The 120483-nt window shown below is 41.8% G+C and overlaps 2 protein-coding genes and 1 long non-coding RNA gene across 13 annotated transcripts; 2 read left to right on the top strand and 1 right to left on the bottom strand.

Annotated features, from left to right (window-relative positions):
* Positions 1–1992: 1992 nt before the first annotated feature.
* On the top strand, positions 1993–21164 carry GALNT3 (polypeptide N-acetylgalactosaminyltransferase 3). Of its 5 annotated transcripts, none has more exons than XM_082236786.1 (13): positions 1993–2762; positions 5235–5339; positions 6375–6985; positions 8295–8467; positions 10088–10237; positions 11208–11442; positions 12465–12582; positions 13330–13530; positions 14682–14813; positions 14914–15015; positions 16053–16145; positions 17357–17509; positions 18647–21164. In XM_082236786.1, exons 3-13 carry the CDS (start codon positions 6468–6470, stop codon positions 18767–18769), a joined length of 1998 nt encoding a protein of 665 aa, XP_082092912.1. In that variant the 5' UTR covers positions 1993–2762; positions 5235–5339; positions 6375–6467; the 3' UTR covers positions 18770–21164. The 5 variants fall into 5 exon arrangements, with proteins under 5 accessions (XP_082092912.1, XP_082092911.1, XP_082092915.1 ...); XM_082236787.1 differs by lacking the exon at positions 1993–2762 and adding an exon at positions 3041–3058; XM_082236785.1 differs by lacking the exon at positions 5235–5339.
* A 3547-nt stretch (positions 21165–24711) lies between these two features.
* CSRNP3 (cysteine and serine rich nuclear protein 3) lies at positions 24712–113427 on the bottom strand. 3 transcript variants are annotated; one of them, XM_082236821.1, is made up of 7 exons: positions 113298–113427; positions 95041–95208; positions 53342–53512; positions 37822–38081; positions 33484–33780; positions 31304–32347; positions 24712–24741 (listed from the first exon to the last, which is right to left on the bottom strand). In XM_082236821.1, the coding sequence occupies exons 2-7, from the start codon at positions 95183–95185 to the stop codon at positions 24727–24729; spliced, it is 1932 nt and encodes a 643-aa protein (XP_082092947.1). In that variant the 5' UTR covers positions 95186–95208; positions 113298–113427; the 3' UTR covers positions 24712–24726. The 3 variants fall into 3 exon arrangements, with proteins under 3 accessions (XP_082092947.1, XP_082092949.1, XP_082092948.1); XM_082236823.1 differs by lacking the exons at positions 95041–95208; positions 113298–113427 and adding an exon at positions 59263–59341; XM_082236822.1 differs by lacking the exon at positions 24712–24741 and having other exon boundaries at positions 30110–32347; positions 113298–113426.
* Positions 59361–73270, top strand: LOC309540325. 5 transcript variants are annotated; one of them, XR_014223175.1, is made up of 5 exons: positions 59434–59731; positions 60457–60530; positions 61575–61704; positions 64431–64702; positions 65212–65518. It is a non-coding gene; the product is annotated as an uncharacterized lncRNA (long non-coding RNA). The 5 variants fall into 5 exon arrangements; XR_014223172.1 differs by lacking the exons at positions 59434–59731; positions 64431–64702; positions 65212–65518 and adding exons at positions 59361–59421; positions 65578–66759; XR_014223171.1 differs by lacking the exons at positions 64431–64702; positions 65212–65518 and adding an exon at positions 72857–73270.
* Positions 113428–120483: the final 7056 nt, after the last annotated feature.

The raw sequence follows: 120483 nt of genomic DNA, 5'->3' as shown, positions 1-120483 counted from the left end.
GTGGTAAAGCATTTGATTGACCTGCAAAGGATCCCAGGTTCAAGAAAGTCCCTGGTCTGAATCTCTGGAGAACCACTGCCAGTCATTGCACTGAGTTAGATGGACCAATGGTTTGACATTGCATAAGGTAACTTCCTGTGTTCCTACTCTCTTATGTTAGCATGATACAGTACAGTTCTGGGATTAAATATCAGGGGTTAAATATCAATAAAAAACAAAAACCATCAATTTACACACTTGCCTATGAAACAGCACTACATTGCTTTGGCAAATTGATAATTATTTAGGTTTTCCATTTGTCTTGAAGATGCTGGAAAGTATTGATTGTACAGAAGAAATGGAGGTGGAAGAAATAGGATGAAAGTAACAAGAAAAAGGGCTTTGCAGTTCCATGCATATTTACATGAATTCAGTGGTACTTCAGAGCAAACATACACAGTATCATGCAGCACAGATCAACAAGAGCAAAAAGCTGCTGTAGAGTATTGTTTAAGTAAAGGTGAAGGTAAAGTACCCCTGGACGGTTAAGTCCAGTCAAAGGCAACGATGGGGTTACGGCGCTCATCTTGCTTTCAGGCCACACAGCTTTCTGGGTCATGGGACCAGCATGACTAAACCGCTTCTGGTGCAATGGAACACTGTGATGGAAACCAGAGCAGCGCACGGAAATGCCGTTTACCTTCCCGCTGCAGCGGTACCTATTTATCTACTTGCATTGGCGTCCTTTCGAAATGCTAGGTTGGCAGGAGATGGGACAGAGCAACAGGAGCTTACCCCGTTGCAGGGATTTGAACTGCTGACCTTCTGATTGGCAAGCCCAAGAGGCTCTGTGGTTTAGACCACAGTGCCACCCACGTCCCTACAGAGTGTTGTATAACAGAACAACTCTGCGTGTTTACTCAGAAATAAGTCTACTATTGTCAATGGGGCTTGTTCCCCAAGTATGCATTTGATTGTTCATTTGAGCAAAAAACACAAGTGAGATTAAGACATTAACAACTTTCCTTTTTATGGTGCTAGATTAATTTACATTTTAACTCATACCATGCAGTGGTGTTGGCTAAAAAGTCACACAGTTCATGACATAAAGCCTAGTTGAAGGGAAAGCAGCTGTTAATGAGGTAGGGGTAAACAACCACTGCTCCCACATGTCCTCGGAATTGACCCTTCATGCATCAGCTTTTCCTGAAGGGAAAAAGGGCGTAGGCTTAAAATTTCTAGTCTTCAGCCTCTTTATGTAAAATCTTAGAAAAGCAAACGGATCTTATTCTTATCATTAATAATACGTCATAACTGAACTAGTCAACCTGGATAAAAATGAGGGGAAATGTGAGATTTCTTCCCAGCCACCTTACAAGAACACAGAACTGTGAAATCTACTTTATGCTGTTAAAAAGGAGACGATTCATATTTCCTATGGAAAGAACTGAAATACAGTAATGTAAATACTTCTTAAAATATTGCAGCATCTGGTCAACATTACTTTTTTCAGTGTAATTTGAAAATAAAATGCATGATGCCAAACTAAATATATATCTTTCTTTATAAATTACTCAAGCAAGCAACAATAACACTCTACAATTCATACTTGTTTCAATCTCAGAGCATCCTGTCAATTTTCACTGTTAAAACAGTTCCCTGTCATTCCCGAAACATTCAGTTTTCCATTTTCCTTTACACTATTTGTAGCTACTACATATGTATTTTTGAGCACTGAGTGTCTGACATCTCCAGCAATAAAATGTAGATTTTACAAAATCTTTGTGGCGACACCTGTGCAAAATTCTATTATTGTGTCTTCTAGATTCAAGGACCGAGTGATGCCTGCAGAGGCATTGTTAGGATGTCCCTGTTCTTTTCGTTAAAGCCCCCGACCTCTTGCCCCGTTCCCCATTTCTAAAAAATCTCTTTAGGTTGGCTGAAAATTGTGCAAAGAGTCCCAGGTGGAATCTAGACACATACTGAAAATGCTGAGAAAATGCTTCTATAATGATCATATTGAACACTCCATCTCTTTCTCCCATTCATATATCACAGCCACACCGATATATTACCCTAAATTTGCCAGCGAACTTTTGCTTTTCCATTTTCCCTCATTTTTCCAATCGGGCCTTAAAAACACATAGCAAGGGCCATGCAATTCCCCTTCCTTTTACTGCCTCCACGGTTGCAACGAACGCCGCAGGAGCTCATCCATCCCTGTATCAGTTTGCTGAATTAATTCTGCTCTGGAGTTTCCATTGCTCAAGCACACACACACACACCCCTCCTCTGCCCCTCGGAAATAAGCTTCGCAGGAACCCCAGTAAAGAGTCGCCAAGGAGCGCAGAAGAGGTGGAAACGACGGCAGCGTCCGGGCGGCAGAGCCTCCGGGCGTCCAAAAGCCATAGAGGGCAGCGGAGGAGGAGGAGGATCATTCCGGGGCCTCCGTGCTTCTCGCGCCCGCCAGGGGCACGTGGGCTTGGGGCCTTCCGTTGGAGGAGCGGAAGGAGGGGCTGCGCGCGCGCGCCTTACCTGGGCTGCCCAGGTGAGCCGCTCAGGTGGAACGCCCTCCTCGGCCCGACGCTCACCTGGGCGCTGCCGAACCTCACGAATCGGCCAATCGCAGGCCAGGGATTTCCGCTCGCCGCCCTGGCAACGGAGCGCCGCCGCCGCCGCCGCCTCCGTGAAGAAGGAGGGAAGGAGGGCAGAGGAAGGCACGCTCGCTCCTTGCTTCCTTCCACGCCGAAGCCGAAACCGCTTTCTCCGCGTTGCTGGCACAGGTAAGGGGCGGGGCTTATTCTGCTGGGTGGCTGCCGGTGGAGGTCAATGAGAGCAGCCGGGGGAGGGGGGGGTCTCCCGCTGCCGTTGCTTCAGGGGGCGAGCGTCGGTTGCTGCCTCGGAGAGCCGTTTGCAGAAATGGCCATGTAGGCTGGGAGGCTCCGGGTTGGAGCGGTTGCGCCCTTCGCCCCCCTCCCCACCTCCTGCTCCTCCTCTCCCGCCCTATCCCGAGGTAACGAGGATGGGGAGGGGGGTGTTGCTGGTCTTGTTCTACTAGTCCTCTGGGGAGATTTTATAGGTACAGTATAGATCAGATACAGCTATGTAGTGGAGAGAGAGAGAGAGAGAATACACACACACACACACACACACACATATTTTTACTGTGTGTGTGTGTGTGTGTGTGTGTGTCTATATATGTGTGTGTGTGTGTGTGTGAGAGAGAGAGTGTAAGGAAAAGGTAAATGACCCCTGAACTGTATGTGTATATGTATGGGTATATGTATGGGTATGTATGTGTATATGTAGGGACGCGGGTGGCACTGTGGGTTAAACCACAGAGCCTAGGACTTGCCAGTCAGAAGGTCGGCGGTTCGAATCCCCGCAACGGGGTGAGCTCCCGTTGCTTGGTCCCAGCTCCTGCCAACCTAGCAGTTCGAAAGCACATTAAAGTGCAAGCAGATAAATAGGTACCGCTCCGGCGGGAAGGTAAATGGCATTTCCGTGCGCTGCTCTGCTTCATCAGAAGCGACATAGTCATGCTGGCCACGTGACCCGGAAGCTGTACACCACAGCGAAGAAAGCAAGATGAGTGCCGCAACCCCAGAGTCGGTCACGAGGGGTCCGTTTACCTTTTACCATTATTCCAGCGTCGTTTCCCGCTGCTTCCAGCTGCTATCCCGGATTGTTAGATATCCTGTAGACTGTCCCCGGGAAAGGTGAGGCTGCTGATCCCTTATTTTCGAGGCTGCTGATCCCTTATTTTCAAATCTGAAAGTTGACAGCTATGGAGAGAGAGCCCCTGGGCAATGATGCCCTGTGGGCACATATAACTGCGTGAACGGGTATGTTTCGAACTCATGCCTGGTCCTAAGCTGCAGGGGCCAACACCTAGGGGCCAAGGTCCCTTTGCTCCCCCACCCCTCCCAAATGCAGTATTTGAGGAGGCTGCCCCCTGCCCAAGTGGATGGGCATTGCCATTCAACTGGTGTCTGGGTGTTGCGTCATGTGATCAGTTATGCATGGCGGTGCTTGCCTGCCCCACCCCCAATATTTTATTCAAGTTGGCAGCCCTGTCCTAGGAAGGATCCCCAATGTGGGATGATCCTGGGATACCCTTGCCAAGGGTGTTTTAAGGTGTGCCGAGATTAGGCATATGAAGTGCTTTGAAAAGTGCCTACATAAAATAGTAAGGCTCCAGTTTTAAACCGCAGGGGGTAAGTTTGGTTGAGCCCAGTGGGATTTGCTTCAGAGTAAGTATGCTTAGGGTTAGGTGGGCTCTGGTGTGTAAGGTTTATCATAGGACCCTAGGAAGTCAGGCCAATGGCCTGGCTGTGTTGCATTGTCTGAACTGTTGCTATGCAGCTGGCAGGCAGAACCTCTTGTTCTTGGATCTTTCTCTGCAAAGTTTTGGGATATGAGATTTCAGGAGACTGCCCTCACCCCAATGTCAGTTGTTAGGAAATAGCTGTGGGAGAGGGCAGCTGAACTCATGTCCTGCTTGTGGGCTTCCCTTGGGCACCAGGCTGGCTACTGTGAAAAAACAAGATTCTGGACTAGATCAGCTTTTGGTCTAATCCTGCAGGGTTCTTGGACCAGGCCTGACTGAATTCAGCTATAACATTTGGGAGCGCCACAGTACTTTGTGTTTCTTGCAACGGTGCCCCCATGGGGATTAGGGTGGCCAGAGGTGGAGGAAGATGTGAGCATCTTCCTGTACAATTTTAATTGTTGTGTAATATGTGTTGTTCAGTGTATTGAATGGGTGGGATTTTGGGTGTGTGTAACTTGCTGAAATTGTGCAGGAGAGACACAAGATATTAAAGGTTCAAAAGCTTTTTCTAAAGCTCTGCCCAACCTCAGAACAGAATGGTGTGCATTGTAAAAAAGAGTGTGAATAGGCGGCTCTGATCTTCCTTATCCTTCCAGGAACTGCTGCTGCTGGTGATGTGGAAGGTCAACAGAAGATGTTGACATAAAGAAGGGAGGTGTGTGTAGTTGTAGTTGGCTTTCCCATGACTCACAGGCTACACCACATTTTAGCTAGCTGATACATTTAGCTTTACAAGGAGGTGGTGATCTTTAGAATGTCAAATGAGTACTAACTGCCTAACCCATGGATTAGCAGTAGTATCACATATGTAAAGATGTATAATTAATTTGTCATTTTCTGTAGTTATAAGGGTGGGAATCCCAGGCTCAAGAAAATTTGATGTTGGTTCCCAACTACATGGATTATTTTTTTTGTCTGCCAGACTACAATGCAAGTGCCTAAAAATTATCCCTAAAACCAAAATTGAACGCACACCATTGATCCTAAGGAAGTAAATCCCATTGAATCCAATAGAACTTCCTGTATAGTAAGCATTTTAGGATTGGAGCTTTAGAGCTTTAATATTTCAGCTGAAGTGATTTTTAAAAAAATATATATATTCAAAATCTTACTGTTGAAATGCGGTGTTTTGGAGCTTAATTAGGAGTTTATGACTTGGAAGAGAGTGCTTCTTGAAGCTTAATTTTAAAGTTCTGTGCACAAACCCATTTTTTCCCTGATGACTTTTGCTTGAAAGGAAAATGGCACGTGGCATTTCTGCATTTAGGTTAGCATCAAGATGCATGTTTATGACTAATGAGACCTTCGCTCAGCCAGTGGTATACCATCAATGTCAATTCACTTCATCTGACTGAAGTTAGTTGCCTTAGTGTACCATCAGTATCTGTGATTAGAATATATACAGTGCGGAATAATACATTTTGTATTATTTGTCAAGTATATGGGTCTTAGTACGTTTCGGAGCACAATTCAAAGTGTTGGTGCTGACCTTTATAGCCCTAAACAGCCTCGACCCTGTATACCTGAAGGAGCATCTCCACCTCCCTCGTTCGGCCCAGACACTGAGATCCAGTACCGAGGGCCTTCTGGAGGTTCCCACACTATGAGAAGTGAAACTACAGGGAACCAGGCAGAGAGCCTTCTTGGTAGTGGTGCCTTCCCAGTAGATACCCTCCCATCAGATGTTAAGGAGATGAGTAATTATATAACATTTAGGAAACATCTGAAGGCAGCCTAGGGAAGCTTTTTAAGGTTTAATGCTTTACTATGTTTTTATATATGCTGGAAGCCGCCCTAAGTGGCTGGGACAGTACAGCCAGGTGGGCGGTGTATAAATTATCATTATTATTATTATTTGTAGCCCTTGGTCAAAATTCAAATACAAGTTGTGGCAAGTTTAGAAACGAGAAGACAGCTTGAGTACTGTACTGAAAAGAATGCTATCCTGCTCTGCACAGGTTTCACTCTGTACCTAATTAAGCAGGTGCATCTGTCCTTATGAAGCATTAAAGTGTCCATTTATACAATAGCATTTATTAACACTTAAAAAACTTTTCTGCAGATATGACCATTTTATGAAGCATCTAACTACCTCTATGAATAAAGAATAGCATCATTGGAAGCACTTGCATACGTGGACAAGTGGAGGGTGGGCATGATGGCTTTCGTAAGGCTGCTAAGACGATTCACAATGAAACATTTGTCCCCGTGGAAACTTTGGAAGTTTACCTTCATTATTTTTATCTTCTTGATATTTTTGTTTCTGCTACAAAGAGAAGTTGGCATTCAGGATTTTAATGAGGAGCCTGGGAGCCCATCAAAAGATGGAAAGATTAATAATGTACTGGGTCTAGTATTAAAAGCTGTGAACAATATTAAAGTTGCAAAGCCAAAAATGCAGATTAAAGCGCCTATTAGGCAAACTCAAAAGGCAGGACAGAAGCGCTGTTTACCTGGCTCCTATACAGCAGCAGAGCTGACACCTCACCTGGATCGACCCCCTCAGGACTCTCATGCTCCAGGGGCTTCTGGTAAACCATTCAAAACGGTCAATTTAAGTCCAGCTGAGAAGGAGGAAAAAGAACGCGGAGATGAAAAACATTGTTTCAACGCTTTTGCAAGCGACAGGATTTCTTTACACCGGGATCTTGGACCAGACACACGACCTCCTGAGTATGTTGAAGTATATTTGGATTTCTGGTCTTTAATTACATATGCAAAATATTGAAAAGGGGTTTTGATTCCCCATGTTCTGCATTGATATGTGCTTTGTCGCCACTATCATTAGCATAATTTCTAGCTACTTAATTTTGCATCTGCATGTATGAAGCTGTGTAAGTATGAGTACAGTAATCTTCTAATTATCTCTGACGGAAGCAAATAATGCATCTAAGAAATTCAATAGATGGTGATGTAAATTTGTTTGGGCTTGGTGCCCTTTCACACATATCCTTTACGAAAGGGGTTGGAAATTAAAACTCACCAGTGGACCAGATGCTTACTCTGTGCAAATTTGATGAGGTCAGGGACCCGCCCCCAACCTGTCATCACAGCGATTTCAGATGACATGGCACTTTGATATCTCGATAGCCAACGGTTTGTCAGGATTTCAAAGCACAGCACAGGGCTCTTTGCAAGTACCGTTAAAATGGCACTGTGTTTTGAAGCCCAGACAATCAGTTGATTGTGGCAACTTCAAAATACTGCACAAGGCTATTTGCTACAAGTTGCTGAAGTGCTGCCAGTCATCTGATCATTGTCACTTCGGAAGCCCGCTTTGTCCTAGCCCAGCTGCCTTTTTGCCTTCCCACAACAGATGTGATATATGTTGTGAGGTGATTGGCAGATGGGTGTGGCTTAGCCAGAATGGCCTGTTTGGCCAAATGGGCAGGTATAGCGAGCCTAGATAGGGTCTGAAGGTTCCCCACCCCTGTTTTAAGATGTATTGATGAAAGGATGCCCTTTTCTTTCATCACAAGTGTCTAATCCTTGATAAATTGTAAATCCTGGACATTTTATGGTGGCAATTGTTCTAAATTGCCACATGCCCCTTGTGATGTATTACAAAAACATGTTACGCTTTACAGATAGGTAGCCGTGTTGGTCTGCCATAGTCAAAATAAAAAAATTCCTTCCAGTAGCACCTTAAAGACCAACTAAGTTAGTTCTTGGTATGAGCTTTCGTGTGCATGCACACTTCTTCAGATACCTGAAGATCTGAAGTGTGCATGCACACGAAAGCTCATACCAAGAACTAACTTAGTTGGTCTTTAAGGTGCTACTGGAAGGAATTTTTTTATGTTACGCTTTGTTAGGATATTCTGGAAACAATTGCTCCGCACAGATCTTGTGCATGGCTTTTTTATATTAGTATTGGTGGGAGAAAGAAGTTCCACCATACTTGCCAAGCTTTATCTGTGCCACATCAAAGTATCAGACTTATAATCCATTTTTCGTTCTTAAAACTGTTTTTGTCATCTAGATGTATCGAGCAAAAGTTTAAACGCTGTCCTCCACTACCTACCACAAGTGTTATCATTGTTTTCCACAATGAAGCATGGTCTACTCTTTTAAGAACAGTTCACAGTGTGATGTATACTTCCCCTGCAATATTACTGAAGGAAATAATTTTGGTGGATGATGCCAGTGTAGATGGTAAGAACGTATAATGTTTGTGTGTGGTTTTTCACATTTGAGTTTTTCATATTATTTTGTGTTCCTAAAAATACACACTTTTTAAATAACAAAAAATATTTATATTTCTAAAGTATAAAGATCTCTCAAATTGAAATGATTTGTGCTTTCTCTTTGTCTCAGTTCATGATCCTTAATGCTTAATTACATTAGGCATGATGTCTGAATTGACTATGGTTTGTGAACAGCCACCAAACTAGAATTTGAAAACATGACTTGACATAGGTTTGCAAACCATAGTTTGTGCTAACCGGCTTGATGTGATATCTGATTTTATAAGAACAATAGCTGCAATTATGCTTTTGTCTCAAGAGGCTGCTGCACTATGGAGACCGGAGTGAATTTACCGACTTGTGAAGCTGGTGATGAGTGGGTGGAAAATAAAGCAAATGAGAAACTCTAAATCATACTTTGTTGTCTGTACATTTGGAAGCTTAAACCATGGTTTGGCAGAATATCAAACCTGAGCTTCTATCTTAATTAGTAGCTGTTGTTTTAGTGCACCAGCAGCCCCTTCTCTTGCCATTCCTCCCCTTCCGTTATCTGCCAAAGAAAGAGCGCCTGTAGTTCTGCTTCACAGCAAGTGAAGAAAGACTGGCTCAGGCACTACTTTCTACATTTGTTGGAAGTGAGAGAATGCCTTTCTCCCACGTCTGCCTGTTGCATTTGCCCCACTTCCCTTGCCACAGTTACTTTTGCAAGGCATAATATTTCAATGAAACGTATGCACACATGACGTAAACAAATTATTGTTGCCTGTAAGCATTGGATTGTACATGCATATAGGACCCACTGGAATGTTAGTCTCCTTTGTGAATGGCAGAAGGAGGGCTCCTGCTCTCTACAATCTGTGTCAATGAGAGAATGCATTCTCTGAACTAGCCAATTGACTTAAAGGGTGAGTCTCTAGGTCAGGACCAGGCAAATTTTCCCTCTCTCTCCTCCCCCCCCTTCAAAATTATGAAACACACCTTTAAAAAGGCTAATTTAGTTATGAAAAGAATTCAGTAATGCCCAACCTACTTCATAAATATGGTAAGGGTAACTAATGTTATTTGATTCCCCTGCCAAACGAGTAAAACTTGTTCTCTTTCTGTCAGTAGAATACTTTTCAGTAGAATGTCTTTTCAAAAAAAAATTATCATAGAAGTGGAGAGTTGGAAGGGACCCTGCAAATCATCTAGTCCACCCCCCTGCAATGCAGAATATGCAGCTGTCCTGTATGGGGATCAAACCTGCAACCTTGGCATTAATCAGCACCACACTCTAACCAACTGAGCTATCAATAAGATATGATGACTTGGCAAATTCATCTTTGTACAGAACTAATTTTTTTACTGCTTTGTACTAGAAATTGCATTTCCCCCAAATTCTGGTTCCTGGTGTATTTGGGGTCGTATCTCCCTTCCCCCATTCTTCAATAAAAGCAGATACTCTTATCCCTTCAAGCTGAAACTACAGTACAGGCATTTCAGAATAAATGTATTTTGACTTTCCTCTTATTGAGTGGCTAGTTATGAAAAGTGAACTTAACGTTTGCCTTTTATTAAATTGGCAAAGACTGTCTTGTTGTCTTTTTAGAATACTTGCAGGATAAATTGGATGATTATGTGAAACAATTCCAGATAGTTAAAGTTGTCCGACAAAAGGAAAGAAAGGGGCTCATCACTGCTCGATTATTAGGCGCTTCAATAGCAACTGGAGAAACCCTCACTTTTTTGGATGCACACTGTAAGTAATAGCGTTGGACTGTAATAGAGTTTAGTTAGCTAACAAATATTAAAGAATTTTCGTATTGATTTCTTCCTTGTCCTGTTTTAACTGTTTTTCTAACAAATAACACTATAGAAGCATTGCTGTTGAAAATGCACAGCTTTTAAAAATATGGAACTGATTGCAGAAAAACTATTTATTTAAGCTAAGGACAGCTTTTACACAAATGCACATGAATCTCGGGAGAAAGCCAAAGCTAGTCCATTTTTAAAATATCTAATTTGTGTTTCGGACTGAGGTTTAGGATGGGAAAAATCAAAGTTCATTTTCATTTCGTGCTAGCCATATTTTTCATTTGATCATGTATGTGATATTTCATAGCAGGTATCTGTAAGCTAACAATATTTCCAGCATACATGTGGATTTTTAAAAATAACAGCAATCCTATGTAGGTCTACTCGAGCGGGACATGGGTGGCACTGTGGTCTAAACCACCAAGCCTCTTGGGCTTGCTGATTGCAAGGTCGGCAGTTCGAATCTGCTCGATGTTGCTCTGTCCCAGCTCCTGCCAACCTAGCAGTTTGAAAGCATTCCAGTGAAAGTAGATAAATAGATACCGTTGCGGCAGGAAAGTAAACAGCGTTTCCATGCACTCTAGCTTTAGTCACGGTGTCCGTTGTGCCAGAAGTGGTTTAGTAATACTGGCCACATGACCCAAAAAGCTGTCTGCAGACGAACTCCTGCTCCCTTGGCCTGAAAGTGGAGATGAGTGCCGTACCCCATAGTCAAATTTGACTGGACTTAACCATCCAGGAGTCCTTTACCTTTACCTTACTCAGAAGTAAGTAAATTCAGTGGGACTTACTTCCAAATAAATGTGCATAGGATCACAGCCTAAGTGAAATTAAAATGTTCCTGTAACTGCTTTTATGAAAGTGGATAAATCCAGCATTATAATAATTATTTTACCTCCTGTTTCCTCTCTCAGGTGAATGTTTCTATGGCTGGCTAGAGCCATTGTTGGCCAGAATAGCTGAAAACAATACTCGTGTCGTAAGCCCTGATATTTCATCTATAGATCTAAATACTTTTGAATTCATGAAACCTTCCCCTTATGGTCAAAACCATAATAGAGGGAATTTTGACTGGAGTTTGTCGTTTGGATGGGAATCTCTTCCTGAACATGAAGGCAAAAGAAGGAAAGATGAAACGTACCCTATTAAGTAAGCAATGAAACTTAATTTTTTTCCATTTACAAAATCTTTACTTGGAAATAGTGTTCCAAAAAATAATTCACATGTAACTTTTTCATTTTGGTTAAAAGAGAAAAAGAATTGCAGAAGGATCAGTGAGGCTCTGTCTTCTACATCTTGTATTCTTTTCGCATGGTACTTCAGGTTTTAAACATTTTTTTCAAAGAACTCTTGAAATTTTAAGCTTTAGTAGGACTGAACCACCTCAAATAAGCTCTATCAGTAGAAGAGTTGTATGTATATAAAAAGCCATCAGTTGAATTTTAAATACTGAGAGTGCTATGGATGCTAATGTTGCTTTTTTGGCTGTAACAAAAGCCTGAGTGATGGCATCCTTGGCTTTGAAGGTAGGATTATGGGAATATCTGAACTGGTTGAGCAATGCAGCTGTTGGAGGCAGAAAGAGACTGTAAGAAAAGTTGGCATCCCTAATTAAACCTGCTTGTTGCTTCGGGTTTAGAATTTCTGCACCATTACAGAATGCAATTTACACATAGTTCATTGATTTCATTGAAATTTACCTTAGAAATGGAGGTGGGGCATATAATGACTGATTAAAACTAGGGCACATTTCCTTTCCCCTCCCTTCAGTTGAGTTGAGCAATCCCTCCCCCTGCCCCATATCACACTGTTTCATTGTAGTAATACAACTACTGCACAACTCATATTTCAGAAGCAATTACTTCCCAGGACAGTTGTTGACTATTTTATTGTTCTGGCTTTGAAATGGATGCTAATGTGCATATAGCTCATGGTAGTAGCTTCTCTACAAAGCCCAAATAGTAGCCAAACATTTTCACTAATGCGTTTCCCTCTGTTGTTGGCTGTTTGCCTTTGCTGATGGTTCATAAAGTGTTGATTGCCCATTTATCAGGCTTTCCTGAAGAGGGGTGGGCTTTGGGATCTTAAAAAGAAAAATAACAGGCTTTCCCCAGATTGGGAAATTGCTAGCTTCATGAAAGATTATCCCCCCCTTTTTTTCTTTTTTGCAGAACACCCACTTTTGCAGGAGGCCTCTTTTCAATATCAAAGGACTACTTTTACAAAGTTGGAAGCTATGATGAAGAAATGGAAATATGGGGAGGAGAAAATATAGAAATGTCTTTCCGAGTAAGTTTAGAGACACAAGATTCACATGAAGGTGCAATGACAAAACTTCAGTTGCATTTCAGCTGCTCCCTATAGAAGTAGGAGACCAGATGAGCTTGGTCTTCGGCTAATGATAACCTGGAGGGAGAAACTACTGTAGCGTTTAGGGATGGAAGGATCTGTTCATTTCAGTCCTCAGTTTTCCAGCCTTAAATTTGTTTTCTCAACATTTTGGAACAATTTGTGATTGATTTATTTTTTAATATCCTCATGAAAACGGACTGTAACAGGGCAGGGCATGCATATACACACTCCAGTGATGCCCACAGGGGCCAGGAACGGAACCCCCACATGAAATGGTGTCCACCTGTACTTATTTATTTCCTGGCGCCATGGATATGCACAGTCGTGCACGAGTTGATTGCGTGTAAGTGTGGGGGGGACGCCTGTAAATGTGAATTTTGAATAATGCCTCTGTTTCAGTTTGCATGTTGTTTTGGAAAATGGAAAATGAGTAGATTCATATTTAAATGTGGGCTGAATTGGATCTCTCCCCATTCCTAGTAGTGTGGTGTCGGGTGCTTGGTTGCTGCATCAGTATTGCAATAATATCTTACTTAAGGTAGAAATGTTTTATTTCCCTGTTGCATGTAGGTAGACAGGGTTTGATTTCAGAAAGCATTTTTATACAAATGCTTCTAGAGCAATATTACTTGCTATCTGGTGATTCTGTTAAAGGCTGATAAGTGAAACTGTTATTTTTTTCAGGTGTGGCAATGTGGGGGACAGCTGGAAATCATACCTTGCTCAGTTGTGGGCCATGTATTTCGCAGCAAGAGCCCCCATACCTTTCCAAAAGGGACTCAAGTGATCACCCGTAATCAAGTTCGTCTTGCAGAAGTCTGGATGGATGAATATAAGTATATATTTTACCGGAGAAACACAGAAGCAACAAAAATAGTTAAACAAGTAGGTGACGATGGTGGTGGTATTAGAAATCAGTTGCTGCACTGAAGTTCTTGGTGAGCAAAAATTATTTATTGTGAAAATATATAAACGTAGTAGGCACTCTTTATTCAATTTGCTCTGCTTGGCAATATATTGAATAGATTCAGTAGTGCCCATTACCTCTTCATTTAATCTTTTATACAATACCTCCCCGAAGCTCTTTGAACTAGAGTAGTGCCGTTAATTGCATCCACCAACTTGTAGTAGGAATGAGGGGGATCTTTCTCAATAATTCTCTTTAACATTCAGTTGATTAATATATGTGAAGTCTAAAAGAATGACTAAAAAGAATCTTGATTTTGCTAAAGCAATATTAGCCAACTAGGATAAATATTAGAAGGCTAGTACCAGGCAGTATTTGTAAGATGCAATGATTGCAAACAGCTTGGATGACTTTAAAAAAAAATATGCACAGAGTATAAGGCTGTGTTCTACCTCTACTTTCAATGGCAGTATACATCTGAATGCCAGAGTCACAAATGGAGAGAGTGCTATTGCACTCAGATTTTGCTTACGTGCTTCACATAGGCATCTAATTGGCTGCTGAACCTAGACAGGACTTTGACTTGGTTCAGTAGGCTTTTCTTATGTCATGTTAAATGTAAATAAGGAATTAACAACATTTGATAACCTCAAAAACCCCAAGTTGGCCAGTTGTTTAGGGGGGAAATTAAAGTTAGAGATTTTAAAAATGAATGGCAAAGGATAATGTAGATTTGCATCTCAAGTGTGCTTGTGTGTATTCCTGGCTCTATAAATTTATGTCAGTTATTTACTTATTTATATATAAGAGAGAAAGAGAAAAGGAATTATTGGGTTGTTGCCACCATTATTGGGTAAGTGGTGTTTCTTGCTCCACTTCTGATTCTTTGGGGATACATGGAAAAGGATAATTTGATCAGAACATATAATGATTATAGGAAATGTGTTGAGGGCTGCAAGAAGTTGAGTGGCTTCTAAATGGACCTCCAACCTCTATTTTCATTATTAAAAGATACTTTAAAGCTTCTTTAACTGAATTAATTTACAAATTCCCTGTGTGTTTACTTTCAGTTAAAAGTATTATTTGTGATTTGGTTTTGTTATAACACTGTTTAGTATTGTTTCAACAGAAAACGTTTGGTGACCTCTCAAAAAGATATGAGTTAAGGCAACAATTACAATGTAAAAACTTTACGTGGTACCTTAGCAATGTTTATCCTGAGGCATATGTACCAGACTTGAATCCTCCATTATATGGATTTGTGAGTATGCTTTTCTTTTTACAAGAAGAAATAAAGCAAATGAGCAGAGGATTTAGCTATGCTATTCTGCACTTACATTTCCATTTTTTACATTCCTTAGTTAAAAAATGTTGGAAGAAGAACATGCCTGGATGCTGGAGAAAATAATAATGGTGGCAAGCCATTGATTATGTATACATGTCATGGGCTTGGAGGAAACCAGGTAAAATGTTGCATTTGGTTTTTATGTAACTGTGCAGATAAGCACAACAATGAGTTTTCAGACCATGTTTTAAATATATCAGGGTCTCATGCCTAGAATATCTACACGAAACCACTGGGTAGGGTTATCTGGAGGTTTGGAGTAAGTTGTCAGCAGTATGCTGATGACATTTAGCTCTAGTTCTCCTTTACATCTGTAGGTGAGGCAGTGGAAGTAATGGACTGGATGAGAGCCAACAAACTGAAACTCAATCCAGATAAGAGTGAGGCTCTGTTAGTGAGTGGTTCCCTAGACCGGATGGGTAGGAAAATGCTCTTGATGGGGTTACACTTCCTCTGAAGGAGCAGGTTCGTAGCTTGGGGATATTCCTGGATCCTTTGCTGTCGCTCGAGGCTCAGGTGGCCTCAGTGGCCCGGAATGCCTTCCATCAGCTTTGGCTGGTGGCCCAGCTATGCTCCTACCTGGACAGGGATAGCCTAACTACTGTTGCCTATGCTCTGGTAACCTCAAGGTTAGATTACTGCATTGCGTTCTAAAGAGCAAGGAGCTCTCCAAGGGCAGCACCAAATTTGGAGCCATCCCTATGGTTAGAAGCTACTGTGTAATCACTGTTTTATTTGGGAAGCCTGATGTTCTTTATGTTCCTGTTTGAGTGTGTATAGTGTAAGCATGTCTCTCATTTAAGGTGTTCAGTATAAAAAGAGGGCATTGTGTTAGGGGAGAGTAAGCTACCATTGGCATAGATGCAGTGGAACCCAAAGTGAAGACCAACTCTCAATTTGAGTCTCCTTCCTCTGCAGAGTCCACATCTTTTATAACCTCACGCTAATAACTTGGATGGCTTCCATACTGCTATATACTGGCTTGGTTATACTGGTTCCCTGACTGTCTCTGCCATGCACTCTTCATCTGTCTTTCAGCTTTTTGTCTGCTTCTGATCTATTCTGCGGGAACACTCTTCATTTCTGCATTGTAAACTTAATAATCTTTACTCTTTCCCTCCCTCTTTCTTCTGCTGCTTTTTCCTTTGTCTTTAGAACTTTTGCTGTCAAGGAGGAAACCAGTGGGTGACTAAGCAACCAGGCTGTCCTGTCATCTGTCCTGTCATACTTACAGCCTCATGCTGGGAGGTTAGAGTGGTCTTCCCTATGCTAAAACCACCTACCATTTTGAGCCTATGCACATTCCTAGATGGCTGAACTTCTAACAAACACTTCTCGGTGCACAACTTGTGGAGCAGAAATGGTTTAGAACATATCGCATCCCTTAAATGTAGCACCTCTGGAAATGTAACTAGGTGTTGCAAATCATAGCTAATTTCATTCAAGAAAAAAAACTCAATTTTTATGTAAATTACCCTATCGTAAAAAGTACTGTAGTGGTAAATAGGAAAGATGTGGACAATAATTCCATTGTTTGATTCCTTAGTGGTTACCTAGTAACCACTCAATGGTCTCTTCTATTAAATAGTATTTGTTTTTGAATTTCATACTATCAGCTTGATACAGGAAAAGAAGAACAATCTGGTAGCTTATATTCGTTTAATAGCATATATATATTCATCCCAAAGGAGGTCCAGGGCATATTGCAAGTGTCATTATTTGCCTGGTCTGCATCAGCGTTGGCAAGGGTGCCATGCCAGTGGAAGACATTTCACTTATACTGTTAAGGCAGTGCTGGCACACTATGGATGGACAGCTGCTTCTATCCCTTGCAATTGCCTTGGATATGATCTTGCCAAAGTTAAGCACTGAAATCAGTGTGGCTTTAAAAGTGCTTAACTTTGAGTGGTTAGCACCTTTCAATTGCAAGAGTTCTAAGATCCTTAGACATTGCACAGACTTTTCATACTAATTCAGGGTTAGATCCAGAATGTCTCTTTCATGAATGGAAAGACTTCCTGTATTTGCTGTTCATAGAAGGGACCAGAGTCAAGCAGAAGCTGCTCCTCTAGAATAAGGAAGAGGAAGGCAGTTTTCACCAATTCTCTCTGCAGGCCCTAGTGCAACTTCCTACATTGTTCCAGAGAGCCTCCTACCTTCCCAAGCAGCTCTGGGATCTGCTCTGTACAAATTGGTTTCATTGGAAATCTGCCACATAGCTATCTCTCCTGCCTTGTCTCTGAGTGGGAGACAGAAGGGAAACTAAAATCTTTCCATTTTCACCCTACTATTTTTAGTGACCTGCCCCTGTCATGATTTAGGCATTGTGTATCAAGCACTCCACCTGCAAAGCATAAAGTTGTTCTGTAAGCATTAATCTGGAGTTCAGAGGGACTCCGTGAATTTGTATGGTTGAGTTTTGGGTGCTATTTCCCTGACTGAATTGTTTCTTTATATAGTACTTTGAATATTCTGCACATCATGAAATTAGGCACAACATCCAGAAAGAGCTGTGCCTGCATGCTGTATCAGGAGAAGCACAACTTCATGACTGTGGCTACAAAGGGAAGAACAGCAGAACCCCTCCTGAAGAGAAATGGGAGATCCGAGAGGTATTCTCAAATCAATTCAGCCAAGCAAAAAGAGAACATACAGCTTTTGTAGTTTGGAGCTGCTAGTTAATTAAATGTGGAGGAGGAGTTTTACATTTACATGTACTGCTCCCATACGATAGGGCAGCTGCAGGAGCAAGTTCTTCTTAGAGATATTTATTGTTGCATATAAGCTCCTCTGTGCAAGTCCCTGTCCCCCAGTCTGAAACTTGGCACATACTTAGAATGACTTTTCTTCAGAACATGTGAGAGGTTTTCCAGCTCCTTCCTGGTAGCTGAAAAGTTCTTCAGAGGTGTAGAAAAAGCTGTAGTTCTGAGCCCTATGTAAAAACTTTCTAGATCTCATTCTCTCTTCTCCCGGTACCTCTCAAGAACAGCTCTTTACAGCCATGTTTTTAGATACCATTGTAGAACAGTGAACCCATTATGATCAAGGGAAGCATTTTATTTATTTATTTTTTTAAAAAATCAAATATAGCTACCTTCAACCCACTGTAAGCCTCTAAGATATAGCAGGCTCTAAATTCAAAGGTGTAAATACAGTGGTACCTCGGGTTACATACGCTTCAGGTTACATACACTTCAGGTTACAGACTCCGCTAACCCAGAAATAGTGCTTCAGGTTAAGAACTTTGCTTCAGGATGAGAATTGAAATCATGCTTCGGCGGCAGCAGGAGGCCCCATAGGCTAAAGTGGTCTTCAGGTTAAGAACAGTTTCAGGTTAAGAACACACCTCCAGAACCAATTAAGTACTTAACCCGAGGTACCATTGTATAGCTGCAGCTTTCAGCACTGGGGAATTTGTTGCAGATCATCAGTCTTTGTCAGCATTGATAGAATTTTGTCTCTCCAAGTATTCATGATGTCTACAGAATCTTGGCTGGATTAATGGGCAGAACCAGAGAGACGGTGTGATATAGTACAATCACCTGTCGTACTTGGATTGGGCAGAGCCAGTTTGAAATTCCCAGTCAGCCCCAAAGTTTACTGAGTGACTCTGCATAAGCCATTGTATGACCAATCTACTTCACAGCATTGTTTTAAGGTTAAAGTGGCTAGTCCTGGCATGCCCCCCTAATCTCCTTGGAGAAAAAGTAATATAAAAATGTGTCTTCTCTCTCTCTCTCCTTTTCTAGGACCAGTCGTTGTACAACGCAGCCTTAAAGATGTGCCTGACAGGAAATAAAGAACATCCAAGCTTGGTGACGTGTAACCCTTCAGACGTCTTCCAAAAATGGATTTTTAGCCGAAACAATTAAGTACTGGTAATTAGGAGATGTTTTAAGCGGGAACCGTATCTCCTTCAAAATTATCCAGCTTTAACTTAAATTATGCAGAGTCATCTTAACTGTAAAAATAAATAAATAAATAAAGCATTTTTACTTCAAAATTAAAATGCACAATTTAGCTGGCAAGAAATCCAAGGAATACTTAAGTTTCTTGATTCTTAAAAAAATGTTTACAAATACTGGAAATTATATTTCCAGTATATATATTTTTGTAAGACCTCTGTCTTTAAGACACAATTCTCAGTGGTTTGGGGATAGTTTGTAAAAGTTTTACATACATGCATTCACAAACACATTCTGGTCAATAACTGAAGAAACTTGTTGATAGAGGTTACGGAGATGATTTTTTTTTCTATATTATCTGAAAAATAGAGTGCCTTATAGGTGTTCTTTATAATTTAAACTGTGACAGCTTTCCTTAAATGACCATCCCTGGTTTACACATTGATCTAGTTGGCTCAGTGTTTATAGCAAGAAATATCTATGAAGTTTATCAATTCTTCTGAAACTATGAAGTTCTATTACCACTCCAATGAATAATACTTTCTTGGTGTTAGCCCCTTGCAAACTGGTTGGGTCTCTGTATGCTGCTGTTTTTGGTGTTCTGTTGTTCATTATGCTTATCAGTGATGAGCTTTGTATGTTTAAGATTTCTGAAACTGATTACAAAATTGTTCTCTTTTGGTTGAAAATGTGTTTATTGCTTCTCCTGATATATCACATTACTTGCTTCTTAGACAATTCTGGCATCTCTCATTTTTTTTCTATTATGTGTGGGTTCCAAGTTTCCATATCTCTAATTCCTATTTTCCTCTTTCATGTGTTCATAATTTAAAACATGACCCTTTTAATTCAAAACTATTGAAAAACATTTTAAGTAACTGGTGTCTTTCATCTGAAATTTGTAATTTTTTAACTGAACCTGCTAGGTTTAGAGTTAGGATTATTTGCTTTCTACATGCAAAGAATTTTAACAAAATATCTCACTGGTTGCACATTCTGTGATGAAACACCTTAATTAAGAGTCAGTATTCAGCACTTTTTGCTGCTTAGTGTGATGGGTCAACAATGCTGAGAAAAATAGAGGGGTTTTCAAGTACAATGTCACATCAGCTCATGGATTTTCACTCAGGCAACTAGATTCTTCCTCCACAAATCTGCTCCAGAGGGTTGGGGAGAGCCCCTGGAACAGGTTTAGAGGGCATGCTGGGGAGGAGAGCATTACATTGTGATAGAATCAGATAATTGGAATTACATTTGACCCACCCTTAGCAATTAAACCAAGAGGTTGCAAATAAAAGCTCACTCCTTGTGAATAATTCCTCTAGCATTTAAAAGAGAGGGGACGGATGCCACCATGGAGGAGCTTTTTCCCCTGAGCATTGCAGCCATATATTTGCTATTCATTCATAGATTCCTGTGCTGTGTTTCATGTGCACACAGAGTTGGCCCCAGCTCTTCCCCGTGGAGGAGTTAGAGGGTTGCCACCAGAAATGAAAATTGCTCATCACCACCCCAGGCATATGTGCTCTTGTGGGCCTTTCTGGATACAGCCAAAGCTGGTCTTCAGATCTTTTGGGTTACAACTCCTGTCAGCCCCAGCCAGCATGGCCAATGTTCAGGGGTGATGGGGGGCTGTAGTTCAAAACATTTGGAGGACGTTAGCTTGGGGGAGGTTGTTACAGCACTTGCCATCTCAAGAAGCTGATAAAGCAGTTTTCTTTATTTTGGTATCTCTGGTTTTAAACAACTACTTGAGGCCTTGCATATACACTATTGAAAGCTTATTGTTGAGATGCTGCTTGCATAAGCAGAGTTTTGCAATGTGGCAGATGGCTGAAGCAAAACTATTGTTCTTCCGTAAAAGTATGTTTTCTGTTTATACAGTGGTTTTCCTCTACTTTGTTGATTTGGTGTTTATGTCACGAAGTTAACTACTACTTTTTCTTCCTCTGTGCCTGCATTGCCCCAAACGTTCAACCAAAACTATAAACTGAGGCTATAATTATGACTTCATAGCACTTTGTTATATTTTTATCTTTTCCGCAGCATACAGTTCTGCTGTGTCTCTACCCGTTATATTTTTATCTTTTCCGCAGCATGCAGTTCTGCTGTGTCTCTACCCGTTATATTTTTATCTTTTCCACAGCATGCAGTTCTGCTGTGTCTCTACCCCACCACCGTACTGGTCTTCCATCTGATTTAAACGTGATACATTAAACTACAGTTGTTCTAGGCTGAGTTCTTAATTCTTCCTTGTACTCCTAAGCATTTATTTCAGATATACGTGATATGCTGTACAGAACACCTCTTTAATTTTGTTTCATAAACGTAATAAAATAAAAATATTTTGATGCAAAAGCTACCCTTTGGGATTTTGGGTGTGTGTTCAGCTTTCTGTTTCTTTGCTTGGGTCTGAGAGTGCCCCAGTGACTTGGTATTGATGTTCAAAGCCACTAAAAAAGGAAACACAAGAAACCTTGGCAACTGCAGCAGCACAGCCCTGGGACCAACCAGGAACAAATGTTTGGCAATTCTGCAGGCAAAGTGTAGCCATGTTTGTGTATTTGTATTGCTCACTCTGGCAGGAGGGAGCAGGCAGTCTGATGTGGAATTAATCTAGACGATCCAGATTAATTTCTAGAGCATCCTTTGGACATTAGAAAAATGAATGCATTGCAAATTACTGAGGCCCGTAGGCACTGGCCTGTAGCAGTAACCTGGTTGCATGACATCGTCTAGAACAGGCACCCCCAAACTCGGCCCTCCAGCTGTTTTGGGATTACAATTCCCATCATCCCTGACCACTGGTCCTATTAGCTAGGGATGATGGGAGTTGTAGTCCCAAAGCAGCTGGAGGGCCGAGTTTGGAGGTGCCTGGTCTAGAAGCTACAGCATCTATCAGCACCTTATGTTCAAATGTATGCTCTGATTTTTCTCTTATTTCACCTAATTCATCTGTTTTTAAACTTATTCAGCTATGATTTTCTAGTGCCCCCTTCCTTTAATAACCTGATACGTTTTGGAGCCCTACCTCATTTCTTAGGCCTCTGGTTCCACAAGGTTCTTTGGAATCTGAGCAGCTCCATTAAAGGCAGACCCAAATCCAGAAGCAAAAAAGTAGGACCACCCATCTGTTTCTGGCAAATGGGAAATAAGTTGTTGCATTCTCCAAAGCTGTTTTCTTGCATCCAAGTGCTTGTAAAAAAGATATTTGTGCTTTTTTGTGATTGTGTCAGTATGTCTCCTCCAAAGGAAGCCACCGAGCTCCATTGATCATCATTCACAGCAGAATAAATAGCAGCATGGCAACAGATGTTCATGTCTTTCTCTTGCATCAATCCGGGTAAGATACATGTAATCTCGTTCAAATAATAATATATTTTGTAAAATGCAGCATTCTATTATTATAGTTCTATCAATCCCATGTTATCTTTTATTTTAGTTATTTCTGTTTTCAAATTCATTGAGACTGTAGCTATAAAATAGCCAAAGGGAATAAGTGAATGGTATATAGCTCCTGAAAGGAACATGTTAATGTTGGAGATTCATTCCCCGTGTCTGCAGAGTGTATTTAACAGGATAATATCAAATATCAGATTTATCTAGACTACTGATTATGTACTTTGTACTTTTATAGTCTTGAGAACTGCAGGTATTGGGCAGTATATGCATATAATAATAATAATAATAATAATAATAATAATAATAATAATAATAATTAATAAATGCTCCTTTTTAAAACAAGCAAACCAACAAACCTTTTGAAGTTCTTATTTATTAAATGCTTGTTCAATAAACTAACCAGCAGAGGATGCTGTTGCAAAATTATTTCCAATAGCGTCTAGAAAAACGGCTTCCTAATCCTTTGTGTAAACCCACATGAACCAAATTCCGCTGACAAGGGTGGTGGCGTTTCTGATGGCACAGAGTTTTACACATGAAAGAAGTGATTGGCCGCTTTGAACATGTGTTTGTTTAAATATTCATATATCGCTGTATCACAGTGGTTTACAACAAGATAAAAACCTAAAACCAAACAAGAAAGTCTTAAAAAGTTAAAGCCCAGTTTAAAATAAAAAAGAACTTAAAAACAAACATCACTAGGCCATTGCAGGGATGTACACTTAATTGCCTGGCAGAACAGAGAAGTTTTTAGCAGCCGTTTAAATGTTGGCAAAGAAGGCGCCTGCTGAAACTCTTGTTAGCAGGGTATTTCACGTGGCTGGGCTGATAACTCTAAAGGCTGGATTTCTCATTGTCAAACAAGCCTCACCAAGGGCAGGTGGTGATAAATAGAAGCAACCTGCCCCAGTTCTCTCTCAGCCCTATCCCTACTCCCAAATCCTAGTCCTTTGCATCTCCGTATCTTTTAAATTACAGCTCCTCTCAGCCCCTTGAAAATAGGGCTCTCCTCTTAGACCTTGCCAACACTTCTGTGACATTAAGAGCTAACCTGCCCCCAGAAAAGTACTGTTTTTCCACCCCCACTGTTTAAACTGCAGGCTTCTCCTGTTGTTGATTCTGCTGTTAGAAGACTAGCAGAAGATGCATAAGAGAGTGATGTGGAGGAAACTGGAATGAAGAGGTGGGGAGCAGCAATGTGTAGTTGGCTGGGTTACCAGTGGGAACGCAACTTTCACTGGGACAGAAGAGGAGGAGGAGTTTGAATTTGATATCTTGCTTTATCACTACCCGAAGGAGTCCCAAAGCGGCTAACATTCTCCTTTCCCTTCCTCCCCCACAACAAACACTCTGTGAGGTGAGTGAGGCTGAGAGACTTCAGAGAAGTGTGACTAGCCCAAGGTCACTCAGCAGCTGCATGTGGAGGAGCGGGGAATCAAACCCGGTTCACCAGATTACAAGGCCACCGCTCTTAACCACTACACCACACTGGCTCTCATATTGAAGTCATATTGAAAGTCCCATGATTAAAAAAAAGTTTACTTCTGAAAGAAAAAAAGTAGGAATTGCGGGGCTGGGAAGAATGACGTTTTTCATGCTTAGCACCTCAAAGCCCTTCCCCGATGTCATGTAGAATACAACAAAGGTTAAATTAGTCAGTTCATTGTGGCCTACCAGTGGCTGCTGATTGCTAGGACTCTTGCAAATAATTTGAACTAAAGTATTTTTTTGCACCATAAGACACACCTAGTTTTTAGAGGAGGAAAACGGGGGAAAAAATATTCTGAATCAAATGTTGTACTAAACTATTTCATAAACTACTGGTATATCAGAGTGAGAGTGAGAGGGACAGGAGCTGTATGTTTATTTAGCGTGTGTGCTCAAGGAGCGACGAGCGGGGAGGCAGCACACCCCTGGACAGACCCGACACAGGAACCCCAGCAGCTTCCTCTTGTGTAAGCGGCTCCTCTCCCGCTTTGCTGCTTTAAAGTGAACCGGGAAGGAAGGGGAGCCATGGATCCTCCGCTCGCGACTGCAGCGGGATCTGGCCGCCGGCCATAGGCATTCACTCCATAAGACGCACAGACATTTCCCCTTACTTTTTAGGAGGAAAAAAGTGTGTCTTATGGAGCGAGAAATAAAGTATTTTGGACTTGATCTGATCCAGGAAAGACACTTTGCTTGTTTTCAGAATTCCCTGTCATGGATACTTAAGCTCTACAGTTAAGAGATCTTGAATAATATACTCTTGCTTTGGAAATTTTAAAATGTATCAGTAGGCCATAGTGATTCCAGGATGGTAGACTATACAAGACAGGTTGGCCTACCCCTAATGCTGGGTTTGTACCACTCAGGATAAAAGTGCTATGTGGCCTTTTGAATGGGTGCATCTGGATAAGTCCTCATTAGGTTTGCAGATTTCCAAAGTAGTAACTCCCAGGTAGAGAAGAATGAACGCATGAATAGTTTGTAATTTTATCAGGACAGGTTATTTGTTGTTTACTGTTGTAATAATTGTTTTCTCAAAAATTTATCTTCTGTACTATGAAAAGAAATAAAAACAGTATTAAACTTTAAACGATTAAGATACCCCTTCCCCAGTACAAAAGAGGCAGTAATAGATGTAACGTAGAAACCTGATTTACTTTGTTGCAAACAAATAGACAATAAATATATATTGTACAATATATAGTAAAAATACAGCATAATACGAGTGCCACTAAGAAAAAAAATAACCTAATTTTAAGACTTATAAATGCTTATTTTGTAATATATACATTGCAGAAATAAGCCACAATAAATACATCAAATTACATGTCATTCATCATAAATACTGAAAATATAAATACAAGATACAGTTAAAATAAAAGATTACAGCATAAGGTCCAGGTTAAGTTTTGTCAAACGTTTTTGTTGCCTACATTACCCTTTTGGTATTTGTGAGGTTGCAACTTATAAAGCAAAATTAAATCAACACATGGAGGGAATAATGCCAATTATGGGTTTTGAGTTTTACATTAACATTCTATTCTCTTGCCATAAACGTCTTGGAAGAATGCCTGAGGAACAGAAAACTGGGAGCAAGTGACCTGGTCAGAACAGGGGCCCACAGTAGCTGAGGCAAAGCTACCTTGCATAACACTAACCACCAGTGAGAGGCTTTGGGTGGTGGTGTGTAGCTTCTGTCTACAATGGCTAAGTTGAGAGACCCATCCATGGTGATTAAAAACCACCCTCATAAAAAGATAATCCTGTGTATCTACCCTCAAATGTGTTAAGTTAAAGCAGCATTACGGTTATTTACAATTTTCAAGCAGCTATGAGAATCTACTTCTACATCTTAAAGCACGAGTTCTGATTATTTTTCCTGAATTGGAAATACCATTGGACCCACGGCTGTATACACTATTTACTTTAATTCTTGAGAACATTCCAGATCAGAGTTACAGATGAGCTTTGTGTTTTTCTTTCCATATATCAGTGGCAATTGAGAAAGAAAAAAGAAGGGACAGTAGATAGGGTAAGTCATACAGAGTTAATAATTGTCCAAAGCAAAGAGATTCCTTATTGGGTGAGTTTTCTTACATAATGTATACACAGTGTGAATCAGTATAAGCTGCATCACTCTAATAAAGTGCTGGGTCACACCTGTCCACACAATGCTTTCCATTTTGAAAACCTTAATAGCAAAGTAGGTAAATGAAAGAAAGAAAGAGCAGGTCAGTTTCATTATGGCGAGTTCCAGGCTGTTGGGAGAGGAAGGGATTTTTCTTTACTATTTATGTCTTATCAAATTTCTAGTACCTAAGATACTTTACATGTGTTATTTTTACCAATGAAACATCTGTAACTTAGTCCACTGAATGAAGAATTACTGAATGAATGGATTACTTTGCATGGATGAGGTTAATATGGTAGCCATCTGAATCAATAGGTATGAAATGGTAAAAGCTTTAAATTCATGCTCCTATATTAATATTTCTTTTGGCTGTAAACAAACAAGTTTCAGGTCACCTAGGTTACTACCCTCAGAGGGAAAAAGTGAAAACACCCCATTAAAATCTACATAGTTAAGGTTTTAGGGGGTAGTGAGGAAAGGCTATTTTCACCATGCATCGCAAATAAAATTTCCTAAATGGAATTTTGGTGGACTGCCACTCCAACCCTACGGTTTTCTTAACAGACAGCTCAAGGAGTAGCTTGCACTGCCGTAGATGAGGCATGGTCCTTTGCAGGTGGGTAAGTAGACCATATTGGTTCTGTTCCCCTTTCCATACCCCCCCTTTTTCAGTTATTACTGATGGCATTGTCTTCCATAGCAACTTACAAGAGTTGGGGCTGGACCCTATGCTTATTCCTAAAAGACTTAACAGGTTGAGGCATGCTAGTCCTTTACACTAGCAGCAGGGGACACAGTGTTGCTCAGGTGTTGGCAGGTGATCCTAAGAGCTGCAGCATATATATTTCGGAACTATGTATATTCCTTACTATGAAACTAAGCTTTCAGTCTTGCAGGGAAGCTCTCCTGCTTGCTAATGTAATATTTGGCACCTTACTCCCTCTTCCTTGGTATTACATTCTCTAGCAAATAGGGATATGTATAAACATAATCTTCGAGAGTTGCATTATCTATTTTGATCAGGATATGCATCTATATGAACAGAGAGCACTTGACTGTGCTACAGGATTTGTGCATCTCCCATTCCTACAAGGATTCATCTACTTGTGTTGAACAAGATTAAATCAGTTTAGGTTAGCTGCAAACTTGTGTGTTGTGTTCCATATTATCCCACATCCTTGTTGTCATGTTTTAAACATGGTTCTATTTTCCTGTGGAAATTAATGGGGAGAGGGGAAAGGGAAATAATTACTTGAGGACAAAAATTAATTTATCTAGCACATTGGGAATTTCCTGAAAATTTTAGAGTATTCCCTTATAATGTAAACCAAGTTATCTTTATCCAGTATGAGCATTCTGTCCCTTTCACATTGGGCCCCATTCCCAGAAGGATGCTATGTGAAGAAAAATTGGATCCAGCATGGTTGTTCCATCTCACGTTTCATCCATCTGTGCATGGAGCTTGATGTAGAAAAGCCTTGTATTCTATGGCATGATTGTATCCTTGCAATCATTTCAGTAGAGGCTATTTCTCCATGCGCTCTATCTGGTGTCTGGGGTAAAAAAAATAAAACCTTTTGGTGACTTTGGGACGCACTGGATTACAGTAACTGAGAACAGCAGGCAGACTGGAAGACTTCAGGAAAGAACACTCCTGGCTGTAAAAAAAAAATAATTAAAAAATCCTGGAGCCAAATCAATCTGCTCTGCCCATCTTTAAAGATCAATAACACAACATGCAAGTGAGACTTAATTGGCCAGGAAAGTGCTCTCAGTTGTTTTCCTTCTGGCCTGCTAAAATTAATGTGTGGGGTGATTTGTTATTAGACAGAAATAGGTACAACAATGTCTGTTTCCAATGGGAATGCTGTGTTCCAACTTGCTGACTGGTACCTAAAACTAATGGGCATCAATGCATGTAAACTCAGCAAGATCATCTTCATTATCTGTATGGCCTAGAGAGCCATCACGAAAACTAAAGCAGAACATGCAAAACTTGTACAAAACACATTCACTGTTATTTGTCATTTAGTCACAACAAGCCATTTGGCACGTAAGGCTCACAGATATCAAACCAAGGGCTAACAATACAGGAAGTACAGCACTTGTGTGAGCCACGGGAGTTCATTCCACCATCTCCCGTGTATTGTGCTCCATATGGCAAAAAGAAATTGGATTTTTGGGGGCGGGTGGAGATTCGAACAAATCTGTGGTGCTGTAGAATGTGAGAGAGCTTCACATGGGAAGGAAGTTTGACTCCTTGCTAACATCCAAGTGACTCTGGGCCTTGCTGTGTGGCAGACGTTGATCCGGCTGCTTGAATTATGCAGGTTGGTAAAATGGTGAATAAAACTATTAAAGAAGCTAGATGCTTCATACAACTATGGTGTTTGCCCCCTTGGAGCATGAGCTGATTGACAGAAGGGCCATGTCACCCGCCCCAGGAGCAAGTGCTTAAAGGCAAACATTTACAGCCAATTTAGAAAGGCTGATTTAAGACAGTACCCTTAAGTCTACAGCAGGGAACAAAATGTGTGCATGGCTGCAAAGGATATTTCTACATGATAGGTATAATCTTGATCGAAAATGGATATGGATATCAATTTTAAATGTTACTTAAACTTAAAATACTGTAGCAGTAAGTTCAGCTGATTCTTTTATCACAGTGTTTGTCCAGTAAGGGTTTGTGTTCACCCGGCGCACAAAGGTGCTTCCTCAAGTCCCTTTTTAAAAGAACTGAATTATCCAAACAGAACAGGAAGTGATGTATTTTTTAGACAGGCGGTGCTCAAGGCTTTAAATTTAAAAGTGCCCCTGTAGATGAAAGGATTATGTGTGGATGGCCTTATTAAATTGCCCTTTTCCAAAAAGTAGAGTTTTATATTATCTGTGGATATGGTAAAACTCTTGACTTGGCTGTTAAGCGGGAAAAACAGATGTTGGAGTTTTGTAGTCCCAGGTTACACTCATAGGCATTGTTCTCACTATTGAATAAGAAATCTTAAAAACAATCTTTTCTATTAGCAGCCACCTGATTAGGGATTTCTGTGATGTGCACACAGTGCTATGCTGCCTGCAAGGATCCCCAGTTCACTTCAGCGGAGTTAACGTCTCCAGACTCCCATTTCTTTGCATACACACACCCGCTTCCTCCACAGAAGTAAATGGAGAAGGCAGAGTCCACAGTAGCCTTGGCTGGAGCATAAATAGCAAAAAAACAATGAGGAGTGCAAAGGCTTGAGTCCTTTAACTGAACACCAGCAACTGCGGACATATTCCTGTTGATTTCAACCTCCTGTTGGATCAGGCCTTTAAAATATTGCTACAGTACTATAGGTGAAATAAGTCACACTGGAGTGAATGGCTCAATGCCCCAAGAACCCTGTCTGTCTTCTATTTACAATGCAGTTGCTTTCTCAACACAAAGACTCCTCTTACCAGTGACTTACTCATATATTCAGAAATTGGCTAGAGAAAACATGGATCATTCCCCCCCCTAATTTTTGCCTATATGATTTAAAAGTAAAATAAAATTAAAAAACCTACCATCTAGCATACCTTGAAGACTTTCCATAGCCTCCACAAGAAAAGGGAGGCCCTAAAGTGCATTAGTTAGCTGTATATTTGCAGGGCAACAAAGAGCCAGAGTTTTCATCCTGAACGTGAACATGAGGCACACAATGCACCGAAAGGTAGTTGCAACTAAATTCTACTGAAAGAATTGAAGATGAGGTCCCATTGATTTCACTGGTTCATCAGGCTAGTTTTCTATTAACCATAGCAATCCAGATGGCCTGTTAATTTGAGCATTCATCCTGATTTGTTTGCGGGGAGATTAGAAAGCAATGGCTTTTTAAATAAACATTCATTCTGATACGCTTGTGCAGAGGTTAGGTAACAGTGTTATCCCACACTTTCCTTACTGCAAAAAGGGCTGATGTTTGGGGGGTGGCTTGTTGCATGAAACCTGTCAACAATTACGACTGTGCACCCTGGTGTGTGATTGAATCCCACCCCAAAACAGTGACAATCTGGCATGTTCATGTGGCCACTGTAGGTAATGGGGAGTCTATGTGCATGGGGCTAATGCAGAGCAAGGGTGGTGTTGTGTAGTGGTTAGAGTGGGCAACTCCCAACTCAGTCACAAAATCGACTAGGTGCCTGTCTTTAAAAAACCTACCAGGATTACTGAGAGAATAAAATGGGTAAGGGGAGAATCGTGTGCTCCAACCTGTAAACCTAACAAATGTAAGAAATTAAAGTCTCTCTGGGGGGTTATTTTTGGGTGGGGGGGTGGGGTGTCACTGGAGGTCCCGTCCCCATTGTACATACTACTAAAGAAGCAGTGGTTGTACTACTATGATAATATATGTTACATCATAGGTCCAATGGCAAAAAAGCACACCTGTGCCTCTGGGAAGTAGAGCGCAGGGAGATGTGAAGAGCAGCTAGATTCTGCATGTATTTAATAGTGTTCATTTCCTTACGTAGCTTTTGGGTAGAAAACTGAGCAACAAATGAAATGCCCAAAAGAAAATAAACGCGTGAACCAGTCACAACTAACTTTTGGTGACTTGTGCCCAGCTTCCTTTATTTTCAAGGGATGTTGGTGCCAGTTAAAACCAAAAACCAGAGGATTGTCCTATATTTCACCTTCCTAGCAATTATAGATGCCTATGAGTGCAGTTCAGAAGGCGGAGCTTGTGCACGCCCTTCATTCATTTTATAGAGATGGAACAGGAATGCCCCACATGTGTTGCTGAAACGAGCGAATCATGCCTAGCAGTGGTACTTCCTGGACTGCCCCCTAGCTTACAAGTATGACTGGAGGCTAGGGCACTTCAAAGAACATAATTCAATGTCAGCTTCAGATGTGGTTACAAAATACTTATATAATTTTCCTTATGAAATTTGAAGTGGCTGTGCTGTGCTGCTCAAATGTTCAGCTCCAAAGAACATGCTGTTCATTTTTTTATCAAGACATGAGTACTAAGCTACAATAAATAAAATATACATTACCAAACAATTCAGGGGCAGTTTTTTTGTACAGTAATCACATCTACATTTAAAAAGTCACCATCTCTTCAAATATGTGTGACAATTTTGTACTCTAAACATGAAGTTTCCAAAGTAAAATTTTCATTATCTTGTACTGGTCTGATAATACAAAGGGAAGCTTTGAGTCTCGATAGGCCAGCTTCACGTAGTTTAGCAGGTAGGCGACTATTTTTTATTATTATTTAATCTAGGTATTTTCTATCAAAAGACCATTTGATCCCCCCCCCCCATTTTTAAATTTTAACTTTTTACATGAACTGCTTTTGTGCAATGGCCTAAACCAGAAGAAATATTCAAAACACTAACCACAGTCTTGTCCCCTTACCTCTATTGCTAAGAGGGGGGAGAGATTGGTTCCAGGGAATTAAAATAGAGTGCAGTTAAATATAGGGATTCTGTCCTAAAATAATTTAAACAGGTACCGTTTCCATGACAGGCGATTTGATACACTCTTCATGCAGTCTGCTCTTTTCTGAGAGGCTGAGCGAATTCTCAGCGGGATGCTCTGGGAGGTGAGTGCCGCCATTCAAAGCAGAAACAAATCCATCTTGAGAAGGACTTTTCAAGTATGAGGGAAAGTCCACTTGGGAGTGTCTTGGCCTATGCTCAGCGTATAGGCTACTACACGGAACGGTGCCGTCGCTCTCCGAAGACGAGCAGCAAACTATGACGGACGGGTTTGAAGGAGGATAAAGCGAGCCACTATAACTTTCCTCTGATTGCCGTGTGTAGTCCACAAACTGTTCTGAAGCTGGATTATAAGGCACCAGAGAAAGATTACCATTCTTAACTGTATCCCTTTCAGAGTAAGCCTCACGCATCTGGCTAGGAGCGCCAGGGCTGTGGTTCTCTATTTGGTAATAAAGCGCTGAGGAGTTGCCATAGTAGGAGGAAGCCTTGGAGTGACTCTCGTGCATGGCAGTGCTGTCGGAGTAGCAGAGGACCGAAGGAAGAGCTTGCACCATGTCGCCATGAGCACCCAAGCCTTCCACAAAGTCATCCACCTTTTCCTCGTCATCATCCTCGTCGTCATCCTCTTCCTCTTCCTCATCTTCATCTGTTTCACTGGGTGCTAAACTCTGGGTGCTGGAATCTGTAACCCCACTACAAAAGCTGCTAGCGTCTTCCTCCTCCTCTTCCTCCTCCTCTTCCCCTGGGCAGTCCAAGTCATCAGCCGACTGCAAGTGCATCACACCGGCCCGAGATTCTGCTTCAATCTCAAAGTTATCCGGGACGGAATATTCTAGCGGGTGGGCTGCGGGGCCCATAGAGCTGCTGTGAGCGCTTATCTCGCCGTGGCAACCGTTCAGCGCAGAGACCTGCTGCTCTCTGCTCTTCTCCAATTCAAGTTTCATTATAGTGTGCAAAAAGTGAGTCCGAACGCGGATAGGGTTAAATTCAATTCTACCTGCCGTATTGCTACATCCTTCTTTAGTGCAACCACATGGGAAAGACATACGATCCACCTTTAGGAAAGAGACCATGGATTAACTAAGGGTCTGGGAAGGAGGAACTCTATAGTGCAGAACCTTGGCAAGCTTGAAATTGGCAGTAAAAGCCAGGAGCTATATTCAGGAAAGCTGCCTCAGATATATGGTCGAAGGGGTGGTACGGAAAATAAATGATTTACATTAATTTTAAAATGCCCAGTCCAGAATATTGCATCTTGCGGAAATAAATCCAGAGCAGGGGGACATTGGAAAGGAAGAATCTCAAAATTGGTTGCTCCATAAAAGACACCAAAGGTAAAGGGACCCCTGACCATTAGGGTCCAGTCATGACTGACTCTGGGGTTGCGGCGCTCATCTTGCTTTATTGGCCGAGGGAGCCGGCATATAGCTTCTGGGTCACGTGGCCAGCATGACTAAGCCACTTCTGGCAAACCAGAGCAGCGCACGGAAACACCATTTACCTTCCCGCCAGAGCGGTACCTATTTATCTACTTGCACTTTGAGGTACTTTTGAACTGCTAGGTTGACAGGAGCAGGGACTGAGCAATGGGAGCTCACCCCATCGTGGGGATTCGAACTGCCAAACTTCTGATCGGCAAGTCCTAGGCTCTGTGGTTTATCCCACAGCGCCACCCACATCCCTTAAAGGACACCAAGGGCAACGTAAATGTAAAACTGCTGATTGCTTGCTAATAGGAAAGCTATCAAGATTTGTCTGTGGGGGTTTCATACTCTTTTCTAGAGCATGAGTCCCCCTTCCCCACTCTGCTGGACCCAAATGATCTCAACTGTTATGTTACCATAGCTGTCAACCATGGTCACGCTTAACCAGGCTTAGGACTCATTATCAGAAGCCATGACTTATGAGAACCTTATTTACGCTGCTCCCCTGTAGCAAATGGATAGGTGGGTGCTGCCACTCACCTGGCCTCCCAACAGCGTAGTTGCTGTTGCATACTGAGATAGGCATTATAAAGAGACTCCTAGAATTTCCTACCACTGGGGGAAGTATGAAAAATACATTAGGAATATTTGAATGGTGGGGGGAGGATGCCACTGGGTTTAAAAAAACCCAAATACCTGTAATTATACTTTGGCTTCTCCTCGTTTCCCCCGGCCCCTTTAAGACTGTACTTGAGTTCAGTTCTCACCTGGCATTTTATGCCTGCAAGGCTGCAGGTACACGTTTCTGGGTCACAAAAGACTCGACAGTCACAGCCGCAGTCCTCCCTTGACAGGCGAATGGCTCGCAGCTCGTGTTTTTCTTCTACGTCAATCTTCTTGACCCCGGAGGCTCTCAGGAGTGCCCTTCGCTTTTTTGTTGGCAGAGGCTGTAGAAAGAAGTACTCGTCTACTTCTGTGTTATCTAGATCTATATCGTCGTCGGAAATGTCGTCCAGTGTCAAAGTGTTTGCTTCCTCAGACTCCACGGTGCCGTTCTTAGTCATCTGCAACACAGAGCCATGAAAGAGCATGTGGGGGATTCATTGAGAAGAAGAGCCATTCTCAGCTTGAAAACAGTTAACAAGGGCAACAAACCCTGTTTTTATCATGAAAGGCTATATGAACATGGCTTTCAACCAGTGCTTTTTTCTGGGGGGGGGGCACATACCCCTAAACATGTTATGAATCTAAGTTTGGCCTCATTGAGGGGCAGTATTTCAATATGAGTAGGAAAATGAGAGTATGCCTAAACATTTTTTTAGGGGGGGAAAGCACTGCTTTCAACTAAGGAGCTCCTGGCATAGAAGTGGGCTGGCTTGTTCCAGTACTGCTTTCTGTTATGTATGGCACTGCCCTATATAGTGTGAGGCCATTCATCCTTCTACCCCAGTATTATCTATCTGAACTGGCAGCAGCTTTTAGCATCCCTAACTCCTAGTACTAGCCACTTTTCCTAGGTGAGGCTACAGACAATCCATGATGGAAAGCATCAAATTTGTCATGCAAAAGAGGGAAAAGAAAGGCACATGGGAGTATTGGCAACAATTTAAGTGGCAGGGCACTTTACTTTTGAAGGAATGGGTTTCTGTGCAGTCAGTTTAAAACTGACTCAACCCCCCCCCCCTTTTCTTGTTTCTCCAAGAGAGCACTCTAAAATGCATAAAACTTGAGCTGTTGAGCAAATGCATAACAAGGACACAGCTATATAAACAAACTCTCTCCTTTATCAGTCACGGCAAGGGATGACCCTGACTGTACCAGTAGAACAGAGAAGACACGTCTGTGCCTTATCTTATGTCCTGACCACAAAAGACGCACAAAAGTCCGGGAACAACGCCAGAGCGTGTTCTCAGAGATGACGACCTCTTCCTCCAAGATAAGAGTAGGAAGAGGAAGATCCTTTTATGGTCAGAAGTACAGGAAGGAATACCCTTTTATGGTTAAGAATACCAGAGCAAGAACATATGTGATGTCAACCTGTGTACATAGGCTGACGTGGTTGGATTCCTGGGGAAGGAGGGAGAGGGTGCCTGGAGGATATATATACTGCATGTAATCTCTGATTTCTTTGGACCTGCTGTGGACTCACCACGCAAGTGCCTTCTGCTATCCGGAGAGCAGAATAAACTCTTTCTTTGAACCAACCTCGGTGTCATTTGACTTCCTTCCTCCTGTCCCGGAGCAATGCAGACCCAATCAGTGAACTCCAATAAGGCTACACTTTCAGAAACCTTCCATTCTAATGGAACTGATCCTCAACCTAATGTTAATCTCCAGCTTTGCTACTGCAGTAGTAGCCATCTTGTTTTGCCTTATCTATGACATACTGCAAAGGTCCTCTGAGACCTGAATTTTGCCACGAATGAAGAAATCAGTGATGTGGGGCAGAAAATGTTCCTGTTTCACGAGTTCCTTTGTAGCAAGGAACAGATGCCAATTGCAAATATGACGTTAAGGAAGCTTAGCAGGTTCAAAGCTTTGTTTACGGAATACAAGCAAAATAAGCATGTTAAATTGGATCTGTCTGGTGGTAAAGGTCCTTAATTCCCCAACCCTTCACAGGCCAATTTTGACAATCGCCTTTCAATCCAAGAGCATCGATGTAACTACTGGTAGCTGGTCGGCAGGTACAACTGATTGGCGCTGGGAGTGTGCCTGCAATGGAGCATGCTCAGTTTTGCACCCCTGGGAATGGAGCTTTCGTCCTTCATTTGAGAAAGTGGCTTGAATGCAAACTGCTTTGGAGCCGAGCAAATAAGCCCTCCAAGCTGCGCTAGGGAGTTCTCCCACCAGGAACTGTCTAGTGCGGACAAGCCCAGTGTGGCTTCCTGTCAGTGTGATAGGGACCCCCACTTGCAAATAAACTTTAGGCTGCCGATTGTCCCTTTGAGGCCACGTTCGCAGCTGCCCCACACCTGCCATTGTGTGCGACAATAGTTGTGGGACAGGTGGGCATGCTTTGTGGGCAACAACCTTGGAGGCCAAATTGACAGGCATAACTTTGCCTGTGACTGGAGGCTCCCTACAGCTGCTCTACAGCAACAGAAATTTTTCCTATGCAAATTTAAACTAATCTGCATAGGAACCCCTCCCCTCAAAAATATTAAGACTGCATATTAATACACCTTCTGTTACATATTTGTATTCAGCCCTACATAGCCTGAGACCTCAGAGATAGTAGGCAAAACAACGCCATCTGCACACAGGAGTACTCTTGAGAACCCCAAGGTTTGCAGAAATTCTACTAATCTTTAGAAAAAGAAAACCACTAAGTAGGAAGGGAACCCTGAGAAAGAACCCAGTGAAGACAGAGCATGCTCAGTGGGCATGGAATGCTGACTGACTGTTGATGAGAGGTGGAGATGGAATGTCCATAACAGGAGCACTTCATACTGCAAACGTTTATTGCAGGTCCCACATGTAACTGCACGCTCTGCCATAGCTTCTTTGATTCTGCAGAGCCACAGACTAAACAGAACAACGAAGCTGTGCAACAGCACCTACTTCTACTGTACAGCTCGCTCTGAGACCCTTGTCTCACAGACAGCACCGTGTACTTCTTTGAAACATGTAAAAATATTTTTGACACAAAGATGAGCCAATGTGCTGCTCTCTTTCCAAGTGGCCAGCAGGAGGAGCTCTCAAACAACCTGCAGCTGACCAGGGACTGTGCACTATGTGCTTTAAAAATCAACAATAGGCCTTTCCTGTTTCAAATGTGGTTTTAAATAATGAGTGGGGTGGGCAAATGTTGCTGGACTCCATCACCCTTAGCAGTTCACCATTCTGGCTGGGACTGATGCTGCTTGGAGCCCAATGACATTTGGAGGGCTCCAGGTTCTCCACCAAAATACATTTTGTTCTCTTACTCATTTTTTTGTTTTAAGCAGAGCTGCATAAAACCTGTTTTTCTCCGTCTTCACTAGAACGAAGGTTTTTAAAGTTGTTATTTTCATCTGTGCTAATTATTTCCTTTTGTATTTTTTAATTTTGTATAGTGTCGGTTTTGCTTTTGCTTTTTAAGCTGCCTAGAGCATTGATGGGAAGCCATGTACCGGTGCATATCACCACTGCCACCATCATCTTGTAACAACCTATTTCTCGTCTGCTTTGTTCCTAACACTGCCAGCGCGATCCCAAGACATGTGGGATGTGGTCTGCTTTGCCCACTCCCCTTCACAAGGACAGAGTTGAGGGACGAATTTGCAGTAAGTTTTGACTCTGATCTGGATGTGATCTGCTTTCAAATCAGCCAAACTGAGTGCTTTAAATACTGCTGCAACCACCTGCTCAATCTGGAGTGCCTCTGTGGCGCTTAAGCAGACGATGTGAGTCCACTATGGCCCACCGGCCATGTATGGTGACTTGTCTTCATGTGTGTGTATTTGCCAGTAGCCTGGGACCATAAAAAAATAAGAGATTGCTCAAGTCCCAGGCAAACAATATGAGACACAAAATTTTGCAGAGACAGTCAGTAGCATCATCTCTCTGAACGCCAGGTGTGTCCAGTACCTGTAAGCTCTGACTGGGCATGAGAAGGAACACATAAACAGATTGGTGCAGGACATGCTTCAGTCAGAGTCTCCTGCAAGTAGATACCATACAGAACACATATAAAATGGGTTCCAATATTTTATCCGGCAGCCTCATCCCACATTACCCAGATTCCTATCACAAAGCAGCGCTTTCTTAAAATAACCAGCCAAAATCTCTTGTGCAGAACAATCCGCACTAAGCAATTTGGCTAACCATATTTAAATTTTGATCAAAGCGAGAACTTTGATGGGGGGAAATGAATTGCCATCGTATCTGCATAGCAGGAAGGAAGCTGTCGCCTTAAAGAGCTCAGGTGGAAGCCTATTACAAATCTGATGAGTTAATGTGGGAAACGGGGAAAATGCCAGCTTCCTTGGGGCAATTGACATGCAGCCATGTTAGAAGCGGAGACGAAATCTTGCCAAGGATGTAAGTGTGGCAATTCCTCTGTTTCCTGCTTCTTGCCCACACGGTAGAGAGGCAATGCAGTTCGCTGGCCTTGTCCTTACCTTGAGCTTTAAAGAATTCAGTTTCTCCTCCCTGAGATGCTCTCTCAACATCTCTCGGTGAAGCCTCTCTTGCTCCATCGCAAATTCCCCCAGTGTGTACTGGCGCACACTGTTGTGACGTGTGGACATGCCCAGGGTGCTTCCTCCCTGGCTGGGGACGCTCGTGAACCCTTGCCTCCTTGTGAAGTAGTACACGGTAACGCAGTTAAAATGAACATTCTTCGTCCTCTTCCGCTTCTCTCTTTTCAGAATCGATGATGCTGCAAAGAAAGAAGGTGACCAGCTTAGAATGAAAACCGTTCTCACCATTTCACAAATTCTCAGCAGTGGGGTTCCCCAGGCCAGCTGGTGCTGAGCACCTCTGCCTGGGGGAATCAGGGCTGAGGAAGGAGTGCTGGTGGTAGGGGCAGGCATGAGTGCAAGTTGTGTGTGCCTCCACACACACAACCGATTTCCCATGTGGGGAGAGGGAGTTATTCCCATTCTCGGCCTTCCTCGCTCTGTGCAGTTAATTGGGTGGAGAAGCTGGCCTGTTGCCAGTTTCCTTCTCTCTCCCTCCCATATCAGCATACATGCTTAATTCGGCATTCAACTTATTTTCATTCATTTTCATTATGGTTATTAGCATATAGTGCTACTGCCACATTTAGTCAATTCATTAGTTTTGTTAACGGATCAAAAACATTCTGAAAGGCTAACAAACTACCCCTTCCCCCCAATCAACGAGGAAGTGGATTTATAGCCATCTTAAGTTACGGTATTTTTAGCAATCCTTAATACAAAACTGACATTTTCAAAAAGGCTTTCATTCCGTGTGAAAACAGGAACTGCCTGTTCAAAGACAATACCTGATGTGACATGTTGAATTCACACATCACAACAAAAGAATATTGGGGGGGTGGGTTGGTTGGTTTTTGAACTGCTTTCTCATGTGCCTATTTAGGCAGGGTTAATGGATTACTCAGCTAAAACTCTTAGGACTCCTTGGTCATTTAATCAGGTGGTAGTCAATGTTGCTGTTAAAAGTTTTGCTGCAGTGCAGTTCCATCAATGTTCATTGCGCTTTCCAGAGCAACTTTAATTTGTTTCCAATCTCAATTTCCGATCTTAACTGTGGAACAATGCGAAGACAACAAAGGTGTTGCAAAAGACATTCAAAGGTGTTCCAGTAAAAGCAGGCACTGCTTCTCTTACGAGACAAACCTAACTGCTTATTTTTATATAAAGCAGAATAGAGGCCTAGAACCTCTAACTATATAGCCAGCCATCTCAGAGGTAACAACAACATGGAGGTTCTTCTTCCCATACTGTCTCTAGGAACCAGGTGCCGGGAGTTAGGACAGGAAGACTTAAATACCCTGGGAGTGGACCTTAGGAAAGCCTATTTCCTCCTGGGGGCACCTGCCCTCCAAGCCTGTCTGCCATTGACCAATTTAACAGGAGCCAGATTTCCAAGCTGGCGAAGGGAGCCAACGCTTGCCCACCGGAAGTGAAAATCCAGTCAGTCCTGGTTTCCGTCAGGTCCCAGTGAAAGGAGGCATTGCCAACCTGCCACACCCATTAGGGCAAGTGGACTTACTTATTTTTACACATCTGTAAGTTGCATTTCCATTAAAAATACAACAAGACAGAATACAACAGATAAAAGCAAAATCAACAAAGATATCCATAAAACATAAGAAGCTAGACAGTCCTTAAGGGACTTTGACCCCAAGTTGTTTAAGACATTATGAATTAACAGAAGTCCCTTGAACATGGCAGCTCTCTTAGTGGTGGGGTAACATATTGCCAGTAATCTGGTCCTGTGAGCAGTCTGCACAACTGTGGACCAGATAAAAGGGTAATCCCCACATAAAGCACAGCTATCAAGCCTTCAGGCAGTGCCAATGCATGGGCCGCTGTGGTCAGGCTGTCACCGTTCAGGAAAGGTTGCAGCTGGCAAACCACCTGAACCTGGTAAAAGTCACTCCAGAGCACAGATGTCAACTGGGACTCTAGTGACAAAGATGGATTAAGGAATACCCCAAAAATGAACACCTGCTCCTCCTTCAAAGAGAGTGCCATCCCTTCCAGAACAGGCAGCTAATCTATCTCCTGGACATGGAAACCTCCAACCCACAAGGCCTCCCTCTTTATAAAGGGACCCCTGACCATTAGGTCCAGTCGTGGCCGACTCTGGGGTTGCAGCGCTCATCTCACTTTATTGGTTGAGGGAGCTGGCGTACAGCTTCCGGGTCATCTGACCAGCATGACTAAGCCGCTTCTGGCAAACCAGAGCAGTGCATGGAAATGCCGTTTACCTTCCCGCCGGAGCGGTACCTATTTATCTACTTGCACTTTGATGTGCTTTCGAACTGCTAGGTTGGCAGGAGCAGGGACTGAACAAGGGAGCTCACCCCGTCGCAGGGATTTGAACCGCCAACATTCTGATCGGCAAGTCCTAGGCTCTGTGGTTTAACCCACAGCATCCCTATCTTTATTTAGGTACCCAACATAAAACAAACAAACACAGGGCTTTCTTAAACCTCAAGTAACTTGGATTGGCTAATTAAGGTTTAAGCAATGGAAACATTATTACCTGCCTAGTGAGTATCTTGCCCCATGTTTTCACAAACCGATTACTCTCTCATGGCATATCTTGTGCATGAGAAATTAATGCCAGTCACACAGTGATGCTATTTAAGTAGCACAAATGCACGATGTGTGTTTGTCTTGTTTCATTCATTCCTTCGTCTCTCCCATGTGCTGCACAAAAAGGTAGACTTGTCGTCATGCAGTTGTTACATCAGAAATAAATCAACCTGTCAGGAGCATAGTTTTCCTACACTCATCACACAGGCTGTGTAAACACCAGACCTTTTAAAGGGCATTCAAAGCACATACCCACACCCCAAGAATTCTGGGAACTGCAGTTTGTTAAGGGTGCGAAGAGTTGCAGGTTTGTGGAGGACAAATTACAGTTCCCAGGATTCTTGGGTGTGTGCTTTGAATGTGTTTTAAAGGTCTGGTGTTTATCCCTTTCTCATGCATTCGAACATACTTTCTAGGCAATGCATACTGATTTTTGAAAAGAGCGCTTTAAATAAAACAAAACAGCTCCTTAAATGCGTTATCCCTGCTGTGCAGCTGGTCCAGACAGAGATACCTCATGCTGGAATTCTGAATGCTTTTGTTTCCCCACAAAGAAGCAGGCCGTTGTTAGTCTGCAGTGTAGAATATTAACCGCGCACACGCATTAGCTGCTTGACTCCTGAAGATACGACAGGAGCCTGCCTGATTTACTGGGAGACGGCAGTAGGAGACTGGGGGGGGGGGGAACTAGATGATGAGTTATGGCTGTGCAATTTAGGTGCGACAGTTGCACAGGTATGATGGGAGAACAGTAATGGTCAGAAGGGAGGAACTGAGATGGTCATAAAAGATGCTGACAGCCTTTGTAACATGAGGCCATATATTTAACAGCAATAAGGCACAACAGGACGTGTGAGCTGGTTAAAAACTCTTCTGTCTCAGGCAATTAGAGCCATTTGGCCTTCAGGCCCTTCTTGCTGCCACACATCCACAGGGAGCAATGCCAGGGTTTTTTAATCTTAGGCAATAGATGGGTTTCAACCCATCATGTTATTGGGGCAGGGGTGAGGTGGGACCTGTGACCAGTCAGTGAGTAAAAGAAAAAATAAAATCACAATATTTTTCTCAAACTGTGTTCAGGGAAGGAACTCTGTGGTTCTTTAAAAGATCATCAGGGACACCTGAGTGAAAAGGTCAATAATGATGGATTTGTGTCCCTGAAGTTGTGAGGCCCAACGGTCTTAGCCAGTTTCCAGCGCAGTTAGCGTGTGCACCTCTGAACATGCTGCAGAATTCTCTGCAAGGCTTAAAGCAGTGGTTGGGGATTATGATATGCTGATATTTGTCACCATCCACCTGTCTTGGGAGACAATGGAAGAGTGCACCCTTGGGGGTAAATTCTAACAACTGGAGAGTTACAGCGCCTGCTGTGGCCGTAAAGACTGACATGGGAGACACATGTTTTGCTGCAGCTGGGGCAGAAGAAGGCATCAGGTTGTGCTGATGCAGGTATGCCTGGCGTTTCTTTTCTCTGAGTTCCTCCCAGTGGTCATTCCTCCTCTGGTCACTGCTGTGGATATACAACCTGATTGTCTCCAGGCACTGTGGTTGTCTGCAAGGGATTCCCACATGGCAAGTTTAATGTTGCCAGCCTTCAAGGCTTGCTTGCAGACATCTTTGTTGGTCTGCCAATGGGCCTGGTGCCTGTAGTTTGCTGGACTCCAGTTCCCATTATCCCTGACTATTGGCCATGCTGGCTGGGGCTGATGGGAGTTGGAGCTCAACAGCAGCAAGATAAATGGCTACAGATTCCTTGCTACCGGCTTTAAGGTTCCATGAGAGGCAAGTCAGCATGGAAGAGGTTCCCTTCCATCATGCTCTCAACAGATGCTTCCATTCATCTTTGGTGCTTCCTGTTCTTCAGTGACCCCATCCATACCAAGGCCATCGCACAACCTAGCCAAAACCTGGTAACAAAAGTGAGCCAGGTATGAAATAATCAATGTAACTTTCTCTTGTGCACATGAAACTGCCCAACACAATGACATGATATGGAGTATTATCTCTAGATACGATTAGTGTAGAAAAACACTGGCTGCTTTTTTTATTACCTTTTAGACCTCTAGCACTGCTAAAGCCCAGGACTTCTGGAAACGGAAACAGAATACCTTTCTACCAAAACCACAATCTTTTTCCTATAGGAAGCAATTATAGATCTGTTTCATTTATACCTCCAGGTGGCCTGTTTTATTAGCTTCATAAATAACTGAGTACACTATCACAGAGGGCCTATATTACTTTACAGCCATTATTTCATTGCTTTTATTTTTTAATTGCAACCTGGAACATTATTAATACACATTTGCTCCCATTCAGCAAGGGACAGCCATGTGAGGAAGCAGGCATCATCTGAAGGCACAGCTGAGGTGCATCCTTATTGCTACATGTGGCAAATTAACACCCTAGAAGAAAAACAGGATCAACCCTCTTCCAAGTCATGAAAGCTTCCTGCCTGATTGCACGGAAAGCCTGTTTGCCACAGACGCGTGACCAGGGACAAAACCGTCTTACCAGAATCTGGCCATTTGTTTGGATAAGAGCTGAAATTGGCACAGAATGTGCTCCTTGTTAAGTATGAAGCTCCAGGTTTTATCTCCAAATAAAGCATCTCCTAGATCATCCCCTGATTTTATATCCTGCTCTTGCACAAGGTTCTCAGTGGTCTCCTGTCCAGACTGCTGAGTGGTTTCACACACGATTAGCTCCAGTAAGGCAACAGCATCTGGTGTTTCCAGCCCATCAACTAGGCTCTATCCTGTGTCAATTCTGAGTGAGATGCCTCTCTGAGACTTAGAGATCCAATGTGACCTTTAGTTGGTCTTTGTATGAGGAAACTCCTTACACATAATCTTGCTTAAGCAAATTCTACCAAGCTTTCCAAAAATAGATCACGGAATTCCACCGGCGGGTGGAGGTGGGGGGGGGTCTCGGCTCAGTTAAAAATAAACTGATGCTGTGAATGGAAAGCATGTTTGCCTTGTTTGCAAAAAAGAAAATGGGGGGCGAGAAAAATTAGCATAAATGACATGTCAAGTCTTTTAATCTTTTTCAAGCACCATTTCTACTGTAAAAAGAAGTTACTCAGTTACTAAACATAAATAAATTGAGCTTTCGCTGGCTGGAATCCAAAGTGTAAGCACTTTCCTCAGCAGTCTCAGCTATTCTCCTCCTGTCAAAGGCACATTAAAATAAATGTGAGCCATATGGCTCCGCAACAGAGTACCCGCAGGTTTACAACCAGCAGGGCAATGCAATTCGTTTACTGCCATCAGAGAAATATTTTAGGGAGAGGGGAAGTCTCAAGGCAAGAGCGTGTAGCACAGAGCAGCCCGTTTCTTTTTCCTTTTGTTTTTTAAAGCAACGTGGCAGACGACAAGGCTATTCTTAAAGCCACTAACCCATTTTCCTGCTATTTGATGTATTCTCAGTGCTGTGCTGGAACATTCTAATAAAAAGGATTAACCCCATTCTACACCCACTCCCTGGATTTCCCACATAGTATTCATCAAGTCTTAACAAGATAGGACTGTCAAGTGTAATTCATCATCGCGGTAATCCAGGTCAAAACATCACTTTTCCAAAAGGCCCACTTTTAACAGCCATCCTAGAAAGCAAAGCCAGACGAAAGGCTCACGGACGCTAATGGACTTTAACGTCATGCACTAAACAAAATGAAATCTAAAGAAACAAAACAGATGCCGCCTTAATGTGCACTCCAAAAATAGCTTTGTTCTTTCTTGCAGACAAAGAGATGCCTTCTGTTGAGTCACAGGACTAGTCCATCTAGCCCAGTTTTGGTCTGTTCTGACTGGCCACTGCTCTCCAAAGGTTGCAGGCAGAAGGTTCTCTCCCAGCCCTGCTTTCCAAGCTCCATTAACTTGAGATTGCAAGGGACTGAATTTAGGATTTTGTATGTGCAAGTCATGTGCACTGCTGCTGGGATATATGTGGCTCCAATACATCAAGCTTTTAATTTGGATCCTTGCAAATCAAAACGTGGACCAAACTGCAACCACAGCCTATTCAGGAAAGGAGACACCCTTGTCTTACATGAGCACTGGCCTCTTAACCAACCAGAGGATACCACTCAGGAATATCTGCTGCACCACTGTCTAGTCTACATGAATGGAACATAAGCACAGATGACCTTATTTGGCTTAGTGTTACATCCAAACCCAGGGCTGTGATTTGTTTCCCCCATACAAACCACTGAGCAATGAGCCCAAAACAAACCTTGGTTATAGCTCATGGTTTGTTTGGAGATAAACAAACCATGAACCTGGGTTGAGATGTAATGCTAAACCAAACCATGGCTTTGCTCCTGTCAACGCAATTGTAAATACTGGAACCAGAACCAGAAGCTAGTCCCGTTGACTTCAGTGAGACTTAGTCCAAATCAGGTTACAATACTACGCACACAGAACACTAAGATACGCAGCCCAAAAGGGCAGTTTTTAATCCTACACTTCAACTAACATTTATTGTGTCAAGAGCTTTCTAGTCTAAATCTTAGCCTCACAGTCACAACATTTCTGTCATAGCTTTAATTCCAATTTATACATAAGTTCGAAGGTTTTTTGAGTTGATTATGCTGAATGCTGCTGTGAGCCCTGGGCAGAGCTCAAGTTGTAATGTGACTAAGCAAAATACACAAAGCATTTTTGCCATTGCCACCATTTTACGCTGATGGTGGAGGAACAAGGTAGGCAGAAGTTTCTAGGCCTGCAACTTGTGGGGCTTTGTGAGGGTGGACCTCCTTCTCCTCCCTCAGGCCATATCCATTCTATCCTATGGCCCCTGGTACACCCTTCCAGGGACCACAGTATTTGATTTTATTGGCATTTTACTGTTCTTCTCTGCTTAAGTTTTGATATATTTGAGGGATTGATTGTTCTTGCTGATGCTTGTTCTGCAGACTAGTTTTTACTGTTTGTAAATATTGTTTACAATACAGTGGTGCCTCGCAAGACGAAATTAATTCGTTCCGCAAGTTTCTTCTTCTTGCGAGTTTTTCGTCTTGCGAAGCACGGTTTCCCATAGGAATGCATTGAAAATCAATTAATGCGTTCCTAGGGAAACCACCTTCAGACCAGGTCCGGGGACAGTCTGTCCCCCGACCTCTTCTGAAGGCTGGGGGGGGGGGGGACAAGGGCTTTTCTTCCCACTGCCAGCCTTCAGAAGGCTGTTCTGAAGGCTGGTGGTGGGAAGAAAAGCCCTTCTTCCCACCTCCCGCCCTGCAAGCTCCGGGGACAGGAGGGCTTCGCTCCCGCCCGCCAGCATTTTAAGATCGCCCGGGACAGCAGAGAAGTCTCCGCTGCCCCGGGTCCAGGAGTCTCTGCTGCCCCGGCCTTCAGAAGAGGTCCAGGACCTCTTCTGAAGGCCGGCTGTGGGCGAAAGTCTTTGCTCCCGACCGCCAGCAATTTAAAACAGGTCCCCGGAGATTTCCCTATGGGCTTTCGTCTTGCGAAGCAAGCCCATAGGGAAATTCGTCTTGCGAAGCGCCTCCAAAACAGAAAACCCTTTCGTCTTGCGGGTTTTCCATCTTGCGAGGCATTCGTCTTGCGGGGTACCACTGTATTGTTTAATAAAAAGGGGTCTATAATCTATTTACATAAATAATTAGGTATTCATCAATTTCATAAATATTTTTTTTAAAACAACAACAACAATTTAAGCTGTAGTCCTATACCCTTTTACTTCACGGTCAGTTTAATTGAACTTAACAAGACTTCTGAGTCACAATGCATAGGACTGGTCTAAGTAATTTGCTTTCTGTGTAACATTTTCCTTTTTGTCCAGCTTTGTGTGGGGAAGCCTGCAGATTTTCTTACCAGTATCTCTAATCATTACCATAAAGGGATGCTGAATAAATAAACCTAGCAGTGCATTCAGTAAGATTTTCAAGTCGTACTTGGACTATGTTCAAAGCTACTCTTAGTAGCTATTTAAATACAGTTGTGGCATAGCTCACCTTGGCCTCAAACCCTAAATCCATTCACCAAAGCAGTCTGCTTTTTTATAGTTTATGTTTTACATTTTGTATTTAAGCCAACAGTGTCTTCTCAGAGCACTCTGCAAGGAAACACCACCTGATCAGCCTTCGCTCACAAGTAGCAATCCTTCAGGATATCCTTCACTCACAATTGCACCTCTCCATTTTTCTCATTATCCTCTTTTATTTCCATTCCCTCCTTCATTTTCTCCAGTCTGTTCCACATTTTTTATTGTCTCCCCCTCCTAAATATGTGGTGGTTTCTGAGATGGTTTACACAGCACATCTAAATTCCCATGCACCTTAGGCCCTCATGATGTCTGAAACCAAAAGACCCTCCCGCCAACTCTTTCTACAACTCTGAACAATAGCCATAGTGACAGCTTCTTCAAACTAAAGGCAAGGGCAGCAGGACCAAATAGTGGGTCTTGTGGGCAGTGTAGAAAAATATTTGTGCTCTGTCCACACAGTAAAAGCCCAAGTGTGATGGAATGCTCAACGTTCCACAGGTAGTCCTCTCCTCCTGGAGATTCTCCAGAGTGACGCCCCATGAGCCAATGTGCACATGTGGAAGTATTTTGCATATGCACACAAGGTCCTGAGGTCCCAATCAATAGACTGAAAGCCCTAGACAGAGCATTCTGTTTCTAGTGTCAAGTCTGGTTTGCTGTGGAACAGGTGTGAAGGGAACAAGATTGTAAACCTTCAAAAGTGTGACCAAACTTCTCGCAATGTGTGGACTAGTTCACACATAACGTGCCACATCGTTTGATTTTTCTGCAGTTGATGAGTATCTTTTTATTGACCGGCAGAGCTAAATGTGTCAACTGACTCCACTGAAAAGGACTGCATGTGATTTAAGGGATATGACAATCCTATATCCATAGCCTAGGGATGCTTGAGAAAAGCAGTATCTGCAAATTCTGACACGAACTGATCTGATCTGCAACTCGCAGTCTAACATTCAGCTCTTGGAACTTAGGCTGTAATCCTAACTCTACCTGCCTGACTTGAATAGGATTTACTTCTGAGTAGGTAAGGTTAGGATTGGGCTGTTAGGCTACCCACCAGCTTTCACACTTCCCAAATATACTGATGCAGTTCTTAGCTCCAAAAAAGGTCACAAAGTAGCTTTTTAAAATGTGTGCTCCGATAGAAAATATATTCAGAAATGCATACTTTCAGAGAAAATGCATTTAAAATACAGGGCAACCTCAGAGGAAAACCCACTGAAATCAATGGGCATAACTAACTTAAATGATTTGATTTCAATAAGCATACCCTGAGTTTGACCTTGTTGGATACAGAGCACATACTTTAATATGTATTTAAATGTGGATTTCTACCCCCCCCCAAAAAAAAGGACCGCATGATTAATGAAGAACAAAATTGAATTATGGGTGAATGCATGCAAAAATGACATGGGACGGAAACAGACTAGTTTGCCTGTCCTTTCCACAGTGTAGTCACAAGTCATCACTAGATCCTGTAGCCCCAGAACAATGAACACCTATGTGAGAATCAGGCTCTAGTCCCAACATCTGTTCCATGATGTTACTTCTTTCACTGGCCTATATTCCTTACCCCCATAAAGGATGGGCACCCATCATAATTTCCACTCTCCACAAACCTAACTGAACCATTCCAGGTATGCCCCTGACACCTTCACAAGATCTCAGAAAAGCTGCCCTAGCCAACTTAAGTATGACAGACAGCACAACTGGCTGACTGAAGTGTGATCAGGCCATTTTATTTTATTCCCGCCCCAGAATGACAAAGACATTACACAGAGGCCCCAGGAGAATAGCCTATTATTCCATTAGGCAGATGGACGAGGTCAGAAGTCAAAAATACATTTCAGTGTGCCTTGTTATAGAAGGATTTACTTTGCTGTTTATATAGGCTGCGGTTTGCTTTTGTTGGTAAGTCTACCATTCATTAATTTGAGGGCTTTGATGCCACAGCTGTACATGGTTTTTTTTTTGTTTTTGTGTTTTAAAAGAAGTCACTGGCATTGGTTGGAGTCGCGTTTAAAAAATAAGGGACTAGGTCAGGGAGTCCAAGCGTTCCTGTTCACTTATGCAAGCTGCATTTCACTCTCCCAAGTTCAGGGCGCAGGATGCTTTGAAATGCAATCGTCACATGCACTCACATCGCTTCAGCGCCTGAGGTTTGTAACTGCTTCCCAGGAGGGAAAATATCTCTCCACTGTCTGGTTTAATAACCAGATGAGACTCCTATTCAAGGCTCTTTCTGAAGCAGCAACAGCTTTGCTTCAATACTAGGCAGGCTGCTGGCTCTGCGCCAACTCCCTTTCTCAACCTCATCACCAAGGTTATTTCCTGACAGAGCCACAATCCATGGACTACATTAGGAAGAGCGGATTTATTGTTTTCATTATTATTATCATTGCTTTTTTTCTGTACAGCAACTTTGAAACCTGGAACATGTTGTCTGATGCAAATCATATACTATAGCAGACTAAAGGACAAAACACCAAGCTGTGCACCCTTATAGCTTATTCAACAGAAAGAGACATGTGTAGTAATGAAAACTGGTAATTTCATTTCTTAATTTGTTTTGCCTGTAGCTGACAAACAGTGTTCTTAGCTACGATTACAGCGTTTTGTGAATTCTGGTGACAGTAGCCATTCGGAAACTGACCCAAACCAATTCGACTTAGTGTCTCCTTGTTTTTAAGACACTCCACAATTCTGGAAGAAAGAGCCATAGGACAAAAGCATGTCCCTTTATTCCAAATGTCTCTGCTCTGAGCAGCCTGAAATTTATACTGTTCTGTTCCATGTGGAATACTTGTATGTGCTTTTATAACTGTGTTGGGCTTGCAACACACACAGAGACACACTCTTTATTGCTGGGACCTTATGGTGAAGGATGGGCAAAAGATTCTATAAATAAATAACCAAATAAATGGGCTAGGGGGGAACTACGCCAGTTTATCTTCGCAAATGATACAAGTTGTTGAAGACAGGGTTGTCTTCTAGTTGAACAATTATGATTTGTTGTTTTTCCTGGTTAATTTACGCCAAATTTTGATTACATTTAGGAAAGCAATTTCTGGCTGTGCAGCAATCGTTTCCTAAGCAATGACATTTGCTCAGGAGGTATTGTGACTCAGCTTCTACCTTTTAGGCAGAATTTGACCCAGAGGTTCTAACTGGAGAAGCCCTTTTCTTTTCTGTTCCCCCCTTCCCACCCCCACGTGCCCCTCAAAGTATTTTTACCCATCTCCTGTCATTTCTACCATTCTCCTCTCACACTCATCTTGTACCTTGTCCCACCACCTCTCAAACTGCCCGTTTCTTTCATCCTTCCCTCCCCAACCGCACCTACCCCTGAACCCTGGTCCTTTTACATTAATTTCCTCCTCCTCTAACAGCTTACATCTCTTATCCCCTTCCTTTCTGTAGCCAAGCAAGTGAAGAGGCACTGGGGAAGGCTGTACCAATGCGGCCCATCTAAAAGTGGCCCAAGGCCCTACTCTTTGAGAAACACTACTCTGGATCAATGCTCTTCAACTTGGGTCCCCAAATGTTGTTAGACTACAACCCCGATCAGCCCAAATCATTGACTAAACAGGTTGCAGAAGATATGAACTGACTCTAGATTATTTGCAGTCATTGCAACGAAACCTGAGCTTGACTGTGGGTCTGAAGCTTAAGAATATTCTTCCTCCCGCCCCCTCAAATGTGTGTGCTATAAAACATCAATTTTACTCTCCAACCATCAAAACCAACCAATTTAGAGTGAGCCTTTTTCTTTGCTACTCCCAGGCAAACCCTCATCTTTACAAAATATCAGCATAATCATAAGCAAACTCTTGCCTAGAGTAGGCATGCTATTTCTGCACCCAGCAGCTGTCAATACCACAAACTAAACTGTTTGCAACATTTAGTTTCCATCTTCAGCTATAAGGAAAGAGTAATTTGTTTCACAGAGCACTCTTTTTTAAAAAAGTGAATATAGTACTTTGTTTCGCAAAGCAACCTGAAAACACAGCTGGCGTGAAAAGCGACGTTATTGAAGACATAGACCACAATATTGCCTTCCATTGCATTGTTCTGAATTCTACTAGCATACACTGCAGTGCCAGAAATGGTCTAATCATTTGTTCATGTTATCTGCCACTGCACTAATAGACAGGGCTTAGTATTTATAAAGAATCTATGAATCTTCAAGCTGACCTAGAATGCCCATACCAGATACTTAAGCCCTGATGGCTGCACATACAGTTGCCAGCCCTGCCATGTGCAATGTACTGTCATAATACAAAGATGATTAGCAGTATTTTATTTTGCAGTTTATATCCCACATTTCCAATAAAATGCAATACAAAACACACTTTAAAAACTCAGTAAGATCTCACATAAAAATCTACCAGGTTAAAAAAAATAATCACCTTACTCAGATGCCCAGTCATAGATTCTTCCACATCTCAGTGTCTCTCTAAGGGAGTGTACACATTGCATAATAATGTGCAGTCAACATTGGATGCAGGCACCTTTTGGATGTGCTATACACACAGAAGCATCCCCATGTAGTCCTTGTCCCACACTATTTTGTCAATCAAAAGTGCATTGTGCTAGAACAGTTTTAACCCATTTTGTGCGGAGAATGCCCTTTTCAAGCGCTTGCTGAGTACATGTGTACACATAGAATGCGTCCTCAGGTCACTTCCTATCAGGGCAGGCCTACTGACATTATAGGGCTGTGCCACTAACATCGCCTCCATATACCAATATGTATCACTTGCATATCAGTATATCAACACACCAGTTTCCAGCCTCTCTCTTTTGAAAGTTTGTGAAAAAATATGTTTTTCAAAAAAGTTTATGGAAACATCAATTGAGGGGAGGGGAAAAGAGAAACCTGTTGCACATTAGTAAGAAAATGCTCCCACCAGTGTGTATAGACAACACTGACAGTAGCTGCTGCTTTAGATGATGCTACAATGTGAAGGTGTGTAAAGGTAAAAGGTAAAGGACCCCTGGACAGTTAAGTCCAGTCAAAGGAGACTATGGGGTTGCAGCGCTCATCTGGCTTTCACACCGAGGGAGCCAGCGTTCATCCACAGACAGCTTTCCGAGTCATGTGGCCAGCATGACTATACCGCTCCTGGTGCAACGGGACACCGTAACGGAAACCAGAGCACATGGAAATGTCATTTATCTTCCCGCCACAGCAGTACCTATTTATCTACTTGCACTGGTGTGCTTTCAAACTGCTAGGTTGGCAGGAGCTGGGACAGAGCAACGGGAGCCCACACCGTCATGGGGATTCGAACCGCCGACCTTCTGATCGTCAAGCCCAAGAGGCTCAGTGGTTTAGACCACAGTGCCCTATGTACAAGAATACACAGTGGAAAAATGACCCCTGTGCATTTCAGTGGCTATGTGTGTACACAGCCCTACTCACACCCTTACAGCCATAACAAGAAACCTCCTCTCCTCTCCTTGGGAGGCCCTTCATATTCCATAACCAAGCTAAACCCATGTGTTTTTTTGGAAACTGTCCCCCTCTTTCTCCCCCCAAATTCCCCCTTGTGGGTTCCCACTGCTCACCAGAGAACTCTAACCACAAACTCATGGACACACTCAATCTCTCTGGAACATAATAATTGCTTTAAACCAAATCAGACCATTGGTTCATCTAGTACTACTGTCTATACACCATCTGTCAGTGACTTTCTGGGATTTCAGACCAGCCTTTCCCAGCCCCACCTGGGATTAAACCTTGGGGTTTAAACCTTGGACCAAATCATGTGCTCCATCTGTGAGTTATCCCCACCCCCTTTGTCAAACCCACTTGGGGATATTTCTTCCCTTTCTTATGCCACCATTCGGAGAACCATTAGAATCAATGCTGAAACTTTTATAGCTTCACACTGAAATGTCTTTCTCTCTGCCCAATTATTCCTGCTGTTCAAGTGTTCTAATAAGCAGAGAGAAGGAATCTAAAACATCAGAATAGGCAGCAGAAGAGTAGGATTATAATGACTGACCTACATTGGTATTCTTAGATTATTCAGAGCCAACTATATTAACAGAACTGCTATCTTTACTATAATGGGGCAACAGCAGAAACTGTATGATAAACCCAAAGCACACCCACTCTATTCTCTTATAAACATGATGATTACTAGCTTGTGCAACAACGGGTTACACTATTTTATACATATCCTGTTTGTTCTCTTATTTATATTTTGATACATTTGTAGTCTGCTTTTCTATACAGAATATTCAAAGCAGCCTATAGACGACAACAAGACAATATTAAATAAAGACAATGTAAATGATTGATCATTACATAAAGCATTAAAAATAACAAGCACATCCAGATCAAGCTGTCTATAAAGCCACTAGTTGGGTGCTGTATTTCAGCTGGATGCCTTTTGAAATAAATAGGTCATTTGCCCTGAGAAAGTCAAGCAATGATGGAGTCAGGCGGATCTCTCCCGGGAGGGCATTCCATAAGCTAAGGCCCTGTTCCTCATTGTTGACTGCTATGTATCTGAAGACAACTGGATACAGACCAGATCTTAATGCCCAGGCTGGTTCATATGACCAAAGACAGTTCTTCAAGTATAAGCTTCTCAAGATCCTGGCCAATTTAGGTCTAGTTCAGCCACATGGTTCCACGGCAAAGTCATTCGCCTGATCAGGGCCAGTTTCAACACACCCAGCACCATGCAAATGACCTAAAATGTGTGGTGCTGCATAAGTGCATATTACCATGGGGCCAAACCAGTCTATTGCCCACTGCACTGAAGAATGCAGGCATTATTCAGTAAGTATAGTAAACAAAGGGGACAAAAGCATGGAACATCATTTGAACGTTTTAATCTACAGAGCTTCACTCTCTAGGTTTATTACTTACGGGTGAAATGATTTGAAGTGGATGGGTTGACACTATCACCACTGTCAGCGCTTTCACTGCTAGAAACGTCGTCATCCGATTCCCGCACCGAAGAGCAGGGCGAAGAGCCATCAACTTCTTCAAACTTCCTCTTTAAAATTCCACTCATAGCTGCAGCACTGTCACATGTACCTGCAAGAGGAACAGGTGCAATGAAGCAAGGAAACATTTGACTGCAGACCAGGCAATCAAGGTCTTTAAAGTCATTCTGAGATGGGTTTTCTAATACTAGAAATGCTCGAGCTTCTCATGAATAAGTTCCAGTGAGGGAGGGGGGCAGGGAGATAGAAGTGTCAACATTTGAGGCAAGAGAATTTCCTAGGTTCCCTCCTTTGTCTTATTAAGGAGTTTAAGAAAACCCTAACATCTAAATAATCACTGTAACAAGTAACACTGCTTTTCACAGAAAATTTAAATCCATGTATCCAACTATTTGGTAATGCTAATAAAGTTGCCGCTGAGTGTTCCAAAACTAGACCTCATACAAAACTGATCTGATGGGGGAAAGTCCTACAGTTTCCCTTTTTGTCTCACTTACATTTCAGGTTTCAATAAATCTTGTAAGAAAGGATGTAGAAGGCGGGGCGGGAGACTCCTGTTCCCTGTTCCCAGCTGGGTATGGTGACACACAACAAGGTGTGCGGTGAAATTTTCCATACAGGGACAGTTAGGGACAGAGGCACCAGCTTGCAAGGGCGATTGGAAGGGGGCCCATGTCACAAGTGTGAGCATCACATCTCCCTCCCTAAGCTTGGTAGAAGCTTCCCAGGCTTCGGGAAGGAGGCACCAGGCTTTAATACTCCAATTTACCAGGAACATTTAGGGGACTAGCCTAGGCCCCTAGTCCACTGACCACACACCACTGAACACAGGAAGTACTGTTCCAAAAGGCAGGTGTGTTTCTGAGGCCGTGTTTGGCATGCACTAAACTACACTCCTTCTGGTACATGCGTGAGAATGGGATTCAGCATGACCTCACAAGTCCAAGATCTCCATGGCAGAATAGACTTTGTGAAAGGGCAAACCAGACTTTGCTACAAGGCCTAAAAACCTTGTTCCATGATGCCAATCTTCCTGAAGAGTATTGGGCTGAATCTCTTAATTGTTTTGTTTATTCTTATAATCACAGGTATTCTGCACCAATAGGCTGTACTCCCTATGAGAAGATGTTTGGTAAGAAACCATAAGTCAAGCACATGAGAATCTATGATTCTGACATGTGGGTCCATACTCCACAGAGAAGCAAGCTCGGAAATGGTGGTGTGCATAGCATATTTGTGGGGTACAAAAAAGGTGGATACAGAGTGCTGATGACTGACACAAATACGGTATGGTTTACCAGGAGTGTTCAGTACAATGCAAAGTGGGGGGGGGGGACACAATGTGGGGATTTTCCAGAGTCACCCTGAAGCTGAAGAAGCAGAGGAAGCTGAGGATGATGATCAGAGTTCGGATTCCAGTTCAGTGGGCGGCGCTGCTGCTGGTGTCAGTGACAGTGATGACACAGCAGACTACAGGAGCGTGAAGGCCTCACTCAGACCATCTGACGGGTCTGACACTGAACTGGAAGAACCACTGTTTTCCATTGGCCACCATTCTCCTAAGAAAGAGGAGATGAGTGAAGACTTGCATCTAGTACGCAGATCTGAAAGGGCCACAAAGGGCAAACCTCCAAAGAGGTATGCTGATGAGTTTGCTAAAACAGCAACAGCTGTTGTTAGTAGCTCAGAGAAGGTGTGGGAACCTTCAAGCTTCCAAGAGTTCCAGGAGTTAACCTCAAAGGATGTTGAACCATGGCTTAAAGCCATGAAGGCTGAACTTGATTCCTTAGAAAGGAACAAGACCTGGGAGCTGGTTCCAATAGTCCCAGGGATGAAGCTGGTTGACAGCAAGTGGGTCTTTAAGGCAAGGAATGGCAAGGTAATAAGACACAAAGCCAGATTGGTCACCAGAGGTTTTTCACAGGTACCAGGACAGGACTACCAAGAGACCTACTCACCCACTGTCAAGTATGAGAGCATTAGGCTTATACTCAAGATTGCTGCAGAAGAAGAGCTTCATGTTTCACATCACAAAGCGTTTTTGTACGGGGTGCTGGGGGAGGAGATTTATATGCTTCCACTTGATGAAGTGCAGGTACAGAAGGGAATGGTCTGTAAACTACGGAAATCCCTATATGGTCTCAAACAGAGTGCCAGGTGTTGGAACACAAAACTAACAGAGACATTGCTTTCTCTAGGTTTTCACCAAGGCAAAGCTGATCCATGTGTGTTTGTCAAAGAGGAGGGGCAAAACAAACTGTATTGTGTATGCTTTGTTGATGATCTTCTTTTCTTTTGGAAGCATCAGGCTTTGTACCAAAGCACCCTAGCTCAGCTGCGAGAGCACTTTGACATGAAGGATCTTGGTGAGGTATCCAACTATCTTTCTCTGGAAGTAGAGAAAAACCAGGCAGGTGATTTTTTTCATACACCAATCTCAGAAAATTGCTGATGTATTGACCAGGCTGAATTTGGTTGATGCAAATCCTGTGGATACACCAACGGTAACAGATTTCCAGTTAGGTGATACTGGTGATGCATTTTATGACACTACATTGTACAGATGCATTCTAGGCAAACTGAATTTCATTGCCAGATGTTCAAGACCTGATATAGCTGTGAGCACTAATCTGCTTAGCAGACATGCTAACAATCCTACTGTTCAGGATTGGAAAGCTCTGAAGTGCATAGCACACTATCTAAAAGGTACTATGCACTACAGACTCAGATTCACTAGTCAGGGATCTGGAGGTCTTGATATATTTGCAGATGCAAGTTTTAGAAATGACACCACAGTTGGCACAAGCACTTATGGGGTGTGCTACATGTACAACCAGAGTCTGTTTGACTGGCTGTACAAGAAGCAGGCAACAGTGAGCCTGGCTTCTTGTGAAGCTGAACTCAATGCACTGTCATATTCACTTATGGATTGTGAATGGTTGTTGCAACTGTTTAAGGATGTCAGGGTTAATATGAAATGTCCTACACAGTTGTATCAAGACAACAGGTCCTGTTTGGCTTTGCTAGCATCAGAGAGTTGAAAGAAAAGAACCAAGTAATTGCAGATAAAGTTACATCGTGCAAGGGAGTGTCTTTGGAAAGGACTCATTCAGGTGTCCTACATGCCAGGAAATGAGATTCCTGCAGATCTGTTGTCTAAAGTTGTTAACAGAGAACAACTTCAGTTATATGTACAGCAGTTGCAGTTGAGTTGAAATACTGTGCCACAGGTTACATGGAAAGGGGGAGGATGTTGAGAATTTCTTAAGGAGCAGACATGGGATTGTTAAGTGTCACATGTTTGTTTACATTCCAGCACAGTCTGCTGGTAACATCCGTCTGTTTGTATAGCTTTTGCTTTGATATGTCTCTCTGAGAAGAAAGGGAGACATGTTTTCTTTGTCCTGATTTATGCTTAATAAATCTTTAGCTGTTAGTATGTTTTCACAAGCCTCACGCCTGTTCTGTTTGCATAGTATGCTCTGCTAATATAGCGTGCTCAGGCTTTTGAAGTCTGAGTCGCTGATTTACGTCACACCAGAGATCTGGGGATCGTCACGGCTGGAAGGGCATGATCCAGTTGGGGGCTAGCCAGCTGGCATCTCGACCCCCAAAGGATGCGGACAAATGGGAGGAGCAAGCTCCTCCCATAGCCTAGCTCTCTGTCTGTTTCTCAAAAAACTTTCTCCCAGGCAACAGAAGAGAACTGGCCCAGGGAGGAAAATGCCGCACATTGTCATTTTGCAGATGTCACTACTCCCACTGGCAACACTTTGCTGAGAGAGCAAATTAGTAAGAACTAGGAGGCAGCAGGTTCTTCAATGGGTGGCAGATTTTAGCCAGGGGTCCAAACTTGGAACCACTTCCACTGACTCCATCCCTCAATTTTCCACCTCAGACAGAAGTCTCTCTACCTCCTCATAAGACCACTTTTGCAACCTACACTCCAAGTCCAGTGATGTGAGTTTTCCAGATTTTTTTTGAACCGGGAGAACTTCTGGGAAATTATCTGCTGCTGCATAAAAGATTGGGATCTGATTTAGTATGCTTGACTTTTATTTGGTAAACAAAACCCTCCATGTTTATGTTTTACATTGTGTGTGTGTGTGTGTGTGTGTTGTATTCTACATTTTCCAGTGACAATAAGAAGTTGAAGTGAAAGTGTTGACTGGGGGGAGAGGGGCATTCAAGAAATGTTACTTTCAAACAAATTCATTTCTGAATATTTTTAATTTTTGAAAATTCGTTTTTGCAACTTTTCAGCATAAAATACAATGAAAACAAATAAATCTAAATAAAAAAGAATATCATAAAAGGAAAAAAGAAAGAGAAAAAAATACAAAGCCCTCTATCAGAGGTAGATCTTAACCCTTGTTTCACACAAAAGGGTGCGGATCGTTCCAGCTCTCACTTGGGAGCTTCCCTTTCTTCTCCAGGCCTCCCGCCTTGGAAGAACTTCCCTTCCCTGCCTCTGACCCAGGGTCTATCACCTTCCCGTGCATACCTTCCTTAACCCAGGATATAATAATTTTACTGGAGTACTCATAAATGCTTTTAAGATCTGATAACTCAACAGAATACACTTCTTTCATATTGTTAAAAATAATAATCATGAAGACCTTGAAAACTGTTAAACCTGCAAAAATGGATAGAATAACAGATGTGACTCCGATAGGCGACATTCCAGTCACAGAAAAGCCAGAGGTTTCAACCCATGTAGATGGTCCTCTATCCAAGCAAGCAAGAGGTACAATCACAATTCAGACACATTCCAGCCAGGAAAAGTGATTGAGGGGGTGGAACGGGGCTGGTGGGGTGTGTACTCTGAGAGAAGGGTATCCCAAGGGCCAGACGGAGAGACATGGAGGTCCCCAGGACTTGGTTCCCATACCAATATCCTAAAGGTTGTCACCTAGAAAAATATATTTGCAACTCTAGGCAATTGTGACTGATATTGTAGCCATTCATTATGCACTTAAAACAATTTTATGAAACAATCAATTTTTAGAAATGGGGCGTGTGTGTCCCGAAAACGTTTCCATCCTGGAATGTTTTTCCACCCCACATCTCTGCCCACAACACTGCAGTCTGCCCAGTCTCTAGGTGCCTTATGAGTTGTGGGCACTGAAGGGCAGCAGGAGAACCAACAAACACAGGCTGTACTATCTGTTCATGGGAATGTGTCCTCGGTGCTCATTTGTGAAGCACTTTGCAAATATCCATTAATTTGTCATATCATACAGTTCCGTGAAAAACAAGGGGAGAATTTCAAATTTCAAGGTTTTTGCCCTCCCTCCTCTTTCCACATTGTTCTGGTGGAGTCTCCCAACTTCCCAGATTCTACAGAGCAGGGGAAGGGAAATCCTGTTGCACAAGCAGAAGTCCTTGCTCAGGGCTTCTGCTGACAGGACTCATTACTTAAATCTTACCCAATGAAGTTCATCTTTCCATGCTGTGGGGGCATTTAAAATCTCACAGAGGTATTGCAACTACAAATCAAATCAATGACAGGACCAGAAGAAGAATGCAGAAATTGCTAAGGAATATATATGGCTTGCAAAAATATTTCTCTACCCCTAGAAATGCAAATGCTCAAATGGTCTTTTGAAAAGGCTTTGGGTGATGAGTTAGAAGATACGCTTAGAAATAAAAGAGAGAGGAAATATAGGGTAGGGTTAAATTAATATCTTCAGTGAAAGGATGTGCTTAATTCAACACTTGGCAATTCTGATACAATCCCATTTTATAAGTTGTTATTATCATCACATAAACCAGTTGCTATGCAGTACCATCTATTCCTCCCAGCAAATTGCCTGGGAATCTCTGACTTGATCCACTTACCTAACAAGTCAATGTGCAGCCTTGCCAATGTTGTTCTGTGTTCACAGTGCACCATATATGGACAAACCTTCTGGTTGAAAATTCTAAGTGAAAAGTTAGCCCCGCCCACATTGGGCAACATTATGACCTCACAACATGGTGGGCACAAGCTATAACTAGGTAAGCAATATGCATTATCAAGTAGAACCTTTTACATCCTCAAACTGGCCAATTTCCCACTATATTGCTTATAAATATGATGGTGCATTTTCAAAGGCTTCATTATCTCTACCTAGCAAGAACTGAGCACCAGTCAAATGAATGTGAGGGAAGGGGAACCAAAACATCATATCATATTTCTTGAAGACAGAATACTATTCCTCGTAAACTTAAATCTGAGTTGTCTAGTCACTGGGGTCACACTAATTCAATTGCAGTTTGACTTTGTCTATGAATGGCTTTGGTCTCAACCTTGAATAAGCATGCGATGGTATGTATACATGATCTGAATACATTTCCATACATAATACATTTTATTTTACAGCTCTCTGAAAACCTTTGCCCAAAAAGAAAGCTGTGTGGCTTGAATGATTGCTGCTTTGAACAAGTAGCTTTAGTTCAATAAAATGAAAATGCTTCCTTAACTTACTCAACACAGAATGTAATTCCCAAATCTTGCTTTCATTTTGTAAACTTGAAAATCATTACTGAGGATCACAGAACTGGGAGTTTGTGAAAATGAGGGATCATCAGGTCACTTCTGTACAAAGGCAGAAAACACTGCACATTGACCACCTGAAGATTAACCCTCATAATCCAGAGCCAATGAGGTGTGACACAGGTAGCAAGACTCCGCAGGCAGCAGACTGCCTAAAAGACAACTGGGGTGTTATTGTTTTATTTTGAAGATAGGACCAATTGAGACGTTAACGGTCATGGCCAGCACTGTGAATTATACTCAGAAATGAACTGGCAATAAGTGCAGTGTGATAAAAATGTGAGTCATGTGTTCAAAGGGGGTGAGGACTAGTTCTGGTCAAGAGTCTTGGCAATGCCTGATCAGCTTCCTCCAGAAACAATGTCATCAAAAGTGGGGAAACTTGTCTATCATTTGCTACAGAAGTAAGACAGCCAGGTGGGAGAGGTGGCAAGGCAAAACTGCAGAATAACTATAATGCCCCCCCCCCCAGTTCACCTTTTCCTTGCCGTTTGCAGGTATAATTAACAATGGATGTGATCAGCTTATAAGCAGAGAACCCTGGACTCAGCTGACAAGAGTGTAAATGCAGGTAGAAATCCTTTCAATGTTGGCACTTCTGTTGTCATGAATATGCTATCAAATGAACAAAAATTGTACCATCGAAAGCTCTATGAAAGGCAGCGGATGGCGTGACACTGATAAACTTATCCTTCTGGAATCCCAGAAACTTGCTGTAAGCAACGCAATGAGGTTAGACCTGCTGCTCAGCTTCGCCTTGGCGTGAGTGCTTATTACCTTGTGCTTGAGGAAAATATGGCCACAGCATATGTAAGCTGTGTGGACTGATCAACACTGTGAACCTATAGTCTGGGCTGGTTCATATGTCACCCTAGACCAAACAATGGCTTCATATGAATGAGCAAGTAATGTACACTCAGCTCCCACTTTCCAAACGCATGCTATGTGAAAATTCACTTATCCATCCACGAGGAATTAGTACCCAAATCTCACTGTACACACCACAGATTCAGATATGCAAGCAGCCAGAGTTTGTCCATTTCCTTACTTGTTTGTGCTTTGCTGGTTGGCAACAGCCATTTTCAGGCAGAAACCGGGGAGGGAGGGAGGGAGGGAGGGAGGGAGGAGGGGGTCAGATAAATCAGGGAGCAGGAGAAATCAGACAAGTCAGTTTTTCCTTTGTCTCTCCTTTTCTGGTTGGCTGCAGAAACCATGGAGGGAGAAGGGAGGGAAATGAGACAAACCATGGATTAGAAATGTTCCCATAAGAAAGAATGGAAATTATAGGCTCGTTATGCGAACCTTCGCCTAACGAATGATTTCCAGTGAATGCATTGTGTTTGGAAAGTGTGAACTGCATGCAGGCTTCCGGGGATGAGATCATGTCTGCTTTGTTCCTCCTGGCCACTTTGCTGCTACACCACGCTGAGCTAAACCATGGTTTGGCCAAGCATGTTGTCCAAATTTGGGCTCGTGGTTTAGCTCCCTCCAGATAAACCACAAGCTCTTTCTGTATTCTTATCATAAAGGGTTGCCTCACAACAGGCCTACAATAACAAACCTAAATCCCTAGAGTAATGCATTTTGACCACAAGCAGTAATTTCTGTCCTTTAGAATCATTTTTGGATAATTCAGTATACTGTGAGACTGGAATACATCTAATCTTTTAAACATCCAGCTAAGCAATGGCTATTTGGCTCCTAAAACACTACACAGCATATGGTAAATGATGAAAAAGGGAGAGGTGAGTCTTTTGTGACTGTATATCTTCATATTAGCTGTTTTATTTTGTTTGGATTTGAGATTACTGGTACTGTCAGTTTGGATTTCTTTATTGATTTATTATATTATTGTATACTGTTCATTACTAGCTGCTGCAATTTTGCAGGGGGGAAAGTGTAATGTCCCTTTGCTAAATGCTGCATCTTTTCCTTCCAATATTTTGCAGAACAATTATAGCACATTATAAGCTGATAATGATGTTCCATATAGAACATGCATATGAGCGCTGGCATTTTAAAAATCCATTCCACATTTTAAAAGATAATAGCCCAAACGCCTACTCATCCCTGTAATTGTCCCTACCATCTATGGAAGTCAAAACCCAATGGGTTTAAATATGTGACTCTGAAATATTAAGTTTCAGGTCTTCTTATATTTACATAAGTTTATTAAGACTATATACTGTGAAGAAAACCAAACATCTAAGAACTACTATTTCTTTTCTTCTGACATAAACAATGGACTTACTGTAATAGTATGTGAATGGGTGTCTGTCTGTACCATCTATAACTAGTTTTTAGTCTTTTTCATAGACAGGAATGGGGGTGGCTTAACCACTTACATTTAACATAAAATCACTGCTGGATGATCACTTCAAGAATCCATCTATTCCAGCATCTTGTTGCCAACCAAATGCCGTCAGTAAGTCTCTACATGGCACACAAAGGCAGTGGCCAATATCCCTCCTCTGTTGTCTGTGCCCAATATTCAGAAATGCTATTATATTGATGCTATTATATTATGATTCTATGTCTTAATTGCTTACTACATAAAATGTCTCAAAGCAGCTTACAATTAAAAAAAACCAAACCAAACTGTGCACATACATGAATTTAAAACAAACATCAAAAGAAATAAAATGGCATTAGGAAAAGTGCCTATCCTACTGCCAGCCCCCCCAACCTACTAAAAGATGAACACCAAAATAGGCAGGGTCACACCATCATACCATATGATTCCAACTAAGAATCAAATGGCCAGGTAAAAAGGAATATGTGTTGGCCTGGCACCCAATAGTTGGTACCGATGGCACAAGGCATTCCTCCCTGGGGAAAGCTTTCCGCAGTGGGGAAGTACTATGCCTCTGCCAAGGCATAGTTCCTGGGGTTTCCAATTCGCGACCCATGCAGCCTACCTAGGGAGACTAGAAGCACTGCCAAAAAAAGAAGGAGATAATAAGAATAAGAATAATTTATTATTTGTACCCCGCCCATCTGGCTGGGTTTCCCCAGCCACTCTGGGCAGCTTCCATAGAAACCAAAAATACAGTAAAATATCACAGATTAAAAACTTCCCTGAACAGGGCTGCCTTAAGATGTCTTCTAAATGTCAGGTAGTTATTTATCGCTTTGACATCTGATGGGAGGGCGTTCCACAGGGCGGGTGCCACTACCAAGAAGGCCCTCTCCCTGGTTCCCTGTAGCTTTGCTTCTCGCAATGAGGGAACCGCCAGAAGGCCCTCGGCGCTGGACCTCAGCGTCCGGGCAGAACGATGGGGGTGGAGACACTCCTTCAGGTATAAACAAATACCTGAATATCAAGTAAAATCTTTTAACAGCGCAACAATGCTGATTGACAGAAGAGGTTCTACAAAACAAAGTCTAATGAGTCATATAGTTTCAGAATTACTGATTGATAAATTACATTTATACCTTAACAAAAAAATGAGCTTTTATACCTAAGATCACATACGTTCAATGACTTTTAGCTTAATTCCCTAACACATGGGTAGGCAAACTAAGGCCCAGGGGCCGGATCTGGCCCAATCACCTTCTAAATCCGGCCCTTGGATGGTCCGGGAATCAGCATGTTTTTACATGAGTAGAATGTGTCCTTTTATTTAAAATGCATCTCTGGCTTATTTGTGGGGCATAGGAATTGGTTCTTCTTCTTTTTCCAAAATATAGTCCGGCCCCCCACAAGGTCTGAGGGACAGTGGACTGGCCCCCTGCTGAAAATGTTTGCTGACCCCGCCCTAACATCTCCAAAAACGGAGTAAAGACTTAAAATTTAATATGTAATGTGTAAGCAACTTATTACCAAGCCCATAATTGGAAAAAACATTAACTGCTATCTGACCAACCACGAAATTCAAACATAACCCAAGATAAAAAAATATTTTTTATTTTTTTAAAAAAAGAAGATTTAGTTCTGACAAGTTAAGGCTGAACATTGCGAGCTGAAGGCCTAGAAAGTAGTGCAACCTTTTACAAACTTGATTTAAATCACCTTTCAAAACTTGCTACTTCAAAGCTTGAAGCGGGGAGAACACTGGTGGGAATGAGGGAGGAGGCCGAAGTGAGGAGGGGATTCAGAGGAAGGAAGACAAAAGAAGGCTAAAAGTCAAGCCAAGGGTAAAGGTATAAATTAGCAGTGCCTCTGGCAAGAATCAATTAGTGCTGGACAATTCAGCCTTTACAATATTCTTTCATTGTCTACTTTCCTTCCTGGTTACAGATACATGATGTATCCCATTCAGCAAAAATCTCCCCTCTACATTTTTACGCCAAGCAGGGCTTTTAAGCAGTTATTGTAAGTGATGATCTCTGGTAAATATCACAGATAATACTTATATAGAGTAGGTATACAGAATTAACTTTCTGGCCAATCACATTCTTTGTGTGAATGGTTTCAGAGGCCCAGCTCCTAGGAAGGAACCACTGCCTGAGGTTTTTTTTGCATCTGCAGCCACCTTGATCCAACAGGAAAAATCTGGAACAGTGTCTCTGGGCACATCTTTTGTCCTTGGAAATGCTACAGCAAGCTCTACCACAACTGCGTAAACCCTCATATCTTAAGGCTCCACCAGGAGAGGCAGCAGAGGGTACCTGCAATGGCACCAAAGCAGTCATTTCATATGATGGAAAGAGCCTAGAATACTACTATCCTGTCTGGCTACTAGATATATGTGTGCCATTCATCTCATTCATTGACAATTGGTGTTCATTTTGTTTCATCAGGTAAAAGGGAAAGTTCTGCCCCTTCTCAGATGTCAGAAGCACAGAGTGACAACTCAGCCCATGAATCATTAGAGTGAGGCACCTACATATAAGCTGAATTAAGACCTCTTCAAAAACCATTTCACCCCTTGCTTCTAGACATGGTGAAATCAGAAATGGGCCATTCCCCTTGAGAATGAGCCGAAGGGATTGTCTCAATTAGTGGATCCTAGGCTAGATCCAGACCAGTTAGCCACACTAAAGTCCCACTGGAATCAATAGAACAAGGGAGTTATTACTAGGGAATATTGTGACTCCCAAGAGGAAGTGGCTGATTGCTACCTCTTGGGCTAATGTGCACATCAGAAGCTATTCACTGGTTTTGAAATATCCCAAAGACTCCAATACAGTCTCTAATAATAAAAAGTATCAAAGTGCATTAAAACATATTTTAAGACAAAATGCATCTAAAATGCATATTTATATTTAAATCTGGTTTTTGTGGGGTTTTTTAATGTAGAATAATGCAGAAGTGGAACAGACTAAATTTATGAGTGAACCCATGAAGAAGTGGCATGGACTAGAAAATGGATTGATTTGCCCTTGCCTAGTCACACCTAGCTTTTAGATTACTTTCAAAGGGATCAAAGTACAGTTAACCTGGTCTGAATCCAAACCACCACCATGACTATTTGTACATGTGATCTTTCTCGATCCTGGATATTAAACCAGTTTATCCAGAGTCAAGAAATTATTATTTTTTAAAAAAAAACACCAGACGTTTGATACTTCTGTAAACCTTGGAAGTTTCTTTGGGTAAAGGTGAAAGAGAAAGGAGATTTGCCCATTTAACATTCTGTACGCTGCTCTTTTTCAAAATCTCTCTCTGTGTGCAGGGAATCAAAGAAACAACAACAGAAGAAAGCTTGCTTGAGGAAGAGGAAGAGACACAGGATAGGATGGCTCTGAAAAACTCTTAAGGAGAAATTCATGGTTTTAAAAGATTTTAAAAGGAAACCAAGGTCAGGTTATTAAAATGGCCATTATTATGCAGCAGCCATTTTAAAGGAGGGTCAGCAAAAACAAGGGCCACTTTATTTCTACTAGATTAAATTTAATCTAGCAAATTATATGAGCTGCATATGTATGATTACTACCAGAACATCATTATTTTGTGTTCTGCTTAGATTCACTCACGTTTTAGAGCCAAGAACTGCTGCATGAATTCCATACACATACCCCCATCTACTGAAATTGTAGGCATTTACACATACACAAAGTATTGCCTTACCAGTTTCTAGTAGGATCCTTATGATGCCATGTCTCAACTCTATAATTGGTTCAGAGCAAAGACAAAGACTGACAGCTGACAAACAGCAAACCAATTCATCTTTCAGAAAAGCTTTCTTGATCTCACAACAGATTACACCTGTCTCATTCAGTACAATCAGCCATCTGGCCCTTCCTTGGGATGTGTGCTTAAACTTCAAGGTCTGCTTATTATAAGTACCTTTTGAGAGGAGGGGCAGTGTTATCAACAGCAAATGCATTTATCCCTATCCTCAGGATGAAATCATCTTCTTGTTCAGATGATGTGCTTTTGGGTGGGTAGCAACCTTACAGTATTGATTTTTAAATCAAGCATACATTAAAAGGGAGGGGAAAGTAGTATCATCGCACTTTTAACGCTCCTACATATTCTGGACCCTGTCCATTTTGTTTGTGATTAAATGGCTGAGGCGTACTTCAGTTTCACCCCATCGTAGCCAAATCCTTTTGTTTTAGTCTCGCAACCTTAAAGAGAACTGTTAGTTTTTTGATAACATTAGGGATGCTGTTAAATTGTAATGTTCCCCTTGTTATAGAAAAAGAGCCATTACATTTAAGTGTGTGTTTACTGTAAGCATTTAACAAGCTCATATATATTTCATACCGAAATCTATAATGCTTGCTTTACACAAACATGTTAGTGGCCACACTGAGCCCCCCCCCAATTATTTCAGCTTTCTGAAACAGATTCACTGAATGTTGTGCAATTAACTTTAATGGTGAAATAAATAGCGATATGTGTGTTTCAATAGTCCCTTGGCTGAATGTTCTTGGGAGAGTCAAAATTCATCAAACCCACACACCCATATCCTTCCATTGGTGGAATTAAACTGGTACCCCTGCAATCATGCAAAAACTGTTGATCCAGTGGACATCTCCACTAATAACAGATGAAAGGAGGGGATTTTCCTCACCTCTGCCCCAACCCAACTGGGTGCAGCAAGTTGAGTGCACCCAAAATAGGGTGTAGGGTGACATGGGAGCTGCAAAGAGGCGGCAGAATTAGCAAGAAAACAAAACACTCAACGACCCATTTTCTCCCAACTAAATCCTGTTCACAGAAGCAACTGCTGGGTCAAAAGCCCTCTGTGAGCACAAGGGCACCACTTGGCTACCAAGCCCGTTTGATGAAAATGTCTTGTTCACTCAGTCTTGCATGGACACCAGTAGTGCAGTAGTGTAGCTATTTTCAGATTCTGAAGTTCTTCCTGCCAAATTGCTTTGTTTGATAAAAGTTGCTTATTTTAAAGTTATTGTGATGACTTTTTATATTGGATTAGGCTGTTGCTATTAATGCTTGGTGTTTTATTATGTTTTTATATGTGTTGGAAACAGCCCAGAGTGACTGGGGCAACCCAGCCAGGTGGGCGGGGTATAAATAAGTTGTTGTTGTTGTTGTTGTTGTTGTTGTTGTTGTTGTTGTTGTTGTTGTCATAGGAGGGTTTCTGGACTGCTAGCTGCATGGCCATGGGAGGGTTTCAACTCAAGAGATAGAGAAGAAGAAGAGTTTGGATTTGATATCCTGCTTTATCACTACCTGAAGGAGTCTCAAAGCGGCTAACATTCTCCTTTCCCTTCCTCCCCCACAACAAACACTCTGTGAGGTGAGTGGGGCTGAGAGACTTCAGAGGAGTATGACTAGCCCAAGGTCACCCAGCAGCTGCATGGGGAGGAGCGGAGACGGGAACCCGGTTCACCAGATTACGAGACTACCGCTCTTAACCACTACACCACACTGGCTCTCTGGAGTCCCCTAATAAATAACAAATAACAACAGTAACAAAACCAATACATTTAATAATTTACTGATATAAAACAATTTGCCTTATTTTTATTCTGTGTATTTGCATTTTACATTTTAGAAATGCACTTCTTTTTTTTTTAAGTAGTCCCAAATAATTATTGAATCTTATATCACAAGAGGATTAAAATGGTGTGCGGGTTTCTTACTGAATTAAAAACTGTGTCTGCTACTGTGCACAATGCCAACAAATGTTCCAGAGAGAAGTTTAAGGACTTTCAAAGAAGTCAAACCATTTCATTGGTGAGAATTCTGTCATCTGTTTCAGAGGACCATAGCTTGACCCCTGGAGCCAGTTTCAGAAACATGGGGATCTACAGGTTGGTTGGTTGAGTGTGTGTGCGCGCGCGATTAAAACCTAAATGGGTCTGAATTAATTAAAAGTAAACTCCTCATGGAAGACCTAATTTGTTTCCCTAAAAGGACACATTCTACTCATTTAAAAACATGCTGATTCCCGGACCGTCCATGGGCCGGATTGAGAAGGTGATTGGGTGATTTATTAGCCCCCAGGCTAATAAATAAATAAACAAACAGAAACAATTTAGCACGTCAGATAAGAAAAGGTTTATAAGAAAGTCAGGTCCACTTGGACTTCAAAATATAACAGGAAAATGTATCTAGTCAAAAACTAGCTTTCTTTGTCCCATGATGTTCTAAAGGGGCAGGTCATGTACATGCTTTAGTCACCCAGTTTCTAAATGTCTGTGTTCAGGTCATTTGAAAGTTATCCAAGATGGCTCTCACCACTTGGATTTAAGGCCACCCTCAACTCAGAGCCACTTCCTTCAAGCCAGAGCTATTTTTCTAGCAGAACACACCAATAATGCCTCCCTCATTCTCTTAGAATGGCAATGGTGCCCACCTGAGAGGTGCCAGAACTGAGTTCCTGTGAGTTCCTTCTGCTTCAAGCTGTTGCTAGGTGTGGAGACAGAGAAGATGGAAGAGAGCCAACCAAACCAGAGCTAACAAACTTGTCTCCTTTTTTGAATCTAAAACTTTCAGGATTGGATAAGTGTGTCCACCCATCCTTTCTTATGATGTAGAGAGCAATCATATTTTACAAGGCTGCAAAAGGCAGAACTTGTGAGAAGCCTAACATGAGAACTTATTCTTCTATGATGATGCCCGCATTATCAAGCCATTTGAAGCTTGATTTTTAAATGAACAATCTTATGTGCATAACCTCCCCACTTGAAATAGGCAGGAATTGGAAAGTTCCCTAACATTTCAGATAGCTTATTGACTAAACATTAACCAGTCCAGATGAAGGGGTGAGGAGAGAGCCAGATCTTGTTGCCTGGGTGATAGACAAAGAAATGCATATACTACTCAATACAACTAGCTTTGCTGGCTCCCAAAATGGAGTTTTCTTCTTTTAAAATGGAGGCCAGTACTGCCAAGCTGAGCAGTGCAAGTCAGGTTCATTGCATCCCCTTTGGTTAGGTTTGGATCTGCTGCAAATGGAAATCCTAAAGGCACATAATCCCAATCAAGACTGCATTTGTACTCATACAGAAATAACCCTGGAATTTGGCAACAAAATTGGCCTCTCTTTTGATCTCAAATTTAGAGGGAGAGGGTTGTAGGGGATGGATGTTTCTAAGCCTCACATCACAGATAACAGCTGGAAAAAATGGGAACAATGGCACTTGAGGGATAAAAATTCAAAGAGGATACTTTGAAAGAAGGCATGTGCTCATAATTTATCAGGATTCTCTACTCTGCTCATTCCACCTGAAAAATTATAGGCTCTGTCATCCATTGATCTCCATTATCCTGGTCTAAGCTTCATTGTGCTCCTAAACTTTTCAGTTCTTCCAATTTCTGAAGTTATCCATATATTGGAATTACAATGTATTATGCAACTTTGTATTCTTTGTACTTGCAGAGTTTGAGAGTCCTTGGTTCAGAATCTGAATATTTTTCTAGGCCCAGAATCCTTGATAATGACTTAGCCTAGAATAATCCCAATGAAACCAAAGCAGACTATTGCCTAAGCACCTGAACTGGAAAATGTAGTGTAAATGGTATTAAGGTTTTAATGATGTGTTCATTTGAATTTTCAACCCTCCCTTGTAGATGCCTTGCTTTTGTTTGTTGGTAGAATGTTCAGGGTACAAATGTGGTCACTGAATAAGACCAAATTACCTGTCATTAGGGATGGGAGAGAAATCTGATTCAGTTCGCATCTAAAGCCAAATTTCTCAAAATGGCACTTTCCGAAACAATATGAGAACCAAAACACAGCCATCCTTCAAAATTCACAACTCTGAATTTTGTGACGCAGTTCTCCAACCAAACCATGTTACAAAAATGCTAGGAGAATGCTAATGTTATGCTAATGTTAGGAGAAAATGTGCCTAAAATCAATATATTAGTGGAAATAACAAACAGAAATGCATTATATTAGGAGAAATTAGTTACAAAAATGAGTAATTAGTGAAAACTAAATACAAAAATGTGTCTATTAGAAGAAATTTGCACTAGGATGCTGAGTGGTTTTAATTAAGATTAAAAATAATGATAACAGCAAATTGGTGCAGAAAGAGGGAGAACTGAGTTTAAGATTGAAAAAATTAGAAACTGAGAAAACCAAAATACACAGATCCTTTCATCTCTACCTGTCATTATGTGAAACTATAGTTGCCATTCACACACTTCATGTTAATCTTCCAGAGGCTTCAGTGAAGCTCCAGTTGTACTCCAGTGAATGCAATTCATGAACTGTAGTAACGTCTTGGCAGACATTCCTCTGTCCCTTAACCAAGAACAGTTTGACCCTAAGGAACAAACCTGATTCCTCTTACTGCAGAGCATGACATCTCACATAGAAACAACAGTGCTCCTTACTCTTGACATTTTGACTGAGTACATACCATATATTTAACAATAATAGTAATAGTAATAACAATAATAATTTTATTATTTATACACTGTCCATCTGGCTGGGTTTCCCCAGCCACTCTGGGCAGCTTAAAGCATATTTAAAGTCCACAGCTTCTTCCCAAGAATTTTAGGAACTGCAGTTTGTTAAGGGTGCTGAGAATTGTAGCTCTGTGAGGGGTAAACTATGGTTTTCAGGGTTATTTGAGGAAGCCACATGCTTTAAATGTATGCTGCATACGCAACCTTTGATCCAACAGTCCTAAACTGTAACATTATCAAAAATATTGATTGCAGATGAAGATCCTATCAATAGTTTTAAACATTTTACCTGGACTTTTGCTTGGGACCTATCGGAGATTTTTTATTGCCTCCATTTAAGTCCTACTTTTTATATTCTGCTGATGTTCTCTGTTGTTGTGAAATTTTATAGCATCCATTGTTTGTTTGTTGGTCTTTACATTGTTTTTATGTGACATATTTCTACCAGGACCATATAGTGAAGGGCAGACTATAAATAAGGTAAAAAAATAACTGATCAGCTGCAATAAGAGTATCTGGATTGGTCCATAATGCATGGAAATAAATATGAATCAGATGGTTTCTGATACAAATCTCTGGTTGTGAAGGTGCAAGGTATGGGCTACTCTGCAACAAAGCAAACTAACCATGTCTTGTGCCATAAAACTAGACCTTTGCAGTAAAAACCAACTTCTGAGGGACAAAATGCACACATTTAAGCTTGCATCGTGACTGGAGTTCAAAATCCAGACACAGTCCAACCAATGTTAAATACACTAATGTCAATGGAAGACGTAAGTACATCATCAAATATCTCCCTAATAGTCTTTAGTATTTAAAAGTGTTTAACTTTCCCAAGAACGTTCAATCTGATTTGTTTTCAGAATTTATTGTCTTTGTTTTTATGTAAAATGTTCTGTGTGCTACTAAATATTTTGAAGTAATACGATATTCATCAGTGACAAAAAGAAAAAAGAAACCTAACTAGGAATTTTACAACCACATTTTACCCCTGGTATGCCTGTTTTATGCAGTGAGCAAATTAATCCTTTAGTCTTAATAAAAACACTTAAGAGATTATAAATGCTACTGAAACTATAAGGGAAGTGCCACATTTATGCCAAATGGAAGTTTTACATAAGCTGTTGGATATATTGGGTTTTTTTTAATTATGATTTGGGTTCAAATACAACCTTGCTACAATGACACTTCCAAAAATGCTCTGATCCGTGCAGTAAACTGGCTGTGCATTTAAGCTGGATAGCCAGCATACAACATGGATCAGTGCATTTTCGAAGTTTTGTTGCAGAAAGGAGCGCTCAAGAACCAAATCATAATAAGAAACAGTCAAACAGCTTGTGTTGATGCACACATTATGATGCACACATTATGATGCACATTATCAACTTCTACATCTAGCAACTAGATCAGCCCCAAGTTCACATCTCTTAACTTCCATCCCCCAACATGTGATTGGCACTGTCAAATATGCCCTGTCTATAATCTGGAAATGACCACCCGATGAGAAGCCCAATATGACATGCATCTGGGAGAAACAACCTGTAGGAACTCAAGACCACGCATGCCCCATCGACCAATACTTAAATTTTCGTGTGGATTGAAGCCACGTTAAATTCAGGGCTCAAAATTTCATTCAGAAACATTTTTAAACTTGCCACATTTTCATTTTGACAGGCCTAAACATTATTATTATTATTATTTAAAAAATCAAATGGGACACTAAAATCCCCATGCATCTTTCAATGGGACAGAACGGCAACGTTCAAAACCAAGCAATGCATACAAAGACATACATGCACAGCCACCGAAAGGTTAGTCTAGATACAGGATGACTTTGGTAATCGCAAGTGAGCCCAACGCGCTTTCTGGAATGAGGAGCACACAAGGATACAAGCTTTAGATAATACCTGAATTGGGATATAGTTTCAGATAAGCTGCAGGGTCTTTTCAACACAGGAAACAAAACCTCTCCCTCCTCGTTTCGTGCCAGCAAAAGCTCACTGCAGTAGTCTGTGTATTCCCCCCCCTTTCCCAGTCAACTGTTACAGCCTTCCACCAGCTCTCTGACCTTTGAACTCATTTCTTCTCTCTCTCCCCCCCCCCAGCTCCCTCTGCAGTCAAAGCTACTGTGCTCGTCTAATTTGCATAAGGCTTGCGAAGGGCCTGTCAGCAGCTAAAAGGAGAATGCTGGCTGGGTAAGAAATTGTAGAACTGCAGTTCTGCTGGAATACCTGAATCACTGGAGGAAAGCGGAGGCAAGGGAGGAGGTATTATGTTTGCACTAAGCACTGCTGCGACTGGGGCATTTTAGAAAGCCACTGCTCTCACTTCAACTAATGGAAGGCAGAGCATTTTTATTCTGAAGAATACGGAAACGGAACGTTGTCGCCATCCTGCAGGATAACCCACTAAAATCAGGCTCCAGCGGCTGGTTTCCAAGGTGACCAATATAGTCAAATATCCTATTTAAATCTGGGGAGGGAAGTGGTTGTGAAAATCTCTGCCACTAAAGCTTTGCTGTCTGAAATGCAGCTAGCCTGATGTTGCTCATTATTATTATTATTATCATCATTAAGGGTATCTGTCTGTCAATGTGTCTGTTGATATTTTCATTTCCAATACATTTGCATCATACATCCTCACATTGCAACAGCTTTGTGCCCATGATACTAAAACCGCATAAATAACGAAGGGAAATAAGTGTTGCCAGTGAAACTGTTTTAACAGTCTGATACAAAATAACACTGCTAAGCTCTGTAAACATAAGTCTGTATTCAATATGGCACCAAAAGAGTAAGAAGTGAAAGAGTTTCTCAGATTAATTCTTCAAAACGTTCAAGAAGGAAGTGAACATTTTTCTTTATTGGTTTAGAGAAGTGGCTCAGGCTTCTATTATTTCCTGCTTACTCCCATTTTGCTTCCTGCAGGATACCTCACCCCTGTTCAAAGTTACTGGTTTTGTATTGCTGAAATGCATATTAAAGATTAACAGTTCCATTTCTTTCAAGATTGGAAAGCATTTAGATATTCCATTGTTTTCCAAAAAAAATGCTTGATGCATGCACCTCTTCGATACTATCAAACTTTTATGTTTCATACAAAGCTAATTTCCTCAAAATCAAAATATTAAGAAGCAGCAACACTTAATTTTGCAACCTACAAATGGTCACTTAAAATGTGTGGTAGCATTCTTTGTAAAAATGAAACAGAAAAGATTACACATCCCTTACAATAAAATCAATAAAACAATAGGGGAAGGAATACAAAGCAGAGAATAGTCATGTATGTTGCTCTTAAAGCCTGGTGGGATATGTTAGATGCAGGTTCCTTATATGTTTGCCTCTGCCTTTGCATCATCACCCCTAAAATATTTCACAAAAGCTAGTATTGGGGGGAAATTATATGCATCCTAATTAACATTCCAGTGTATGCCATTTATCATTTAAAAACATAAAAGAAAATTGCCATCATGAAACCACATGGTTCCTCTCAAAATAATGAGGTTGACAAGACATCAGCATAATAGATCGTTGCTATACTGAAATAACACAGCATTTCAGAATTGGCTACTGATCAGTGCTAGGGGTTGACTGTAATGAGTGAATGTTCCAATACTCCTGGATCTGTAATGTTTCCGGCTGCAGAGTTTTAATATAAAAAAACCCCCACATTAGCTACAGTTACTTTACATGGTTTATTTAACAAGGCATTCAACTCCTGGGCATCAAACAAGCCACACCTTACTGAATTCAAAAATGAACCAAATATATTAGCAACCCAAAATGGCATAAGCAAAACTACTGAATGGCATTCAAAAACATTGAAATCTCAGAATAATCTGAAGCAGACAAACAAAAAAACAAAAAACTGACCTGTTCAAATGGGTGGGTTTTTTTTCCAGTCCATACACTTTTCCTGATAATTATGCACCAACATAGGCTGTCATTTTGGAAGTGTGTGATGTGTTATCTGCCTTCCTAGTTCCGGTGGAATCTTCTTAAAATTTCCCCAGCCCTGTCTTTTATTGCCTGTACCATATGCTTTATTGTTCAGCGACAAGAGCTACACTCTGCACAAAGACTCATTACCTACTGCTTGCTTAGCAGCTTCAGTGTCTCTCTGACGCTGCCTATGTGATCACATGGGAGTTTTGTCTGATAAAACCGGGCACACTACTGATTTCACTGTCTATGGATATTTTTATCAGCTTAAGGTCTACTATGAAGAAAAAACAACAAATGATAAAGCTGCTTTAAGTCATTAACGGAATACAAATTATGGAAATCCCTTCACAACCCCTTTCCATGCCCATTACAAATCCCTTCGCAACCTTCTTTACAAAACATGGATTCATTGGAGATATGAAATTATGATTAATACTTGCTTTGTGAGGACTAATGACAGTATCACAGTAAAGTATCTCTATGCAGGATTTAATGTCAAATTCATATTGATATTTGTGAAAAGGAAGCAGCAATATGATTGGCATCCTGCCAATAAACCTATTAATACTTTTAAGTTGCTAATATTGTATGAAAACTATAATTGAAATTCTAAGGATCCTTACTCAGAAGTAATCAGTGGGGCTTACTTCCAAGTAAACATAATTAGAAAGAAAGACATTAAAGAAAGCCTTGGTTTGCTCTGAAAGCTTACAGTTGCAGAATTCCACACACCCCCCTCTTTTTTTTACTATTTTAATACTCTGAAACCGAGAAAAAAATAATCAACTAATTTAATACCCTTGGATTAAATTACCTATCCGACATAGTTTAACACAAGATGCAGATATAGATATTCAGAGTTTAAGACTGTAAATTCAGATTTAAAGATTTCTAAATGGCAGAAATCTTCCATTCCCTTCTGTTGATTCATTACCTTGGTATTTGATAAAATGGCATTTCTTTGGAGGACAATAACTGGCAAAACTTGCTCAAAAGAATCACAAATAATTGAGTACCTCTGGAAATGTGTCATCTCCAGGAAGAAAGGAAAGTTAATTTTACTTTAGAAAATTTGAGATCCCCACACATTGTTTTAATTAGAATAGCTATGTATCTGTCTTTTGCTGTGAAAACCAGTTCCGCCTAAATAATGAATTGTTTTCACTGCTTACCGCAAAATTGTATTTATTCATTTTATCCATTTATGATAGACCATTGCTAAAATTACATTTTGGCTTTGAACGTAGATAAATGACAAATGGCAATGTCATTTACACATTAACATTCTTCAAATGGCAAAAAATACCTACTTGTTATCCTTTTCAATGGTTCACTCATTAGCATAAGTAATTGACAGCTTGTTGCTCATTAAGGGTATGACCAATCATTGCAAGTGGAGTCAGTAAAAACAACGTTACTAACCTTGCTGGATTCAGGATTGGCTTCTAACAAAGACCACATGACAGAAGTTCCTTTCTAAAGTCCATAGCACCTCTCCATCTTAGTATGTGTGTGTATATATATATGTGTGTGTGTGTGTGTGTGTGTGGATGAAAATGTTTTATAATGGGCTTTCTAATAATTATACAGTATGAAACATCTAACTGTAATCTGATGAAGGTAAAGATAATATTATCTAAGGTGTTCCATAGCTTTTCAGATGAGACAAGCAGGTTATTCTGTCACTGAATTGTCTCTAGCTTTCAGTTCTAATTAGCATTTCTTTTATATCCATAACATCACAGGTAATAATCAATTTAAGTTCTACCATTTTGGTGAAAACACATCATAATGCACAGATTGAACAGATGGTTCATGGTGAGAATCTGTAGGGGCAAAGATGATAGCCTTATATGTTAATAAGGGAAAACGAAGATCAATTAGGCACCTTATTCATTAAGAGGTGGTTTTTTGTTTTTGTTTTTTTACTTAACAGAAAGGCTTTTTTCCATTTATGATGCCACAGAATACCAAGGATAGAAATAAACAAAAAATGGTAGCCATTTTGCTGTAGCAGTCTGAAACAGAAAAAACCCCAAATGCTTAGCAAATGGTGGAAGATGAAATAAATGAGAATAAAAAGTTAATGTGCCATTACTACACACTGCAGGAAGAAATAAATGGTATGACTGATTGATTGATTGATTGATTGACAGACTGATAGATGGATAGACAAGAAGCTAGGGCATGTTAAAAATATATATTAAAATATGAAAGGTTAAGCAAGCTATAGTAATGAAGTCTGCTCCTATACAGACAAACAGTAACTTATATTAAACAATTATTGGCTTGCAAAATTTTAGCTTTTATTTCTGAAATCTAGTTTTTCTCCAGCTACATCCAAAACGTTAGGAAGTCAGATTCATGCAGAAAGTTTATACCAGTAGTTAAACCGGAGCTAGTCTCAGAAATTTAACTGGGAAAGGAGAAAGCACCTCCTTTTGTATATAATGAGATTTGGTAACTCACGCACTTTCTAAGCATGCCAACAAAAGCATAAACAAACATGAACACCAGAGTAACCCATTATACATTATGGACTTCCCAAAATGGTTTTGACAAAGCCCTATTCAGATGTTCCTCAATCATTTTCAGTTGCGCAAGGAAGGACGGAGGAGAGTGATGGTTTACTTGCTGCCTCCTCAGCCTCCGTTGCGTTCCTGATTCAGAATCCTGGTTGTGCTGGGCTCCAAATCACACATGGGGCATCCACAAATAGAGCCAGCTCCTCACTACAGGCATTCGTCACCCAATGAACACAGGGCATAAGAAGAGACCTGCTGGATCAGGCCAATCTAAGGCAGCATCCTGTTCTCAGTGGCCAACAGGATGCCCATGGGATGTCTGCAAGTGGGAACGCAACAGCATTCTTACCTACTTGTGATTCCCAGAAATCACGACACAGAGGCATCCTACCTCCAACAGTGGATAGACAATGTAGCCATCATGGCTATTAGCATTTGATAGCCTCGTCCTCCATGGTTGGGCCAACGGCGGGTTGCCCTGTGCATAGTGTATCGCCCTGGGATTGCTTTCCAATGAAATTCGGGCTGAAACTATTTAAATAAACAAGAAGGAAAATGCTTGAGCGGGAATACTTGAAAAGGACTTTAGTCTCTCATCAAAGGTTTCTGAGGGAACCTAGCAGTCATGTGATAGGTAGTCAGATAAATCATTGGTCTAAAGACAAGATGTTAAGAGTAAGAGTTGTTAAGAGTAAGAGCTGCTTCACAATGGAAGGGATGGCAAGTAGGCATTGTGGTTCCTTAAAGGTATGTTTTCAGCCAGGTACTATTTAACATCGATAAACAACCTGGAGTCAGGGATGAGCAGAAAGTAGCCAAGTTTGCAGATAAAACTACCATAAGTAATGCATAAGCAGCAATAGCTCCAGCAGCCTGGGATAATCTCCAAATGGATCTATCCAAACTGGGCAAATGGGAAACAAAATGAACGAACGCCCGTGTAAGTAAGTGTAAACGTATGCACATTGGTGCAAAGCACCAAACCCAATTTTGCATATGCACTGATAATATATGGCATGGCTGTGATCAGTGCTATTTTTCTAGAAAAAGAAGTACTGCAGCTCACCACGAACTTCTCCCTTGTTCTCTTAGAATGGCAATGGCGCCCATTTGAGAGGTGCTGAATCTGGAAAAAAAAGTCCTAGCTTTAACTCTCAAGAAAGTCATTCTGGGATTGTGGTGGATAGCCCAATGACAACAACTCAGTGTGCAGCCACAGAATAAGGGAAAGCTATAGAACCTTTGGCCCTCCAGGTGTTACCAAACTCCAGTTCCCATCAGCTCCAGCAAACATGGCTCACTGACCAGAGATAATAGGAGCTGTAGTTTAGCAGCATCTAAAGGGCTAAAGGTTCCAATCCCTGCTATAGAGTTTGAGGGGTTTATTTATTCAGAAAAAAGACAAAGGGGCAAGTTAGAGGTTAGAGTTGTGAGTGGTGTAGATAAAGTGAGAAAAGAGAGGTTTTTTCCTCCCCCATAATATGGGGATTTGAGGTTGCTCAATGAAATGGATTGGTAGTAGATTCAGGACTGGCAAAAACAAAGGCACGCTTCTTAACAGTCAATAATTAATTTATGGCATTCATTGCTAGTAGATGTGGTGATGACCATTGGTCTAAATGCTTTTAGACACATTTATGGAGGGTAGGTGTATCAATGGCTATTAGTTACGACAGCTAAATGGAACATTCAGATGCAGGCTGCCTCTGAATATCAGCTGGTCAGGAGCAGGAGGGCAAACAACAGGAGGTATTTCTTGTCTTTATGCCCTACTTAGGCATAAAAGTATTCCTGGAGGTATCTGGCTGGCCAGTTCGTAACAGGATGCTGGGTTGAACGGATCACTTTGTGTGATCTAGAAGAGCTTCTCTTCTTAAGGTGGCCATGGACACAACAAACTTAAAGAGGGACCTCACATATGCCTTGCCATTTTATAGTAACAAGTCCCAAGAGTACTTTTCTCCCAGATATTTTTTCCCCCACCACTCTTGTATCTAGTTCTACAAAAGGGGAACCATCTTTCTAAAACAAAAGATTCATCAAATGGGAAGCGAAAGTGAGTTGTGACACTGGTTACATCATAAGCAATATATAATAAGCAAATCTCAGAATATTCATGTAACCCCTTTCTACTGGTAAATCACAGTCACAATGAATGTGAATATCACTTCTTTTTCAGGCACAAAATATTGCACAGGGAATGCTTGTGAAGTGCAATATTATTGCCATAAAAATACGACTTGGAGACCACACACAACAAATGCAAAACTAAAGACACATTTATTGTGACAAAAACTGGCAAGTCCCTTCCTACACATCTTTCTCAAACAGTGTCCCTTCCACTTACCATTTATTTAATTGGATGTGAAAAGCATAGGACCATGCGAAGGTACCTTATGCCAAATCAGACTATTGGTCCATCTAAATGTAAAGGACCCCTGACAGTTAAGTCCAGTCACGAACGACTCTGGGGTTGTGGCGCTCATCTCGTTTTACTGGCCGAGGGAGCCAGCGTTTGTCTGTATAAAGTTTTTCCGGGTCATGTGGCCAGCATAACTGGCGAAACCAGAGCAGCGCATGGAAATGCCGTTTACTGTCCCGCCAGAGTGGTACCTATTTATTTACTTGCACTTTGACATGCTTTCCAACTGCTAGGTTGGCAAGAGCTGGGACCGAACAACGGGAGCTCACCCCATCGCTGGGATTCGAACCACCGACGTTCTGATCAGCAAGCCCTAGGCTCTGTGGTTTAACCCACAGCACCATCTGCATCCCATTGGTTCATCTAGCTCAGTGCTATTTACACTTACAGGCAGTGGTTTGCCAGGGTTTGGAAACCATACTTGTAAATGCCAGGGATTGAACCTGGAATCTTCCAGATGCAAAGCAGATGTTCCATCACTGCACTATAGCCCTTTGCCTAGTTGCACACATACGTGCGCGCACACGCACACTCTATATTGAAAATAGTGGTAAATGCTGCCTGTCAGGAGAGGCAGTTCCATGCACTGTTTTTATTGAGTCACAGCGGATTCATTGTTTTAGCTATGTCACTACTGCACAAAATAATTAGGGCATAATGCCCCCATCTGCTGCATACCATATTTCATCTTGGCACATCAGCTCTTTACGGAAGCTTTGCTACATTCTTCTATTGTACCAAAGCCGCTGCAAAGGGTAACAGTTAAGGGACTCGTTTGTGCATTGTCACGATGCACAAGTGATAAGGAACCTCAACAGGGCCTCAGGAGGAGCCAATTTCTTTGATAAGAAGGAAAATGGCAAAAGGTTCTAGAATGTATCAGTTTACAGGATTAAAACAAAGAAAGCAAGTCGTTTGTCAAATTCAGCAAGATGTCCACATATTTCTCTGCAGCACGGTGATCCTGTTTCCTGGATTGGCTCTCTTTCCTCCTCCATGACCCTATTTCTTAAATGTGTAATAAGGCCCTTCCCAAGGAAACGTAGCAAGTTTCTATGGAAGAAACGAGCTCCTCACCAACTGTTATGCAAGCAGTGTTTTATGAACAAGGCAGAGGGCCAACCTGTCCTACTCTTTACAACTGGTTCAATGAGGACAACGATATACTACTTCCGCTTATTCAGCTGAGCAACTGGGCTTGGAGACAAAGCAACTCATTTGTTTTTCAACAGCTTTTTGCTACTCAGTGGCCTTCCCAATGGAGATGCCTAAATGTTTACTTCCCCCCAAATACATAAAAGAGTTAGCGCTCCCTCCTAATTGTATATCCTGCATTTGAGATAGCTTCAGGATCCAGCAATTTTCCCCCTACCTGGACTTAACATACTGTTATGCTCTGCCATATAACCATGTGTATGGCACATTGTGGCCAAGCTGTCTTTGATGAAACTCTTAGATCCCGGTCAAAAGATAATCCTGCCTGCTGCAATTTACACACAGCTACTCAGGTAAGCCAAGTACTATTAGCTTTAACAAAACTAATACCCTGCTAGAAGAGTGCAGTTGAATTTGTACCTGAAAATCCCAGGTATCATTAAACCTTCTTTGTATTCTTTACCACAGATGCCATGCTAAAGATCACTAGAGTGCTGAAGTCTATGCTTTTTGAAAACTTGTGCAGTGACAGAATTAAAATAGTATCATTGTTTATGACTTGACACTGATTTACCATTAAGGGAATTTCAGTATATTAAGCACTTTCAATTTATCTAATTTTTAAATTAAAAACATACCCCTGGATCTAGAGCTCCATGTGTGCCCTGAAGTACAGATAGAGCTTCCATGTGAGAGATTGCTAGTTCAGAGTGACAATTCACAACACAAAAACCAAGCGCAATAAATGTCTTTAAGGCTGCTATTTTCAGATCATTTATTCGGGAATTGCCCCATTGAAAGACTTAAGTGGTTTGAGGGTTGCAGTACAATTATTTATTATTATTTTACTCAGAGCACTTTTCTGTTTCTCGCTTTGACACAAAAAGGAAGGTTTCTTGAAGAAAGAAAATAAAAGTTCCTTTGCCTCTTATCTGGGAGGGTGAGGGAGGAAGCATACAGTGAGAAATGCCAAGGTAATAAAAATAAGATGTTACCAATTCCATTCACAGTTTCACTCAATAAAGCAAGTTAGGCCAACAACACATTCTCAGACTCCTGTACCCAGTAGGAGACTTAAGCAGTGCCATTATTCCTAGCACCAGGAGTTGTATTATATCCTTTGTCAACATTTCATCAACACATTCTCTCTTTTGGACACTTGCAGTGTGATAGGAAACGGGAAACTTATGTAAGATTTGTAAATGTCTACGGGTTCCTCCTACATATACACAACAAAACTGCTCTTTTATCAGCATCAGAGTTGACAACAGATGTACGCCTAGAGCAAATTTGGGGAGGTGGCGATATTTCCTGAGGTGAAACATCTGAGGAGTTTCTGGGGGGGGGAGTTTCAGAACATGAACATTTCTTCAGTGGGTTCCTGCACATCTCAAATATTTGTTTGGGTTTCTGTTGAGAGATTATTACACAGACAAGGAATTGGTTTTAGAGCTATGTACTAAAGACAGCACCCATAATCAAAATGAAACAACAATTTACTTTTAATTATACTCTGAATTCCAAATATTTACTGAGTGGTTGTGGGGAGAGGGGTATATGTGTGTGTTCGATAATGTTGTAAGGAAACATGTTACCTATTGATATATGTCGCAGGTTGAGGTGGGAAACCTGTGGCTCCCTAGTTGTTATTGTTGTTGGAGTACAGCTCCCATCATTCTTGACCAGTGGCCAGGCCAGCCAGGGATGATGGAAATTGGAGTCCAGCAACATATGGAGAGCCATGGGATTCCCATCCTTGGTTCTGGGCAAAATGAATCACAGGCTTTTTTCTTTTCCTTTCTACATCAACTGTAGTTAAAATCTACTCTTTTAGGTGTGGTTTCAGATCCTATTATACTAGAAACAAATGAATAGTACCATTACATCTCTGCCTGCCAGCTTTTCTCCCACATAGCTAGCTATAAAGCTGTTGTTCAAAGCTGAAAAGAACATACTATGCTCTCAGAAGTACTGTGTTTAACTCACAAATGTACATAATACCCTCTCAGATGCTTAGCTGAGCTACATTTTCCTTCAATAACATTATCCATGTTTCACTTGCCCACATCAATCTATACATGCTCTTATTTAGTACATTGCTTGTGTGCCCTCATCACAAATGAATGATTGTAAATTGTTGTGGGTGATGCCTTGGGCCCCATGACCATTTGATAACTCCTAAGACACGGGTAGGCAAACTAAGGCCCAGGGCCGGATGTGGCCCAATCGCCTTCTCAATCCGGCCTGCGGGCGGTCCAAGAATGAGCATGTTTTTACATGAGAAGAATGTGTTCTTTTATTTAAAATGCATCTCTGGGTTATTTGTGGGGCATAGGAATTCATTCATTATTATTTTTTCAAAATATAGTCTGCCCCCCCCCCACATGGTTGCTGACTCCTGTCCTAAGAGTTGCAAAATTTTATATACTGATCCCAAGAACTGCTTTGGGAAGTGTGGCAATATCCTTCCTTTATTCATCCTTCCCATCAAGCTAATTCTCACGTTGCAGTCTGGAACATGGGGGGGACACAATGTTCCCCTTCAACTTCTGATCGATACTTAGGTCCTGCTGGCATTGAATAAGAGACTATGTGCTTTTGATTTATTCCTTTCTCCTTCTCCCCACTGCCCATTTTTCAACACACTCATGATCTAACTCCATGCTAGACAGGAGATCTCTACTCCGCTCTCCTGATGTTTAGAGCTGGGCTGGGGAACATGTGGCCATTCAGATGTTGTTGGACTACAATTCCCAGGCACCCTTGAACATTGGTCTTCCTGCCTGGAGCTGATGGGAGTTGGAAGACAATGCAGAGCTAGAAGACCAATGGTCTGACTCAGTGTAAGCCAGTTCCCTATGTTCCTAGGTAGGCTCCCCGCACTATTTAGAGCTTTGCATGACTTGGGTTCTAAATGGCATGTAGAGCCCACATGCCCAAATCAGGCTCCTTGCTGTACACCTTCACCCTCCAATGCGCGGGTGACAGTGGGACTAAGTCACTAGGGGTATACACAGCCCTCATCTCCCTCACACATGTTCAGCACTGAACTTTTAAACAAAACTTCCGCTTTCCTAATGCCTCATGCTACTGATATTTATGAGAAGAGTAAAATTGTGAGTCTGAGATACGCTTGAGCTCTGCAGCAATGAGAATATGCCAGAGCTTGCTCCTGTCCTTGTCAAATCCCTCTGGAAAGGGATCCTTTATTAATGAAGCCGAGAGAGATTTTTCTATTGACCTTAACCAAGCTGTTGAGCAAGAATGGAAATTGCATCTGGCAGAAAATGTATGTACATTATACAACAGCTCCGATCATGTGCCAGTCACAAATACCTTATGGTTTTAAATGTATTTTATGTTTCCAATAAAAAGAGGAAGAATGCACAAGGGAGATGGAAGCAACTATACTAACAAAAGATAAATTTTAAAATGTGTTGCATCCTTAATACTTTATATTTTATTTATAGGAGAGTTACCTATTTGCTTAGGGTAGAGCTTTTGGTACAGCCTAAGATCTTGGCTCAGGGAACAGCAAAAGGAACTTTTGTACACAGAGTGGGAGTCACTTATTTGTTCTGTCTGCACACACTTCTTTTTATTTACTTATTATTTATTTCAATATTGCATATACCTCTTAACCCCGTGGTCTCTACGCAGTGCATAGTGAGGTTACAAAAGATACAACACAGATAAAATCAGCTAAAATGAATAATAAAACCAAAGCACTAACTTTAAATGGCAGCTGAAATAAAAAGGTCTTTAACAAGTGCCAGAAGTTCACCAGGAAGGGCACATGTTGAATCTTAGCTGGGAGGGAGTTCTATAAAATTGGGCCCATAATACTAAATATACAACTGCTTGTGGGTGTGAGCTGTGTGTCCAAGCCACGGGGGATCTCAAGACCTCAGTGATTTAGCAGAAATGTAAGGAATCAGGTGATCCCCTAAGATTTCCTGCACCCAAGTTGCTAAGGGCCTGGTAAATTAATAAAAATATATTGAATTTGTCCTGGTGGCTTATAGGTAGCCAGTACAAGTCTTCTAGCATCAGAGTTATAGTATGGTGGTATTCTGTTTCCACCAATCGTCCCAGTGTGGCATTTTGCACCAGTCGCAGCTTCCAGACCAAACTCATCGCAGTAAAAAAGACTTGAAGTTACCAATGAAGTTAGACAGTTGAACAAGCTTCCTCAGGAGTTGGTGGGCTCTCTTCACTGGAGGTTTCTGAGCACAGGTTGGATGGCCATCTGTCATGGATGATTTAGTTGAGATTCCTGCATTGCAGAGCATTGGACTAGATAACCCTTGAGGTTCCTTCCAATTCTATGATTCTATGAATGCATGAATCACTGTGGCCAGGCTACCCCCGTCCAAGAATGGCTGCAGTTGGTGTACCAGCCATAGTTGGTAAAAGGCACTCCTAAGCCACTGAAACTATCTGAGCCTCCAGTGACAAAGATGATCCAGGACCAACCTTAAACTATGGACTTCTTCTTTCAGAGGGAGTCCAACCCCATCCAGAACAGGCAGCTTGGCCCATCTCCCAGATATGGGAACATCCATCAACAGTGCCACCATTTTTTCCAGGGTTCAAACTCAGTATATTGACCCTCATCCAGTCCACTATGGCACCCAGACAATGATCCAAAGAATACATAGCCTCTCCTGACTCAGACGTTATTGTGAAAACGAACTCTAGAGGGACAGGGGAATCACAGAGGCACAGTGGGCTGCAGCTACAGGGAAATTGAAGGTTTCCCCTCTCTGCACAACTTGAAATGCTTATCACTTACTCAGTGGTTCTTTTGATCCTTGCCAATGTATAGTAAACAAAAAACAAAAAACTGCAGGCTTCTTGCTGCCATGCTAAGTAGGCACTGACATCTGGAATTCTTTTAGGTAGAGACAACAAAATTTAGAGCAAACTTCCCATCTCTTATGCTCAGGAACCATTGCCTACCCTACTGAGCTAATGAAGATGGAAACCAAGAAGCATTTATGACAGTGAATCGCCTTAACACAAATAATACTTTTTATAATAACAACGTGATAATACTTTGTACGCATTATGGGAGCTGGAAAAGTTTTAAAACTGTTCCAAGTGTTCACATCCTTTCCCACAGGTAATCCTCTATAATGCTGTAGGAATTATTCTTTGTTCTACGGGAAAGGGTAATGAAGGCTACCTGTCAAATCCTGCCGTTATTTCGCTGCACAATGCAAGCCTTCTCTCAGCTGCCCAGACACCTATCAACCCTCTGTATGCGCTTCTCCATACACTGAATACCAATCTCCAGGAAAAGAATGAAAGCAGAACCTATTCTGACCTTTCCTGCCAGCTGGGGTTGACCTTTCCGACCTCATTAGAGGGCCGAGTACGGAAGCCTAAATAAAGAGTTGTTGATACACTTGAGGGTGAATTAGAAGAGGCAGGAATTTGTCCGGCTAAGGAGCAACTATACATTTTTCCAAGAGCACTGAGTTACTGTGCATTTTCTTTCTTTTTGCTTTTTTGCTTTTATTTATTTTCTATATACATGTTACATACATGCCAAAAAATTACAGTCATACAAAAAAACAACAACCAGATGACCAAATATCAAAAAAATAATTAATAAGAAGAAAAATACAAATAAAATTATACATATAGCAGAAAACAAAAGAGGAAAAAAGAAAAAGAATTATAAAGATTAGCAAAATATCAGAAGAAAACTAGAAAAAAATGACTTCCTTCGACCTCTGTACAGTCTATATAGTATCGTATCTTAGGTTGTCGGCAATCATTTTAAACTTTATGGAGAGATAATTTGTTTACCTGTGGAGTTTTTAGTCTAGACTAAGCCAATCATAATTTTGGGAACTGACATTCTTCATATAATTTGTAAATTATATGAGTTACTGTACATTTTCATCAGACAGCCCAAGAGATTATCGTTTTCCTCTTCCATTTTCCATGCACAGAGAAACAAAAGACAAAAAGATGGAGACTACAATGCTCTTCATCCAGAGCAGACCCATTTACTTCAATGGGATTCCCCCAGAGTAAACAGGACATGGAACATACCTGAGATACACATTAAAACCAGTGAAAGAATGGATAAGATCACAGGCCGCACTAAGTATGCAGGGTTGCGTGTGGGTCTTGGGCAGATTCAGACTTTCATCAGACATTTCCGCACAGTGTAAAAAGATAAAGGTAAAGGACCCCTCACAGTTAAGTCCAGTCGCGAATGACTCTGGGGTTGTGGCGCTCATCTCGCTTTACCAGCCGAGGGAACCGGCATACAGCTTCCGGGTCATGTGGCCAGCATGACTAAGCCACTTCTGGCGAACCAGAGCAGCGCACGGAAACGCCGTTTACCTTCCCGCCGGAGCAGTACCTATTTATCTACTTGCACTTTGACATGCTTTCGTACTGCTAGGTTGGCAGGAGCTGGGACCGAGCAACAGCTCACCCTGTCACGGGGATTTGAACCACCGACCTTCCGATTGGCAAGCCCAAGGCTCAGTGTAAAACCAAGGCAATCAGGGACATCACACGTTACAATTTTAGCAAAGCACCTATTTCCATATGGGCAAGTCCCATGTCATTCTGGCATCATGCAGAATGGGAGTGTGTGGTATAGAAGGTAGAAAAGGGAAGGGAAAGGAAGGCCCTTCAATAAATAAATTCGAGAAACCCTGCTTTTACTCAAAGTGGTATGCTAAATGGTTATTTGCATGAATAATGAGGGATCCACATAGGTCGGTTAAAGGCCCATTTATTCAACCTTCTAAATTAAGGTACCGTTAATTTGATATTTTTTTTATTGCAATTTGGGTGGGGGGAATAAATAAATCATGAATCTTTGATCATGAGCCTTGGGGTTGTGTTTAAGTATAATAAATCCAGAAGGGAACACAAGAAATTGCCTTATACTGATTCAGGCTTTTGGGTCCATCTAGCTCAGCAGTGTTTACACTGTGTGGCAATGGCTCTCCAGGATTTCAGACAGGGAGTCTCTCTGAGTCTTACCTGGATTGAACCAAGGTCCACTTGCATGCAAGGCAGAGGCTATAGAACTGAGCTAAATTCCGTCCCCATAAAGCAGAACCATGGAGATAAACAAAATGAGAGGGGTTATTTACCTGTATTTCCTATGGTGCTTTCCTGCTCAGTGAACCCACCAGGTGGTTTTGAAGGGTGGGGTTATATTGTTGGTTCTTGAGGCGTTTTGTTTCTTCATACAAGTTATGCCTCTGCTGTAGCAAGTTGACACCAAACAACATGCTTACTTAAATGTCTCTTTTGCAGTACCAATGCCTATATAATCCCACCTCTTTACATATATAAATTTGTGTCCCTTGTAGCCCCATTTCATTCAAAAGGTGAGCTGGTATCAATTTTCACAGCTGCAGGGTCAGGGACCTTATGATGGTTCCCGTTCAGCTGTCCTCACCACAGAAGCAGGATTTAATGACATGGTGGTATAAAACAGCTGAGTCTCAGCTTTACTACATCTTTCATTGTTGATACTCAGGCATAAATAAATAAGGAATCTGATGTTTGCCATGTAGTCACAGGCGCTTAAAGCATTATCTTGCAAGCTGGAACTTCATATTACACCCACCCATCCCAAAAATAATGATTTATCTTTGCAACATCTGCTTTTATTACAGACTTTGTTTCTTGGTGTGTGTTTTTGTGTGTGTTCCTTTTAAAGCTTGCAAGGTTCACTGGAGGAAGGCTCTTCTGCTGTATGACCAGGGGAAAATGAGAAGTAAAATTATAATCACCTAGCAATTACTCCCTTTTATGTGGAGCAACACTGCACCTGTATAATTAACTATACATCTTTCAAAGATTTCCTCTAAGCCCCTCCATGTGATACCAGGAGGAAGAGGAGGAGGAGGAGAAAAAGAAAAAAACTAAGACCAGCAGCTTTCAGTGTGAGAGACTGACTCAATCAAAAGTCATCCCCGACATCAAAGAATGCCTCTGATTACCCTTACTCACTGATTAACATACCATTACAGCAGTGATTGGTGTTGACATTTCTGAAGGAGGACAATCCACAGGAGGTGCTAGTCTAAAGCACTGCCATATACTATGGCCTCAACAATTTGCCATCTCATAGTGTGCATGTATAGGTGTATAATCCTTATGGATGAAAAAGAAAAGTTGCCTCATAGTCAAAATACTTGACAGTAGGGATGGGGGAGCAATTCAATCTAAGTCACAATTTTCAATACAACCAAGTAAAAGTGTGTATATTAGGGAAAGGTGAGTATAAAATGCATATACTAGGGCATACAAAAATACATTGTATTGGGATAAATTGCTTGCAAAAGTGTATTAAAATGCTGGTGAATTTTCAAGGGGATTTAAAATAATAATCACAGACCAATGCAGAAATGTTTGGAACTGAATTTAAGATAGACAAATTTGTCAGTTTCATTTTTTTTCCCTATCACTTACTGACAGTTCTGGGATTCTGACAAGGAGGGCAAAGGCTGCATGCAAAAATACTGTTTAATATCGTTTGTAAAGGCTTCGGCCTTAAGAGATCAATTATTTTTCCCCTTCAGCACCTCCTGCCTTGGAAGTGGTGGTCTAGGGATAGGAATCAGGCAGAAGAGCAAAGCTGCTACTAAGAAGACCTGGGCAAAACACACACACTTTAAAAAACATTTAAAACTCACAGGTCAGGTATGCAAGTTTTAATAGGAAACAAAACAGTGCTACTTAACTAGTCCACTCTTAGCATGATAATGGGAGGGTGCTGCTAAGAGATAACCATTCTAAAAACAAAACTGACATGGCTAAACTGTCATGGTAACAAATCACACACCAGTGAGCAGTCATATCCTCACAGAATGTGAGCAGCATAATGCTCCGTTGTTCCCTTCTGAGGGGGATTGTTCCCTTATTCTATAATGGGCAAACCACCCAAATAATGACAGAGAAAGGAAGCAGTACAGCTCCTCTCGCAAACCCCCTGCACAACTGTAGGCATGATTCCAAAGAAGCTCTGCATAAACCTTTAATTAAGAAAACCATCCTCCAGATAATTAATGAATGTGCTCCAAAACATTTTCATGACCAAAGTCCACAGAAGGAATCCCTCTGCAATTTCGAGCCATGTCAGGTATCTGAAATAAAATCCGAAAGCCCCAACCCATAACATGAGACAAAAAAGGAAAAAGAAACCCATTGGTAACCAATGCAGCTAAGTTAACCATGACTAAATTTTTAGTAAACTTGGCCATCAATTTCTCTGCCATCTGTATTTAAAGCTGCAGTAGCTTGGCTAAGAACTGTTAGAAACAATGAGCAGGAACACTGACTTCCTAAGAGTAGGAAAAAATGCTAACAAGTATTAATTTAGAACTACCAACAGCATAATCCTCATCATGTTTACTCTGGGGTTTATCTGAAACTGCTCAGAAATTTTTTTTCCAACAAAGTTTTTTTTTGGGGGGGGGGTATTTTTTTAGCTCTGCCTGAACTGCTGGCGAATTTCAGTCCTCCGCTGGAAAATAATGAATGAAATTAACTTCTCCTCTATCACTGCTACCATACAGAATGGAGAATTTTGAGAGGCCATTTTTGCTCAGCTTCAGTTTTCTAAGAAGTATATTACACTTAGTCTAATGAGACTAATTACATCATCATCATCATCATCATCATCATCATTCTTTGTATACTACTCTTTATCTGCAGATCTCAGGGCTGTTCACAGCATAAAAATACAAGATAAAAACACAAAACACAAAAACAAAATACAAACAATATCAAAACAATAACCCCCTCCCTCTCCCTGGTAAGTGTACTTAAGACTGCAGCCTTAGTTATTATTTAATTAAAAGCAATGCTCTGCACTTCAGCCGAGCAATATACTGTTTCTAAAAAAAATAAATAAAAACCTCACACACCCTTGAAGCAGAGTATTTTTATATTTATAGAAATCTGCATCACATGTTTTATCTATCAAAGGGACCCTGCAGAATAGTTTTCTGGTGCAATCTCACATTTGACTTTTTCACTATTACACTTACAGTAACAATAGACATTTATGTCACAGTTGTTAGCTGTTCAGTTGTATAAGCACATATGTTCTGGCATGGCACTTTGCCTTTGCACCTCTAACTTCCACCCAAGGCGTCACCCTAAAAGATATTTTTAGGAACCTCTGTTGGCTTTAAATCCACAGTGATAAATAAGCCATCGTTGTGCAATGTTTTTAAACTCCCAGTCTTCAAACCTACTCTTTGAAAACCTCCAGAGTTCATTTTTCCCTCTTGGCTCGGGCAACCCCCTCAATGTCTTGAGGAGGACCTTCTGATGCAACCTATTGCATCACACCAGTGGCGTAGCATGGGTTGTCAGCACCCGGGGCAAGGCAAGTAATTTGCGCCCCCTAACCCATGGATTTGCGCCCCCTAACCCCCAGATGTTGTGCCCGGTGCGGCCGGCCCCCCCTGCACCCCCCACGCTACGCCACTGCATCACACTGACATACAGTGGTACCTCTGGTTAAGAACTTAATTCGTTCTGGAGGTCCATTCTTAACCTGAAATGGTTCTTAACCTGAAGCACCACTTTAGCTAATGGGGCCTCCCGCTGCTGTTGCTGCACCGCCGGTGTGTGATTTCTGTTCTCATCCTGAAGCAAAGTTCTTAACCTGAGGTACTATTTCTGGGTTAGCGGAGTCTGTAACCTGAAGCGTCTGTAACCCGAGGTACCACTGTACATCAGAATGTCTGTCTTTCTCTTTAGGGGAGGAGAGAATGAATACCCAACAGCCTGTGGGAAAATTCCCAGCTATTCTAGCTCCTGGTGTTCCAACTGAGTTGGCCCTTTCCTTTCCGCAGCCACCATCACAGAGCTACTCAGGGATCATGTTGCCCCAAGGGGAGGGGAGATGTAGTTTTGAAACAGGTTTCTTTTTTTTTCAACCCTTCTAGCTGTCTTTTCTGCTATATTATACAATTTTAACTGATACTTATTGGTTTGTAATTCCTTTGTAAACCAATATAATGATGTTTGCCTGAAAAATCAGTATATAAATATCTTATCACCTCACAATGTGCGAAAGCCTACCTGGCGTTGAGACATCGCCACTTACAAGAACATAACTGAAAACTATGTCAAAGAATGGCAATCTGTAATAAAAAGTAACCCAATGTATGGCAGAAGGTAAAATAATGAAGGATATATAGGCAGATGTGTAGGAATTTGTGAAGCACATAAAGCAATGTTGTCCTTTACATGCAATATAATTTTGTTAGCTCGGGCAGAGCAGCAAATTGCAAGCCTCTCCCAAGTAATGGTCCATACATAGCATCAAAGGCTGATCAAGTTAATTCTGGCGCCAGAAGCAAAATAAAACCCACTGTCATTTTCTCGGTGAATAAAAATATAATAAATAACCAACTATTTTCATGACACCAAAAATTGGCTGGTTGGCCAGTTAGAACAGGAGGCTGGCATAAATGGGCCTATGGTCTGATCCGGCAGCAATCTTGTTCTTACGTTAGCAGTCTGAGGGAGCTGCCTCGCAGTGACGCTACTGCACTACAAATTTTTTTAAATGTTTTGGAACGCGCTGTGACATTTCCTTTAGATTAGTAAGGGGGGGGAAATTAAAAGTTGTGCGAAGACATTCTCCTTCTCGCAATGGCTATGAAATGGTTATAAAATATCTATGTGAAGATCACAATCTCTTACAATTTATTCAATATTCTAAATTATTCAATGCATTTTAAAGTGTATGGATTAACGTTTGAATATGTTTTTGATGGTGCTTGGGAGCCAACAATTATATTTAGTTCTGATGGATCTGGTAAAGCAGTGGTGCCAAGATATCTATGAATAAATCGATTTCGACCTGCCCATCTCTTGCTGAATCTCACCTGATTCCTGAGAAGCACAGTGATCTCAGAATTCTCAGAATTCATTGGGTGGTAGACCTAGTCCTTCCTGAGAGGCATCATTAAAGCTGAACTCTTGTCTTCTGTAGGTTTTATTGAATTCCAGTGCTTTTTGTTGCTGTTCTTAGTCATTCACATTGATGGTTTTCTTGTGTATTTTTGTTAAATTTGTGTTTTTCACTTGCCATACATCGTATATGTTAAACAGTATATAAATGGACTTGGATAAATACACAGACACAAAAACGTATACTCAGCAAACACTCACCTGTTTTATCTACTACCACTACACCTTGTCAACACTTCCCAGTCGCCTCTTTAATCTTTCTCAGCCTCTCCTTATTCCTGCACCTTATTCCTGCTTTCCTTTCATTATTGTTAGTAGTAGTAGTAGCAGCAGCAACTAACAGCAGTAGCTGAATGCCAGTTAATGATGTTGCTGCTGTAACAAGGCTTCCCATTTTTTTAATGTTTTTTTTCTGTGGAGCCTAGAAAATTAGTGGATGTGGTTTGCTGTCTGCCATCAACAGGAATTCATATTTATACAGCATTCTTGCAATTATAGTACTGATTAATGATAAGTGCCCTGCTGTCTGCAATCTATTCCTTTGAGGGAACCACACTTTATGTTCCAAAAAATGTTTTATACCTCTTAGTGATGCATTATTATTCTTTGCAGATCAAAGATCATGGTTGTCATGGAAACTGCAAAAACTGGAAAGCCAGTCGTGACATAGCAATGGCATAATGGGGAAGATCTGCTGGGAAATCACTCACTAGCCTGGGGTTTTGTGTTGGAAATGCTTGGGTGAATTTAAGTGGAAAGCCAAGTCGTTTCTGAGATCTAAAAGCATTGTGGTATTAAACGCAAAATATCAGTCGCTGTTACAATCAGCATGCTTGACTGTGTGCAGTGCAGCAAAAAAACATGTTCCTAATTTTTTCTTCCTCCAAATGGAATGCAGGAATACTACAGTTTTATTAATCCCATTTTCTACAATCCCACAGCAAGCTTTTGTGGATATATAGCATGCCATACGCCTAATCAAAGGCTCAGTTCCTTGAATTGCAGGCTTTAAAATTTATCTATCTCATTTGCAGAATTAACGACAACGATCCAAATACAGTGGTACCTCAGGTTAAGAACTTAATTCATTCTGGAGGTCCGTCCTTAACCTGCAACGGTTCTTAACCCGAGGTACCACTTTAGCTAATGGGGCATCCCGCTGCCGCCCTGCCACCACTGTGCAATTTCTGTTCTCATCCTGAAGCAAAGTTCTTAACCTGAGGTACTATTTCTAGGTTAGCGGAGTCTGTAACCTGAAGCGTCTGTAACCTGAAGCGTCTGTAACCCGAGGTACCACTGTATCAGAATGAAAGTTGACTAGGAATAAGCAGATGGGCCAATGACAGAATGAATACTTGACTTCATGGTAATCGGTGTGGAACACATTGCAACATGTTAATTTCCAGTGTTAGAAAATGTTGGGGCAGTGTGTGTGTGTGTGTGTGTGTGTGTGAGAGAGAGAGAGAGAGAGAGAGAGTGTGTCTTGGTATCTGCAAGTTCCATCTTTCCATGCCAGAAGCAGAGAACCTGTGGCCCTCCAGATGTTGGTAGACAACTCCCATTAACTCCCATTAATAGTTGGCCATGCAGGCTGAGGCTGACGGGAGCTGAAGTGCCAACACCATCTGGAAGCCCACAGACACACCCCCCATTCCGGTTCCAGAACTTTCTTTTGGAACATTTGGACAGCCTGCCCATGAATGCTGTTGCACTGGTACTTATGCAGTACTTATTTTACCCTATTTGGGGAAAGTATAAATCTTTCATCTACCGTATTTTTCGCTCTATAACACGCACCCGACCATAACACGCACGTAGTTTTTAGAGGAGGAAAATCTGTAGGCATGCCACCCGTAGGCATTCCCTCCATAACACGCACAGACATTTCCCCTTACTTTTTAGAAGGAAAAAAGTGAATGTTGTGGTGCAAAAAATACGGTAAGAGAAATTTCTGAAGCACAGGGTTAAACAATTAGGGTTACAGGCATCCTGAAATACACATCCACTAACTGGTGTGTGTGATACCTGAGGTACCATAAGACACACAAACATTTCCCCTTACTTTTAATCCTGGGAAGTTTCTGTTAATAACTTTTAAATCTGTACTGTAAGTCTATGGTGGGCTGTCTGTCCTATCATACTGGATTATGTACACAATTAAGTAGATATATATACCTGTGTGTGTGTGTGTGTGTTCCAAAGTGAAAACATTGCCCCAAAATTTTACTTTAAAAAAGAACATGGATCCACCTTGCCTGGCATCTGGTACTTACGAATAAAATGATTTGAAGTGGACAGATTGACACTATCAGCATCGTCAGCGCTTTTGCCGCTAGAAACTTCATCATCCGATTCCCACACAGAGAAGATTGAGGAGCCGCCAACTTCTTCAAACTTCCTCATTAAAATTCCACTCATAGCTTCAGCATTGTCACATGTACCTGTCAGAGGAACAGGAGAAATGAAGCATGAAAACATTTGACCGCTGACCATGCTATCAAGATCTCCAAAGTCATTGCTGGAGGGTTTTTTGTTTTTTTTTTACAAACACACTTGGCTTCTGTTTCTGCCTGGAGACTGGTAATTTTACCAACGGTCAAACTGGAATTAAAAAACCAAACATGTACGTGTTTTGTTACAGACACATACTTCCTCAAATAATTGGGCAGGAACAATCAGTTCTGCAGCTTGGCTCAGGCACTACAATAGTCAGGAGTGGACTTGGTGTGCCCCTGCACGACAGAGGGAATCTTACATATAATATAGCTCAACAGCTTTTGGGGTGTCCTGGTTTTTACATTTGGAAGTATGGCAACCCTAACATAAAATATGCAAATGCCTAATTGTGAAAAGAGGCCCAGTTTGAGCAATCTTCCAGCTGCTTTTCGGAAGAGAAAGCATAGCATAGCATGGGTCAGGCATCTGTTTCATCTGGCATCCTTGTGGAATGGCTACCCCACATCAGGGCATGATTTGCACAATGGACGGAAGAAAACTGTGCCTGCTCTGCTACCATGTGATGATTCTTACCACCCAAGTAACTGCACAATCCTATTGCAGGCGAAACAACAAATGATGAACAGTCTTTCCAACACTGAAGAGGCTGGCGTGCTCACCTGTTTGCTTATATAAGTATGCAGCATTTTTATTCAGATGTTAATTCCCACTGCATGCATTCAATGGGATTTGTTTCCTAATAAGTCACATATTTATGATTGCGGCCAAATATCTGAATGGGTCCAACATTAACATGGAGTATTTGGTTACACAGGAAAGGCTGTTTTATGTCATAGTGCCCTCAGGTTCCCCTCACCCACCGATACTAGGCTTGAAAACTTTATACCATAGCCAATGTTAACTCTTCCCTCTCCAGCTGTAAAATGTTCCTCTCCACTATGCAAAATACTATTTGTTGGGTTAGGAGGAAATACATGGGGTGGTAGGGCAATCCCAGAGCTGTCCCAGCTCAAGGACATAGCTCTCCCACCTTTCTCAGAGTTGGAGGACTTTATTTGGTTGGTGAACATAAACACACTTAAAGCTTACACATCTCCCCAATGCAATATTCCCCCGTAGACCTAGTCTACTCCTTAGAGGCAGCAATGAGCTGGAAGAATCCATAGGCAACAGAAGGGACTGTACCAGTTCAGGCTGCAAGTGGAAGCACCACAATTTGCTCCCCAACTTTAAAAATGGATAAAAGTAGTAGGATCCAGGGGCATAGCATGAAGGGTCAGAGGGGAGCCATGGCCCCAGGCTTACAACTTTTGAGGGGTGCAAGCCAGGCACCCCAGCACGGTGCTCCTCTCTGCCTGTCAAGGGTCGGGTTAGCTGGTTGGGCTCCCCTTGCACGGGCAGGCAGCAGCTCAGCACGGCCCCGGTTTTCTCCGGTGGGGGTGGGGTCACCCAGGAGGCGTTCTACAGCTCATTTCTAGCCATCTAGTCTTCATTTGATTGCTATGTTGTTAGAATATTTGACTTGTAAAGGTAAAGATAAAGGGGACCCCTGACCATTAGGTCCAGTCGTGGTTGACTCTGGGGTTGCGGCGCTCATCTCACTTTATTGGCCGAGGGAGCCAGCGTACAGCTTCCGGGTCATGTGGCCAGCATGACTAAGCCGCTTCTGGCGAACCAGAGCAGCGCACGGAAATGCCGTTTACCTTCCCGCCAGAGCGGTACCTATTTATCTACATGCACTTTGGCGTGCTTTCAAACTGCTAGGTGGGCAGGAGCAGGGACCAAGCAACGGGAGCTCGAACCGCCAACCTTCTGATCGGCAAGTCCTAGGCTCTGTGGTTTAACCCACAGCGCCACCCGCGTCCCAATTGGCTTGTCCCAATTTGACTTGTAGTCTGTTACATTAAGCTACTATATAGCAAGCTAACATAATTCAAATCTCTCACCAAACCCCCCCCCCCCCACCTTCCTAAGTGACAGTTTATATAGCATGATCTTCCAAGGCTGCCGTCCTCAACTGCCTTTCTAGGGAATAAAGTCTCCTGAACACAGTAAACATGCACAAGATTCCACAGTGAATTTAGAAAAAGAGAGGGATTACAAGTAGCCTGGAGTGCAAACGCCTAATGGGGTTTTCTTTGTTTAGTAGCTTCCTGATTTCTATTTTGCACATGTACTAGCAGAAATTCAGGCCTTCTTCATCTTCGGGGAGAGAGAGCCCAGAGTGGAAGCAGGAAATTCTCTTCTAGGAAAGTTATTTTACAATAACTGGGGGGGGGGGGCACTAAAGCAATTGTTATGTTATGTGTTCGCATTGACTACATGAGAGTGGGGAATTATGCAGCCTTCTGGACTATCCAGCCACTCTTGAATGGCTCTGCCTCACACCAGCTTCTGTGTGGCTAGAATGTAGCCTTACTGTAGAATATAAGACTCGCATCTATTGACCCACCTACCATAGGCTGCCTCTGAAAGGTCATCTGTGAGAGAAATGCAGCCCTCAGGTAGAAACAGGTTCCCCATCCCTTGACTTTACAGTGGTACCTCGGGTTAAGTACTTAATTCGTTCCAGAGGTCTGTTCTTAACCTGAAACTGTTCTTAACCTGAAGCACCACTTAGCTAATGACGCCACCACTGCACAATTTCTGTTCTCATCCTGAAGCAAAGTTCTTAACCCAAGGTACTATTTCTGGGTTAGCGGAGTCTGTAACCTGAAGCGTATGTAACCTGAAGGGTATGTAACCTGAGGTACCACTGTATTGTTAATTGTGAGGTTTTTTTACTTCAGGCCTTTTTTTTTTACCCCACTGATAAGTGGCAAGTTTGCTTTGACATTCTGTTGCATTGACGGAGAATGGCAGAGAACGATATCCTTCTAAGTGGTGACACTTAGTATTGTCTGAACTGAAACAAAGACATTCATTCCGATTTCTTTTAGAAAGCAGGTTTGTTGTGCAAGACCTTCAAATAAACTTTAATTGTGCAGCTTGGTTTCTTCTCCACGTCTGAATATGTATCATTTTATAAACATTTGCCTCCGAGTGTCCTTTGCCATTAACTACTTTTATACTGACGGAATAGATGAGAGACAGAGAGAGTCAGAAAGAGAAGGTTACAATATGAGGCAAGTTTATCATAGCTCCACAGTCAAAACAGCAGTTATACCAAGGAGGCCAGCTGTTCGTTTAGAATAGAATCCACAAACCAATTAATCTGGCACACACAACAGAGGACATGCCTATCACAATTATATCATAAAGACTGGCCACCATTTCTGAGTTTGCCAGGGTGTTTTGCCTTATGCAAACAATTCTGAAAGGAATATGTTTCTTTTTTTAAAAAAATGGAATTTTGAAATGAAGCATGGTATGTAGGAAAAACTTGATGAAGTTTGTGAAATAAGAGATCCATGTCTTCATTTAAAAGCACAACTTTTCAACCGTGGAATTAATGATTGCCCATTGTGCCCAGTGACAGTAGCTGGAGACCTGGAATCAAAATTGAGGTTGTTAGCTTTTAGAATCCACGACTTATGTCAAAAGTAAATGTCCCCCACCCCAATATTCATGTAGGTCAACAGAAAGAACAACAATAACACACCAAACTCGGTTATCCACAGCAAACAAAATATGATTTCTCCACTACTTTCAAATGTACAGGAATAAATGGTTTTACACCTTCCCGAGTGCCACTTGTCTGTAGCTTTTGAGAGCTGCCAGCGTATAGCTAATTATAACCCAGCTGACGTCTCTTGGCATCACATTCCCCAAGAAAAATAATTGTGCGGCATGGATGCAAGGCAGAAAATGCTAATGGAGACAGCAGACAAAGAACTGCATGTTTATACTGGAGGCAGTGATGGGAGAAACCACATCACTTTGTCTGAGCAGCTGAAGCAGTGAGACACATCAAGTTGCTCTTGTATCTGCTGTGCAGGAGATGCTACTGTCACTATAAGGAGTAAAAACAACAACAACAAAAGGGGAGAAGGAGACAGAGAGACAGAGAAAGACGTGGTAGGGGATCCCTAGGGTCCTGAGATGAGGCATGTTCAGAATATTTTCATGCCCTCCCCATTCTCTAAACATGTCTCCCACACAACCAATGTTCCTCATTGTCTCCTGCAATGGATGCTACACTAAACCTGTGAAATCACAATTATTTCCATGGCAACCAGCTGCAACATCAAAACTGAAGGGTTGTGGTTTGACTGGAGCACAGGACAAAAAAAAAAGCTGGTGGACTCTTAAGCAGAAAATAAACAAATCTCTCCCCCTCCTCATCCGCCTTTTTTTTAAAAGGATCTTGTTAAGAAGGGTTGGCAAATGTATTTTTATTTTCTGGGATGAGATCAATCAACACAACAGCAAGATCCAAACATATCTGCAGGAAAAGGTAATGGTAAAAGCAAAAAAGGACAAGCCTTGCCTGATCTGGGGCAAATTAAAAATTGGGAGAGGTCAGGATGCGGTAGGTCAAATTGTCTTCTTTGCATGGGTGGAGGCACAGATAACCAGCTCCCCATTTCACCTGTATGCTTGCTACAGTTTTATTAGATGTTTGGTAAATGATCTATAGTCACCTATCTGAGGGAATGAAGAGTGATTTACATGAGACTAATAATCTCTGTTGACCACAGTCACACCAGCTGGTATTTATCAAGCACATCTAACATTAACATTCATGAAATCTGCATATTCAAAGAAGAAATGAAGGGCTTAACTTCCCCAATAAACCTCCTATTTACAAACTAAGTCTTGCTAAAAATACACCCTTTTGAAATGGATGTACGTACTTACATTAATCACATCCATTGCAAATGTACTTGGATGCAACCCTGTGTTAAAATATATAAACCTATCTCTACAGCACTTTGCATTAATTTGAGCACCATTGAAATCTGAGTCAGGATAAATGATTTATGTTTCAGGCATTAGCCATACTCGTAATCACACAAAAGAGAAGTAGGAAATGGTCCAAATAGTGTCACAGCAACAGGTACATCATGGGAAAAGAGAAACATCTAACAGGGAAACGTAGATGAAATATTTCAGGAGCTTGCAAATGGGACTGTAGAACAAGGAGGTGGTAACTAAAGAGGACATTCCCTTGATAAATAAAGATAGAGGGGACTGACATGAAGAACAGCTGCTTTGAAGACCAAGTACACTAGAAAGATTTTGAATTCTGTAGAGTTTCCACCTGAATCTATAGTTTCAGAACAACACGCTTCTCCCTAACTTCTCTTCACCTTTCTTCCCAACTTTGCTTTCAGTTGTTAGACATGGGAGAGGCAAAAATGTAAACAGATGTGATGGCATTGGACTATGGAGGTGGGTCTGCCATACAGCTGTAAGTAAGGTGGTGGTTATGTACAGAGGAGAAGTGGCAGATGGGAGGGAGGCGCTCAACCTTTCTGTCAGGTGCCACTTTTGCTCACCACAGTCTCCTCCCTGCCATGCTCCCAAACCAAATGTTAGTTTGACTGGGGACTGGTGAATAGTGAGCCAAAGCGGTAAGTAGCAAAGGGTTTCCCCCACCTGCTACTCTTCTGCTTCAAATCACTTCTCCACCTGCTTTGCAGCAATGGAACACAACTGATGTTTGAAGACATGGGCTGCAATGCCATCACATCCCATAAGGCTGAGTTTTGTTCTTGGGAGTGAGAAGAGGATTCTAGCCTGTGAGGCATTGGAAGCATGGGTGGTGAAACGAACACGATTTCAGAAAAAATCATTTCAACGAACCATCAATTGAAAACAGGAGCTGGACGGGACACCCACCCCACCTTTGTCACCTTGGACACAGAGATGACAGTGCACACAAACCTCACCTAAACAACGGCTAGAAGGAGGGCCTGCCTATTTGCCCAGTCTCGGGGTCTAGCTGTTCGCTGTGCTAAATGATGTCCCACCCAGCCCTACAAAAGGAAGGTGCAGAGGCCCATGTTGCTTGTTAGTCGAATGTCTTAGCTTACACTTAGCCATGCCTTTGCGTTTCCACTTCACCAGTGAGCTTTGCAATCTGTGAGCGTCTGCTTTATGTACCACTCAAATCTGAAAACAAAAGCCTTTGGAAAAACCAGAGTGATGAGTTCCAGTTCCTCATTGGATGAGGAAAGTCAGGATTTCCCTCTTCGTTTGAAAAGGATAGTTTTCCACCTAGACTAGGAGTAGGCACCAAAGTGTCCTCTGGTGAGCTACAGCTCCCCTGACCATTGGCCATGCTGACTGGGGCTGATGTGAGTGCACAACACCCAGAGGGCACCTTGTTGACTACCCCTGCCCTAGACTGTGTGACCTTACCTGCAGGCATCATTAAATCCTTCTGCAAAGGGGTATGCTACCCAGATTGATGCTGGAACCAGCAATGGGTTCTGTCTCAACAAAATCAGGCTTTGAAGTCCTAGCTCCCAGATTGCTGCATGAGACTTGCCCTCAAACAGTCTGCCGCCCTGTTCTACCTCACTCATATGAGCTGACAATACTGAGGAGGTTCCCGGCTTTCAAGTGTGCCTCACGCTACTCATCATCCAAGTGCTCAAAGACTGCTTGTGTGACTCACAATCACACACAGGTCATCTCCTCAGTGCAGCACACATTAAAAGTGTTGCTGAAGCACATTAAAAGCAGAGACTGAAGCATTTTGCACACCTCTCCAAACACGTTTACTCACTGATGCAAATGGCACGTTGTCTTCCAGGAATCTGACACACAGATTCTCAGAGGAAGCCGCAACTTGCTATGGCAGAAGACAGCTAACGTAAGATTTGTGAGAAGGCTGCTTTGTCCCTTCATTTTTACCTGAACTAACCCTCACATTCCACAGTTTGCCCAACGTAAAATGCACTTAAAGTTAATAGAATCAAAGATAGCCATTAAATCATTACGAAACATGATGTGGAAAAATATGTCCTATATTGTATGCAAATAGCAATCTCAATTCTTCTGAGTAAGGGTTTTTATGTACCCACAATGGAAACACACAGGCACAAAAGAGATGTGTCAAATGCAAAAATCTTAAAGAGGAAACCCCGCCTTAAAAAACAAAAACAAAGATGACTGAGCATGCTCGGTGGGCATGGAATGCTGACCTTTTGGGGATGGGGTGGAATGGAAAACCAAGAGGGGAATGGAATTGTGTGTCTGGATGAACTAAGGATGCAATACTAGGCATGCATGTTTGGGTGTAAGAACAGAATAACCCTTTTTCTGGGATAAACATCCATAGGATTGCCGAGTAAATTCTGCACTATTTCCATTTTTAAAAAAGTTTTATACAGTTGTATAAGATGACTACTAGAAGTTGAACCAATATGACTGATCGCCTAACTTCTGCAACTGATTTTTTTAAAGGATTAGCTAAGTGCAGCTATTGTCTCCTTGCTAAACGTTTCTTGGAATGAAAACTACTAATACAGATAAGGTTTGCTAGAGATTCAGTTAAGGAAAATGGCCTCTTTGTATGACTACTACACAGATGGGTACACCCACTAGTGAATTATTTAAAAATAATTCTCTCCTTTTTTTTTTCCTCTGTGATCCAGTCATAACATTGTTTAGGGTTGGTTTTTTCCTGAAGAAAATTATAGTAAGAGATAGAAAGCTTAACAGCCAGATCTTTGAAATGCGGAATGAGTCACAGTTTGACATCTCAGTTTGGCCTCAAATGCACCAAATGAATAGAAAAAAATCCAGGTAAAGTCATCTAGAAGCTGAACATGTTTGCTTCAGAACAGAAATGAGCTCTTTTCTAAATTAACATTATTAGCAGATGAATGCATGAACCAGATGTTACATATAAAGCATTGTTGTGAAGTACTGAGTCGCACAAAATCCATGTTCACAGCCCAGTAATTGTATATCATAAACTGGTATCTAGGGGATGATGTGAAAGTTAATTTCTGATGCCTGCAGTTCAAGACACTGGGATATTTTATAAAAGAAAATACTTATAGTGAGTTTAGCTCCCTTTCCACATTAGAAAACCAAGTCTGATATTTTCCCATGCTACTGGCTTTGTATGATTTCTGGGTGAACAGAAAACACTGACAAATCCATGCCTTGCTTTTGACCACACATAGGATAGCTTCATCATTGTATATAACTTCAACCTGCAAAGCTCAGAGCAGTGGTTCCCAATCTTTTCCCACCACTTGAAAATTGCTGAGGTCTTCATGACACACACCCCATGCCTGTTGTAGCAACTGAAATTCCACAGAATGAAAATAGTAATACAATAGACTACAATATGAGACGTAAAAGAAGCAATAAGAATACAATTACATATCTACATGGCTATTCAGTATGATGAACATGCCATATCCCATCTTCAACCACAAACCTAGACATGCCACAGACCAGGGGAATGAGGCTTGAGAATCACAGTTTGCGAGTCTTGGCTTAACAGCCTGTTAAATACACATAGCCAACAAAAACAGGAAGTATGTGCATTGCGATACAAATAGCATTGCATTCATGCAAATGTAGGTGTTCAGGTCTTCTTCTTTGGTGATCACTCGTCGCCGAGTAAGATTGTCTTCCATAAACACGGTTTTAACAATGAGTCTGTAAGTGACTGTGGAGGCCAATTCTGGATCCACACGTCCTTCCACAGTGGGGACATTGGTTTCCGGGTGGGAGTTGGTCACAGCGTGGATTTGCCAAGTGTGCCTTCCTCTTAGCATGTTTCTCCCTTGCATCCTGAGTTTGAGTGTCTTCAAAGCCCATGACACCTTTGGTAAAGGCTGTTCTCCAACTGGAGTGCTCGCAGGTCAGTGTTTCCCAGTTGTCAGTGTTTATACTACATTTTTTTAGATTTGCTTTGAGACAGTCTTTGAACCTCTTTTGTTGACCACCAGCATTACGCTTTCCATTTTTAAGTTCGGAATAGAGTAGTTGCTTTGGAAGACGATCATCAGGCATCCGCACAACATGACCAGTCCAATGAAGTTGATGTTGAAGAATCATTGCTTCAACACTGGTGATATTTGCTTCTTCCAGTACACTGATATTAGTTCACCTGTCTTCCCAAGTGATGTGTAAAATTTTTCGGAGACACTGTTGATGGAATGTTTCAAGGAATTGCAGATGGCATTGATAAATGGTCCATGTTTCACAAGCATATAATAAGGTTGGTAGTAAAATAGCCTTGTAAACAAGCATTTTGGTTTCCCTGCGAATGTCCCAGTCCTCAAACACTATGCACTTAAATTGGGAGAAAGCCACACTTGCAGAGCTCAGCCGATGCTGGATTTCGGCATCAATGTGTAGGAGAACTGCCTAGGTAGGAGAAGTGATCAACATTTTCCAATGTTACACCGCTGAGTTGGATTTGTGGTGCTGCAGAGGGGTTCTTTTGTACTTGTTGGTGCAGCACCAAAGGTGTTCAGGTACAGTTGCAGTCACAATAAGGTGACCACAAGACAACAATTTCTCCAGGAAGCATGGTAAATAGATCAGCTTTATCTCCTGGGGGCACAAGTAGCATCTTAAAAATCCTGCCCCTGTATTGTAAACTTATTACAAACTTTAGAAATATTTTTTAAAATCTGATCCTATTCCCTGCAACCTCCCATCCCTGTGATTAGTAGGTGCCACGTTATCCAGAGACCATCCTTTCCTTTTCCTTGACTGCATCATGGGGATTGTGAAATTGTAGCTACTAGACAATAAACTCTGCTTTCCCCATTCCTCTCTACTCTTCTTTTCTCCTCCAACCCCTCCCCTCATTGTTAGTTGTATAAATATGCCTTACCAACCCATTCTTTTCTCACTTCCCTCTCTCTATCCACTGGGATTGAGGTTGAATCCTGACAAGACAGAAGTACTGTTTTTGGGGGACAGGAGGCGGGCAGGTGTGGAGGATTCCCTGGTCCTGAATGGGGTAACTGTGCCCCTGAAGGACCAGGTGCGCAGCCTGGGAGTCATTTTGGACTCACAGCTGTCCATGGAGGCACAGGTCAAATCTGTGTCCAGGGCAGCTGTTTGCCAGCTCCATCTGGTACGTAGGCTGAGACCCTATCTGCCTGCGGACTGTCTCGCCAGAGTGGTGCATGCTCTGGTTATCTCCCGCTTGGACTACTGCAATGCACTCTACGTGGGGCTACCTTTGAAGGTGACTCGGAAACTACAACTAATCCAGAATGCGGCAGCTAGACTGGTGACTGGGGGCGGCCGCCGAGACCATATAACACTGGTCTTGAAAGACCTGCATTGGCTCCCAGTACGTTTCCGAGCACAATTCAAAGTGTTGGTGCTGACCTTTAAAGCCCTAAACGGCCTCGGTCCAGTATACCTGAAGGAGCGTCTCCACCCCCATCATTCTGCCCGGACGCTGAGGTCCAGCGCCGAGGGCCTTCTGGCGGTTCCCTCATTGCAAGAAGCAAAGCTACAGGGAACCAGGCAGAGGGCCTTCTCGGTAGTGGCGCCCGCCCTGTGGAACGCCCTTCCAGCAGATGTCAAAGCGATAAACAACTACCTGACATTCAGGAGACATCTTAAGGCAGCCCTGTTCAGGGAAGTTTTTAACGTTTGATATTTTATTGTATTTTTGGTTTCTATGGAAGCCGCCCAGAGTGGCTGGGGAGGCCCAGCCAGATGGGCGAGGTATAAATAATAAATTATTATTATTATTATTATTATTATTATTATTATTATTATTATTATTATGGGAAGCCACTTCTGAACACCTTTTTCTTCTTCTTGTTTGTCCCCAACTGAACTGGTCCTTTAATTATTTTTGTTCCTGTTGCTAACATCTAAGCCACTTGATGAATCCACAGTGGATAGCATAAAACATCGCTCCATGTGTTCCATAGGAACCTAGTAATATAACCAGTGTTACTTATTGTTGGTGTATCCCTAATTTTGTATATTAAGCTGTTTCTGTTATCACTTTAGAAAGCTTCTGTAATCATCAGACTTTGATGACACTGACTTGTTTCCATTTGTTGAAGTTTAGCTTTCCAGAGACAGTGGTACCTCGGGTAACATACACTTCAGGTTACAGACTCTGCTAACCCAGACTCTGCTAACTTTGCTTCAGGATGAGAACAGAAATTGCACGGTGGCGGTGCAGCAGCAGCGGGAGGCCCCATTAGCTAAAGTGGTGCTTCAGGTTAAGAACAGATTGAGGTTAAGAACGGACCGCCGGAACAAATTAAGTACGTAACCAGAGGTACCACTGTACTGGTTTGCATTGAAAAATACCTTGTTTCAACTGCCTTTGCTTTACAGTGGTTGCTATGCAACACATGATGCTGTTTTTGAAGAGAGAGCTGCCTTGTTAGTTTATAATGCTTTAAAAGAAAGAGCTAAACCAGATATCTGAACCTTATAATCCAGTTACAGGTATTTGGCATATAGTGTCTATCTGTTCCTTAACAAAGAAAAAACTACTAAGTGCAATTACTGTAGTTAATCAGAAACTACCATATTTACTTGAATCTAATGCTCACCTTTTTTGGCCAAATTACGTTGCAAAAATTAAGGTGCACATTAGATTCGATGGCACATTAAACTTGAGTAAATACAGCAGTATTTTATATATTTTATATATCTTCTAAACCACCTGTTTGTAATCCTAATGAGCTGCCGAGGAGTTGCAAGCTTCATTGGAATGGGACTTTTAGCAAAAAATTCTAGGGGAACTATATATATATATATATATATATATATATATATATATATATATATATGCAATTATTTTAGCATTATATTCATTTGTTTAATACATTTATGAATTGCCTCTTTATTATATATATATAAAAAAACATTTCCAGAGTGGCTTTAGTCTACCTAAATCAAATAGAAAATGATATATTACAATATCACTGGACAGGGATATAGAACAAATAATTATTTGCAGTGTTGCTTGCAGTAGAAACATAAATTAATTAATTAAATGACTTTCCTATTATAATTGTGGGTTTAGTGAATCATGTGACATGTTGAAAATCATAAAATATATCCACACACCGTCCTTCACAGGGAGGAAATAAAATAGTGGCCATTCTCTCTATAAAAACCGCCCAAGTATGAATTATTTCTACCATGACACACTTTCAAAATACCTGTGCAGTCCAATGGGACTTATTCCCAGGTAACAGGGTACAGGACTGCAGCCTTAATTCTTCCAAGAGCAAGACCTTTTGCTTTAAAAAGACCAAGGTGCTGCAATCCTTTCTCATTTTGAAGTCGGTAGCAATGCTCTCATTGATTTGAAAGGATCAGCATTCCACTCAGGAATGCATTTCAGAGAAAATTCTATATCTAATCTAATATGTGAAGAGACTTCTTTCGGTGACTCATGGTTTCCAGCGGGAGAGAAATGGGTGGAGTGGGGTAGGGAGAAGGAAAAGGGCAGAGGAAAGCAACAGCACTGTTCCATCCTTACTTTCACCTCCTGGCAGAAGTCTAGCAGGGTGCTGAACTAGGTGCTAAACCTGCCTTCACTCTCCCCCCCCCCGCGCCTCCTCCTTACTGTAGGATTTCAGCCTTACAAGTACTTAAAAATCAATAAAGAGCAGGATCAATGAAGGATAACATTGTGTGTGTAACCCCTCTGAAATAAATGAAGTTAAATGTCCTTATTTTATTGGATCCAGACTTACCATAGTCACATCTACTTAGTCATCGTAAGTAGCTCTACTGATCATTGGTATGCAAATTTAATAACTAATAGATAATAATAATAATAATATCAAAGGGATGACTGGCTAACTTTCTTTGCAATGGGTCTTCTCTAGGCATGACTAATGTATGGTTGGTATCCATCTGTCTCAAGATACAATGGAAGAGTGTGCCTTTGGGAGTGAAGTAAACCATTGGAGAGTTACAGTGCCTGCTGTGGCCGTAGAGACTGATAAGGGAGAGATATGTTTTGTTGCAGCTGGGGCAGATGGATGAAGGTGTCCAGTTGTGCTGATAGATGTACCATGGCGTTTTTCTCTCTGTCCTTCTCCCAGTGGTCATATTGCCTCTGGTCTAACAGTGACTAACAATGCAATCCTAACGGTGTCTACTGTTACTCCCAGGCCTTAGTTTGGATCAAACCCAAAATATTATTAAAACCCACATGCAGAAAATGCAAGAACTCCCCCCACCCCCGGACAGGAATTACAGTGGTACCTCGGGTTACATACGCTTCAGGTTACATATGCTTCAGGTTACACAATCCACTAAGCCAGAAATAGTGCTTCATGTTAAGAACTTTGCTTCAGGATAAGAACAGAAATTGTGCTCCGGTGGCATGGCAGCAGTAGGAGGCCCCATTAGCTAAAGTGGTACTTCAGGTTAAGAACAGTTTCAGGTTAAGAACGGACCTCCAGAACGAATTAAGTACTTAACCCGAGGTACCACTGTAAATCGGTAAACCTTCAGCATTGTGCAGGAAGAAGACTGTCACCATTTAGCCAAAACAAACACACACACAAATCTTAAAGGGTCTGAGACAAAGCTTAACTTTGTTGCTGCTTAAATGAATGGAAGCGGGCATCTTTTGTGTGAGAGGAGCAACGCAGGGATTTCAGAGAGCTGCAATAGTTCCTTTTTCTACATTTACCACCCACTTTCATAGCTACTGGAACCTTTTATCTCCCAGCCTCCCACACAAGCACTCCCTTCCTTCCCCGCCCTCCCAAGTAGGAATTGAAGCCAAGGCTGGTGGGCTTATCTCCATTCTACAAGGCGGATGAATGCTTGCCAGCAGCACTGAAAGGTAGCACAGGATAAGAAATTACAGGTCTGTGGTTCACACAATTATTAAAGAACTTTGAAAATTAGCGTGGCAATGCTGCGCGTAGCCCCCGTTCTGCATCTTCTCGGTTCCTTGTTATTGTAAGAGGGGCTAGGTGGGTATTTTTAGCCACAGAAAGGCAAATCCATCTGCAGTAGAAGGTTTCCAAGGAAACTGAATAATTGAAATATGTGTTGAACTAAGATCTGTTTCTACCAATTTCTCTTGATTACGGGAGCTGCTCCCACACGGCGCCTAGTCACTGAATTCGGGCTTGTGGGAGAGCCGAGTTTGGGAATTGCTGGGAAGAGAAGCGGAGTCAGAGAAGAGGCTCACAGACTGTGTACACATGTCATTTTATTCTAGAATCAATGGAAATCGAGTATCATTCCCCCCCCCCGCCGCTGCCGCACACAATCTGGACCTAATGCATATTTGTTGCCCCTAAAAAGCGCTTCTTGAGAGACGGGTATCATTCTGAAAATAAAAGTTCGCTGCAGATCGATTCTGCATTGCTCTACTACAATGTGTCTACTTGAAAATGGGGAAGCAGATGTCAGTGGGCCTGGCAATGGAGCCACGCCTGTCCAATGGCATTGGGGGTGAGAATATATCAAGAGCGGAATTACCACTTCCTTCTTCTCTCACCTGGGGCAGGTGCAGGGAGGAAATGATGTGGATAAGCTAATCAAGCGGGAGGTTTTCAAATGCATATCAGGTGACCACACCCACCCTTGAGGATGCCAGGAACTCGACTCAATCTAGATGGAAAGCAGCACATTGCAGATGAGCATGAATTATTCCTGATTGAGGAAAACGGTGTTTGTTTGTTTGGTTGGTTGGTTGGTTTTTTGGTGTGCTACAAATGGGGTAGTATACACAGCCTGACTCTGAACAGATAAATGTTAAACTGAATACTACTAAAGACATTTGAAATATAAAAAGGTAAGCATTATAAGTAATGGGGGGATCCATTAAAATTATCTGTAAATTGAAAAAAAGGTGGCGTATGAAAGGGGGGGAATGGCAGAAAGGGGAAGGGAAATGCCAGGATTTTGAAAGAAGTATTGGACCACTGCTTTTGACAAAGTTGAACAGGAATACTAAATAATGATCACATTTAATATTTAGCTGGGTTTCTCCCCCATGTATTTTAAATATTTAATTGCCCTCCCACACTTCTCCCACATGTGTGTTTATGTAGTGGGGGATGGGGTAATGTCCTTTTAAATACTTTCATACCCAGATTTTTTCTTCTCCTTGTGGGATTTTTTTTCCTTTTAGACTTCTCTCAATCTTTTTTTACATTATGAGCTTTATAATGTGTTTTCCTGTACAGTGGTACCTCGGGTTACATACGCTTCTGGTTACATACGCTTCAAGTTACAGACTCTGCTAACCCAGAAATATTGCTTCAGGTTAAGAACTTTGCTTCAGGATGAGAACAGAAATTGTGCTCCGGCGGCAAGGCAGCAGCAGGAAGCCCCATTAGCTAAAGTGGTGCCTCAGGTGTTTCAGGTTAAGAACGGACCCCTGGAATGAAGTAAGTACTTAACCCGAGGTACCACTGTAACTTTTTAAAATGTGTCTAGATCCAGCCTGACACTCCTTTGCTCTCAGGCAGCATCAACAATGGTCTGGGATGACTGGCTTGTAGTCAAAAACCTCTGGAAAACACCAGGTTGGTGAAGGCTGCTCTAAGGATTATTACCATATACTGAAGCTCCCTTCTATTGAACCAGCAACAGAAGAAGATAAAGACTTTTCAAAATAGTGTGTGTGTGTGTATGTGTGTGTGTGCGATACTTTGCAAATGTGCATATTCTTTTAGACAGAATACTCTATATACAGTGGTGCCCCACAAGACGAATGCCTCGCAAGACGAAAAACTCGCTAGACGAAAGGGTTTTTCGGTTTTTGCGTTGCTTCGCTAGACGAATTTCCCTATGGGCTTGCTTCGCAAGACAAAAACGTCTTGCGAGTTTGTTCGCTTTTTTCTTAAAGCCGCTTGAAGAGGCACAGTTGCGACGGACCATGCTTCGCAAGACAAAAAGACTCGCGGAACGAATTAATTTCGTCTTGCGAGGCACCACTGTACACTAAAAAGAAGTAGCAGCAAAGACCATGCATAGTACAGATTGATAGCAGCTTTCCCAGGCTCAAAGGGAGGCATTCAAAGTAGAGCGAAGCGCATCACTCCATGAGCGAAAGAATTTCTGTTTGCCTGGTGGAATCATCTGCCCTCTCTTCCCCCATACTCTGTTCCAGGAGGTTCTCTTGATCCCTCAAACCAATTGGGAAGGGGAGGATACAGAGGTGCGTAGGCGGAGAAGTCGGAGAGCCATGTTGTGCCATTGCATTGACTTCCAGAGAAGTCTTTGCATTGACTTCCAGAGAGCTCATTAGTTGAACCCTGCCCACAGAGTAATCCTGGGCTGAAAACAATGGGTGTGCAGCGCAACATTGTACATTGCAGTGCCTAATTGTATGAGAACTATACAACCAGTGCTGGTGTTCTGGCCTGCATAATGTATAATATGGCCTTTGTCATTTGCAAGAATTTACTTATACAGTGGTACCTCAGGCTACAGACGCTTCAGGTTACAGATTTCACTAACCCAGAAATAGTACCTCGGGTTAAGAACTTTGCTTCAGGATGAGAACAGAAATCGTGTGGCGGCAGCAGGAGGCCCCATTAGCTAAAGTGGTACCTCAGGTTAAGAACGGACCTACGGAACAAATTAAGTTCTTAACCCGAGGTACCACTGTAGTCAATCCATCTAGCCATTACTGTCTGTTTTGAGGGGCAGAGGCTCTCTTGGGTGAAGATCCAGCCTACCTCTGGAAACAGATTGTATTAGGTAGGTGATACAAGGGATCTTTGGCATGGGACCATTTGTATGCAAAGCATGAGATCTACTACTATGTTATGGCACACAGAAGAAGATTAATGAATGAGGACCACCTTCATATTTAAAGCTGGGATTCACTGCAGTTTTTTTGTGCATGCCCACCAGAATCACTCTTCATATGAATTGTACATCCTTGTGCATTTGTTTTTCCTTAATTTATTATTCATATATAGAATGCTTCCCATCAGCATTTTGATTTTGATACATTAACTGGGAAATGCACCAGTTTCAGTACCAAGAAATGCCATTACAGAAAGGGAGGGCATTTCACTTCACATCTTCAGCTTCCTGCTGCATGATTTTTGTCTCTAAAATATTCACTCTTCTGATGCAATACAGTACAATATTTTGCCCATTTTAATAGGCAGCTCTTTGACACTATACAGGCACATTCATAGAATCACAGACTTGTAGAATTGGAAGGGACCTTGAAGATCATCTAGTACAACCCCCTGCAATGCAAGAATATGCAGCTATCCCATACGGGGATCAAACCTGCAACCTTGGTATTAGCAGCACCATTAGATATAAGCTCCCACTCCAAATTATACCAGGAGTTGGTAGCGCTCCTAGGAAAACTATATAGGTCAGTGTATGTTGTCCTAGTACATGTAGTTGCACAATAACCCAATTTTAACTGCTGAACCAATATTGTTTATTGCCATGATTTAAATTAGTGCACCGAACAGCAAACATGGTGAGCTGATGTGTTTTTCCCTGGTTTTAGCCACTGAAATATCAGTGCTAGAAAATCTGTGGTATTTCAAATCAACAGTAATCCACACTAAACGGTACACTAAACTGTAAAATGCCTTATTTTGAATAGGGCAACTAATTTCCCTTACAAATTATGAGGGAATGGGATACTCATTCAATAACTGAAAGCACAATGAAACCCGTTAAAGCCACTGACCACTAGAAGTTGTTTCCTCACTTCTTCCAATAGCACATTAACAGCCTAAAGACCAAATGTTGACCAAATGTTACATCAACAAATGCAGTGCCTTTTTTCCTAGGCCTAAAGAAACACTCTTTTGATTTCCCAGCACTTGTCTTTTTGCTGTGATCATAATATCTACTGTCTAGCAAAAGCTTTGTACGGTGCACCTCGCTATCTGTGTGCCCTAACTGCTCCACCTTCACTTAAGACTGACAGCTTAGCTCACACGTTAAGAAAGTTGCCAGAGAGATTTGGATGAGCTACAGATTTTACTGTATATGGATTGCTTACTGGAAGAGATGTACACACAGGAAAGACTAGCAAATTGCTAAACTGCCTGAAAGCCATTAGCACTGCGCAGGCTGCACCAAATGCGCACGCAAGCATTTTATACGACGCAGACAATGCTCAAGGACTTGTGCAACAAGAACAACAAAACCATCTGCTCGGTCCTCTCTCCCTTCCCCCACCCCCTTGAATTACCTGTGATCGGGATTCTGTTATTTCAGCTCCGTCAAGGCAGACTGAAAGGTTCACTCCTTCTTCCACCAGCCATTGAGCGGTGGTCAGCCAATCAGAGACAAGACATCCTGGCATCCTCTGGAATGCTCTCTCTTCCTCTGCCTCCTCCCTTCTAACCAGTTCTGTGCAAACCACGCTGGGGAGGGGTGGGGAGAAGGAGGATAAGCAAAGCCAAGGCAAAACATGCTGAAACCAAAAATAGGAAGAGGTGGGATTTCTGCACTGAGAAAATGGCCAAACCAAACATTTTCCTAGTTAGCTATTGCTAAGGAACCGATACAGTATTATTGTTTTCTATGTCCAAAATAAATCATCTGCTCTCACCCTGTCAGCCAAGGAACGATTTGTAGGTAGGCAGCAGGAAGCGAACTAGAAATATGGGGAAAGTGTTTGGATGCAAATCAATAAATTAATCATTTGCATGAAGCCATCGCACCGGTCACCAGATTTCAGAGCAGTAAATTTCAGCAAACCAGTGCCCACAGCAGCCTTACTGTTTTAATGAAGCTACCCAAAAGTGAGTGGCTGAAATTCCATGAATGGGAATCCAGCCCTGATGTCACTAACATATGGATAATTTAAAAACTGGTTGCAGGTTCTGTTTTAAATCCCTGTTATATCAGCAAACTAAATGCAGTATTATCTTTTTTAAAAAGAAAATAAAGGAAAGGAATAAAAGCATTCAACAGTGCATTTTACTCCCTCCCTCTGCTGCAATGGAAAATTTTGATTGATGAACCTGACTTGAAACATTAGGTACTTTTATATAAAAAGCAGCAATGCAGTCAGCAACTCCAGACACTGAAGCACCAAATGCCTGGGAATCCAATAATTCCATTCAGGCTATTGATATGGCACAATATGTGAGAAATATTGCATAAAGGCATTATTGTAATGAGTGGCATTCAAATAAGTTTTACTCAGGGTAGACCAGCTGACATTAATGGACCTAACTTAGTCATGTGTAGTAATTTAAATTCCTGTAACACTTTAGACCACAAATGTTCCTATTAATTTTTGTTCTGCCTATGTTGTGCTATAGCCCGCCCTTACAGCAATAATGTGGCATTGGAGAAGCATCGCAGAACAAACTGAAGCAGAATAAACCCACCACTAATGCACTATTACGGTGTCAAGAACATGTTGCGGATTGCACCCACAATATTTATTTTCAATCAATCAATAAAACACCAGTGGGAAATAACTGCTGCAAGAACTATTGCCCAGACATGGAAATCATTACAATTATTGTAATGATTCCAAATGCCTTCCAACTCTAAAATTCTACGATTCTACGATTAACTACGGATCAATGGTATAATGCAATTTACTGAACAGCATTATTGGGAGAAAACTGACAGAAAAATTAAAAGCAGCAAGAGGCCAAAAGAAACACGACAATTTTTATGCAGTCATGTGTGACATTATTGCTAACACAAACAATGAGACATATGGTGGAACAATATCCATAGTTCATAGCACAGTCTAGAGTGTATGACGTACACATTTTTATTTTCCTGCTTCCCACCTCCCCGCTTCCTATAAATTCTAAATGGTATTGATACAATACCTTTTATGTATGGTCCTCAATCTAAACAATGCATGTTACTGTACATAATTCCATATCTGTAATACTTGTTATAATTCTGGTGTATACACTTCAACACTTGGTTAGCATATTCAGAAACATTTACATAAGTGTTTATTGTTACTTTAAGTTTATGCAATTGTTGCATGTCATATTCTCTAACATAAGCAAAGAGATATCTCAATGCAACCGTGTTTATATATGAAAAGGAATAGAAACTATGTGATAACCGATCATTATTTTTTTATTTCCTTTGACAGCGCACTTCGCAACTTTGATGCAGTTTGCTTACATAATTTCTCCCTGCCATTTGTAAGCATACATCTGATCACGATCATTCATAACCATTCATATAACCATTTGTTTAATAGTCCATGAAGTTATAAATTTTCTGCAAATTAAGAAATGCACATGTTAATTCAATGTTAACCACATAGGTTGGCATTGCTAGATTTACAAGAGAATATGAATTGTTTCTACTCATTGCTTCAGCTATTGAGTGAAAGTTTAGATTAGGGGCTGCCAACCTTTTTGGGACCAATGGGCATATTTCAAATTTTGACAAAGTGTTGTTGGTGATAGGCACAAAATGGCTGCCACAGGGGGTACTGCATAGCACAAGATGGCTGCCATGGGCAGCATGGCGAAACACAAGATTAGAATGCATACATTGCTGCTCCCCTGGCCCCAGACAACTTCATGATTACTGTAGGAACTCAGCTTATGCCCTGCTGGTCCTGATTAAGGAAATAATACAATATTGATTCTCTCTGAGTCTCTCCTCTCTCTCTCTCTCTCTCTCTCTCTCTCTCTCTCATACCTACGATGGTGTTGATTTCTAATAAGAGACAGCATTCCCCAGTGCCAGGTGGCCCTACCAAACATATACACATATGTACACGTACAGATCACAGACACACATCTTTCTCTCCCCCCCCCCCGCATTTCTCACGCACTTCATCTATGTGCAGCCACACATGCGCTTCCTTCTCTCTCTCTGCCCAGCATCTTTACCAGCTTGAGCGAAAAAGGCCGTAGCAATGTCATGTCAACACATTCCTATTTCCCTTCTAAGGCCACCAAAAGTAAGTGGATATATTAGGACCTAATTCTGATCCCTGAGAAACTTAACTTACTTTTTGTCCCTTACCCTTAATAACCAGCCTTTTAATAAAAATATTTGTCCTCTTCCCTTTCACCAGTTCATTAACACATACGGATACAAAGCAATTTGCCTATGGTTAAGTTCCAATCTGGTATTGTTCCACATTCTTCAAAAATGCCAGTTGGCTCACAGCGCATTCCTGCACACATGACTACTCAGAAGTCAGTCCTGCTGAGTTCAATGGGACATCCTTGCAGCCAGGTAAGCGTGAAGTGTCAACCACCACTTTCCGTAGGACTGTTGAACAAAAATAGAGTTTCAGATTTAGTCTGGCACCTTAGAACTCCCCTGTTCCACATATCCTGCCCACCCACAACTTTCATACATGTTCTAGGCCCTTAACAGGTCTGTAATTATTTGCGTTATCCCCTCCCTAATCCCTGCCTTGAATAAAGGCAACATCAGCTATTCTCAAATCACCGGACTGAATCAATACAGTCAAAGAGAAGCCAGGAATATGACTTGAGCTATAGCTGCAATCTAATGCTGACATACAGCGACAAGTTCAGAAGATGACACAAAAGGACATGCAAGGTGAACTGCCTATGGGCACATAATCACTGCAAGTCAGACCAGACTCCAAGGGCATAAACTGAAAATGTCAAATATCTACAAGATTCATGGACGTAGCATTTGGCTTTCTTTTGCAGCCTTTAGCACATGCATCCCAAAGCTGACCCATTTCTTAAACCTAGCCTGAAGACCGGAGACAAGAGTTTTCAGGATGAAAGAGAGGGAAAGAACAAACAATTTTTTGAACCAGAGTACAGTAGTTATAATGCATTAAACTCACTATGCAGAATAACCCAAGAAAATTTAGGGAAGGGGAATTGAAAAACTGAGATTATAACAACGACCATCACACTGATGGATAAAAAACATGTCTCCAAAGCATGCTGCTTTCATTAATGTGATATGAACTGCTGCACCCCATGATTATTTCAAGGGCATTATAGGGCTAGCTGGAAGTCCTGCTAGACCTGTATTTAAAGGCAGGTGTGCCAAGTAGATTAGCAAAAGTTACCTGTCCCTGAACAGTGTGACATGCTTTCTTCCCAAAGCACCATGGATAGGATAATCTAGATCTGGCATAACTTTCTGTATCTCAGTACAGTGGTACCTCAGGTTACAAACACTTCGGGTTACAAACTCTGCTAACCCGGAAGTAGTACCTTGGGTTGAGAACTTTGACCCCACGGTGTGGTGGCAGCAAGGAGGCCCCATTAGCGAAAGCATGCCTCAGGTTAAGAACGGTGTCGGGTTAAGAACGGACCTCCGGAATGAATTAAGTTCATAACCGGAGGTACCACTGTATAGCATGCATGTTTAAAAAGCCTAGCCCATTACTTCTGCAACAGAATCTGTGTCCTAATTGTACTTGGAAAATTGAACGAGAAAGTGAGAAAATGTCTGTGTGTATCCTATGTTGGCCAGAGGTACCTGTCTGCACCTAACTTTGTTATTCTGATACATGAAGGATGCAACCCTAAACACAGTTACTGTGGAGTAAACCCATTTGAAGCCCTTCTTGAGACTTACGTCTGAGAAAATATGCAAAGAATTGCTCTGAAACAAAGCAGTCCTGTGCATCTTTACTCTGAAATAATTCCTACTAAATTCAGTGGGGCTTACTCCATAATACAGCCGTTGATTTCCACGAGATAGATTTATACATGTGGTTAATTGATATGTGAAGCAAATGATATGTACTAAATACACCTAACATTGGCAGCCTCCTGTCAATAGATTGCAACAATGGTTGAGATGTGTTGTTTTTCATCTGTCACTTTTTGTTAAGCCGAAGCTTCTCTTAACTTCACATTTGTACTTACTTATAAAAGTGTAAGTCATCTGTTCAGTTATGAAATAAATGAATTATGAACTTCCCATGGATAGTTGCATTAAGGGTGGATAAAATTAAATGCTTTAGCAATCCTATTTGTCAAAACACACACACACACAGACAGAGAGAGAGAGAGAGAGTATTCCTAGATGGTCAAGGCAAGGAATCACATATGCCACTCAAACTATTTTCCGTGAATAGCTTTTGTATATAGCTTCAATCCACGACACCCTTAGATGTGGATAAATACTTTCCTTTAAATCTCCTTTCAAACTGCAAACCAAACGAAGCATGGACATGATAATGGAGTGACACCTAGTGATCGCTTGAAGACATGACTGAAACTATCAAATATTTATTTATTTTTATAATGAATAAGAAATGAAGGTCTTGTTTCGAAATTATTGGAGGACAGTTAACCAAACTCATTGAGAATATTTTATTCTCTGTTAAATTTTATAGACTCTAAAAGTAATGATTAATACATAATATATGTCCATAAAACCCAGCTGTTTTCAGCCTTGGGGCTTTTTCATAAGCCATTTCAGAGGTGGAGCAATATGGCGAGACTAATTAAACTTTTTGTGGCATCATCTGATTAGAGGAAAATATACATACACTGGTGATAACAACTAAACTGCAAGAATGAGAATCACAGCTGCAATAATTTATATGGGGATTTTAAAAAAACCACCTTCAAGGTACAAAAAAAATTCATGGTGTGCCAGTGCACAGAATTCTCAAAAGGATGCCAAAGAGCCACAATGGACAACCAAAAAAGCTGCAACACTAAAGCTGCCATTCTGAAATCCTGAAATACTTCAGCTGCCATTCTTAATTTTCAAGGGCATACAGTCCTGAGAAACAAATTTAGTGTGATGGTCACCGAAGTTAATTTTCATCAGTTTCTTTACAAAAGGACAGCATCATTGGGAGAGGCCACATGAATGGGTTTCACAGTTACCAAAAAGAAAGCATTGGTTTCATTATTATTATTTTTTTGCATATCCTTGTGTACAGTTTGTGTGTCTGTCAGTATCTGCTGCCAATAAAGAACCATGTCATAACCTCTGTTGCTGTGGTTGAGGTCTACCTAAGGCAAAAATGCTGGGCAGAAAGCTTGCCAAAAGAGAGGACGGTTTGCTAAATCTATCACATCCACCCAGATAAGAAGTCCACATTTCTTCCTCACTAGAATGTTTGAGGACGTGGTTGCAGGGAATACTCCTTTGTTGACTGTTCAGAAAATTTTCATAAACGCCTCCAAATGTGAGCTATATGACTACCACCGGTGCCATCCTCTTGCTCCCATGACAGTATCCTGGAAAAGAAAGTTGCATGCCTTGCCTATTATAACAATAATTTCCGCCCTCCCTTCCCAACAGGTGGGCGGGGTTTGCGACACGGAGCCAGCTTACCTGGTTGGGTGCCTCTCACCTGTGTTAGGGTGGCCATCGCCTGCCTCTGGCCTGGGAGGACAATGGATGGCCAGCTTGGGAGGGGGGGTGGCAAGGGCCAAGGGAAAAGAGGCCGACCCCTTCAGCCAAACCTCACTTTGTTTCCTCCTCTTCCAGGTTCACCCACCCAACCCTCCCAAATTAATAATATTTTCTTGCAGCCTAATATTTTGCGTTCCAGGTCAGCAGGCGCTGCAATGGTCATAAGATGGTTGCTGTATTCAGAACCGGGAAGGAATTTTCCCTGCATTGGCAGGTTTCACCTTCCCCGTAGTGTTTTGTCACAACTTTGGCGGTTTTTAGGCCTTGGCAAGGTATCCTTTAGTCTATCTTAGAGTTGGGGGGGAGCATTTCATGTACCCCCCATGTGTCGGCGTTTGCAGGGCCCATTAAAGGGTTGATTGCAGGAGCCCCTGTCCCTAGAGCGGCGGCATGTAGGTCAAACTCCCGGCCGATGTAAAGTGGGAGGGCACGCTGTGTAAGTTTGTGCTTTACAGACCCCTCCCACTGCACCCCATTGCCCTGCACATCCTCAGTCCCATTCGGGCTGAGAGGGTTACATGCCAAGGCCTATGCCAGGTTTCTCACATTCTGAAGTTCAATAAAGTTGTGGCCAATTTGAACCCATACTTTGGTCTCTCGTCTCATTCTTTGGGGGGTGGGGTAGGCTCCACAGATAGGGTTCAGCACGTGTGCTGGGAGTTTATATCCATGCTTCCCTGTTAGCTTGCATTGTTCTTTCTCTGAAGCCTGGTTTCGACTTAGTCAAATGACAGTGCTCTGCTGTACAGTTGGTACCTCGGGTTAAGAACTTAATTCGTTCTGGAGGTCTGTTCTTAACCTGAAATGGTTCTTAACCTGAGGCACCACTTTAGCTAATGGGGCCTCCCGCTGCTGCCACCACGGGATTTCTGTTCTCATCCTGAAGCAAAGTTCTTAACCCGAGGAACTATTTCTGGGTTAGCGGAGTCTGTAACCTGAAGAGTCTGTAACCTGAAGCGTCTGTAACCCAAGGTACCACTGTAGAGGTCTTTCCTGACAGCTGCATTGTCCCCTTCCACCAGTGGTGTAGCATGGGTTGTCAGCACCCAGGG

Source organism: Podarcis vaucheri, assembly GCF_965113315.1.
Source record: "Podarcis vaucheri genome assembly, chromosome: 1".
Lineage (NCBI taxonomy): Eukaryota > Metazoa > Chordata > Lepidosauria > Squamata > Lacertidae > Podarcis > Podarcis vaucheri.
This window is presented reverse-complemented; position numbering and strand designations above follow the sequence as displayed.

Excerpts from the sequence above, each read along its gene's own strand:
- CSRNP3 (XM_082236821.1), bottom strand. The coding sequence starts at position 95,185 with ATGAGTGGAATTTTAATGAGGAAGTTTGAAGAAGTTGGCGGCTCCTCA. Across the intron at positions 33,781-37,821 it reads TGAATTCTTTAAAGCTCAAG|ATGACTAAGAACGGCACCGT; the intron begins GTAAGGACAAGG and ends TCTGTGTTGCAG. Across the intron at positions 32,348-33,483 it reads TTGCAGGCATAAAATGCCAG|GTGGATCGTATGTCTTTCCC; the intron begins GTGAGAACTGAA and ends TCTTTCCTAAAG.
- GALNT3 (XM_082236785.1), top strand. The coding sequence starts at position 6,468 with ATGATGGCTTTCGTAAGGCTGCTAAGACGATTCACAATGAAACATTTG. Across the intron at positions 14,814-14,913 it reads ATCCTCCATTATATGGATTT|TTAAAAAATGTTGGAAGAAG; the intron begins GTGAGTATGCTT and ends TACATTCCTTAG. Across the intron at positions 17,510-18,646 it reads AGAAATGGGAGATCCGAGAG|GACCAGTCGTTGTACAACGC; the intron begins GTATTCTCAAAT and ends CTCCTTTTCTAG.